At 43.6% G+C, this 143,503-nt stretch overlaps 2 protein-coding genes across 3 annotated transcripts; one reads left to right on the top strand and one right to left on the bottom strand.

The window, feature by feature from the left end:
- Window positions 1–64,770: 64,770 nt before the first annotated feature.
- si:ch211-28p3.4 (zinc-binding protein A33) lies at window positions 64,771–98,153 on the top strand. 2 transcript variants are annotated; one of them, XM_041883920.1, is made up of 6 exons: window positions 64,771–64,889; window positions 65,048–65,143; window positions 65,510–65,737; window positions 83,644–83,663; window positions 85,362–85,504; window positions 96,615–98,153. In XM_041883920.1, the coding sequence occupies exons 1-6, from the start codon at window positions 64,872–64,874 to the stop codon at window positions 97,190–97,192; spliced, it is 1,083 nt and encodes a 360-aa protein (XP_041739854.1). In that variant the 5' UTR covers window positions 64,771–64,871; the 3' UTR covers window positions 97,193–98,153. The 2 variants fall into 2 exon arrangements, with proteins under 2 accessions (XP_041739854.1, XP_041739863.1); XM_041883929.1 differs by lacking the exon at window positions 64,771–64,889 and having other exon boundaries at window positions 65,054–65,236.
- A 2,874-nt stretch (window positions 98,154–101,027) lies between these two features.
- Window positions 101,028–121,458, bottom strand: LOC121572061 (caspase-7-like). Its single transcript, XM_041883939.2, has 5 exons — window positions 121,316–121,458; window positions 120,928–121,056; window positions 120,381–120,550; window positions 102,108–102,239; window positions 101,028–101,168 (listed from the first exon to the last, which is right to left on the bottom strand). The coding sequence occupies exons 1-5, from the start codon at window positions 121,374–121,376 to the stop codon at window positions 101,028–101,030; spliced, it is 633 nt and encodes a 210-aa protein (XP_041739873.2). The 5' UTR covers window positions 121,377–121,458.
- Between the last annotated feature and the right edge of the window lie 22,045 nt (window positions 121,459–143,503).

Below are 143,503 nucleotides of genomic sequence, written 5' to 3' on the forward strand. Positions count from 1 at the left end.
GTTTGGAATCTGATTGATTGATTGCTTCTGTGGACAGGTGTCTTTTATACAGGTAACAAGCTGAGATTAGGAGCACTCCCTTTAAGAGTGTGCTTCTAATCTCAGCTCGTTACCTGTATAAAAGACACCAGGGAGCCAGAAATCTTTCTGATTGAGAGGGGGTCAAATACTTATTTCCCTCATTAAAATGCAAATCAATTTATAACATTTTTGACATGCGTTTTTCTGGATTTTTGTTGTTGTTATTCTGTCTCTCACTGTTCAAATAAACCTACCATTAAAATTATAGACTGATCATTTCTTTGTCAGTGGGCAAACGTACAAAATCAGCAGGGGATCAAATATTTTTTTCCCTCACTGTAGCTCTGTGTTACCACCGCGACAACCAGATGCTCTTGAACCATGAGTGGAAAACGTAGTCAGATGAAGAGATAGCAGTGTTTTCTGGGGTGATCCATGTCTCCAACAGGGCCAAAAAGTCAGGGGACTGAAGGGCATAGGCTGAGATGAACTCTGTGTTCTTGACTGCAGATCGGTAGTTCCAAACGCTGCCAGAGACCCGGAATTCCACATACTGTAGGTTATGCGCAAAGGGTACACTCAATTGGAAGGGTTGCAGCCAAGGGGTGGTGAGCTAAAGCCTACAGGGAGAGGAGCGAACAGGTACAGAAAACACACACATAGTTTCCAAAGCTACAAAAGAACAAATGAGATCATAAAATAACTAGGTAAGATACTCAAGTGAGAGAGTGGTGCGGAGCCTTCCTCAAAGAACTTGGCAGAACAACTCGGCAGAACCGTCTTTGTTTCGGCGACCGTCTTCATTTTGCAAACGAGACTGCCACAACCACCACTTACAGCTGCCGCTGAGAAACCAGGGGAGATTGATTGCCTAGGAGAGGAGAAACCACACCCCTCCAATACAGCCACTGATTACCAAAACAAGTCACAAATTACCTGGCCCCTTGATCCTGGTTGATGTGTCAACAATCATTTGCAAGTTATGAGCAGTCAGCAGTTCACACACCAAGTAGGCTACTGGGAAGACAGGCAGCACTTAAAGTAGATGGCCCTAGCTAGCAAAAAGACAGTACTAGACAACAGATAAAGACAAACATTTTACTCATCAATCCTGGTGATATCAGGAGTCCTCTAACTATAGAATGAAGCACACTTCCCACGGCTATGTGTACACTGTGACAAATTGCTGTAAATTGACAGCAAAAAAAAGATGGTATATTACAGTACAGTACTGAAAGAGCAATGCATTATGGTGGGGTAATTTTACATTTTACATTTACATTTTAGTCATTTAGCAGACGCTCTTATCCAGAGCGACTTACAGTTAGTGAGTGCATACATTTTTCATACTTATGCTTATGAAAATTAAAACACACCATCACTATTATTACCACACACAGTTTTATGTTTATTAGTTGAAGTTTAGTATTTTATTTGCACTGTGATTCAGCTAAGTGGGTAAGGTATGCAGTTATGTTGTACCAAAAGAGGACGCCACAACCCTGGCATGGAGATGGTCAATCATAATATGGCACCATGGACATAATATTGTTTATTGATTGAATACCCCTTTAACAGTAGAGTACCTTGCACAGAACAATTAGAATATAAAATAAATAACATTTATTTCATCAATATAACTCTGTGTTGTTGTTGTTTTTATCACACTGCTTTGCTTTTTCTTGGCCAGGACGCAGTTGTAAATGAGAACTTGTTCTCAACTGGCTTACCTGGTTAAATAAAGGTTAAATAAAAAAATTTAAAAGCTGTGAACTGTGATCAGACTCAGTCAGAGGCTAAATAGAGCCATCAATTGTGCTACTATGTCTAGTTGTAAGCTTGCCAAAAAACAGAATTTGCAAGTAAAATGCATTTGTGATTTGTCATATGTTGTTTTACTATCAAGGACCTGTTGGATACTACATATTTAAATAGATTGTTTTGTCGATTGGTATTCGAATTACAGTATTATGGTATAACTATCATCACAATGAAAATGGCCACTTATTATTTATAATCAACTGAACACTTTCTAAAACATCAATTATTTTGTGTTTTTCTGCTCTAAAATCTAAACTTTTCTAGTTCTACTGGCAATGTGTCAAGATCCAAGCTCAATCTCTTCTTTCAAGTCCTATATCCTGAATAGGCTGTTGAATATAGCTGGTGCTCCATCTCAGTGACATGGGCCTTTCTCCAGATACACCTTATTCATAGACTGTCATCGGCATCATCATCACCACAGCTTGCTATTTTCTGTTTTCTTCATATCTGATGTAACAATACAGCCAATAAGAATCCTTATCAAATTCAGTGATCAGTAATAGGTTGCATTCACTGACAAGCAGCTGTATTTCAGCACATACTATCATTATTATATGCATAAAAAATACAGCTGTACAAAATAAACCCTATTATAAATTACACAGAAAGCTGAAAAATGGAAGAGGTACATACTGTAAGGAACATGATTTGACTCTAACTCCCTTTTTGGATTAGAATGGAAATATTTGCTGCTTTTCAAAAGAGTTGAATTGCGATGACCAAACAGACAGCGGCCTACATTATCATACCTCTGAAAACATGTCTGAAAAATAGAACTCTTCCAATTATATAGATTCCCAGGCAAGACTGTTTTAGTTATGTTAAAGGGCATGTCTCCCCTCCCTAGGCCTCGGTATTACCTTCTCTTTGTGGATGTGTCCTTCCTTAGCGTAGCAAGAATATGGATCAATACAGACATCTGACTGTCATACATATTGGTTAGCCAACTGATTTAACTTTTAAAGAAATGAGACATGTTGTAACTGGGTTATGAACTGTGATAACAGAGGTTTAATCAATGTCTGTGAATAGTCAGTAGAGCTGAAAAACTGACTACGGCATAACTATAAACAGGGTTAACATTGATGAGAGTGGGAACAAAGGGAACAACTAAACTACGTTTGCATCAGACTTTGTAAAGCAAGAGGCAAAACATAAGTACTGTATGTAGACAAACACATATTGTTGTCAAGAAATTGTATGCTGAGGCTTTGTAAGTTGTTTACCAGTATGTAAAGGCTCCCAAAAGATTTGTTAGTTAGACATTCCTTTCAACAAGTCAAGTCGCATGACTACTGGAACACAAAACCAACATAGAACACAATATCCCATAAAGTCACAGTTGCTGAATGCACAATGTCTCTCCTGTCATCTACAGTGTGTGAAGTGTCTGGTGAGGTGTGGTGCTGGTGAGAGGTGGACAAGGTGAGCTGAGGGAAGGAGGGAGGGAGGTAGGAGGGACCAGGCAAAGTGAGCTGTTATCTAGGCCCTGAGCCATGGCTGTACACTCCTATGGTAACACCAGAATCTACAGCCAAGTCTCAGTCTCAGGGCAACTGTTATCTGCACTGGGGTTTGCTGTATAGAGGTAGTTGCCAAGGGAAACTAGAGTTATCTTCCTGTGCCTCTCTGCAGGCAGAAAGGGCTTATAGTCAGAGCAGGGCAAGATTCCGGCTGTTTTGATATAGGAACCATTCTGATGGAGCATGGAAGGCATTAGGGCCGAAATGTCATGTTCTCAACCAGATAATATAATAATGCCAATAAACCCTTCAATTGTTATTATGTCCACAAAAGCCCCACATTTAATCCATGTGAGCAGTCTTAAAGTCTTAAAGTATTAAAGTATTTTAAGGTCTTAAAGTATTTTACAATACAATTTTACGCTAAAGTACTGTATTACCAGTTTTGCTGTATATTTACAGCAGCATACTGTTCCAAAGTTTTTGGGCACTCCAAAAATCCAGTATGGCACTGTATTCAGTGGGGTGGTACTGAAATTTACTGGCCGCACAGTAGCCAGTGAATTACTGTAGATTTACAGGAACAGGTTTTTAGATTCCAGAAACACAGTGTGGTACTGTAGTCTGGTACTGAATTACAGTAAATTACTAGCAGTACAGTAGCCAATAAGTTACTGTAGATTTACAAGACAAGATTGAGTGGTCAGCCATGTCCTTTTGATCAGATTTGCCCTGTAGTCACTGCCAGTTTAGAAGCCTTTGTTCAGGCCTCTACAAGTGCAAGTGATATAAAACACCAAATGTTCATTGGTATGCTGTAATGTATAATTACATATTCACTGTTAGCATTTGCTGTAATTTTATTACAATACAATTTAATAATAAAGTAGTTTTGCTGTATATTTACTGCTGCTTTCTTTAAATTATGGCGCACTGTGGAAAAAATGTGTGGGAGGGGAAAGAATCGCTGGCTCATTAACATATTGTGAGGCATGCTGTCACGTTCGTTTAAGGACAGGTCAGACCAAGGCGCAGCGTGAAATGCGTACATGTTTATTTAAATGATAAACACACGACAAAACAACGAACCGTGAAGTCCTGGGCTGATTCCTCACCGTTCTCATGATCATTGCAACTCCACGAGGTGAGAACTTGCATGGAGCCTCAGGCCGAGGGAGATTGACAGTTCTTTTGTGTTTCTTCCATTTCCGAATAATCGCACCAACTGTTTTCACCTTCTCACCAAGCTGCTTGGCGATGGTCTTGTAGCCCATTCCAGCCTTGTGTAGGTCTACAATCTTGTCCCTGACATCCTTGGAGAGCTCTTTGGTCTTGGCCATGGTGGAGAGTTCGGAATCTGATTGATTGATTGCTTCTGTGGACAGGTGTCTTTTATACAGGTAACAAGCTGAGATTAGGAGCACTCCCTTTAAGAGAGTGCTCCTAATCTCAGCTCGTTACCTGTAGAAAAGACACCTGGGAGCCAGAAATCTTTCTGATTGAGAGGGGGTCAAATACTTATTTCCCTCATTAAAATGCAAATCAATTTATAACATTTTTGACATGCGTTTTTCTGGATTTTTGTTGTTGTTATTCTGTCTCTCACTGTTCAAATAAACCTACCATTAAAATTATAGACTGATCATTTCTTTGTCAGTGGGCAAACGTACAAAATCAGCAGGGGATCAAATACTTTTTTCCCTCAATGTGTGTGTATATATATATATATATATTTATATTTATATTTGCGAGAGAAAAAAACATATGGGGGATTGAAAGTGATGAAGACAATTACATTGATGGAAGTTACAATATATCTGCAATATTAAAGCTAAGAAAAGTTGCCCTCATCAATCGATGCAGTGTTGTCTTTTCCCCTATCTACTGTACTTAAAGTACATACAGTGCCCTCTGTAATGATTGGGACAGTGAAATTATTTTTCATTTTGTCTCTATACTCCAAAAAATTAATATGAGGTTGAAGTGCAGACTGTCAGCTTTAATTTGAGGGTATTTGTCATATTCCATATCAGGTGAACCATTTAGAAATTACAGCACATCTTGTACATAGTCCCCTCATTTTAGAGGACCAAAAGACAAATTCACTTATACTGTATGTCTATTAAAAAGTATTTGGTCCAAAATGAATACATCAAGCTTGTGACTATGAATTTGTTGGATGCATTTGCTGTTTGTTTTGGTTGTGTTTCAGATTATTTTGTACTCAATAGAAATGAATAGTAAATAATGTATTGTGTCATTTTGGAGTCACTTTTATTGTAAATAAGAATATAATGTTTCTAAACACTTCTACATTAATGTGGATGATGATTACGTATAATCCTGAATTAATTGTGAATAATGTGAGTGAGAAAGTTACAGACACACACATATCATACCCCCAACACATACTAACCTCTAACCATTACAATAACAGGGGAGGTTAGCATTTTTGGGGGGGTATGATATTTGTGCGTTTATCACAAAAATATTTGCTTTCGCCCTATTCTGCCATATCAGATCTGTGAGGGGAATGAATGAGGGCAGAACCTTTGGAATGAAGTGTAGCCCAACACACTAACAACCCACTGGGCACAGATGTCAATTCAATGTCTATTCCACGTTGGTTCCACGTCATTTCAATGTGGAAACAACGTTGATTCAACCAATGTGTGCCCAGTGGGAAAATGGTCCAAAGACAGGAAGCGCAAGTAATTAAGTTATCAAGCAATAGAAATCCTGAGGCAAAACCTATTGATAAATTCCTTCACCGCCATTCCATTAGATTAGAACATTAGCACATTCCATAGGGGACTTTGTCTTTTTGTTTTAAGCCTGTTGGGCAGGTTGAGAGAACTGGTGTATGACTGGCATACCTGGTTTTCATAGTGGTTGAATGAAAATAAACATAAAACCTCAAGGCAAAGCTAAAGCGTAGCCACGGCTCACCAGCCTGGTGTATAAAATAAATGTACATCCATACCATACCTGAGGCCTTCTGGCTAATCCTTTGTATTGTGACACTATAGATTTGGATTGTTGCACCACACAAATGAGAGGTGCATCAGCATTTCTACAGCCCGACAGTTAAGAGAGAAATAGTTGACCTTTCCAAACACAATATGGTGGTTGCAGGCTCATCACTCAGTGGAAGTATAGTGTACCAGTTTAGGTGTCATTCACTGTCATAGGAATGACGCCTTCTTTAGTGACTCGGTCAATGACGAAGTGGTCAGATGACACAGATGCTAAGCTACAGGACTGTTTTGCTAGCACAGACTGGAACATGTTCTGGGGTTCTTCCGATGGCATTGAGGAGTACACCACATCAGTCACTGGCTTCATCAATAAGTACATTGATAGACATCCCCACAGTGACCGTACGTACATACCCCAACCAGAAGCCCTGGATTACAGGCAACATCCGCACTGAACTAAAGGGTAGGGCTGCCGCTTTCAAGGAGAGGAACTCTAACCCGGACGCTTATAAGAAATCCCACTATGCCCTCCGACTAACCTTCAAACAGGCAAAGCGTCAATACAGGACTAACTTTGAATCGTACTACACCGGCTCTGACGCTCGTCGGATGTGGCAGGGCCTGCAAACTATTACAGACTACAAAGGGAAGCACAGCCGCCAGTTGCCCAGTGACACGAGCCTACCAGATGGGCTAAATTACTTATATGCTCGCTTTGACGCAAGCAACACTGAAGCATGCATGAGAGCATCAGCTGTTCCGGATGACTGTGTGATCACGCTCTGCATAGCCGATGTGAGTAAGACCTATAAACAGGTCAACATTCACAAGGCCGGAGGGCCAGATGGATTACCAGGACGTGTACTCCGAGCATGCAATGACCAACTGGCAAGTGTCTTCACTGACATTTTCAACCTGTCCCTGACTGAGTCTGTAATACCAACACGTTTCAAGCAGACCACCATAGTCCCTGTGCCCAAGAACACTAAGGTAACCTGCCTAAATGACTACAGACCCATAGCACTCACGTCTGTAGCCATGAAGTGCTTTGAAAGGCTGGTCATGGCTCACATCAACACCATTATCCCAGAAACCATAAACCCACTCCAATTTGCATACCGCCCCAACAGATCCACAGATGATGCAATCTCTATTGCGCTCCACACTGCCCTTTCCCACCTGGACAGAAGGAACACCTATGTGAGAATGCAATTCATTGACTACAGCTCAGCGTTCAACACCATAGTGCCCTCAAAGCTCATCACTAAGCTAAGGACCCTGGGACTAAACACCTCCCTAGCCCAGGTGGTAAGGGTAGGTAACAACACATCTGCCACGCTGATCCTCAACACGGGGGCCCCTCAGGGGTGCATACTCAGTCTCCTCTTGTACTCATGACTGCATGGCCAGGCACGACTCCAACACCATTATTACGTTTGCCGACGACACAACAGTGGTAGGCCTGATCACCGACAACGATGAGACAGCCTATAGGGAGGAGGTCACCATACCTGGCTGTGTGGTGCCAGGATAACAACCTCTCCCTCAACGTGATCAATACAAAATAGATGATTTTGGACTACAGGAAAAGGAGGACCGAGCATGCCCCCATTCTCATCGACGTAGTGGAGCAGGTTGAGAGCTTCAAGTTCCTTGGTGTCCACATCGCCAACAAACTATCATGGTCCAAACACAACAAGACAGTAGTGAAGAGGGCACGACAAAGCCTATTCCCCCTCAGGACACTGAAAAGATTTGGCATGGGTCCTCAGATCCTCAAAAAATTCTACAGCTGCACCATCGAGAGCATCCTACTGGTTACATCACTGCCTGGTGTGGCAACTGCTCGGCCTCCGACCGCACGGCAAGAGGTACCGGAGCGCCAGGTCTAGGTCCAAAAGGCTTCTTAACAGCTTCTACCCCCAATCCACTCCACTTCTCTGGTAAAAATAGTTATAGATTGATGAGGTGTAATCACTTTTGAGGACACAAGCTCAAGTACATAGTACAAATATTATGGAAATTAAATATTAAATAGGGCTTGAAATGACTGAAAAACTTTCTAAATATAGCAACCATCAAATTATAAATGACAGAAGTAGGGCAATAGAGCTTGAAATGGCTGAAATGCTTTCTAAATATAGCAACCATCAAATTATAAATTAGATTTCACATTTCTTATAACTGTAAAATATATATGATCATACTTAGTGACAGTACTAATTGGCACTATTTCATATAATTGTCAACAAATAATTTTCTTCACAGTGCGGCACAGAGACACCATTCAAATGTGTGCAGACTCGTTACAACTTAAGCTTTACGCACAAACTGATTTTGTCCGTCTGTGACCATTAAATTGAGATGTTTTGTCACTGGCCTACAAACAATGCCCCATAATGTCAAAGTGGAATAATTTGTTGATGTTATTAATTAAAAATGAAGAACTGAAATGTCTTGAGTCAATAAGTATTCAACCCCTTTGTTATGGCAAGCCTAAATAAGTTCAGCAGTAAAAATGTGCTTAACAAGCCACATAATAAGTTGCATGGACTCAATAATAGTGTTTAACATGATTTTTGAATGACTACCTCATCTCTGTACCCCACACATACAATTATCTGTAAGGTCCCTCAGTCGAGTAGTGAATTTCAAACACAGATTCAACCACAAAGACCAGGGACCTCCCTTTCCAATGCCTCGCAAAGAAGGGCACCTATTGGTAGATGGATAAACATTTAAAAAAAGCAGACAATGAATATGCCTTTGAGCATGGTGAAGTTATTAATTACATTTTGGATGGTGTATCAATACGCCCAGTCACTACAAAGATACAAGCATCCTTCCTAACTCAGTTGCTGGAGAGGAAGGAAACCACTCAGGGATTTCACCATGAGGCCAATGGGGATTTTAAAACAGTTACAGAGTTTAATGGCTGTGATAGGAGAGAACTGTGGATGGATCAACATCATTGTAGTTAGTTACTACACAATTCAAACCTAATTGACAGAGTGAAAAGAAGGAAGCCTGTACAGAATACAAATATTCCAAAACATGCATCCTGTTTGCAACAACGTGCTAAACTAATACTGCAAAAAAATTGGCAAAGCAATTAGCTTTTTGTCCTGAACAAAAAAGTGTTATGTTTGGGCAAATCCAATACAACAAACTTACTGGGTAACACTTTACCTTAAGTGTACATTAATTAATATGTAACTAAATAGTAATACATGCATTTATAACATAGTAGTTACATGTAATTACTATGTAAATACTATGTAACTACTATGTAATAAGGGTGGAACAAGGACATGATTACAAATCAGCTTGTCAGAGGTTATTCCACATGTGTAATTACTAATGATTTATGTATATGTAATTACAAGATGTCTTGTTCCAAATGTAACTAACATGTTATGTAATTACACTTCTGCAGTCTCCTGTGCAGCACCATGTTAACAATGCATCCTAATATGTAACCTTGTTTCATGTAACTGCATAAGTCACTTCCACCAAAATAAGCTAGGTTAGGACTCTGTCAGCTGTTGTAACAATGCACACCCTATCGTTAACTACAGCTTCAGTTATCTTATTTCCATACTATTTTGTTTAAAGGCTGTATTGAATTAAATGTAAGAGCAATGTATTTACAATGGATATGCATGTACCTATAACGTACCTTCCCAGGAGCAAGCAATTAATGTAAAGTGAATCACCTTTGTAAATACTATGTACCTGCCTTTGAAAAAGGATTTCAGGTTTATTTCCCTGGCTTCTAAGGTGTAATGTAAGTGAAATGTTGTTCAAAATAATATAATGTATAATGTTAATGTAGGTACTCATCAGCAAGCAGCTTCAAGTAAAGTGAAACACTGTAGGGTAAACCTTTTTATTACAATCATTGGGAAAATACACTTCAATGTAGAATACATGTTGTTACAGCACCTGTAAGTGTAATAACAATGTACTTCAATGCAATTACATATTTCACAGGATATATCAAAATGTCAGTTATTACAATGTAGTAATAAAGAAAAGTATCGTAACTACTATGTTTCTACACAGGAACAAGCAACTTAATGTAAAGTGAAACACATTGTAAATTACTCAAGTACCATGTTACAACGATGGCAGACACCCAGTACAGTACTTTTAGTTGTGATCAATGGGAATCCATCTCAATTTAGGAAAAACGTTGTTACAGCACCTTTAAGTGTAATTACTATGTACCTTCAATATTATTAAATATTTTGCAGGGTATATCAACATTTCAGTCATTACAAATTTGTTATAAGGAAAAGTATTGTAATTACAATGTTTCTAAGCAACTTAATGTAAAGTGAAACATACTGTGAATTACTCATACAATTACTATGTAGTTACTATGTTACAATGATGGTAGACACCATGTTTTTTGTAGATGTTTTTTGCAGTGTTTCCACTATATGCATTCAGGAGCGGCGCTCCGCCATTCCAAGAGCATTGCTACCGCTCCTGTCGGATTTTAGAATTGTATTTAATTCTGTAGTAATCTTTCGTGGAACGTGTACAGACTGCTCTCTCCACTGCACATCTGGAGCAAGCGTCAACCACTAATAATATTTGGATTATTTTTGTTTAGAATTTACAGCCAGAACATGCTGTATCCTTAACAGTTAAACATAAATGTGTGCAAAATCACGTTTATAGGGGACACGGAGCAGTTCCTTGCGCCTCATCTCAGGAAAAAGACTAACATTTTTTAAAATCCTTTTTCTTTTAAAGCGGGAACACACTGTATCTTACTCTTACTTTCTCTTACATTATCACTACCCAGTGTGTGCATTATCAGTGTTTATTTGAATTTATAAGTGATATGGAGCAGTTCGTTACACCTCATCTCTTTTATAGCGTAGCTCACCTCTGCTGTTGCATTTTTGGTGATCCTTCTTGCATATTGGTTGAGCGTTTCTTTAGAGCTGTCAAACGCTGGCTGTGAACGAAGGAACTCTGGCGCCACTACCATGACCTCGGGCACTCCTAGCCACAGTGTTGCGATCCACACCCACGTTGAGGAAAGCAGTGGACATGCTTCCCTTCATTTTGTAGGTCGCCAGGACCTTCTTGTATCTTTTTGTTATGTCATTCAGGGTTTTGGCTGTTAATTAACATATAAAACATGAAGCAATTTATTAATATGATTGCTGAAATCTGAACACAATAGCATTTATTCTAAACATACAGTACCAGTCAAAGGTTTAGACACACTTACTCATTCCAGGGGTTTTCTTTATTTTTACAATTTTCTACATTGTAGAATAATAGTGAAGACATCAAAATTATGAAATAACACATATGGAATCATGTAGTAACCAAAGAAAGTGTTAAACAAATCAAAATATATTTTATATTTGAGATTCTTCAAAGTAGCCACCCTTTGCCTTGATGACAACCGTCAGGTTGGTGCATTTTAGTCTTACATTTTACATTTACATTTTAGTCATTTAGCAGACGCTCTTATCCAGAGCGACTTACAGTTAGTGAATTCATATTTTTTTACACTGGCCCCCCGTGGGAATCGAACCCACAACCCTGGCGTTGCAAACGCCATGCTCTATCAACTGAGCTACATCCCTGCCAGCCATTCCCTCCCCTACCCTGGATGACGCTGGGCCAATTGTGCGCCGCCCATGAGTCTCCCGGTCGCGGCCGGCTGCGACAGAGCCTGGATTCAAACCAGGATCTCTAGTGGCACAGTTAGCAGATGCTTGGAATTTAGAGTGGTAGAAAGTGGCCTTAGCAGCAGAAACAGATGAAGAAAATGTAGAGAGGAGGGAGTGAAAAGATGCCAGGTCCGCAGGGAGTCTAGTTTTCTTCCATTTCCGCTCAGCTGCCCGGAGCGTCAATGAGTCATCAAGCCACGGAGCTGGAGGGGAGGACCGAGCCGGCCGGGAGGATAGGGGACATAGAGAGTCAAAGGATGCAGAAAGGGAGGAGAGGAGGGTTGAGGAGGCAGAATCAGGAGATTGGAGGGAGAAGGATTGAGCAGAGGGAAGAGGTGATAGGATGGAAGAGGAGAGAGTAGCGGGAGAGAGAGAGCGAAGGTTGCGACGGCACATTACCATCTGTGTAGGGGCAGAGTGAGTAGTGTTGGAGGAGAGGGAGAGAGAAAAGGATACAAAGTTGTGGTCCGAGACTTGGAGGGGAGTTGCAGTGAGATTAGTAGAACAACAGCATCTAGTAAAGATGAGGTCAAGCGTATTGCCTGCCTTGTGAGTAGGGGAGGACGGTGAGAGGGTGAGGTCAAAAGAGGAGAGGAGTGGAAAGAATGAGGCAGAGAGAAATGAGTCAAATGTAGACGTAGGGAGGTTGAAATCCCCCAGAACTGTGAGGGGTGAGCCATCCTCAGGAAAGGAACTTATCAAGGCGTCAAGCTCATTGATGAACTCTCCAAGGGAACCTGGAGGGCGATAGATGACAAGGATATTAAGCTTAAATGGGCTAGTGACTGTGACAGCATGGAATTCAAATGAGGAGATAGACAGATGGGTCAGGGGAAAAATTGAGAATGTCCACTTGGGAGAGATGAGGATTCCTGTGCCACCACCCCGCTGACCAGATGCTCTCGGGGTATGCGAGAACACATGGTCAGACGAGGAGAGAGCAGCAGGAGTAGCAGTGTTTTCAGTGGTAATCCATGTTTTCGTCAGCGCCAAGAAGTCGAGGGACTGGAGGGTAGCATAGGCTGAGATGAACTCTGCCTTGTTGGCAGCAGAACGGCAGTTCCAGAGGCTGCCTGAGACCTGGAACTCCACGTGGGTTGTGCGTGCAGGGACCACCAGGTTAGAGAGGCAGCAGCCACGCGGTGTGAGGCGTTTGTGTAGCCTGTGCGGAGAGGAGAGAACAGGGATAGGCAGAGGCATAGTTGGTCCTCTGTAGCTCAGCTGGTAGAGCACGGCGCTTGTAACGCCAAGGTAGTGGGTTCGATCCCCGGGACCACCCATACACAAAAAAAATGTATGCACGCATGACTGTAAGTCGCTTTGGATAAAAGCGTCTGCTAAATGGCATATTATATTATATTATTATTGACAGGCTGCAGCAGATGGCTACAATAATGCAGAGGAGATCGGAATGAAATGAACTAAACATCTGGGAAAGGAGAGAGCGGGGCTTCCCTCACCACAACTCCCAAATATAACTCTCCCAACTTCCACCTCAGAAACTATAATTGTTGTAAACTACAGCGGTTCAATGTTTTCTAGGAATAGACTAACTTAGTTTATTCAGCTAGCTAACTAGGTGCAGTATTATTCCGTGAAAAACGTCCGGGCACCTCGTCATAAGACTCCACAGCCAGCTAGCATGCCGGTCTCCAACAACACGGTTTAGCGCCAATACTCCAGTGTATCAACACGCAAGCAGATCGTTCGTGTCCGTGTCTAACGTTGTGGGTTAGTCCCGACAGCTTGAGCGAGTCTGTTGTCAACTTATTCAGCCAGTTAGTTAGCTAGAATAGTTAGCAAACTAGCTAGCCATTGCTTTCAGACAAAGAAGAACCCCTCCTTTCACGGCACGAACACACAGAGAGAGCCAAACTAACGTTAACTAGTCACCCATGTCCCGAATTCCTTGAACGACTCGGGCTATCAACATGTAAAAAAAAAAAAACACAAGTGTAGGTTATGACTTACCCCTAGCAGCTACTGTTAGCTAGCCAAGTGCAAAGCTAGCCACTGAATTGACTCAGCCAGTTCGCGTCTGTTTGCTCGGTCGTTCCAGCTATTGTTTACTAGTAGCTATCCAGGTAGCAACAAGCTAGCTAAATTTCAAGCACAGTAGCCACTTGCTACCTAACGTTAGCGGTTCAGACAATGAGGTTAGAAAACAGCTGAATGGTAGGCAATTATTGTATGTAATTATTGTAGGCAGCCAGCTGGCGTAATTACAGGCACTCTCAGGCGTGAAACAACTATACCGTTGCTAATAGCTACTCGCCAGCTAGTCCAGGTGGTGGGTTAGCTAGCTAGCTAGCTAGCTTCGTGCTACACCCGGCACAGACGAATACAATACTAACCTACAATAATTACATACAACAACCCACGATACCTACCTACAATACCTAACTACAATCTAAATACATAGTTTAAGCCTTACTCGACAAAGCCCAAGCTATGTATAAAGCCAAGCTTACCCGACGCCAAGCTTAGCCGACGACCTCCTCCTTCGACCACCAGCTCACTAGTGTTGACATAAACAGTAGGTACTGTATGTATTGACATGTATGCAGACTATAATATGATTTTGTTGAAATAGCTGACAGAAATTCAAAGACGTATGACCTTAGTTGTAAAAAGTAGCAATTTTACTGGGAGAGGCAGGGAGTGGCCGCTTTTGTTCCCCTTACAATCATTGGTCCTTTCCGATGTGACCTTGGGATTTGTCACGATCGTCTACCAAAGATGAGGACCAAGGCGCAGCGTTGCAGGCAAACATACTCTTTAATAGAGACACGATCAAAAACAACAAACGATACGTGACAGTTCACGGTCTAACATAAACAGACTTGAAACAAGATCCCACAAACACAAATGGGAAACAGACAGTTTAAATATGGCTCCCAATCAGAGACAACCAACGACAGCTGACACTCGTTGCCTCTGATTGGGAGCCACTCAGGCCAACATAGAAATACACATACTAGATACACAAATGAAATGCACACCCTGGCTCAACATACAAGTGTCCCCAGAGCCAGGGCGTGACAGTACCCCCCCCTAAAGGCGCGGACTCCGACCGCGCCCACCAAACACCACAGGGGAGGGACCGGGTGGGCACTCCACTTAGGCGGCGGATCCGGCTCCGGGCCTGATCCCCGCTCCCTCTCCAACCCCCCAAAGTACCCCTGGTCCGGTCTGGCCCCGCTGGCCGGAGCTGGACTGCACACTGGTGGAGCGGATTGCTCTAGCTCTGGCGTGAAGCATCTGACCGGTGCCGGACCAGCCACCGGTGGAACAGGCACGGGCCGTGCCGGACTGACGACGCATACCACTGGCTTGGTGTGGGGAGCAGGAGCGGGCCGCGCCGGCCTGACGAAACGCACCACTGACTTGGTGCGGGGAGCAGGAGCGGGCCGGACCGGGCTGATGAAGCGCACCACTGACTTGATGCGGGGAGCAGGAACGGGCCGTGCCGGGCTGACGAAGCGCACCACTGACTTGGTGCGGGGAGCAGGAACGGGCCGAGCTGGGCTGACGAAAAGCACCACTGACTTGGTGCGGGGAGCAGGAATGGGCCGAACCGGGCTGACGACGCGCACCACTGACTTGGTGCGGGGAGCAGGAACGGGCCGCGCCGGGCTGACGAAACGCACCACTGACTTGGTGCGGGGAGCAGGAGCGGGCCGGACCGGGCTGACGAAGCGCACTACTGACTTGGTGCGGGGAGCAGGAACGGGCCGTGCCGGGCTGACGAAGCGCACCACTGACTTGGTGCGAGTGGCAGGAACAGGCCGGACCGTACTGGGAACACACACCACTGGCCCTACGTGAGGATCAGGAACAGGCCGGACCGGACTGGCAACACACGCCAGTACCTCTCGCCGTGCCTCTACATCCTCCTTCCCCCTGGTGACCAGTGACTCCAGTAACCTGGCGGCCTCCTGCTGCCCCGTCGTCCACGGCGTTAGCCCCCCCCCCTGAAAAATGTATGGGCTTCACTCCTACCCGTGGCCAAGGCCTCCATCCCTCTTGCCAGACTCGCACTCATCTCCTCCCAAGTCCATCCTCTCTCCTCGTCACGCTGCTTGATCCAGTCGAGGTGGGATCTTCTGTCGCGATCGTCTACCAAAGATGAGGACCAAGGCGCAGCGTTGCAGGCAAACATACTCTTTAATAGAGACACGATCAAAAACAACAAACGATACGTGACAGTTCACGGTCTAACATAAACATACTTGAAACAAGATCCCACAAACACAAATGGGAAACAGACAGTTTAAATATGGCTCCCAATCAGAGACAACCAACGACAGCTGACACTCGTTGCCTCTGATTGGGAGCCACTCAGGCCAACATAGAAATACACATACTAGATACACAAATGAAATGCACACCCTGGCTCAACATACAAGTGTCCCCAGAGCCAGGGCGTGACAGGATTTTCTGTGGGTGTGGGCAACTATGGTTGAATTTCTACTCTATGGTAGTATTGAGAGAACTTTAAATTGAAAGTTCTTTTCATTAGTGTTCCATGAATATCCATTCCAAATGACAGCTTGACGGTGCTAGCTTGCCTTTAAACACTTAGTGTCTAATGTTTGTTGATTTCAATGAATGCATTATTTAAATTTGTGCAGTGTAATGACACATAGCTCTGCATTTAGCCATTTCCTTTTTTGTCCCTTGTTTTTTTTCTTATTATTCTTTTCATTTTCACTGTCAGTGTATGACGAGCTGTCTGAGCTTCAAAAATCAGAGCTTTTGTCCGACTGACACATTTTGTCAACGTTGTCCCATGAAACATAAAGTGATTTAGTCATATGTTACAGAACAAACCTTTTCCAGTTACACATGAAGATAATGATTGCTGAGCCTGACTGTGTGGCGCATGCAGCCCGCTGACAACCCGCCACAACCTGTTAAACAAGTCATTTTTTCCCCATATGATTTGTGTTCAGGTAATTAAATAAGATAGCTATCAAAGCATTGAATTTAATCCATCCATTTCCCAGTCACTGGCACTCACACAAATGCTATGGTTTGGTATTGATAAGATTTCATTGATTCCTATAATTAACAATCTGATTCCTCAACAATTCTGTTAATGGTTCCAAATTATATATAATTGTTTTTTTAAAGGCTCTGGAAAGATCAATGGAGTCTCTAGCTTAAATAATGAGCATGTGCCGATTAAACACATATCTCCCATAGAATTACATTCATTAGTAGTTGGGGTATTTAGAGTAGTTGGGGCAGTTAGGGTAGTTGAAGAAAGAAAGAAGTATAAATTAGGGCTGACCCCATTTAGTCGACTGGTCGATTGTTTGGTCGATAGGCTGTTGGTCGACCGAGAATTCTATAGTCGAGCAGTAGCAAAAAATTTTTTTTTTATATACAGTGAGGGAAAAAAGTATTTGATCCCCTGCTGATTTTTTACGTTTGCCAACTGACAAAGACATGATCAGTCTATAGTTTTAATGGTAGGTTTATTTTAACAGTGAGAGACAGAATAACAACAAAAAAATCCAGAAAAACGCATGTCAAAAATATCATGAATTAATGTGCATTTTAATGAGGGAAATAAGTATTTGACCCCTCTGCAAAACATGACTTAGTACTTGGTGGCAAAACCCATGTTGGCAATCACAGAGGTCAGATGTTTCTTGTAGTTGGCCACCAGGTTTGCACACATCTCAGGAGGGTTTTTGTCCCACTCCTCTTTGCAGATCTTCTCCAAGTCATTAAGGTTTCGAGCCTAACGTTTGGCAACTCGAACCTTCAGATCCCTCCACAGATTTTCTATGGGATTAAGGTCTGGAGACTGGCTAGGCCACTCCAGGACCTAAATGTGCTTCTTCTTGAGCCACTCCTTTGTTGCCTTGGCCGTGTGTTTTGGGTCATTGTCATGCTGGAATACCCACCCACGACCCATTTTCAATGCCCTGGCTGATGGAAGGAAGTTTTCACCCAAGATTTGACGGTACATGGCGCCGTCCATCGTCCCTTTGATGCGGTGAAGTTGTCCTGTCCCCTTAGCAGAAAAACACCCCCAAAGCATAATGTTTCCACCTCCACGTTTGACGGTGGGGATGGTGTTCTTGGGGTCATAGGCAGCATTCCTCCTCCTCCAAACACGGCGAGTTGAGATGATGCCAAAGAGCTCGATTTTGGTCTCATCTGACCACAGCACTTTCACCCGGTTCTCCTCTGAATCATTCAGATGTTAATTGGAAAACTTCAGACGGCCCTGTATATGTGCTTTCTTGAGCAGGGGGACCTTGCGGGTGCTGCAGGATTTCAGTCCTTCACGGCGTAGTGTGTTACCAATTGTTTTCTTGGTGACTATGGTCCCAGCTGCCTTGAGATCATTGACAAGATCCTGCCGTGTAGTTCTGGGCTGATTCCTTACCGTTCTCATGATCATTGCAACTCCACGAGGTGAGATCTTGCATGGAGCCCCAGGCCGAGGGAGATTGACAGTTATTTTGTGTTTCTTCCATTTGCGAATAATTGCACCAACTGTTGTCACCTTCTAACCAAGCTGCTTGGCGATGGTCTTGTAGCCCATTCCAGCCTTGTGTAGGTCTACAATCTTGTCCCTGACATCCTTGGAGAGCTCTTTGGTCTTGGCCATGGTTGGGCAAAGCTGAAAATTGGACTCATCAGAGAAGATTATCGTACTCTAGTCCTCTACGGTCCTTATGGTCTTTTGCAAACCTCAGCCTGGCTCTTCTTTGCTTCTCATTGATGAAGGGCTTTTTTCTAGCTTTGCACGACTTCAGCCCTTCCCCTAGGAGCCTGTTTCGAACCGTCCTCGCCGTACACTTCACCCCAGCTGCCATTTGCCATTCTTTTTGTAGGTCACTTGATGTCATCCTACGGTTGTTGAGTGACATTCGAATTAGTTGGCGGTCATCCCGGTCAGTAGAGAGTCGTTTTCGCCCTCTGCCGGTCTGTAGCTTTGTTGTCCATGATGTCTGGTGCTTGACTTTGTTCTTATGAACCGCCATCTTTGAAATTGTAAGGATGGAAGCAACCTGATGCTCACTGTATCCCTCTGCCAGTAAAGCCAGAATTGAACCCTTATTTTCCTCACTCAAAACTTTCCTTTTCAACTCTTTTGGCATGGTCAATAGTTATTCTTTGAGTAATATTACTTTTGAGGTACTATTAGCACGGATTTTACCATCCAGCTGGTCCTATTGCAAGAGGATAGTGATGACCACAGCAGTGGTTTTTATACTTTTCCTCATTAAATAAGATTTGGTTCAGGTGATCACCTAATCAGTACCTAATTCGGTAGAATGAGGTGTGCCTGTGTTGGAATTCAACAGACACTGGAATGAAATGGCTGTCATACATGTACAGATGCGGATTTAAGAAAAATGTGCAGTATATATATGTATATATACAGTTGAAGTCGAAGTTTACATACACCTTAGCCAAATACATTTAAACTCAGTTTTTCACAATTCCTGACATTTAATCCTAGTAAATATTCCCTGTCTTAGGTCAGTTAGGATCACCACTTTATTTTAAGAATGTGAAATGTCAGAATAATAATAGAGAGAATGATTTATTTCAGCTTTTATTTATTTCATCACATTCCCAATGGGTCAGAAGTTTACATACACTCAATTAGTATTTGGTAACATTGCCTTTAAATTGTTTGACTTGGGTCAAACGTTTCAGGTAGCCTTCCACAAGGTCCCACAATAAGTTGGGTGAATGTTGGCCCATTCCTCCTGACAGAACTGGTGTAACGAGAGTCAGGTTTGCATGCCTCCTTGCTCGCACAGGCCTTTTCAGTTCTGCCCACACATTTTCTATAGGCTTGAGGTCGGGGCTTTGTGATGGCCACTTCAATACCTTGACTTTGTTGTCCTTAAGCCATTTTTCCACAACTTTGGAAGTATGCTTGGGGTCATTGTCCATTTAGAAGACCCATTTGCAACCAAGCTTTAACTTCCTGACTGATGACTTGAGATGTTGCTTCAATATATCCACATAATTTTCCTTCCTCATGATGCCATCTATTTTGTGAAGTGCACCAGTCCCTCCTGCAGCAAAGCACCCCCACAGCATGATGCTGCCACCTCCGTGCTTCACGGTTGGGATGGTGTTCTTCGGCTTGCAAGCATCCACCTTTTTCCTCCAAACATAACGATGGTCATTATGGCCAAACAGTTCTATTTTTGTTTCATCAGACCAGAGGACATTTCTCCAAAAAGTATGATCTTTGTCCACATGTGCAGTTGCAAATCGTAGTCTGTCTTTTTTATGGCAGTTTTGGAGCAGTGGCTTCTTCCTTGCTGAGCGGCCATTCAGGTTATGTCGATATAGGACTCGTTTTACTGTGGATATAGATACTTTTGTACCTGTTTCCTCCAGCATCTTTACAAGGTCTTTTGCTGTTGTTCTGGGATTGATTTGCACTTTTCGCACCAAAGTACGTTCATCTCTAGGAGACAGAATGCGTCTCCTTCCTGAGCGGTATGACGGCTGCGTGGTCCCATGGTGTTTATACTTGCGTACTATTGTTTGTACAGATGAACGTGGTACCTTCAGGCGTTTGGGAATTGCTCTCAAGAATGAACCAGACTTGTGCAAGTCTACAATTTTATTTCTGAGGTCTTGGCTGATTTATTTTTATTTTCCCATGATGTCAAGCAAAGAGGCACTGAGTTTGAAGGTAGGCCTCAATGATGTCAAATGATGTCAATTAGCCTATCAGAAGCTTCTAAAGCCATGACATCATTTTCTGGAATTTTCCGAGCTGTTTAAAGGCACAGTCAACTTAGTGTATGTAAACTTCTGACCCACTGGAATTGTGATACAGTGAATTATAAGTGAAATAATAGTCTGTAAACAATTGTTGGAAAAATTACTTGTGTCAAGTAGATGTCCTAACCGACTTGCCAAAACTATAGTTTGTAAACAAGACATTTGTGGAGTGGTTGAAAAACTAGGTTTAATGACTCCAACCTAAATGTATGTAAACATCCAACTTCAACTGTATATATATATAAAAATAATTATATCATGGTGTACAAGACACCTGTCTGATTCGCGCCTGTCTGATTGGACTAATCCATTGTGAAGGCTGTGGGGATGGCACAGTCCATCACTCTAAGACATGTGCTACTGAAATTGTATATGGTTATATTACATAAGAACAATGGTGCAACACTAATAAAAATTATATTATTTTATAATGTAGTGTCGAGAACGATGCTGAGATGCTGTGATGACAAGAAATCCGCTGACACTGTCCTCGATTATAATTGTTTATTACATCTTTACTTTCAGCGTCAATTTACAGATTTCTGCAGAAAATCCGGAAAACAACCAACCAAATCTCTAATATGTTGTTTCTCCCCGTCCTTTGTCCCATCCAAGGTATAGATATCCTATGTAACCTGATATGGGTGGTTTCCCCTACAGACCAATCCCTGTCCTCCACATAACAAACTTTCTCTAACACACCATTTGCAAACATCAGCAAAGTCATAAATTGTCTAGATACTACATATTTCCCCCCTTCGAGACTAACTAAGTCTTGAAAACAAAAAGAATAGGATTATGACAAATAACAATTTTTCTCTTATCTATGGAGTGTAAATACATTTCTATGAAATATGAACAAATCTTTATGGAGTGTGAGAGCGAAAAACCTGTCTGGCAGCTTTCTTTCCAAATATCCATCAATCAATCAAGACAGTAAAATTCTCTCACGGCCCCTCTGCCCCAGGCAACCACTTAAGTACTCCAGATCAATTCATAAATCTTTATCAATGCATTTTAAACTATGATGCAATTGAATACATCTGAAAGCCCCAGAAAACAAAATACAATAAAAAATGTCCACATTCAGGCTGGTCGACCCATCGGACCCTCCTGTGGATTCTCTCTGTCCCTGCCTAGACCGAATATCCCTAAGCATCCACGAAATAAACAAAAACATCTGAGTTCCCCACATGTACCCAACAACAGAAAATATTATTCTTCAAAAATTAATACAGAAAGAATATGTCACGATCGTCAAAAGGAGCGGGCCAAGGCGGAGCGTGATATGAGTACATACTTTATTATAATTCACCACACGAACAAAAAACAACAAAACGATACGTGATGTCCTCGGTAACATACATAAACCTACACGGAACAAGATCCCACGAAAGACAATTGCACAATAGGCTGCCTAAGTATGGTTCCCAATCAGAGACAACAAGCAACAGCTGATTCACGTTGCCTCTGATTGAGAACCACCCCGGCCAACATAGAAACACATAAACTAGATCGTGAACATAGAACACAACACATAGACACTACACACCCTGGCTCAACATAAAAGAGTTCCTAGAGCCAGGGCGTGACAGTACCCCCCCCCCAAAGGCGCGGACTGCGACTGCGCCAACATAAACCCAACAGGGGAGGGGCCGGGTGGGCATTCCTCCTCGGAGGCGGATCCGGCTCCGGGCGTGACCACCACCCTCTAACAACCCCCCCGTAGCGCCCCTGGTCTGGTCCCGCTGGCTGGAGCTGGACTGGACATCGGTAGAGCGGATTGCTTAGAATCCGGTGTGGAGCAGCTGACCGGTACCTGACCAGGCACCGGTGAAACGGGCACGGGCTGTGCCGGACTGACGACGCGCACCACAGGCTTGCTGCGGGGAGCAGAAATGGGCCGGACCGGGCTGACGACGCGCACCCCTGGCTTGGTGCGGGGAGCAGGAACGGGCCGGGCCGGGCTGGCGACACGCACCACAGGCTTGGTGCGGGGAGCAGGAATGGACCGGACCGGGCTGACGAAGCGCACCACTGGCTTGGTGCGGGGAGCAGGAACGGGCCGGGCCGGGCTGGCGACGTGCACCACAGGCTTGGTGCGGGGAGCAGGAACAGGCCGGGCCGGGCTGGCGACGCGCACCATTGGCTTGGTGCGGGGAGCAGGGATGGGCCGGACCGGGCTGACGAAGCGCACCATTGGCTTGGTGCGGGGAGCAGGAACAGGCCGGGCCGGGCTGGCGACGCGCACCATAGTCTTGGTGCGAGGGAGCAGGAAGAGGCCGGGCCGGGCTGGCGACGCGCACCATTTGCTTGGTGCGAGGGGCAGGAACAGGCCGAGCCGGGCTGGCGACACGCACCATTGGCTTGGTGCGAGGGTTAGGAACAGGCCGGGCCGGGCTGGCGACGCGCACCATTGGCTTGGTGCGAGGGGCAGGATCAGGCTGGGCCGGGCTGGCGACGCGCACCATTGGCTTGGTGCGAGGGGCAGGAACAGGCCGGGCCGGGCTGGCGATGCGCACCATTGGCTTGGTGCGAGGGGCAGGAACAGGCCGGGCCGGGCTGGCGACGCGCACCATTGGCTTGGTGCGAGGGGCAGGAACAGGCCGGGCCGGGCTGACGACGCGCACCATTGGCTTGGTGCGAGGGAAAGGAACAGGCCGGGCCGGGCTGGCGACGTACATCACAGGCTTGGTGCGAGGGACAGGAACAGGCCGGACCGCACTGGGAACACACACCACTGGCCTTATACGGGGATCAGGAACGGGCCGGACCGGACTGGTAACACACTTCTGTACCTCTCGCCGTGCCTCTACACTTTCCTTCCCTCTAATGACCAATGGCCCCCGTAACCTGGTGGCCTTCTCTCCATGTCCACAAACTCACCCTTTATCTGCCTCCAGCAGCCCCGTCGTCCATGCCATGTGCCCCCCAAAACATTTTTCTTGGGGGTGCCTCTCGCCTGTCCGACGACGACCCGGTTGGCGCCGCTTCTCCTCTCCTGCCTGGGTCTCCCCTTTCATCGCCCTCCGGTAACGGACGGCCTCCTCCTCCGTAATCTGCCCCCATCCGAGGAGGACATCCACTAACGTTACCTCCTGTGTGTGCTCCTGGACACGCTGCTTGGTCCAGTATTGGTGGGATCTTCTGTCACGATCGTCAAAAGGAGCGGACCAAGGCGCAGCGTGATATGAGTACATACTTTATTATAATTCACCACACGAACAAAAACAACAAAACGATACGTGAAGTCCTCGGTAACATACACAAACCTACACGGAACAAGATCCCACGAAAGACAATTGCACAATAGGCTGCCTAAGTATGGTTCCCAATCAGAGACAACAAGCAACAGCTGATTCACGTTGCCTCTGATTGAGAACCACCCCGGCCAACATAGAAACACATAAACTAGATCGTGAACATAGAACACAACACATAGACACTACACACCCTGGCTCAACATAAAATAGTCCCTAGAGCCAGGGCGTGACAGAATATGACACAAATTATGTATTACACATGCAAATATGTCTATATATCATTGCAGACACTGGAATGTAGTCCACTACACTTCATCTCCTCAGCAGTTTCGACAATGAAACGTTGATGATGGAATCTGAACATTTCCACACTTTCCGTGTTCCACTTCCTCCAGTCCATTCATATTGTCCATGTTTGAGTATTTGAATCCCCTCTACACATTCCCCCATATGCTTCTGGAAGAAAAGAAAACACCAAACAGTATCTTTTGCAAAACAACACATGCAAATTAAAACATCAATATCAACAATAATATAAAAATTGATATATAAAATTAATCACATTCCATTTCCCCCCTTTGATTCATAACAAAATACAAAATATCACAATAATATGTAAAAACATGTGAAAAATGATTGGATATTCAAAATTGATATCTATCCATCAATACTCCATCCAGTCCCACTTGTTCATCTCCATCTAGATCAGTAACAGTTAACAACTGCATCTGAGTGTTTTCTCCAGGCATCACAACTCCAACCCATCTCAATATCATAGCCTTCGCAAAAGTCAATAACTAAGTACAAAAGCAAAACATCACACACAGCGCTATAAGAGCTCCTACTAAAATCTGAACTATCACTGCTCCCACTGAGCCTAACTGATCTTGCAACCAAGCCTTCGCTGACCATCCAGCTCCTTCAGATCTACCAAACGCATCCCTTATATTCTTCAATGCATCTATAACACTAGTGATATTATCGGAACTATCAAAGTATATGATCAAAGTATAACAATCATCCCCCGTCAAGTTCATAGCCAAACATAATCCACCTTGTTTTGCTAAAATATAGTCAAGAGCCATGTCATGTTTCAACAGCTTCAGTCTGTGACTTCTTTGAGTATTTGACAGAAGGTTAAACCCTCTTATCATTTCATTTGCAAAACCCTGCAAAGTATAGGCAATATTATCAATGTGATCTGCCAAAAATGTTACACCATACCATGGAAACAGTCCAAGTCCCCACTTCTCTCCTAGACTTATCCTCCAATGGTAGGCTTCTGTCACGGGTTCTGCCGAGGCTGCTCCTCCTCCTTGCTCGGGCAGGCTTCGGTGTTCGTCGTCCCCGGAGTACTAGCTACCACCGTTGGATGTTTCGATGTTTGTTTGGTTTGGTCTGTCTGTTGCACCTGTGTCCGTTTGTGTCTAATTATGTGTCCTATAAGTTTTCTGCTTTGTGTATGTGAGATTGTGTGTTGTTGTCCGCCTATACGTTGATGTCAGAGTTTTGTGCTCATTTAGTTAGTGTTTTACGCACTGCTTGCGTAATCGCTCGCCTCCAGTGATTGAGGCCCGTTTATTTTTGTATTGTATATTTGACTAGTAAAGTCTGTTTGACTGAGCTTCCGTGTCCTGCGCCTGACTCCAACACCGCATCCACATCAGCCCCATTGACAGAACAACACACCACTCATGGAGTCAGCAGGAGCAGCGGCGGCACCCAAGTCGCTGGAGGATCGGATCAGCGAGCAAGACGCCATGATCCGGCAACTCGGGTCCGCCATGAATGAGGTGACGAACACTCTGCGCCGATTGGTAACTAGAGAGGTGCCCACACCTCCGCCCACCTTACCATCACCATCGGCCAGTCCTCCCATCCCAGCACCGGAACCCAGTGGAATTCGGCTCTCGCTCCCGAAGGCGTATGATGGCACCGCAGCCGGGTGTCAGGGGTTCCTCCTGCAGGTGGAACTCTACCTGGCCACCATACACCCGGCGCCCTCGGGATACGAGAGCGTCTCCGCCCTCATCTCCTGTCTCTCCGGCAAGGCGTTGGAGTGGGCCAACGCCGAATGGAGGGGAATAGACGCCGCCACCATCACCTACGCGGAGTTCTCCCGCCGCTTCAGGGCAGTTTTCGACCATCCACCTGAGGGGAAAGCGGCGGGGGAGCGTCTGTTCCACCTCCGACAGGGGAAGAGGAGCGCACAGGAGTTCGCCCTGGAGTTCCGGACTCTAGCGGCGGATGCAGGGTGGAATGAGAGGGCCCTCATCGACCATTATCGATGCAGTCTTAGTGAGGACGTTCGTCGTGAGCTGGCCTGCAGGGACACCAACTTATCTTTCGACCAGTTGGTGGACATGTCCATCTGTCTCGATACCCTGCTGGCTACCCGCGGACGTCCCGAATGGGGGCCGTCCATTCCATCCTCCAGCACCTCTGAGCCGATCCCTATGGAGCTCGGGGGTGCTGGCGCTAGAGAGAGGAGGAGATAGAACCCGAGGGGGGCCGTCCCCTGCACCAACTGAGGCCGTGGAGGGCACACTGCGGCTAGGTGCTGGGGAGGGTCTCCAGGGAGAGGGAACAACAGGTCACGCACTGGGGAGTCATTTCAGGTGAGTAGGCGCCCCACTTACCCAGAGCTCTCTGTTGTTCACATGTGTATACCTGTAAGATTTCCACAGGTGGCACCTCGTTCCCAGCATAAGGCGCTAGTCGATTCAGGCGCAGCTGGGAATTTTGTTGATCGTAAATTTTGTTTAAGGTTAGGGATTCCCCTCCTGCCTGTTGATGCTCCCTTCCCTGTCCATGCCCTAGATAGCCGGCCGCTGGGATCGGGGTTGATTAGAGAAGTCACAGCACCACTTAAGATGAATACGCAGGGGGGTCATGAGGAGACCATTCAGTTATATCTGATCGACTCTCCTGCGTATCCCGTGGTGCTGGGGCTTCCCTGGTTAATCGCCCATGATCCTACCATTTCGTGGCAACAGAGGGCTCTCATGGAGTGGTCTGCCCAGTGTGTAGGGAGATGTCTAGGTGTTTCCGTGGGGGCGACCTCGGTGAAGAGTCCGAACCAAGTGCCCGCAATGCACATTCCCCCTGAGTATGAGGATTTAGCACTCGTGTTCAGCAAAACAAATCATTACGCGGAGCGCGGTTCTTCACAAAGTTGGATCTCAGGAGCGCGTACAACCTGGTGCGCATTAGGGAGGGGGATGAATGGAAAACAGCATTTAGCACCACCTCGGGTCATTACGAGTATCTCGTCATGCCATACGGGTTAATGAATGCTCCTTCAGTCTTCCAATCCTTTGTGGACGAGATCTTCCGGGACATGCATGGGCAGGGTGTTGTGGTGTACATCGACGACATCCTAGTGTACTCTTCTACACGAGCCGAGCATGTAGCCCTGGTGCGCCGAGTGTTGGGGAGGCTGTTGGAGCATGACTTGTATGTCAAGGCAGAGAAATGTTTGTTTTTCCAGGAGTCCATCTCCTTTTTGGGTTATCTGTTGTCCGCGTCAGGGGTGAAGATTGAGGTTGACCGTGTGTCTGCCATGCGTAATTGGCAAACTCCAACCACTGTTAAAGAGGTGCAGCAGTTTTGGGGTTTTGCTAATTACTACCGGAGGTTTATCCGGGGCTTTGGACAGGTGGCAGCTCCCATTACGTCCCTGCTGAAGGGGGGTCCGGTGCGTTTGCAGTGGTCAGCTGAAGCGGACAGGGCTTTTGTTAAACTGAAGAACTCGTTCACTTCGGCTCTGGTGCTGGCGCATCCGGACCCCGCTTTACCATTCCAAGTAGAGGTGGACGCGTCAGAGGCCGGTATTGGGGCAGTACTGTCGCAACGGTCCGGCACGCCACCTAAACACCGCCCCTGTGCGTTCTATTCTAAGAAGCTCAGCCCGGCGGAGCGAAATTATGACGTAGGGGACAGGGAGCTGTTAGCCGTGGTTCAGGCCCTAAAGGTGTGGAGGCATTGGCTTGAGGGGGCTCAACACCCTTTCCTCATTCTGACTGACCACCGTAACCTGGAGTACATCCGGGCAGCTAGGAGATTAAACCCTCGTCAGGCTAGGTGGAATATGTTTCTAACCCAGTTCATTTTTAAAATAACGTACATCCCAGGGTCCCAGAACGGTAAGGCAGACGCCCTGTCCCGGCGGTATGACACAGAGGAGAGGTCCATTGAGCCCACTCCCATACTGCCGGAGTCTTGTCTGGTGGCTCCGGTGGTGTGGGAGGTCGATGCGGAGATCGAGCGGGCGTTACGTACCGACCCTACTCCCCCAGAGTGTCCTGTGGGGCGGACGTACGTTCTGCTCGAGTTTCGTGATCGGCTTATTTATTGGGCTCATACGTCACCCTCCTCTGGACATCCAGGTATTGGCCGGAGAGTGCACTGCCTTAGCGTGAAATACTGGTGACCAACGTTAGCTAGGGATGTGAGGGTTTATGTCTCCTCCTGCTCGGTGTGCGCCCAGTGTAAGGCGCTTAGACACCTGCCCAGGGGGAAGTTACATCCCCTGCCCGTTCCACAACGACCATGGTCTCACCTCTCGGTGGACTTTGTGACCGACCTTCCCCCCTCCCAGAGGAATACCACCATTTTGGTCGTTGTGGATCGGTTTTCTAAGTCCTGTCGTCTCCTCCCAATGCCGGGTCTCCCTACTGCCCTACAGACCGCTGAGGCACTATTTACCCACGTCTTCCGGCACTACGGGGTTCCCGAGGATATAGTGTCTGACCGAGGTCCCCAGTTCACCTCCAGAGTCTGGAGGGCGTTCATGGAACGCTTGGGGGTCTCGGTGAGCCTTACCTCGGGTTACCACCCAGAGAGCAATGGGCAGGTAGAACGAGTTAACCAGGATGTGGGTAGGTTTCTGAGGTCCTATTGCCAGGGCCGGCCGGAGGAGTGGTCAAGGTATATCCCCTGTGCAGAGATGGCACAGAACTCTCTCCGCCACTCCTCCACCAATCTAACCCCTTTCCAGTGTGTGTTAGGGTATCAGCCGGTTCTGGCACCATGGCACCAGAGCCAGATCGAGGCTCCTGCAGTGGATGAGTGGGTTCGGCGCTCGGAGGAGACGTGGAACGCTGCACACGTCCATCTGCAGCGGGCCATCCGTCGACAGAAGGCGAGCGCCAATCTCCACCGCAGTGAGGGTCCAGTATACGCCCCTGGAGATCGAGTCTGGCTCTCAACTCGAAACCTGCCCCTCCGCCTGCCCTGCCGGAAGCTGGGTCGGCGGTTTGTGGGGCCTTTTAAAGTCCTGAGGAGATTGAACGAGGTGTGTTACAGGTTACAACTGCCTATTGATTATAAGAATATTAACCCCTCGTTCCATGTGTCTCTTCTCAGGCCGGTGGTAGCTGGTCCACTCCAGGAAGGTGAGATAGGAGAGACCCCCCCGCCCCCACTGGACATCGAGGGAGCTCCGGCGTACACGGTCCGGACCATCTTGGATTCGAGACGTCGGATGGGGGGTCTCCAGTATCTCGTGGAGTGGGAGGGGTACGGCCCGGAGGAACGGTGCTGGGTGCCTAGGAGAGATATCCTAGATCCATCCCTCCTGACTGAGTTCCAACGTGGTCATCCCACGCGCCCTGCTCCGCGTCCTCCTGGTCGTCCCCGAGGCCGGGGTCGGCGCACGGCTGGAGCCGCGCGTCAAGGGGGGGGTACTGTCACGGGTTCTGCCGAGGCTGCTCCTCCTCCTTGCTCGGGCAGGCTTCGGCGTTCGTCGTCCCCGGAGTACTAGCTACCACCGTTGGATGTTTCGATGTTTGTTTGGTTTGGTCTGTCTGTTGCACCTGTGTCCGTTTGTGTCTAATTATGTGTCCTATAAGTTTTCTGCTTTGAGTATGTGAGATTGTGTGTTGTTGTCCGCCTATACGTTGATGTCAGAGTTTTGTGCTCATTTAGTTAGTGTTTTACGCACTGCTTGCGTAATCGCTCGCCTCCAGTGTTTGAGGCCCGTTTATTTTTGTATTGTATATTTGACTAGTAAAGTCTGTTTGACTGAGCTTCCGTGTCCTGCGCCTGACTCCAACACCGCATCCACATCAGCCCCATTGACAGCTTCCAGACTATGACATTTCTTCATTACCCTTTTCACCCTATTTCCAAACCTAGAATCAGATTTATCTGTGTCCGGTGCTTCCCCTCTTTGAATGGTAAAAACCTCATATGGAAGCTTCAACATCGACATATAACAACATCCTGTCCATCCATAGGGTAAGAATATATATGCTCTTTATCACCACAAACCCCAGATGTTTCTAAAATTCCCAATAGTCACATTGCCATGCAAAAGCTGATCTTTCACCATCAAAGTCCTGCTCTTCTTACTAACTGGAACATAAAAGTTACATTATATTTCTCATTACTAACCTTACGTTCATGCTTACCCAAAGTCATCATATAATCATCACAATCTGATATTCCCCTAAACATCCCCTTTCCATCATATGTTTTATTTTAACAAAAACAGCTTTTAGCCCTCACGGGTTTCACCTCCAATGCTTCAGTAATCACTGTTAACTGATTTTCCCTCCAATCTAACAAATTCACATAGGGTAATTCATTTAACCAAGAACACTTAAACCTAGGCCTAAACAAATGCTTCCACAACGACATTATTGTATCTGTTAATGATTGTTGCTGATACAACAGCCACGATAAAGCACAAGATTGACACATACTTAATAGAGGTTGAGCTACCTTCTCTAAGATTCAACCCCATGTGCCTCCTGCTGGAATTCTCAACAGACATGGACCCTCAAGATTCCTCACTGATCTTACAGAATGAGTTAACTGCTGGAACCATAGATTCCTACCTGCCCATCCATCTTTAATTTGCAAAACAGAAGAATCAAATCCATATGCCTTCCATTTAATTTCTCTCTTCCCTAACGAGCGGTATTGATCAGATATATCTGCTTGTCTTCAGTCAAAATTAAAGAACTCATCCTTTACCTCCAGGATAGTATTCTTCACTATTTCAGATGAATCTACATCATTCTCTACTACCATCTGCTCTCCTATTTCAACACTATCCTTACTACCATTCACAGCACTCTCCATCCGTATCATAAACTTCTGAGTCACTCTTACTACATCCTTTAGTTTCAGAAAAGTTGTTGTTGGTGTCTGTGTCACATTTCCTAAATTTACTATTGTCATCTAAACATTAATCTCTTTCAAAGTTACTGTTAAAATAGTTGCTTTAGTTGATGTATTAACACTCTTAATTATTTCCAGTTGCAAAGTTACAGATATCCTCTGTGTATTATTTACTGTTGTAATATACTGCTCCTGAACTCCTTTGGTGACTGTGGAAGCTTCAACAGACAAAATCTTCCATCATAAGCGTCACCTTAAGAGTTACATAGCCTTTTAACCAATAATTCTTAACCGGAAACAAATTTTAACGCTTGCTCTAAATAAGTACACATATATTCTCCCTGATCTTTCCATGTAACATTACGCAAAATAAGTGAGCAATCACTCATAACCCTCTTCCACTTCATATCGTTGTACAAAATATACTTCATTTGACTAGATGAAACAGCTTCTACTTCTGGTCCTGATAACAACACTTCTTCTCACCTATATTTCCATCTATCACCACCAGTCTCACTACATTAACTCTCAGTCCCAACTCTAATCCCTCACTTTCAAACTGTTGATTATAAAAAATACATTTATAATCACCTTGATCCTCCTGCTGGGAATTGTACACATAGAGACTACAATCACCCTCAATCTTCATTCTTCTCTTATCATTCAGCAACGCATACTTTCTCAATGCAACTGCTCCTAACAGATCTAAACTCCTCTCATATCTATCTTCCCACTGAACTCTAAATTTCCCTTCACCACTGTTCTCTCTCTCGCACTTACATTGAAGCTGAGCTGACTGTCCTAGAGTTCCTTCAACCCTAGTTTTCATAACTTTTTTTAGTCTGACTTTTTCTCCAATTTTTTCAAAAACCATTTCACTGATTTATCCACAAATTCTCCTTCCCACTAATTTGAGGATATTTCGATCGGGTAGTCCCCACCTGCTTATGACTTCTTTACACAAAAACTTGGCAATCGATTGAGCATATTTTAGCTTAGTTGGACATCCTATGCACCTCTTGGTGTAGGAATGTAACCAAGAATAACAGTCACACCCCTGTAAACATTATTTTTCAGACAGATTGTGCACCTGCCTATGACATAGTCAACCTATTCAAGCAAATATGGTTCCCAAAAACCATACTCCTTTGTGATCTTTCTCCTAACCTCCCCCCATACAACATTAGCTAACCCATAGCTTCCTACATCATCAGACCTAATAGGTCTAGAGGCGCTACTATCAACCCCTCATGGTTTCTCCAAAGACAACAAAGGATTGTTACTCTGAGGATTTTTTCACTGTCCTCAAAACACCTGCTTTCGAAAGTCCTTCAATTTCTGGTTCAATCCCTTCGATTGCTTAATCTTTCAATGGATACTGATTCTTCCAAGGAGGTCTGGCTCCTGGTTGAAGTTCAACTTTCACCTCAATTGGGCTGATTTCACAAGTCCAATATTGGTTCTACTTTGAGACCACAAACATTCTTGAACTTGTTGCAACATCTCCTCTTTCATAGGGTCTTAATCCATCTTCACACTGCAAATAGATTAATGTGTCATCCATACAGCTTATGACTCTCCTTGTTCTTGAGCCGAAATCATTATTTTGAGAAATCGCTGATCTTCACTCCTCCAAATCGCCAAATTCTCTTTCATCAGTACAAAAACAACTTTCTCTGCTTCTGTCATAATTTCTCCTATTTGCTTCTACTTATAGCCTTCAGAAACCAACAAGGTCACATGTGGCACACTCTTCTCAATCTCAAATTCTTTATCCAGATAATCGTCTATGTTTATCTTCATAGCTGCTCCTTGTGGTCCTAAAATTATTCAACATGAGCTGAGTTGAACTTTCTTTGGTTGATGACTCAACCATTCCTCTGAGTTATATTGGGCAGCATTCTTGAAATACTTGAGCATACAATGAAATTGATATTCCAGAAGCCTCGCATCTGGCATATTTTCCCCAATAAATTTCTCCCATATCTTAGCCTGCTTCAAAAAATCTTCACTGAGATTTCCAATCCAGAATACTGTAGAAGAATCCATCTCTGTCATCATCAACAATTGGTAAACCTTTTCCTTTGGCACTTCTACCAGACAGCCGGCTGGTGTACATTTTATTGTACAGTTCAACTTACACAATGCATCTCTTCCCAACAATGCAATAGGTGTATGTTCTGATACCAGTATGGGTATTGTAATTTTCTGATTTTCATAGCAGAGCTCAATTGGTTCCTTAAGAGCAAACAACTGTTTCACTCCCTCAAATCCCTGTCCTAATTAGTTGATTTGACATAGTGAGATGTGTAACATCTTCAGGCCCAACACAGATAAAATCAGCTCCACTATCCACCATCACTTCCAATGGTCGGTTGTTTATTTTCACCTCAATTGTAGGATATTTTTCCCGTCCTGATGCTACCAGCTGACACCCCCCTTTCGGATCTTCTGGGCACCCCTAGAATCCTTGCTCCGGGCCCCTATAAGGGTTCACCTGTCCTCCAGATGATCTTGACTTGCCCCTTTATCTTCCTCTGAAATTCCCTCTGGTGTTTCCTCCTGGCCCATTACACTCACCGCAAAGTCACCAACCTGTCCACAATCATAACACACTTCTGAAGATTGCTGGAAGTATGGCTTAAATCTTCCTCCTCTTCCTCTTCCTAAGTCTTCTCGTCCTCTTCCTCTCCAATTCTGTGTCTGTCCAGAAACTGGCTATGGATATGAAACAACTTGTACCACTAGTTGTGGCTGGTACAATTGCAGTTGGAACTGGTCCAGTTGAAGCTGTGGCAGTGATTGTTGATTTGGTGCACACTGATTCTTCATAACCAAAGCTTATTTCTTCTCCTTCTTATTCTCCACCAGTTGTATTTCATTGAGTTTTCTGAGAGTTTCTTGGTCCTGTTCTTTCTGGTTGTGTACCTTTTTCCTGTACAGATCCACTTGATGGGCTATATGATCTATATCTCTTTCTATTTCTTCTGTGCTAATCATTGTAGAATAAAATCCTCTTGAACATGAAGCACCTTTAATCTCCAAATCTTCATCGCTTTCTCCATCTTCACTTTCATCAGAGATCAAATCTCTTCTATTCTTCTCCTTCCTTCAACTTCCTCAACTCATAAAATCCCACGCATGCGCAGTTCATTCACCAGTGCGATTTCAGAGTGAGGGAGCTCCCAAGCAGCTCTCTCCCAGCTAAACAACAGAAAGTAGACAGACCAGCTGTCCCTCCGTTATTTCCCCCAACACAGACAAACAGTAACACTTAACAGAACTCACAAACCAACACAAAACATAGAACACAAATTCTACTTTGAAGTTTCTTAACTTCACTTATCCTAATCTGCAGATGTATAGTTATTTTCTTATACATTACAAAACATCTCTATACACTCTTAAAATCCTCCCTGTAGGCTCCTAATCGTTTAACAGTTATTAAACGTTCTCTTTTTATAGAGACTCATAAGATTTTTACCTTAACTAACATCTTTCCTTACAAAAAACTAAAACCCCTGTTGTCATAGCCCTAGTCGACACACAATTCAAGAGGAATGTATCCATTCCTACGGTCCTCTAAAGCATGCTACCGTCGTTCCTTATTTTTCATTGTTCCTTCCTAAATTTATGCTACCTCGAGTTTGCAGATATTCAATGAGAGGTTACTTCAAACATATACCTCATCAACTATAAGTCGAGGGGTAACTTGCAACCGAATGTATCTACCACAATCTCCAGTCCCCAGAACTGACCTAAAAAATCAACCTAGTGAGTTTTCAGGATTTTCGGCCCATCCTAATGATCGCCTCGTTTGAGGGCTTTCCTAGATCAACGACGTCCTAATTTGTATACATTTTTCCTTGGCCTTATTCCTTCCTTCTATTCTTTTTAAATTTTCCAAATATCCCGGTGTCCAGTGTTATCAATTCCTATAGACACTCCCCCCTGTTTGCGTTGTTTTCAACGCAAACAAATTTAGAAATTTAGAACGGATTCTCATCACACAGCAAATAACAGCAAAGTGCACACGCAAGTTCTTAACGGTGCATTCATCCAACGCACACACACGGACACACGAACTGACCAGTGCCCAAAGTGGTGAGAAAACTCACCCTTATCTGCCGGACTCTGGAGCGAGAGTCAGCTCGGCGCCCATGAATGGAACGCTGAGAAAAGACGCAACACGGCCCAAATACCTCGTCGCCATTAATGTAGCGTCCCTGGGTGGGCATCCTCGTCGCCATTAATGTAGTATCGAGAACGATGCTGAGATGCTGTGATGACAAGAAATCCGCTGACACTGTCCTCGATTATAATTGTTTATTACATCTTTACTTTCAGCGTCAATTTACAGATTTCTGCAGAAAATCCGGAGAACAACCAGCCCAATCTCTAATATGTTGTTTCTCCCCGTCCTTTGTCCCAACCAAGGTATATATATCCTATGTAACCTGATATGGGTGGTTTCCCCTACAGACCAATCCCTGTCCTCCACATAACAGACTTCCTCTAACACACCATTTGCAAACATCAGCAAAGTCATAAATTGTCTAGATACTACAATAACAAATGCACTTTCTCCCGCGTTGGATAGTGGTCGCTGTCCGCAGTTCTGAAACACGTCATGTCATGGTTCAACCTGTCATCAGAGGGCGACAGAGACTGTCCTAGAGACTATAATGACACTCAGGTTTTTTCTATTTTCTAATTACGAGTTCCCCTTTAAGAGAGGTGTGTTTTCTGTTTCCCTTTGCAGTAACTTGATTCGTTTGTCATGTGTGGTTGCCTCCTGAGTAAGTTTTCTAGTTCTAGTGTTTGCTGTTTTCACAACATTACTGTAATCCTGCTGTAACCTATACTCAGTAAAGTATTTACGTTTACTACAACTGATTCCTCGTTTGGTCTATTCTCCTGTGTCCAACCTCATCATGTCACACATCAGTGCGCTGTTGAATTGGTGCCTTTTCCTAGACCATGTTGCTATGTGCATAATAGCAAAGTTAACCAGCTTTGAGAACAATGCAGAAGATGCAGCAGCAGAATGAGGAGCTGAGAAAACAGCCCTTGCCTTATCGTCTAAGAAAAGTGTACAGAGAGACAAAACCCCAGCTTTATAAATCATCCATATACAGTGCCATTTTATTCTAAAATGGCTTACATAAAACAATCTACACACAATACCCCATAATGACAAAGCAAAAACTGTTTTTGTAGAAAATTTTGCAAATGTATTAAAAATAAAAAACAAATACCTTATTTACATAAGTATTCAGGCTCTTTGCTATGAGACTCGAAATTGAGCTAAGGTGCATCCTGTTTCAATTGATCATCAATGAGATTTTCTACAACTTGATTGGAGTCCACCTGTGGTAAGTTCAACTGATTGGACATGATTTGGAAAGGCACACACGGGTCTATATAAGGTCCCAAAGTTGACAGTGCATGTCAGAGCAAAAACCAAGCCATGAGGTCAAAGGAATTGTCCGTAGAACTCCGAGACAGGATTGTGTCGAGGCACAGACCTGGGGAAGGGTACCAAAAAATGTCTACAGCATTGAAGATCCCCAAGAACACAATGGCCTCCATCATTGTTAAATGGAAGAAGTTTGGAACCATCAAGACTCTTCCTAGAGCTGGCCGCCCAGCCAAACTGAGCAATCGGGGGAGAAGGGCCTTGGTCAGGGAGGTGACACTTGGTCACTCTGACAGAGCTCTAGAGTTCCTCTGTGGAGATGGGAGAACCTTCCAGAAAGACAACCATCTCTGCAGCACTCCACCAATCAGGCCTTTATGGTAGAGTGGCCAGACGGAAGCAACTCCTCAGTAAAAGGCACATGACAGCCCGCTTGGAGTTTGCCAAAAGGCACCTATAGACTCTCAGACCATGAGAAACAAGATTCTCTCGTCTGATGAAACCAAGATTGAACTCTTTGGCCTGAATGCCAGTGTCACGTCTGGAGGAAACCTGGCACCATCTCTGCAGTGAAGCATGGTGGTGGCAGCATCATGCTGTGGGGATGTTTTTCAGCGACAGGGACAGGGAGACTAGTCAGGATTGAGGCAAAGATTAACGGAGTAAAGTACAGAGAGATATTTAATGAAAACCTGCTCCAGAGTGCTCAGGACCTCAGACTGGGGTGAAGTTACACCTTCCAACAGGACAACAACCCACACAGCCAAGACAATGCAGGAGTGGCTTCGGGACAAGTCTCTGAATGTCCTTGAGTGGCCCAGCCAGAGCCCGGACTTGAAATCGAACTAACATCTCTAGAGAGATCTGAAAATAGCTGTACAGCAACGCTCCCCATCCAACCTGACAGAGCTGGAGAGGATCTGCAGAGAAGAATGGGAGAAACTCCCCAAATACAGGTGCGCCAAGCTTGTAGCGTCACACCCAAGAAGACTCAAGGCTGTAATCGCTGCCAAAGGTGCTTCAACAAAGTACTGAGTAAAGGGTCTGAATACTTATGTAAATGTGATATTAGCCAACATTTCTAAAAACCTGTTTTTGCTTTGTCATTATGAGGTATTGTGTGTTGATTGATGAGGGGGAAAAAAAAGATTTAATACATTTTGAATGAGGCTGTAACCTAACAAAATGTGGAAAAAGTCAAGGATTTGTATACTTTCTGAAGGCACTGTACATCTACAGAAATAAGACAGAGCCTGTTCTGTTGCCTGTTGTAGTGCTTGTTTAATAGCTTACTGAAGTAAACAATTTCACAAGTTTTTAATCTTTGCTTTGCTGTAATAAAGGCTTTAAACTTTTTTTTCATTATAACAACCTCTCTGGTATTACAGTGCCTTGCAAAAGTATTCATCCCCCTTGGCGTTTTTCCTATTTTGTTGCATTACAACCTGTAATTTAAATAGATTTTTATTTGGATTTCATGTAATGGACATACACAAAATAGTCCAAATTGGTGAAGTGAAATGAAAAAAATAACTTGTTTCAAAAGATTCTAAAAAATAAATAACGGAAAAGTGGTGCGTGCATATGTATTCACACCCTTTGCTATGAAGCCCCTAAATAAGATCTGGTGCAACCAATTACCTTCAGAAGTCACATAATTAGTTAAATAAAGTCCACCTGTGTGCAATCTAAGTGTCACATGATCTGTCACATGATCTCAGTATATATACACCTGTTCTGAAAGATCCCAGAGTCTGCAACACCACTAAGCAAGGGGCATCACCAAGCAAGCGGCACCATGAAGACCAAGGAGCTCTCCAAACAGGTCAGAGACAAAGTTGTGGAGAAGTACAGATCAGGTTTGGGTTATAAAAAAATATCCGAAACTTTGAACATCCCACGGAGCACCATTAAAGCCATTATTAAAAAATAACAACAAACCTGCCAAGAGAGGGCCGCCCACCAAAACTCACGGACTAGGCAAGGAGGGCATTAATCAGAGGCAACAAAGAGACCAAAGATAACCCTGAAGGAGCTGCAAAGCTCCACAGCGGAGATTGGAGTATCTGTCCATATGACCACTTTAAGCCGTACACTCCACAGAGCTGGGCTTTATGGAAGAGTGGCCAGAAAAAAGCCGTTGCTTTAAGAGAAAAATAAGCAAACACGTTTGGTGTTCGCCAAAAGGCATGTGGGAGACTCCCCAAACATATGGAAGAAGGTACTCTGGTCAGATGAGACTAAAATTGAGCTTTTTGGCCATCAAGGAAAACGCTTTGTCTGGCGCAAACCCATCACCTCTCATCACCCCGAGAACACCATCCCCACAGTGAAGCATGGTGGTGGCAGCATCATGCAGTATGAAAAAATTTATGCACTCTGGATAAGAGCGTCTGCTTAATTACTAAAATGTAAATGTAAAATGTTTTTCATCGGCAGGGACTGGGAAACTGGTCAGAATTGAAGGAATGATGGATGGTGCTAAATACAGGGAAGATAAATTCTTGCGGGATACCTGTTTCAGTCTTCCAGAGATTTGAGACTGGGATGGAGGTTCACCTTCCAGCAGGACAATGACCATAAGCATACTGCTAAAGCAACACTCGAGTGGTTTAAGGATTAAAATGTAAATGTCTAGTCAAAGCCCAGACCTCAATCCAATTGAGAATCTGTGGTATGACTTAAATATTGCTGTACACCAGCGGAACCCATCCAACTTGAAGGAGCTGGAGCAGTTTTGCCTTGAAGAATGGGCAAAAATCCCAGGCTAGATGTGCCAAGCTTATAGAAACATACCCCAAGAGACTTGCAGCTGTAATTGCTGCAAAAGGTGACTCTACAAAGTATTGGACTTTGGGGGGGTGAATAGTTATGCACGCTCAAGTTCTGTTTTTTTGGTCTTATTTCTTGTTTGTTTCACAATAAATGATACAAACCCCCCAAAAATCATGTAAGGCAAGAAAACAGGAAAAATGCCATGGGGGTGAATACTTTTGCAAGCCACTGTATTTATGATTTATTTTGTATTGTTTACACTGTTCCAAACTGTCAGAAAAATAATATTCATAATAATAATGCCCCTTTTTCTTGATCTCCTTCTTATTGTTAATATTACTATTATTATTATGATCATTATTATAACAATAAGTAATGTCATTATCATTAGTAGGCTCAGTATAACATCCTTGTATAACCACCCTTGAGCTTTAGGCCTAAGAGTGCAACCTCTTTAGTCTTAATACAAACTTAATTAGGCCTATATTTAAATACTTACAGTATAAAGGCTACTGTATCAATCAATCATTCATTCGTTCGTTCATGTCATCACACAGCATACGAGTCATTCATGATTTGAAATGCAATCAAGCATTTTAGTTTTAAAATAACATAAAGCGAGCCTTGAATAATTAGCTTAAACAATAAATAAACTGTCCATTTCGTAAATTGCGTTCACAAATGAATACGACAGTTTTTAGTCTTTGCTGTAATAAAGGCTTAAAAAAACTTTACAACAGACTCTCTGGTACGCTTATCATTTATTTACTGTTGTTTGCATTGTTCCAAACGGTTAGAAAAATTATATTGTAATCTAACAGCATCCATTTTGCTCATGCGGTGTTCAGAGTTTGTTATAACCAATTTATTGATGTGATTATGATATGCTATAGGTCAGGCCCTGTTGGTCACGTGCATGCCATGCATATATGTGTAACGTAAAGAGAGCAAGTGTTGAGGGAATAGGGAATGTTTTTTCTAAACAAATGATGGATTTCGGTAACAGAACTTTTCAGTCAGAAATGTCTGTAAATGTGTTGCAGCTTCAGCAACACGGACAGCGCGATAAACACTGAGGTGGTCGCTGCTGCAGGGAGGAGAGAGAGACAACTAGTGCTAGTCACACAGTCACTCACTGTCTTTTTTTAACACAGCGCAGCAAGTCTGAGCCCGGCCCGTCACAATCAAATCAATTGCTGGTCTGACTCCCTCTAGTCATTTCTGTGTCTTAATTATTTCACCAAACAGTGTGCTTAAAGCATCAGACAAGCTCAGTGAATATAGTTGATTTAATTAAAACACATAGGATGTGTCTATATATGGAAAAATAAACATACAATTTTTTCTACCAATCGATTGATTAAAAAAACGGACAACTCTTGGTCGACCAAGATGTATTTTTGTCTGGTAAAGCCCTAGTACAAATGGTATCAAGGTGGGAGTTAAGCAGCCCTTAAAGTACTCAGGAGCTTTTTAATTAGATAGGGTGAATGTTGTAAGTAACAGAAAACTTTCCAGGACAGACATGTCTTATATGGGCAGAAAGCATAAATCCTTGTTAATCCAACTGCACTGTCCAATTTACAGTAGCTATTACTGTGAAAAAATACCATGCTATTGTTTGAGGAGACTGCACAACAACCAAACACTTTGATACATTCACCTCTGAAGGTAAATAATGTACTTACATTCAGTAATATTGCTCTGATTTGTCATCCTGAGGGTCCCAGAGATAAAATGGAGCAGTTTTGTTTGATAAAATCAATTTTTATATTCAAATGTAGGAACTGGGTTCTAAAGTTTGAACCCTTGCTGTCTCTGGCTCTACACCCACCCAGCCATGCCATCTAGATGTGTGAAAGTTAGGGTATAAGCAAATAAACGTACCGACAGAAAAGGGCCGGACTTGGTCCTAGTGAGAGAGTCTGAACCCCTTGTCCTACAGTAAAGGGAGAAATAAAGAGAACATTACATTTACAGTCATTTAACAGACGCTCTTATCCAGAGCAACTTACAGTCAGTGAGTGGATACAGTGAGGGAAAAAAGTATTTGATCCCCTGCTGATTTGTACGTTTGCCTACTGACAAAGACATGATCAGTCTATAATTTTAATGGTAGGTTTTATTTGAACAGTGAGAGACAGAATAACAACAAAAAAATCCAGAAAAACGCATGTCAAAAATGTTATAAATTAATGTGCATTTTAATGAGGGAAATAAGTATTTGACTCCTCTGCAAAACATGACTTAGTACTTGGTGGCAAAACCCATGTTGGCAATCACAGAGGTCAGATGTTTCTTGTAGTTGGCCACCAGGTTTGCACACATCTCAGGAGGGATTTTGTCTCACTCCTCTTTGCAGATCTTCTCCAAGTCATTAAGGTTTCGAGCCTAACGTTTGGCAACTCGAACCTTCAGCTCCCTCCACATATTTTCTATGGGATTAAGGTCTGAGACTGGCTAGGCCACTCCAGGACCTTAATGTGCTTCTTCTTGAGCCACTCCTTTGTTGCCTTGGCCGTGTGTTTTGGGTCATTGTCATGCTGGAAGACCCACCCACGACCCATTTTCAATGCCCTGGCTGATGGAAGGTTTTCACCCAAGATTTGACGGTACATGGCGCCGTCCATCGTCCCTTTGATGGTCTCATCTGATCACAACACTTTCACCCAGTTCTCCTCTGAATCATTCAGATGTTCATTGGCAAACTTTAAACGGCCCTGTATATGTGCTTTCTTGAGCAGGGGGACCTTCCGGGTGCAGCAGGATTTCAGTCCTTCACGGCATAGTGTGTTACCAATTGTTTTCTTGGTGACTATGGTCCCAGCTGCCTTGAGATCATTAACAAGATCCTGCCGTGTACTTCTGGGCTGATTCCTTACCGTTCTCATGATCATTGCAACTCCACGAGGTGAGATCTTGCATGGAGCCCCAGGCCGAGGGAGATTGACAGTTCTTTTGTGTTTCTTCCATTTGCGAATAATTGCACCAACTGTTGTCACCTTTTCACCAAGTTGCTTGGCGATGGTCTTGTAGCCCATTCCAGCCTTGTATAGGTCTACAATCTTGTCCCTGACATCCTTGGAGAGCTCTTTGGTCTTGGCCATGGTGGAGAGTTTGGAATCTGATTGATTGATTGCTTCTGTGGACAGGTGTCTTTTATACAGGTAACAAGCTGAGATTAGGAGCACTCCCTTTAAGAGTGTGCTCCTAATCTCAGCTCGTTACCTGTATAAAAGACACCTGGGAGCCAGAAATCTTTCTGATTGAGAGGGGGTCAAATACTTATTTCCCTCATTAAAATGCAAATCAATTTATAACATTTTTGACATGCGTTTTTCTGGATTTTTGTTTTGTTATTCTGTCTCTCACTGTTCAAATAAACCTACCATTAAAATTATAGACTGATCATTTCTTTGTCAGTGGGCAAACTTACAAAATCAGCAGGGGATCAAATACTTTTTTCCCTCACTGTACATTATAATTTTTTTTTATATTTTTTTATCATACAGGCCCCCCGTGGTAATCGAACCCACAACCCTGGCGTTGCAAACGCCATGCTCTACCAACTGAGCTACGTCCCTGCCAGCCATTCCCTCCCCTACCCTGGACAAATTGTGCGCCGTCCCATGGGTCTCCCGGTCGTCGCGGTTAGCTACGACAGAGCCTGGATTCGAACCAGGATCTTTAGTGGCACAGCTAGCACTGTGATACCGTGCCTTAGACCACTGCATCACTCGGGAGACCCAAGGCTAATGTCAGCCAACAGATGATTGGTTACAGTCATTATCAGTGACAGTCTGTGATATAAGCCACCTTCCCTTCTTTAATGACAAATTGGGTTGGCTTGAAATGATTATGTTGGCAAAAACCCAGACAGATATGGAAATAGACTACTGACGTTATCTTACCATACAACTGGTTAACAGTTTGTTAAGTCCCTATCTTCTTCCAAAGCCTCCATCTTGATCTTCATCTTCAGTATCTACATTTTTATCTTTTCACTTGTATGGTCAGAGGGACTTGATACAGACACAAAAAATCTAACAAAGTGCATTCGTCACAACTTTATATGATATTCTACAGAACAATTGTTTAAAGACGTCATTAAACAATGCAAACACACTGACCAAAAGATGAGGCAGGACTTGGTTGTCCTAGGGAGGGAGTCTGACCTTGTCCTAAAGGGAGAAACAAAGAGAACATTCAGGCTAATGTCAGCCAACAGATGATTGGTTACAGCAGGGATTCGCAACCACTAGGCCGTGTACCGGCCTGCCCTTTTTATAGTTTATAGCCTGGCTGATGCACAGATCTGTGATACACACAAACAGGTTGGATAACCATTCTTTCCTCTACAATATTAAAAACACAAACAATCAAGATGGATTTAAGGCCGACCTAATAACACGTGTAAAACATGGGTGAGCCATTTGTCTGTATGGGTCGACCTGTGTTCACTGACACGTAGTCAGTAATGTCTTTTTTCTTTTTCATGAACGGCCCTGCATGCTTAATACCTGTGTCATAGGTTTAGTATGAATGGGTCTGACATGGGTTAAACCCACTTCAAATATACAGGGTTCTTGGTGTGAAAGGGGTATAAGTATTTGTATGGGGCGAGGCTCCCTCTGATCAATTCATTGTTGCCGCACTTCTCAACTGAAATATGAACTGAAGCTTACTTACATAGGTTCTATCTACTATCTAGCACTTTGCAATGTCAATATTACAGATGCGTCACATAAACAATATCAAAGAGCAAACAGAGTCTGGTGCTTTGGTTAGGTCAGATATTTAACTCCCAAAAATAATTGTATTGTTGTTTCTACTGGAACCAAAAATGATGATGAATCAAGCAATACTTATCATCTATAGGAGATATATCATCATCTACAGCAACCACAGTGGGTTCCTGTACCTCTTGCTTAGGGATCTCGACATCTACCACTTCGGTTATGGCATCATCCTCTGCTGATGAGGCCAACTTCTTGCATTGTAGATGAACAAAAAACAAATTTTCAGTGTACAAGTACTGTTGAAAAATGTGTCATGCCCTCCAAAAAGAATCCAATATAAATGTGTGGGACATACAAACATGGTTTTCAGTAATAATAATAATATGCCATTTAGCAGACAGTTTTATCCAAAGCAACTTACAGTCATGCGTGCATACATTTTTAAGTATGGGTGGTCCCGGGGATCGAACCCACTACCCTGGCGTTACAAGTGCCATGCTCTGCCAATTGAGCTAGAATCACTAAGGGTCTAGTGGGCTCTCATCTAAAAAGGTACTAAAATGTACTTTTATGTAATTGCTGGTATTCATTCTAGCTATGGTTATTACACTGCATAATACTTCTAAGGCCAATTATATTAATACATCAGGTATTACTGTTGGAATGCATATGTAATTACAGATACAGTATATTATCACATAGGAGATAGTACTGTATGAATACATTGTATATATTTTTTTTAGTATTAAGTTATTACTTATGTGGAAATTGGTATATCACTTCTTAAGTAACTACAATGTTGGTAACAACTTCTAATGAGCTTGCTAGAGCTATGACATACAACTAACTAGCAAGCTAAAGCACCCAGCTTGTCTAGCTAACTACTAGCAAATGGTTTGGCTAAGCTAACCTTAGCTAGCACCACACTGATAGTAGACTAGCCTAGCTATTAACATTAACCGGCTTAGTCAGTTTATTAACTGAGGTTGCTAGCTAACTAGGCTACTGTATAGGCTAGTGACTTTAAATTAGCTTATGAAGGACATTAAATTATATCCAGACTATTTGAGTGGACTTCTATTCGGCTACACATGCCCAAGCTATAGCCAGGCTACACATGGCAAATGGCTACATATGGCCAAGCTATAGTCAGGGTCCTAGCTAATGCTATTATAATGTAATTAGCACTAGCTAGCTACCTAGTTAGCTAGCCATCAAAAAGTTAGCTGACAGTTGGATAACCACTGCCAGAAAACTGGCTTATCCTGCTATGACAACAATGAACATGCTTTTTGCGTCTGTTACATAGTTAGCTAAATAACAATCCAAGTGAAGATAATATAATTAGCAAAATACAACTAGCTAGTGTTAAGTTGCGTCAATTCAAATCTGGTATTAGGAACAAAAGAGGTCAATACACGTCTTCTAAAATAGACTAGTATTTAATTAATGCAAAACACTTCAATGGTAAATATGATGTTCGTATATACGGGTCCACTGAAATACCACGCAGGGCACTCAGAGAACTGATCCATTGTTCTAATTTCTTCTTCAAATACTCTGACAGAGATAGTTCCCGCTCCCTGCTGGCCAATCAGAGTAGAGACTGAGCGTGGTTTAGACTTATTCAGCCTATCGTTGGCGCACAGGCTGGTCCCAGCCCCTTGGCGCTTCACTGTTGCACACTGTTGCCAGGCATAAGTTGTTATCATCACAACTTGTAGAGTCAGCACCTTTTTGCAGTACACGTCCTTGAGCGCAGTTTAACAAAGAGGCAGTGTTGGTGTATGTGAGACATGTGAGACACAAGTTCTTATCTCCCCCTACTCCCCAACGTTCCTCACATGAATCACAGCTTGCTATGTGAAACAATTTATATCAGTACAGTACAAACCCATTATGTTTAATCATTAATGCATTCCTTCTAAGCTAGTCATCACATCCAGCAATAAGAAAATAGATCCCAACAATCCCCCTTTTCACACCCACTGGGTGTGAACCCAAAATACAATTTTAGGGTGTCACTCATTAAAATACAATACAAACAAAAATAATCACACTTTTATTAATAGGCAATAATGATAATAAAAAGGCCTTCAGAACTTCAAACCTTCACATAAGGAAAGACAAACATCCACAATGGTTAACTTGATTAATAAAGCATAAAACACAGGATTAATAGAACACAAAACACAAGATTATTAAAACATAAAACACAAACAGGGAAGTACATTTTGGCCCCCTTTAGACACCCTCTAAGGTGTCACTCCACCAAGCCTGGTAGGTCATATCCTTCATTCCTTAGGTCGGAGTCCGGGATTGGGCCGTATCTCACCATCTGTTGGGAAACCGCCTCCTCCATCGCCTTTCTCACCAACCCTCGGACACAGGGAATAAGACAACATACACAAAGAACAAGTATACCCATAGAAGCTATAACTTCACCCAGAATAGTTACAACAATAGTTTTCCATTTACCAAATATGTTATCAAACCAACCGTTTAGGGAGCTATCAATACCAGAGTTCTCAGCCAGTTTGTTCGCCAGCGTGGTGAGTCCCTGAAGCGCTTTGGTCACGGACCCGTCCGGTGCTGTATTGTTGGGGATGAAAGTATAGCACATAGATCCAAACAGAACACAAACTCCGCCCCGCTCAGCCAAAAGCATATCTAAAGCTATTCTATTCTGCCATGCCATTAAGCTAGTTGCCGCTGTCTGCTCAGTCAATCCCTTTATTGCGTCACGAGTGTGGTTTATAAATCTTTGCTGGTTATAGTAAATGTAATTTATCCAATCTACGTTTGTATTAATTGTTGACCACCAGAAAAGACTTGATTCAAACCCAGCTGCGACCTGATTCCTAGCTTTGAATTCTTCTGGAACCCCTCGAGGTACTCCTATCCCATCAATATATATCCTTTCATCAAAGGATCCCGGGAGGAGGTCCCACTTTCTACGTGACAACTCACCAGTCTCTGACACGTTTGATTGTTTGCGTATGTAGGTGAGTTCACAATCTGTTATCACCACACAACCATCAGATGTCAGCACGGGCCTGGTTTTGGTACCTAAAATCCTCTGGCTGCAACAAAGAGGAGAGATTAGTCATGGTCTCTTTAGTTGTGACATTCTCTGTGTGGGAGTAGGAGCTAAGATGCCCTACCCTGTATCCTATCTTATTAGTCCTAGAAAAACAATAATAAGTAGGGGTGTAACGATCCATCTACTACATCGATGTATCGATTTATATTCCTATGATCCAACTACATCGATCTGTGCTCGGCGAGTTGGCCTTTTGGACAACATATATCAATCTAACATTGTTTTAAAATGTAATAAATCGATTGTATCGATACTAGGAAATAACCCATTGGATTTAAGCACGTCAGACTTTATATGGATGTTTTTTCTTAGCACTTTTAATGATAAAGGCAGCAGCGCAAAGGCGCAAAGACAACAAAACATAGCATGGCGGACGACAGAGGAGAAGCCGACGAGCGAGAAATTATCAAGCCACCATTGCGGTCCTTACAAGAAACAGGAATCTAGGAAACTTCACCTGCACTGTCCAGTATCCAGGTATTTATTTCAGTCACACTGGTTGAATTGTTGGCTAAAAGGTTACTGAATCGATTTCAAGTCACTGAATCGTTTCGGATCGTATCGTTCTAAATGAACCAATATCGTCCTTGAATCGTATCGACAACCACGAATCGTGATACAAATCGAATCGTTGTTAAAACGAATCGTTACACCCCTAATAATAAGAATCCCCTGAGACTTCAAACGGAGGCAACCTAGGTCGGGGTGACTTTGTTATCGGGGGATACAGATAGTGCAAGTTACTACAAGACTCCTTCACCACATTCCCAGGTGGCTTGAACAATTTTAAACATGGAGGATAAACCTGACGGAGAGTTAAAGCCTGTCAAGGGGAACGGAGTAGTTGTTAACCTTGGTTTGGCTGTCCCACAGGCATAACAGTCCTCTTTAGACATAGTTCTTGCCGTATACTGAATCCATTCCAACCACAGGTTAGGATCTCTATACCCCGTCTCCACCTGTACTACTTCCTTCAGGTCTATAGTTTGCACTATCTTCACCACAGCCCCGGTCTCACTACCTCCCTCAGAGAGGTTTACTCTATAGGGTGCCCCAGTTGAAGAGGATATCTCACTTGTCAGGTCTGTAACCTGTTTTAGCGTAATTCAGACTTTCAGACAGTACCTACCCTTATATGGGTCGCACTGCCATTTCTGGTAATTCCCTACTTTCACAATACTACACCTGTCCTTAAACTGTGTATGGAGATTGACATATCCCCCCCGCTCGGTATGAGCAACTACATAGTCCCAGGATTTACATGGTGACATACATATATATCTCCCATCCTTTTCGATACTACCAGCCAGTAGTCCCCAACTCCCCAACTGGTCCGCAAAGACCTCAAAAGGTGATGTCCTTCCCTACAGTCCCTAGTACTTCCCCTTTCCCTACGTCTAGCTGTCTCCTATGCCTTCGTAGACTGTGCTCAGGTATTATTTTATCAACTTGTGTTAGGTTAACTACTACTTCTGGCGGATCAGGAGGGTTTGAGTGTGTTAGGAATATGGCCCCCACAATCAGACAGCTACCTACAGTCAGGAGACCTGTGAATCCCCACCCTCGCCCTGAGAACATGTCAGACGCCAGAGGCCAACCCATTGCTTTACCTTCTATCGAACTCACACAGGGATGATCAGACAGGGTAAGGGAATCTTCGTTAAGGAGCCAACCCCCGAGCCCTAGTGGTGATCGGTTCTTTCTCCTGAGTCTGTGTTTGTTCGTCAGGTGTAGCTGGGTTTACCTTTTTGCAGTGTGGGACATGCACCCAGGTGGATCTCTCAGCTATTCTAATGGCAAAGGCAGTGACCAATATAACCTGATAGGGCCCTTCCCAACAGGCCTGCTTCCAGTTTTTCTTCTTTAGGGACTGGATGCTCACCAGTCACCTGGTTAGATAGAGTGGGTCACCTTCTCCTTTAGTTCACCAGTGGGGCACAAAACCTCTGACATACGGGTGTGGTTAATAAACTATCTTCACACATACATGTTCAGCTCTCAATTTCTATTCTTGTTGTTTTTTGTTTTTTTAAAAGTATTTTGTCCTCTCCTTCATATATATTTATTATTTAATTCTACCATCCCCCTTTTGACACATGTTCTGCTCATGTGTCAATATTACCACCTACCTAAACAATCACTTAGGTAATATTGATAATTCATCATCCCTTATTTTTTGTTTATTTTTGTTTATTTTTTTTGACTGTCCCTTGCTTCTCTATTGCTCCTATCTTCCTGATCTCATTATTAAATAAATGATCTAGGTAATAGCTGTTTCGCATTAGATTGTGCCTTCCTCTGATTACTGCAGCTCATTGCATTAATTTAGTTTCAAATACCAACTTGTTGTTTATTAAAGCATACTAAAAATTAAATTTAAATGACAACATTTGATAATACCTCAATTTACTTCTATCCCGTAAAAGTAATCCAAGATTAGTACAATTGACTATCAACAGGTATCCCTCATTCAGGGAAAGCTCTCTCTCTCTTCTGTTATTTTATGGTTCAAATCATATATATTATTACCAAATTATAATCTTCTTCACACTTTTCACAGTATTATAAATTACCCTCAACTTAGTAAAATAAACTATCTTAAAGTCCTCCTCTCATGCCTTTAGAATTTACTAGTGTGGATGATTAATTAACACCAGAAAGTTAAAACAGAGTTCAGAGGCCATTGAAATCATTCAACGAACTGTTCCATCCCATAGTATACTAAACATTACCATTATTCTAAATATTTCATAAATGTTACTTATCCCAAGTGTACATTAAGTCCTCATGACATTCATTCTCATAAGAAATCATATATACCCCAAACTCAGCCAAAACCGAAAAACTCCATAAAATTCACTGTGCGTGCTCCTCCAAGACTTATCACCCTTGACCTGCTGAAACCCCCCCAAAATTTAAACAACAAGGCTTTATAAATATCATACTAGGTGTGTTGTTTTTTGTTTGAAAAACCCAATTTGAAAAACAACAACCACAAATAGCCAGGCCCCACTTAAATACTGCCTAACTTCACTACTGCTCCCCCTAGCCCTGGGCAACATTCCAATGAGATAAGCTAATTCTCTTTCTCCTGGTTATAATTGTTGTTAACCTTCAATTACCATCAGTAATCTAAAGATGGTAGTACACAAAACATGATACAGATATCCCCAGTCCTAACCCATCAATAATTGTTTGTATCAATCTAATTCCTCATAACCAATCCATAAAACCACTCAAAATTCCTCGAGTATACAATGATTGCTGCTGGTGACTCTCAGATCCACCTCTACGCAGACGACACCATTTTGTATACATCTAGCCCTTCATTGGACACTGTGTTAACAAACCTCCAAACGAGCTTCAATGCCATACAACAATCCTTCAGTAGCCTTCAACTGCTCTTAAACACTAGTAAAACTAAATGCATGCTTTTCAATCGAACGCTGCTAGCACCCGCCCACCCGACTAGAATCACCACTCTCGACGGGTCTGACCTAGAAGTATGTGGACAACTACAAATATCTAGGTGTCTGGTTAGACTGTAAACTCAACTTCCAGACTCACATAAAGAATCTCCAATCCAAAGTTAAATCTAGAATCGGCTTCCTATTTCGCAACAAAGCCTCCTTCACTCATGCTGCCAAACATGCCCTCGTAAAACTGACTATCCTACCGATCCTTGACTTCGGCGATGTCATTTACAAAATAGCCTCCAACACTCTACTCAGCAAATTGGATGTAGTCTATCACAGTGCCATCCGTTTTGTCTCCAAAGCCCCATACACTACCCACCACTGTGACCTGTACGCTCTTGTTGGCTGGTCCTCACTACATGTTCGTCGTCAAACCCACTGGCTCCAGGCCATCTATAAATCACTGCTAGGCAAATCCCCGCCTTATCTTAGCTCATTGGTCACCATAGCAGCACCCACCCGTAGTCTGCGCTCCAGCAGGTATATCTCTCTGGTCATTCCCAAAGCCAACACCTCCTTTGGCCGCCATTCCTTCCAGTTCTCTGCTGCCAATGACTGGAACGAATTGCAAAAATCTCTGAAGCTGGAGACTCTTATCTCCCTCAATAACTTTAAGCATCAGTTGTCAGAGCACCTTACCGATCACTGCACCTGTACACAGCCCATCTGAAATTAGCCCACCCAACTACCTCATCCCTATATTGTTATTTATTTTGCTATTTTGCACCCCAGTATCTCTATTTGCACATAATCTCTTGCACATCTAGCATTCCAGTGTTAATACTATTGTAATTATTCTGCACTATAGCCTATTTATTGCCTTACCTCCACAACTTGCTACATTTGCACACACTGTATATATATTTTCTGTTGTATTTCTGACTTTATGTTTTTTTTTTTACCCCATATGTAACTCTGTGTTGTTTTTATTGCACTACTTTTGCTTTATCTTGGCCAGGTCGCAGTTGTAAATGAGAACCTGTTCTCAACTGGCTTACCTGGTTAAATAAAGGTGAAAAAAAAATAAAATAAAAAATAATAATATTTAATTGATTACCCTAAATCTGCTACATGTGATCTCATCTCAAATGATCCATTATCAATTATTTGTTCAACCCCCTAGGAAAATCTGTCTCCCCTTCTATTGTTCCTGTCCCCCCTGTAAATGCCATATTTAACTTTTTAGCCAATACAATCACGGTTACATCAAATGTTCCCTCAGTTAATGGTATTTTCTCCCTAATATATCTTCATACTCCTCTTCTTTCCCTAAATGAAATGTAATCCCTTGCCTTTCCTCTACTATCCTTCTATCATTACTGGATCAATGATAATAACTGTAATAACTATTAATAATAATTGTAATAACTATTTCACATTAAATTGTGCCTTTTTGTGATAATGTTATAATTGTAGCCTATTGCATTACTATAGTTTAAATATAAGTTTGTTTATTTAACAAATCCAGAACCCACCACAGGCTGGCGCTATTCCCCCAGCACAACAGTCAAAGCCACTTGCATCCCCTGGTCCCCGTAACGAAAATAAATTATTGTTCTAGAATTCACCAACTATTTGCATACACTACTGGCGTCAAGCAACCTATCGAATAAAATAATAACAATTAGAATTTATTAAAGCACTGCCTTCCAGTCAAGTATCTAGACCTCTACTTGAAATCCCACAGCTCAATCTAACTCGCTTGACTGTCTCTATTTTATTAATTTTTTTCTCCCGCTAACCAGAGCCATAAATTACTCTCCTTTGTCCTCAACTCAATTTTCACAGCTCTATCGTCATTTCAGTTCGCTATTCAATTTCTTTAACTGTTCTCTCTGATTAAGCCCTAATTAATAAAACAAATTCTTGCTATCGTTGATAAGCATACATTTAAAGATATTCCTATCATTTGAACTATCTCTCACCCCTCCCCTTGCTCCTTTCTATCCAACGGGGAAGGCGCAAGGGGACCTTGTAACATATTTTCATAGACCTTTTTAGAATACTTCTACTTAAGCTATCTAATTCAACCTTTCACATTTCTCAATCCACGTAGTAATCTAGGTCTATAGCCCCAATGCGAAAGCTTTACCCACTGTCCCTACCTGTGTTCGAACCCGGACCCTTAGATACATTGCCAGTCACCCCACACATTCCGCGATGCTTTCAAAGTAAATACTTCCAGTTCATAGAGCAAGTAACATCACCAAATGAAAATCGCACTAGCTCTCACCTCATTTAGTAACACAAAGTAATGCTATCTCTCCCTTCACCCATTCTCTATTGAATAAGTGAGTCTTTCTATTTAACCCCAAAACAAGCTACAAATCGTCCATTCAACATCACCAAACCAAACACTCCGTAGCATCCGGTCACCACCCACACCAGCTGTTGAATTCACTCATACACACAGACTTCACCTCATGCCACCGAAATGCCCAACAAAACATAATAGTTCAATGGAGCCCCCTATTGGCTCTCCACTGTTTATACATTACTTCCATACCCACATTAGTTATGGTCCGATTACCCATTAAACCTTATCACATGATCAAACAACGGTACAACCTTAAATTCATATGGGGCGGCAGGTAGCTTAGTGACCAATAGCGCCGCGCCAACAACCGAGAGGTCGCCGGTTCCAATCCCCGAGCCGACCAGGAGAAAAATCTGCCGATATGCCCCTGAGCAAGGCACTCAACCACAATTACTCCTGCAAGTCGCTCTGGACAAGAGCGTCTGCTAAATGACCGCAAATGTAAATATTCTCTACTTTCTCACCCATGATGTACGTCTACGTTCGGGTGAGCAAGTGCATATGTATATATCGTCAGAAACCCCAGGCACCTCTCAAACAATCGCCCCGTGGTGTTCCCAGCCAACTCCCAGTCTTTCCTGACTCCAAAAGCCACACTCTCGCTGTCTCCAGCCCCTCCCCTCGTGGCTCTCCCTTCTGTGTCCAGTCGGAACAGGCTTTGTCTGCTTTTCGTTTGAGCGTTTCCAATATTCTGCCATTATTTAAAGTACATTAGTCTGTTTATTTAAATCAAATTATTCCCACCTAATTAGTTAACGTTGGTGCATATTTATATTTCAACGATAAACCAAATTATTTCAGTCTAATTATTTAACCAGTATTTTGCAGGGTCAAACATCAACCGTTAAATTAAATAATAAACTAAATAGCTTCAACTTAATTATTTAAAACCAGTATTATGCTATGTCGAACATCAAACATTAAATCAAATAATAAACCAAATTGCTTCAACATAATTATTTAAAACCAGTATTATGCTATGTCAAACATCAAACCTTACAGTTCAATTATATCAGTTCAAACGTTTCAGTTTAGTCATACTAGTTATTCATTATTTTACCTTTATGTTCCCAATTGTTATTAACGGGTTATAGGGTTTAAGCAACCACAAACCCAACAGTTATTCACAAATTATACAGTTTGGACAGCCACAGACGTCTTTAATTCCTAATTAGTTTTCTATCAAGGTATACAGGTTTATTAATTTTAGTAACCCGCAGTCACTCTTTTATTTCGTCTGCAAACACTCTTTTATTACACTGGGATCATTCGCACTCTCATGCATACAACAACACCCCACACTCCAAACGCCTCTAGTTCTCACCACTTGTGATCCTAGCCTGGAGTCTACTAAAATGTAAGTGTCCCTATGATCCTAGCCGTGTCTAGTCTTCTGATACGTGTCAATAGCGCAACACTTTTAACCAATAATTCCCTACGCCTCCAGTTCTCACCACTTGTGATCCTAGCCTGGAGTCGACTAAAATGTAAGTGTCCCTATGATCCCAGCCGTATCTAGCCTTCTGATACGTGTCAATAGCGCAACACTTTTAAGCCAATCATTCCCTGTACCCCCAGTTCCCACACCTGGTGGTCCTAGCCTGGGGAACAATACTCTATGGTACCAAGGTTTAACCTCACATTCACCACAAGTTTGCATGTCACAATATGGTGCTTATCTACTCATAATAATTCGTATAATAATTCATAATTTAGTTCACTTACATCAGACAGGTGTTTCACAAAATTAATTTGGATAAAGCCAATGTGCAGAACTTTAGTTATATAACAATAGGTGTCTGCTTACCTGTTTTTAGTAGTCCGGACTCTTTGTGAAACACACCGTTCAATGACAGAGATGTCCAATGGGCCGGACAATACCCAGCGAAGTCCCTTCTACCAGATCACAGTCGGTGGTCACCAATTGTTAAGTTGCGTCAATTCAAATCTGGTATTAGGAACAAAAGAGGTCAATACACGTCTTCTAAAATAGACTAGTATTTTAATTAATGCAAAACACTTCAATGGTAAATATGATGTTCGTATATACGGGTACACTGAAATACCACGCAGGGCACTCAGAGAACTGATCCATTGTTCTAAGTTCTTCTTAAAATACTCTGACAGAGATAGTTCCCGCTCCCTGCTGGCCAATCAGAGTAGAGACTGAGCGTGGTTTAGACTTATTCAGCCTATCGTTGGCGCACAGGCTGGTCCCAGGCCCTTGGCGCTTCACTATTGCACACTGTTGCCAGGCATAAGTTGTTATCATCACAACTTGTAGAGTCAGCACCTTTTTGCAGTACACGTCCTTGAGCGCAGTTTAACAAAGAGGCAGTGTTCGTGTATGTGAGACATGTGAGACACAAGTTCTTATCTCCCCCTACTCCCCAACGTTCCTCACATGAATCACAGCTTGCTATGTGAAACAATTTATATCAGTACAGTACAAACCCATTATGTTTAATCATTAATGCATTCCTTCTAAGCTAGACATCACATCCAGCCATAAGAAAATAGATCCCAACACTAGCTACTGTTTGTGAAAACCAGCTAAATTCCAGCTGTGTCACTTAGTCCTTAGCTAACGTTAGCTAGCTAGCTATGTGGTCCTCTGTAGCTCAGCTGGTAGAGCACGGCGCTTGTAACGCCAAGGTAGTGGGTTCGATCCCCGGGACCACCCATACACAAAAAAAATGTATGCACGCATGACTGTAAGTTGCTTTGGATAAAAGCGTCTGCTAAAAGGCATATTATTATTATTATTATTATTATTATTATTATTATGTTGCTAACGACAGGCTGGGACCGAGAACAAAATGGTCCGACAAAAGGTGCCTCATTTGCACTGAGATGTCACATGAAATCAACCGATTATCAAGACAATTCTACATTTTAACTACATTAATATCTTCCTGCTTATTTACCTGGGTTCTCCTTGGTCAACGTTGACTTTCACTGCGATTTTGTCCTCGATGTCGCTCAACATCAGCTGAACCAGTAACGTTACTACAAATTTCTGCACGTGGATATTTTACGACAATTTCTACAATTTCCAGCTGCTTACAAATTTTAACTCTTAAATTGCGCGTCCAAATCCAATAGTGTTTTTGCCTGACCCAAGGATTTTGAATGTAACATGGCTCGTGTGCTAAGTGATATATTGTTGGCAAAAAAACAGCAGAAAAACAAAAAAGGTTATCAAATACCTCCAGAAGAAAGGCCTGCTCAAGAAATATGTGAGGTGTCCTATCTGTGGCCACAAGCAGAAAATGATCTGGCATGCGAGCAAAGTTGGATACATATGGTAAGTTAACTTTACAACGGGTATTGATTGGCCTCGAGAACTTTGGGAAAGTTTGAAATGAGGAGTACTGTAAGAAAAGTTTGAATATTTAAATGTTAAGTGAATCTAACTTTCATCCTGGTATGTAGCCTAGTTAGCTAGTCTCATAGGTACTAGACGTGTACACGGCCAAGCTAACCGGGGTGACATTGAGCCATTATCATTTCACAAGTCAGAACACTTTTTTTGTTTTGTTGCTATGCACATGCATTGAAGAGAAGAATCTAAGCTTTCCAGTGGCCAGTGTCCTTCATAATTGTGTTTGTGCTGTTCGAGAAATTTGATTTCCAGTCTTTCTACAAGGGCTTGCTCTCTTCTGTGTCCAGGCTGCATTCCAACTCTGGACACTCAGGACTGCAAGCTCATGTAGAGCAAGTGAAGAGTTTAGGAGACGCACACCCTCTGGGGCGGCAGGTAGCCTAGTGGTTAAGAGTCTTGGGACTCCTGAGTGGCGCAGTGGTCTATGACACTGCATCACAGTGCTTGAGGCGTCACTACAGACCTGGGTTCAATTCTAGCTGGCCGTGACCGGGAGACACATGAGGCGGCGCACAATTGGCCCTGTGTCGTTCGGGTTAGGGGAGGGTTTGGATTTCCTTGTCCCATCGCTCTCTAGCGACTGCTTGTGGCGGGCCGGGTGCCTGCAAGCTGACTTCGGTCGCCAGCTGGATGGTGTTTCCTCCAACATATTGATGCGGCTGGCTTCCGAGCAGTGTGTCAAGAAGTAGTGCGGCTTGGCAGGGTTGTGTTTCGGAGGACACATGGCTCTTGACCTTCGCCTCTCCTGTGTCCGTAGGGGAGTTGCAGCGATGGGACAAGACTGTAACTACCAATTGGATTTCACGAAATTGGGGCCTTGAGACTGTAACCGAAAGGTTGCTGGTTCAAATCCCTGAGCCAACTAGGATAAAGATCTGTCGATGTGCCCTTGAGCAAGGTGCTTAACCCCAATTGCTCCTGTAAGTCACACTGGATAAGAGTCTGCTAAAATGTAAATGGTCTACCTTTGGCCTGCAGCCTACCACTCAAGATGTTTCATCTCTGTCTGGAAAGCTTTTGTTCTTCTATTTCCAACAATGTGGATGTATTCCTACTGCTACTGAAAAAGTAAATTGACAATCATAGTAGAATGGAATTTAATGTAATATAATTACTTAGCCTACATTTCAATTATCACTTAGTGTCAGTCTCTAAAACACGCACCTGTGTCTGAGTTAAATGTGCATGTTTCCTTGCAGGATTTGTCAAAACGAAGAGGCATCATCATACTCCATCCTGCTCCATCTGGAAGGATTCAATGTTTAGCCATTCTCGGTTCCACTTATGGATGGGGAAACATTTCTTCATCGGTAGGTTAATGAATTTGACACACTAAGAACGTTTTGGATAATGACATTTTTAGATGGGGTAACATTCCTGCCAAAGACTACAGTGCAAGGTTGCAAAAGTATTCATCCCCCTTGGTGTTTTTCCTATTTTGTTGCATTGCAACCTTTAATTTAAATGGATTTTTATTTGGATTTCATGTAATGGACATACACAAAATAGTCAAAACTGGTGAAGTGAAATGAAAAAAATTACTTGTTTCAAAAAATTAATAACGGAAAAGTGGTGCGTGCATATGTATTCACCCAATTTGCTATGAAGCCCCTAAATAAGATCTGTTGCAACCAATTACCTTGAGAAGTCACATAATTAGTTAAATAAAGTCCACCTGTGTTCAATCTAAGTGTCACATGATCTGTCACATGATCTCAGTATATATACACCTGTTCTGAAAGGCCCCAGAGTCTGCAACACCACTAAGCATGGGGCACCACCAAGCAAGCGGCACCATGAAGACCAACGAGCTCTCCGAACAGGTCAGGGACAAAGTTGTGGAGAAGTAAAGATCAGGTTTGGGTTATAAAAAAATATCTGTAACTTTGAACATCCCATGGAGCAGCATTAAATCCATTATTAAAACATTGAAAGAATATGGCACCACAACAAACCTGCCACGTTTGGTGTTCGCCAAAAGGCATGTGGGAGAAGCATATGAAGAAGAAGGTACTCTGGTCAGATGAGACTAAAATTAAGCTTTTTGGCCATCAAGGAAAACGCTATATCTGGCGCAAACCCAACACCTCTCATCACCCCGAGAACACCATCCCCACAGTGAAGCATGGTGGTGGCAGCATCATGCTGTGGGGATGTTTTTCATCGGCAGGGACTGGGAAACTGGTCAGAATTGAAGGAATGATGGATACAGGGAAATTCTTGAGGGAAACCTGTTTCAGTCTTCCAGAGATTTGAGACTGGGACGGAGGTTCACCTTCCAGCAGGACAATGACCCTAAGCATACTGCTAAAGCAACACTAGAGTGGTTTAATTGAAACATTTAAATGTCTTGGAATGGCCTAGTCAAAGCCCAGACCTCAATCCAATTGAGAATCTGTGGTATGACTTAAAGATTGCTGTACACCAGCGGAACCCATCCAACTTGAAGGAGCTGGAGCAGTTTTGCCTTGAAGAATGGGCAAAAATGCCAGTGGCTAGATGTGCCAACCTTATAGATACTTACCTCAAGAGACGTGCAGCTGTAATTGCTGCAAAAGGTGGCTCTACAAAGTATTGACTTTGGGGGGGTGAATAGTTATGCACGCTCAAGTTTTCTGTTTTTTTGTCTTATTTCTTGTTTGTTTCACAATAAAAAATATTTTGCATCTTCAAAGTGGTAGGCATGTTGTGTAAATCAAATGATACAAACCCCCAAAAAATCAATTTTAATTCCAGGTTATAAGGCAACAAAATAGGAAAAATGCCAAGGGGGGTGAATACTTTGTATAGGCCTATGCAGACCTTATCTGGGAGGTTGGCAACAGAATGCTAAGCTGTCTGTTTCTTAGCCCTATATAGAACACCGCCCATTGAATGCCCTCTTATAAAACACTGTTAGAAAAAAGTTATGTACAATATGTACGCTGCAACCATTTTGACAGTGTTTGGGTAACACCTAAAGAGGAGTTCACATTTTTTTCTGCATATTATACTTTACATACACAAGGGTTTTTTTGGCTGTCCCCATAGGAGAACCCTTTGAAGAAAACGTTTTGGTTCCAGATAGAACCCTTTTTTGGTTCCATATAGAACCCTTTTCACAGAGGGTTCTACATGTAGCCCAATAGGGTTCTACCTGGAACCAAAAAGGGTTCTCCTATGGGGAGAGCTGAAGAACCTTTTGGAACCTTTTTTTTCTGAGTGTAGGCCAACATTGTTTTATGCTACATTATATAAATCTTATGAATTATAATGTAACAATAGATACTTTACCTGTATACAGCATAAAACTCATTTTCAGGTTTCCCAACACCCGCAGAATTGTGACAGCTTAAGATTTTTATGGGGGGGTTTCAAAACACTTTATTTAACTGTGAAAACGTTTTACCTTCCTTTTATTTTGTGTCTCTCTGTTAACAGTACACCTATTAGGCTCGATTAATTCAACAATTTCATATCAATAGCCTAAGCCAGGTTAATGTCTTCTATTTTTTCACAAATATCAGTTGCAAGGTTTGTAAATAGCCACTAGTGACTAGTCCACATTACAGGGTAGGCAAAATCAATCATAAGCAATTGTCTGCACATTTTCTACTGTGCGCATCCTTCTCTGACATGCCCACGTGAGCAAAACCACGTCCAATTATTTCAAATTGCAAATGGAAGCCTAAACGCATTGTATAGTACTCTACTGATTATTTAATTGCAAGAGGCACGTGAAGAATTTGCAGAGCTCATCAGACAAATAGCACAATCGCCTTATCTGATCATTCTGTAAAAGTAGATCCTTTTCACCATGCCGAGGTATGTGACGTGGGGCATAAGGAAGTTTGGGGATGATACTGTAAATCACTAACTGTGGTGGCACCAGGGAAAGGCAGAGTTACTGGCTATTTATGAATTCAGTTTCTTTAGAAACAAACACACACACACTCCAGCCAGATTCTGAGGGTCAGGGTAATGTCAACGTGTAACATGAGAATGCATACAGGAATCGACAAATTAGATTTCTGCAAAGCACTGATGAGGGTCATAAACCTAAGAGACAGTTGACAGAGGCAAATCCCCAGTTGGTTAGACCCACCTGTGGCCTAGTTCCCAAATATCTTGTGATGTTCCCTGTCTGTCAAAGGGCTCATAAACACAGTGGCATTCAGATGCACATGGCACTGCTGTTCCTGTCACTGCCCATATGCCCTCATTCCAGGTTATTTTACTGTTAATCAACCTGGTTAGACTGATGCCCTTTGGAGTGCCATGTTGGGGTACCATACTCTGTATGGATAAGCTTATTGGGTGGGTGAAGGGTGAGGTTGTCAATGGGATTTGATCATGTCAGTCTGAATCAGGCTTTGTGAAGGGACAAGAGGCAGCTGCAGATGGTACATTTGGCATGTCTTTACTGGTTGCACATGCACACACCATTTGCAGCATGTGTGTACACAATCCACTATGGCTGTTATGGTCAGCATATAGGCCTAAAATTGGAACACCCTGGCATCGACCCTCATACTCAAATGGACAGGCACACACACACCCACATAGTGCTGTATACCAGATGCACACGACGGCACACACACACATTTTCAGACCTGTTACACTGGACGCATTGCTGAGTGTGAGTCGAGAGTGATATGCTCCCCGTGAAACACAGACATAGTGTGAAATGTTATAGTTATTTTGCTCACTGCCATTTGCTCATGCAAAATGTCACCCAAAGTGTAATTTTACTGTAAGTGTCCTATATAATGATTTCATAACACATTCAAGAGTATAACAATTGTGCATTCTTAGAATTCCTGGTCCAGTTTTAAATGGCGTTCAGCTTATAAAGGCTTCATAATGCCTTCATAAAGCACTACATAAATGTGTTACAAAACATCTATAACCGTATGTCATGCTATATAAAGGGTTCATAAATGTGGCATAACTGTGTGACATAATCACCAATGTCAAATGTGACATAACCCACTATGTCAAATATCATATACATGTGCTTTATAAAGGGTGACATGTTGTGCTGAAGGATGGCATATGCTCTAAAGTGATGTCATGTTAGTCACATTACACCCAATCTAATTCCCAGACAATTCTGCCCAAATGTGCGGAAGGTCTGGTGGACCAACGCATAAAACTTGGCCTTCATTAGTTAGGGTTAGGTTTAAAATAACATTTTAACAAGATCAATTGTGGAAATGGGCAGGATTTAGCAATAATTATGACTTTTTGACTGTGTTAAGTAGTGACGATGACAAATACTTTAATCAGTGAGGTCACTCCTATAGAATTCTATGGTCACTCCCACTTAGGCCAATTTTGAATGGTTGACATCCCAGGCTTATATGTGATGTGTGTGCAATAGCCTGGGGACAACAATACACCAAAGACATTGAAAGTGGCTTTCTTCCGGAACCAAGTTACATGTTTTTCAGTACACAAACACGCACACAACAAAAACAAGCCAAATTGCGTGGTGCTGGGCCCAGTCAGGTCTTTGACACGTTCACCCACTCCCCCGCTGAAAGATCAGCCACAAAATGTTGGCACCATTGTAACAGGTTGTAATCAAGCCCTGGTCTCCAGCATGGGAACAGAAGAGGAATACCTGGTGCGGTAGTCTCAGGTTGGACTACTCCAAATCATCTTGGTTCTGACACACACACACACAAACGCAAGATTTGCAGGTCCATCAACCCATTGAAATAGCTCTCACACCCTACAGTAACCTGTGGATCATGAGAGAACCTTCATAAATCAGCAGAATGTTAATAACCTATTTATTGACACTTTAAGTAGTGTCCTGTAATCCTTAGTTTGAAGTGAGACACCTTCAGTCATTATTAACATATCCTTAAAAACTCTATATCGCATGACGCTGTACTTAATTTAAAGTCAGACAGGTCATTTATAACACATACATAAATACCTTGTATCATATGACGCTGTACTTACTATGAAGTCAGACACCTTTGGTCATTCATAACACATACATAAATGCCTTATATCATATGATGCTGTACTTACAATAAAGTCAGACCCATTTGGTCATTCATAACACATACGTAAAGGCTTAATGATTTAAACACAAATATATTAACACTAAGGGCATTATCACTAACAGCTAAAACAAATAAACATTAAAGACATGTTTAAACCATACAAAAAGTCCAGCAATGCAATTACATTGAACATTACACAGGGCTGTGAATAGTGTAGCTTGTACCTGAGCTGGCGGACGAATGGTTGTTGCCTCTCTGCCACCTGGAGGTACTGCATGTTCCAACCTTCAAAGTAACAACAAAGAAAGTTAGCAGGTCTGTTAGGAAATGCCTTTGTCACACCATCTGGATAAGGGCATTTCTGTGCTGCACCAGAAACATTAAATGTGAAGATAGGAAACTCCATTCAATTCGCATTATTATAGTCTTCTTTCGTTTACAAATCTCATGACGTGACTATGCGACGTGGCTGTATCTAGGGGGGTTTGTATTTAGCCGAGCCTGCTAGCTAGCTAAATTTCGGGTAGCTAGCAATTGCTGTGAAGTCACTGAAATTATTTGAAATAATGATTGAGTTAGCTACAGTGTGTAATCTAACTCAACACTTAACTACTACAAACTAATTTAAATTACAATAAATAAAGGTTAACTTGTTTTTCACTGTCCAGTGGCAGCACAAGTGGGCATTTGATTTGCGAATTCATCACATGATCAGCGTCTTGTCAACAACACTAAAGAAGTACTTCCGGATCACGGAATTTGCCCCAAGTGCCCCACATAATAGTAGAGAAGTGTCAATAAACATTCATGATATATGAAAAATAATAGTCTAAACATGAACAATTATTCATATTTGTTCATATTGAAGTGACATTTGCATTACATTTGGGTTTTAAAACATGTTCCAAGGTCAAATAAATGCCCCCAATGCTAATCACAGTATATGGAAGACATATTGGCTTAGAGCAAGAACTACTCTGGGTGCCACAGTAGAAGTATTGAAGGGAATACTCAGTAGGGTCTGTAGAATGTATATATGGTGTCATTTCATGGGGCTTTGAATAATACGCAGTGATGCTGGCCTTTTACTCCACCCATTCCATTGGCGGCCAAATAACATCACGTGCGCTTACTGCAGTACAGAATTCCGCTAACCAAACAACAGTCCAGGGCATGCTCACTGATTTAAAGGGCAACTACTTCACATTTTTCCCAGACCTCAAAAGTCATCCCCTTTTGCGTTTTAAGCATTATTGTGAACACAAAAAATCTAAATGTTGTTGTTGTTCTATTAAAAAAGTGTGAAAAACTGCGGTAAACCAGAAAATTGGGGAAATCCGAAAACTGGAAAAACAAAATAAAGAAAACGAAATTTTGGGGAAAAAAGTTGGCAAAAAATAAAAATGATTTTAAAATACCTTACCAGCGTTTTTTTCTGTGCATGACTGCACTTTAGAGTGTGTGTCATCCTGCAGCACTGCATTTTGTGGGTAGTTGAGGTCAGGTCCAATACTGACTATGCACCCAATAGGAAAAGAGATTGTGTCATCTTGGAAATGTTTTAGTGAAATATAATATAATATATAACATTTTGCAGATGCTTTTATCCAAAGCGACTTACAGTCATGCGTGAATAAATTTTTACGTATGGGTGGTCCCCGGGAATCGAACCCAATATCCTGGCGATGCAGTGCTCTACCAAGATGACAGGGTTATAAATGCTTTGTGAAGCCTCAATTTAATATGATTTATGAGGCCTTTATTAAGCAGTGCTTATGCCACCCTTTTTTAAAGCACAGGTTTATGTCATATTTGACATTGATGGTTATGTCACACAGTTCTGCCACATTTATGAACCCTTTATAAAGCATGACATAGAGTTATAGATTATTTATAACACATGCATGTAGTGTTTATGAAGGCTTTATAAAGGTTTTATGAAGCCTTTACAAGCTGCACGTCATTTAAAGCGGGACCGAATTCCTTAGAAAGCTGTTATAAACTTGGAGCTCTCAATATTAAGCAGTCTGACACTCAATTACTCAATCCACACACACTGGCCTGACAAGTGACACCCACACACAAACAAAAGCCTCATTGGGTTCAGGGGCAGGTAGATATAAATAGTGCTCCTCTTGACTGCTCAGTCACAGGAGCACGCAGCAAGCCACGCTCTCTTGTGACCAAGCCCACTGATCCTTCCAGAGGGCTCGAGAAGTCACCCTTGTGTCTGTCTCCAGAGCTGAGATTTACGCTCCCTAACCCCTACACGGAACAAGGCACATGCTTCGCAGGGCATGAGGACATTGGGGGGGGATAGATACCATGCTCCCTCCAACCAACTCCCCCAACAACAATGCCTTGGCATCAGATACAGGGGTATAAAAGCTTGGGTAATAATACTTGTGCTGGTGAGTTGCAGTTATCCTTTTCTGGGGAAGAGGGCTAGGAGATACAGAAGGAGGGAGGACAGACAGTCATACATACAGGAGTTTGTCATGAAGGGCCATACGCAAGTAAATCCTTTGTAAATCAGTTGTTCCTCAAAAGAAAAGTCCACCATTGGTTTGATTAAAGCAACAATTATTTTACTTCTGTTTTCTGCTTCTCTAACCTTCTCTTGTCTTTTCACTTTATATGTCCTATCTCTTTGCTGCTTTCCACTCTTTCACAGGAAACACTTGTGAAACATCAACAGCACCTACAGAGGCAAAGGGATGTTGTCGCATACAGGATGAAGAAGCTGGCAGCAAAGCAGGTTGACGTTACAGTAAGTCAATGATTGTCTGCTGAAGTCTCTCGTCAGATGCCTGAAGAACACTTGTTGGCATCCTATTCTATTTCATTAAGATTCACAGCTGGGGTGAGTTCAATTGCAATTCATTCCAATAATGTTTATGGAACATTATGTCTGAGGGATAGGGAGATTTGGGAGATGGTGAAACAAACCTGAAATGGGTTGAATTGCAGCAATGGTTTTAAAGGCTTTACAAATAATTCATAGTCACTTGTCACTGTAAATCTGTATCTTTAAAAATGGTATCTCCATTGCATTGCTGCCAAATGTAGTCTAATTAGGATTATTTTTTCAAACTGCTAATTCTGATCATTTCACGTGACCCCTCCCCCACTTCAGAAGAAGACCAACGCACTGAAGGAGAAGATTAAGAAGAAGTATGAGGACATGAAGAAGGTTCTGGATGAGGACCTGCGGATCACGCTGACCCAGCTGGACATGGAGTATCAAGCCACAGAGTGCACCATTGAGGACAGAATGGAGCGCTGCTACCACCTCAGTCAGGAACTTGACCAGGAGATAGCCCAGCTCAGCACCCAAATGGAGAAAGAGCAGACATACGACAAGGTGAAGGCCGTCTGAACATAACATAGGGACATTCTAATTTGACATACGTGCCTGTAACTTTCACATAAAGAGTGCGACAGCAAGTTAAACACACTTACTTCATGTTTGGATTTGGCCCGTAGAAGCAGGGTTTGAGTCATTTCTAAATTCAATTGCTGATCAAATTCAATTATTGATTGCAATTCAAATGAAATAGTCTCCAGGATGCAGAATAGGAATTCCAGTATAGGAAATATAATTTAATTAAATGAAGTGTTCACCCTACATGAATGTCATGTTTGTACCAAGTCCTGATATTCATACTTGAGTTACCTTGCAAATTCCAAAAGTTATGCTAGGATGCTACAATCTACATGGGTGTCAATGGAGAGGCTAATTTAGTCAAATGTATTGAAAATAATATTTGGTAGCACTTTATAATAACTCCACATAATAAAGCATTTATAATGGATAAGTTATTCATAATTTATGAATCATTACTCCCACATTTGTAAATGTTAGTAACCTGGTTATTCACACATTTATAAACATTTACATTTACATTTACATCATTTAGCAGACACTCGTATCCAGAGCGACTTACAAATTGGTGCATTAAACTTATGATAGCCAGTGGGACAATGGGGGGATAGAATGATTACTTTTATACTATTCCAGGTATTCCTTAAAGAGGTAGGGTTTCAAGTGTCTCCGGAAGGTGGTCAGTGACTCCGCTGTCCTGGCGTCGTGGGGGAGCTTGTTCCACCATTGGGGTGCCAGAGCAGTGAATATCTTTGACTGGGCTGAGTGGGAACTGTGCTTCCGTAGAGGTAGGGGGGCTAGCAGGCCAGAGGTGGATGAACGTAGTGCCCTCGTTTGGGTGTAGGGTCTGATCAGAGCCTGAAGGTAAGGAGGTGCCGTTCCCCTCACAGCTCCGTAGGCAAGCACCATGGTTTTGTAGTAGATGCGAGCCTCAACTGGAAGCCAGTGGAGTGTTCGGATGAGCGGGGTGACATGAGAGAACTTGGGAAGGTTGAACACCAGACGGGCTGCAGCATTCTGGATAAGTTGTAGGGGTTTAACGGCACAGGCAGGGAGCCCAGCCAACAGCGAATTGCAGTAATCCAGACGGGAGATGACAAGTGCCTGGATTAGGACCTGTGCCGCTTTCTGTGTGAGGTAGGGTCGTACTCCATGAATGTTGTAGAGCATGAACCTGCAGGATCGGGTCACCGCTTTGATGTTAGCGGAGAACGACAGGGTGTTGTCCAGGGTCACGCCAAGGTTCTTTGCACTCTGGGAGGACGACACAATGGAGTTGTCAACCGTGATGGCGAGATCATGGAGCGGGCAGTCCTTCCCCGGGAAGAAGAGCAGCTCCGTCTTGCCGAGGTTCAGCTTGAGGTGGTGATCTGACATCCACACTGATATGTCTGCCAGACATGTAGAGATGCGATTCGCCACCTGGTTATCAGAAGGGGGAAAGGAGAAAATGTATTGTGTGTCGTCTGCGTAGCAATGATAGGAGAGACCATGTGAGGATATGACAGAGCCAAGTAACTTGGTGTATAGAGAGAATAGGAGAGGGCCTATAACTTTGCCCTGGGGGACACCAGTGGTGAGAGCACGTGGTGCGGAGACAGATTCTCGCCACACCACCTGGTAGGAGCGACCTGTCAGGTAGGACGCAATCCAAGAGTGAGCAGCGCCGGAGATGCCCAACTCGGAGAGGGTGGAGAGGAGGATCTGATGGTTCACAGTATCAAAGGCAGCAGACAGGTCTAGAAGGACAAGAGCAGAGGAGAGAGAGTTAGCTTTAGCAGTGCGGAGAGCCTCCGTGACACAGAGAAGAGCAGTCTCAGTTGAATGACCAGTCTTGAAACCTGACTGGTTTGGATCAAGAAGGTCATTCTGAGAGAGATTGCAGGAGAGTTGGCTAGAGACGGCACGCTCAAGAGTTTTGGAGAGAAAAGAAAGAAGGGATACTGGTCTGTAGTTGTTGACATCGGAGGGATCGAGTGTGGGTTTTTTGAGGAGGGGTGCAACTCTCGCTCTCTTGAAGACGGAAGGGACATGGCCAGCGGTCAACAATGAGTTGATGAGCGAGGTGAGGTAAGGGAGAAGGTCTCCGGAAATGGTCTGGAGAAGAGAGGAGGGGATAGCGTCAAGCGGGCAGGTTGTTGGGCGGCCGGCCGTCACAAGTCGCAAGATTTCATCTGGAGAGAGAGGGGAGAAAGAAGTCAAAGCATAGGATAGGGCAGTGTGAGCAGGACCAGCGGTGTCATTTGACTTAATAAATGAGGATCGGATGTCGTCAACCTTCTTTTCAAAATGGTTGACAAAGTCATCCACTGAGAGGGAGGAGGGAGGGGGAGAAGGAGGGGGATTCAGCAGGGAGGAGAAGGTGGCAAAGAGCTTCCTAGGGTTAGAGGCAGAGGCTTGAAATTTTGTGGTAGAAAGTAGCTTTAGCAGCGGAAACAGAGGAAGAGAATGTAGAGAGGAGGGAGTGAAAAGATGACAGGTCCGCAGGGAGTCTAGTTTTCCTCCATTTCCGTTAGGCTGCCCGGAGCCCTCTTCTGTGAGCTCGCAATGAGTCATCAAGCCACGGAGCAGGAGGGGAGGACCGAGCCAGCCGGGAGGATAGGGGACATAGAGAGTCAAAAGATGCAGAAAGGGAGGAGAGGAGGGTTGAAGAGGCAGAATCAGGAACTAGAACTTAAACATAGATATACATAACATAGAACTACAATAGACATTCACACCCTGACTCAACAAACAAGAGTTCCATAGGTCAGGACGTGATAGTACCCCTCCCCCCAAAGGTGCGGACTCCGGCCGCACAAACCTGACCTAACAGGGAAGGGTCCGGGTGGGCTTCCAGCCTCGGTGGCGGTTCTGGCTCCGGGCGTGACATCTTCTCCCTTGCTGCCTCCGCGTTGCACCCCTGTCTGGCCTGGACCTCAGCGCGATGCTTCCCCTCTCCTTCCTCCCACGATGTACCAAGCCCTGTCTGGACCCTGGTGTGGGAGGCCCCGAACCTGGAGAGGGGCTGACGTCAGGGCCTGGAGTGGAGCCGCTGACCGGAGCTGGACTGGGCACCGGTGGAGCGGACTGCTCTGGCTCCGGAGTGGATCCGCTGACTGGAGCTGGACTGGGCACCGGTGGAGCGGACTGCTCTGACTCCGGAGTGGAGCAGCTGACCGGTGCTGGACCAGGCACCGGTGGAACGGGCACGGGCCGTGCCGGACTGGGAACACGCACCACTGGCTTGTTGCGAGGAGAAGGCACGGGCCGGGCCGGACTGGGGACACGCACCGCTGGTTTGGTGCGGGGAGCAGCACGGGCCGTACTGGACTGGGAGCACGCACCACTAGCTTGGTGCGAGGAGCAGGTACGGGCCGTACCGGACTGGGAACACGCACCACTGGCTTGGTGCGGGGAGCAGGTACGGGGCATACCGGACTGGCGACACGCACCACTGGTTTGGGGCGGGGAGCAGGCACGGGCCGTGCCGGACTTGGTACGCGCACCACTGGTTTGGTGCGGGGAGAAGGTACGGGGCTTACCGGGCTGGCGACAGGCACCACTGGTTTGGTGCGAGGAGCTGGCACAGGCTGAACTGGGCTGTGGAGGCGCACTGGAGAGCTGGCACAACCCGTCATGGCTGGATGCCCACTTTCGCACAGCACGTGCAGGGCGCTGGCACAGGACGCACTGGGCTGTGAGCACGCACTGGTGACACAGTGCGTAGGACTGGCGCAGGATATACTGGACCGTGGAGGCGCACTGGAGACCAGGAGCGTTGAGCCGGCACAACCCGTCATGGCTGGATGCCCACTTTCGCACGACACGTGCGGGGCGCTAGCACAGGACGCACTGGGCTGTGAATGCGCACTGGTGACACAGTGCGTATCTCCGCATACCTAGGTTCCTCAATGAACACATGCTCCTTTTGTTGCCTGACCAGCTCCTCTCTCCGTGCATCCACCACTTCCTTCTCCCTAAGGTCTTCCTGCAGCGCCTCCCTCTGAAAGGATAACTCCTGCTCCCTCTGAGCTAACAGCCCCCGTAACGTGGTGGCCTCCTCTCTCAGACTGCTCCAGTCCTTCTCTCTCTCTCTCGCCAATCCTCCTCCAGTGAGGACTCCTCCGGGAGCCCCCACGAGTTAGGGAACAGAACCTCATCGTCGTCGTCATCCTCCGACTCCTCCGTGCAAAACTGTTACCATTCCTGTTCCCATGGTCGTAGGGACTCCAACTGGAACCCCACCGGGTGCCCCCCAATTTTTTTTATTGGGGTTGCCCCTCGGGTTTCCTCAGCGTTTGGTCCCGTTGGTGTCGTCGTTGATCCTCTCTTGCCAGGGCCTGTACCTTCGTCCAGGGTCCATTCCCAGCGAATATCTTCTCCCATGACCACCATTTGCCCACCTGTGACAAAGCTATTCACTCCTCCTCGGCACGCTGCTTGGTCCTTTTGTGGTGGGATCTTCTGTCACGATCGTTGAGAGACGGGTCAGACCAAGGTGCAGCGTGAAAAGCGTACATGTTTATTAACTCAATAAACATACAACAAAACAAGAAACAACGTAACGTGAAGTCCTCAGGCTATACACATACAAGCCTAAACGGAACAAGATCCCACAATGCAACGTAGGAAATAGGCTACCTAAGTATGATCCCCAATCAGAGACAACGAGCGACAGCTGCCTCTGATTGGGAATCATACCCGGCCAAACATAGACATAGAACAACTAGAACTTAAACATAGATATACATAACCTAGAACTACAATAGACATTCACACCCTGACTCAACAAACAAGAGTTTCATAGGTCACAGCGTGACACCCCCTTCAATCAGAAAGATTTCTGGCTCCCAGGTGTCTTTTATACAGGTAACGAGCTGAGATTAGGAGCACACTTAAAGGGAGTGCTCCTAATCTCAGCTTGTTACCTGTATTAAAGACACCTGTCCACAGAAGCAATCAATCAATCAGATTCCAAACTCTCCACCATGGCCAAGACCAAAGAGCTCTCCAAGGATATCAGGGACAAGATTGTAGACCTACACAAGGCTGGAATGAGCTACAAGACCATCGCCAAGCAGCTTGGTGAGAAGGTGACAACAGTTACTGCGATTATTCGCAAATGGAAGAAACACAGAAGAACTGTCAATCTCCCTCGGCCTGGGGCTCCATGCAAGATCTCACCTTGTGGAGTTGCAATGATCATGAGAACATCTGAATGATTCAGAGGAGAACTGGGTGAAAGTGTTGTGGTCAGATCAGACCAAAATTGAGCTTTTGCCATCAACTCAACTCGCTGTATTTGGAGGAGGAGGAATGCTGCCTAGGACCCCAAGAACACCATCCCCACTGTCAAACATGGAGGTGGAAACATTATGCTTTGGGGGTGTTTTTCTGCTAAGGGGACAGGACAACTTCACCGCATCAAAGGGATGATGGACTGGGCCATGTACCGTCAAATCTTGGGTGAGAACCTCCTTCCCTCAGCCAGGGCATTGAAAATGGGATGTGGATGGGTATTCCAGCATGACAATGACCCAAAACACACGGCCAAGGCAACAAAGGAGTGGCTCAAGAAGAAGCACATTAAGGTCCTGGAGTGGCCTAGCCAGTCTCTAGACCTTAATCCCATAGAAAATTTGTGGAGGGATCTGAAGGTTCGAGTTGCCAAACGTCAGCCTCGAAACCTTAATGACTTGGAGAAGATCTGCAAAGAGGAGTGGGACAAAATCCCTCCTGAGATGTGTGCAAACCTGGTGGCCAACTACAAGAAACGTCTGACCTCTGTGATTGCCAACAAGGGTTTTGCCACCAAGTACTAAGTCATGTTTTGCAGAGGGGTCAAATACTTATTTCCCTCATTAAAATGCTAATAAATGTATAACATTTTTGACATGCATTTTTCTGGATATTTTTGTTGTTATTCTGTCTCTCACTTTTCAAATAAACCTACCATTAAAGTCATAGACTGCTCATGTCTTTGTCAGTGAGCAAACGTACAAAATCAGCAGGGGATCAAATACTTTTTTCCCTCACTGTATACTTTATAAATACTTTGTGAGTGACGAGTGTAATTTCTCACAAAAAGATGGATATGCCATTGGTAGATCCCAGATGTACCTGATGCTCCTTAAGGTCTCAAAATGGCCCTTCGAACATACCAATGGTTAACCTTTTTCAAAAACATGTTTCCAGTGATTGTCACATCAATATCTCTGTGCTACAATCACCAATTTTTTCTTTTGATAGGTTAAAATGTCTGCATTATTGATATAAGATTGGTTTAGTGGTTAAGGGGTGGGAATTAGCATATCTCTCAAAAGGGAAACCTCAATACGCAAATGGCTAATTTGAGGATGCTGCCACAGGGAGGTGCCTCTACCTCACTCGATTTGACTTTGGAAGCTCCATCATTCAAATTTGGACAAAAATCACAATAATAATTTGGTTTTATGTTGGTAATGATCATTTTTACATTTCAGAGTATTTTTTCAGATTGATTAGATGAGTCTATGAAATGGACTTTTGATGCCTGGTGAGCTAACTAGCTACCAAGCCGAGTAGCCAACTTTAAAAGTAGAATCAGCTTGAACATGAGTTGACAATTTCTGAGGTAAAAGTTAATATTATCTGATCAATGACATCGATATTTTTTAAGTACATGAAAAGCTTTATGAAGTGAATCAGACATTTAAAAAAATCTCCTCAGATAATGGTAGCTATCTAGCTAGATTGCTAGCTATCTAGCTAGATTGCTAGCTAGCCACCTATCTAACTATGATGGCTAGCTAGCCTGTGTTGTTCAAGTCAGTCACCCAAAACTGAGCAAGGTAGCCTACTTGATTTAACTCGTATTGTCTTTTGATGTTAATGTTTTCTTTGATAACTGTACAAAATAAAATGTGTCATTAGGTTTTAGAGCTAAAAACAAACTGGCTAGTGATTATATTTTGTCCCTTACTAGCCTGCCAAAAGGGAAAGAGGTGCTGTGAACAAAAATTGGACGAGTATATTTTAATAGCTTGTCATATCCCTCATAGCCATGAAGTAATCACCTGATGACTACATGGCTGTATATCATTAGGTGTCTGTTTATCCGTGATATGAATCCTATAAAATATTAAGCCTTCTGGCTGTTGATTGCAAGAATTAATGTAACGTTAAATCAAATCAAATCAAATTTTATTTGTCACATACACGGGTTTAGTAGATGTTATTGCGGGTGTAGCAAAATGCTTGTGCTTCTAGCTCCGACAGTGCAGTAATATCTAACAAGTAATATCTAACAATTTCACAACATCTACCCAAATACACACAAATCTAAGTAAGGAATGGAATTTAAGAATATATACACATATGGACAAGAGATGACAGAGCGGCATGGACTAAGATACAATAGAATATTATAGAATACAGTATATACAAATGAGACGAGTAGTGCAAGATATGTAAACATTATTAATTTGACTAGTGTTCCATTTCTTAAAGTGGCATACAACTTTTCAGTATCTTTCATACTTTTTAAGTTATACTTTTTTTTGTCCTTCTTTTTGTCCTCCTTCAAATTCCTGACATTTCCTCAACATTCTAAAGGCCACATTATGACATCATAATTTAAACATTCCATTCACTGTAAATGCAACAATGCAACTTTTGACACAAATCAGCTACTTTGTCCACTTGGCCAACAATTTAGACAAAAAGTCTCTGCTTTTCAAATCTGAACGCGAAACAAAAATATATTATTCTGATAAAAAGTTACAGCTGTTTTAGTAACAGCATCAACAACATTATTTTCCAACTTTTTCCAAACTACTGCCATTTTGACCACTCCCCCAACAAGTCAGACAAAAACCTAGAGCGTATGAAATCTTCCTCTAATTCTCTGCTTTTCAAATCTGGAAGTGGATTAGGAATACCTTCTACCAATCAATAGATAGAGCTATTTTAGTAACTCATCAACTGCTCTCTTTATAGATGCAGTAAGTCATGTCAGAAGCTAGCAGATTTATTACTTACCAACAACAGCTGCAAGTTTTGAAGTTCACTTTCCTTGCTTTGTCTAAAAACACTATCATGAAGCAAAGTTTCGTAGGTGAGAGGGCAGTATTTATTTAGTTTCAAAGCACTAACGTTTGTTAGCAAGTTTCTCACACTGCCTTTAGCCATGAAGGAAGCAGTCCTTTCAAGGCAACTGTTACTAAGCAACAACTGCCTCGGACAACAACTGCCACCGATCACTTCTTTCAGTTTTCACACGCAACAACTGCAGTTTAGACACTGACCACAACCACACAATTTATGACCACACAACTACTGAACCACACAACTACTGAACACAACCACAGCACTACTGAGCACAACTACTGAGCACAACTACTAACCACAACAACATAACTACAGACCATAACTAATGACCACAATGACTGATCACAACTACTGAACACAACTCCTGACCACAACCACACAACTACTGACTACAACTACTGACCATGACCACACAACTACTGACCACAACCACACAACTACTGACCGCAACTACTGACCACAACTACTGACCACAACAACAGAACTACATACTATTACTACTGACCACAACTACTGACCACAACAACTGAGCACAACTACTGACCACACAACTACTGAACCACACAACTATTACTTCAACCCCAAACTACTGACCACAACCACAAAACTACTGACAACAGACCACAACTACATGATCACAGCTACTGACCACAACCACACAACTACTTACCAAAACTACTGACCACAACAGACCACAAATACTGACAACAACTACTGACCACAACCACACAACTACTGACCACAACTATTGACCACAACTCCTGACCACAACCACACATCTACTGACCACAACCACACAACTACTGATCACAACAAGGAAACACTACTACTGACCACACAACTACTGAACCACACAACTGACACAATCACAAAACTACTGACCACAACCACAAAACTACTGACCATAATCTCTGATCACTACAGACCACAACTACTGACAACAAGTACTGACCACAACCACACAACTAAGGACCACAACTACTGACCACAACCACACAACTACTGACCACAACTATTGTTCACAACCACACAAGTATTGACCGAAACTACTGACCACAGCTACGGACATTGAAATCAGGTTCATTTTCGGTTCTGAATGAAAGTTGAAAATAGGTATTTTCCAAACGTTGAAAATACATATTCTCCGGCCGTTGAAAATATGTATTTTCCGGACGTTGAAATCAGGTTAATTTTTGGTTCTCAATGAAAGTTGAAAATATGTAATTTATAGACATCTATGTTTGGGCCAAATCAAGTCTGGTCCAAATCTGAACCGAACATATACGTCTATGATTGATTCAGATTTGGTAGGGACCAGACCAACAAACACTGTCCGTGGACATGGAATCAAGGCCGGTCTCTACTGCACAAAAAAAATACGTCCAAAAGTCGTCAGCGTCGGTCCGTGCTTACTGAGGTATAGCCTACAGCAGGGATGGGCAACTCCAGTCCTCGGGGGCGGAGTGGTGTCACACTTTTTCCCCATCCCTAGTCAACACAGCTGATGAAACTAATTGCATTCTAAACTGAAGATCATGATTAGTTGATTATTGGTGTAAGATGTGTTAGCTGGGGCTGGGGTAAAAGTGTGACACCAATCAGGCCCCAGAGTCCTGGAGTTGCCCATCTCTGGCCTACAGTGTCGCCTGAAATGTAATTTTATGAATGCACATCTATGAGGTAGGCCTACCGTTTGTAAAACACCCCAAAAAAGATGGCCGGTCCAAAAGGCGTCGGCGTTGGTCCGTGCTTACTGGGGTGTAGCCAACCAGGTCGGCCCGCAATGGAATTTTATGAATTTCCATCCATGTGGTAGGCCCACCGTTTGTAAAACAGGCCATTGCATTGGCTTTATTAGTCCTGATTCCCCGTGACTAATCAATTTGGCTATTTAAGCTCTGAATATCAGCTACCCAACTTTATCAGGAGGAGTTATCCTGAGCCTATTTGCATTGTGTTTACGCAGCGGGAAATGCAGAAGTATTTTCTTTTTTGCTATGATCAGCTCGTAAGGATACAAACTTTAAACCACTGATAATTTAGTACACGGTATGAAACTCCTGGACAGCAGTTGTGAGTAGCCTGATTGTCCATTCCATATTGTCCATTTTACTTTTACCTGTTTTGTTTTTAGGATATGTGACTCGTTTCAGGAAACTAGGCGTATGCTGCGTGTCACTACTTCGCAGGAGAGACATTTGAACGTAAACTTTTTTCTTTTAAATCAAAATGCGTTTCTTGGCAGAAATTGTTAAATTACGAGCCTAGTTCGTTTAGAGACAGAAAAAGACAGGAACCTTCCTGCCATGATTGGCTGAGATAATGGGTGGGCTAGGCATGTTGAGAGATGTGTTCGGATTGGTCTGCCATGTAGCACGCTTCTGTCTATAACATGAGTGGGTCAGTATGCGTAGGTAATCCTTTCTAACGCTGCTTTTTTGAAATATATAAAATAGTAGAACTACAAAAGTGTTGCTCTCCACTTTCTGGAGGACCGAGTTTTGAAATCAGTGGAATGCCAGGTGGAATTAGCGTATGATAGCTAAGGAGATGGAGAATATTCTGGTGTTTGATTGCAAATATGTAGTGGGAGTCGAAAATAAAACACACAGAAGGCTGGCTCGCTAGCTAACGGTACATGTATGATCTGTGTAGTAATATTATTAGTATCTCAGCAATTTGCATTGCTAGTTATAGCCTAATGTTAGCTAGCTAGCTAACATTGAACCTGGCTGGTTAGTTACCTGCCGATTCATGCAGGGTAGTAACGTTATGAGTTATGAGTATGGTTAATTGTTTAGCTATTTACATGTCTAAACAAAAGACTCCACTATGCAAGTAACCATTTCAATAGAATGTTCATGATGTCACTGTGACAACTGACAATAGACGTAGCTGGTAAATTTGCTCTGGCTATCTACTCCGATTTCACAGCACTATTTTCTGAGTGTGTCAGAGCGCAGAATAACTGACACATTTACAAATGCTCAACATGTGTTGAATATGGCCGGTGACAGTAAACGTTGGCAAAAAAGCGTAATTAAATTGTTGCCAGCAGCACAGTTACAGTCACCAACGCTCTGGATAACATAAAAACAGCCTAACCAGCTCTGCTAGGGCGAGTAAAATGGTCAGTGAGCTGTTCTCTCATTTGTGTCTGGAAGTAGCTAGCAAGCTAGCCAATGTTAGCCAGTTAGCTTGGGTACTTGACTGCTGTTACGTCAGAACACTCGGATCAACCCTACTCCTCGGCCAGAGAGTCCAGTGAGCGAAACGCTCTTAATTTACGAATGGACAATCTGACAAAGCTCTGAGTTTATGAACGCCCAGAGGGCACTCTGAGCACACTCTGACACTCCAGATAAAATTTACGAACACACCTGTAGTATAAACCAGCCTTTAGTCTTGCAATCTTTGGTTGTTTAGTACATTGCCTCACATGTGAATCCTTAAAGAGATGGGTGGGGCTAAGGCTTTCGAATGGTGTGAACGATGCTGAATGGGTGTAGACAACGAAGAGCTCTCAAGTAGGTGTACCAAAACATTCAAGGTCCATTTTCTCAAAAGCTATTTTTTAAAAGAAGAGATCGAATCTCTGTGGCTAAATTATAGGCCTTCTCATGGTGTAGTAGGCTATTCTGAATTATTTCATTTATTTCTGAACAGACAGCAGTAATTCAATAACTTTGGCAGATTTATTTCAATTTATCAGGGGTGCTGCAGCTCCTCCAGAACCGTTCGCAGGGCTATGATTCTATAAGGAAATACAGTGGGGAGAACAAGTATTTGATACACTGCCGATTTTGCAGGTTTTCCTACTTACAAAGCATGTAGAGGTCTGTAATTTTTATCATAGGTACACTTCAACTGTGAGAGACGGAATCTAAAAAAAATCCAGAAAATCACATTGTATGATTTTTAAGTAATTGATTTGCATTTTATTGCATGACATAAGTATTTGATCACCTACCAACCAGTAAGAATTCCGGCTCTCACAGACCTGTTAGTTTTTCTTTAAGAAGCCCTCCTGTTCTCCACTCATTACCTGTATTAACTGCACCTGTTTGAACTCGTTACCTGTATGAAAGACACCTGTCCACACACTCAATCAAATAGACTCCAACCTCTCCACAATGGCCAAGACCAGAGAGCTGTGTAAGGACATCAGGGATACAATTGTAGACCTGCACAAGGCTGGGATGGGCTACAGGACAATAGGCAAGCAGCTTGGTGAGAAGGCAACAACTTTTGGCACAATTATTAGAAAATGGAAGAAGTTCAAGATGACGGTCAATCACCCTCGGTCTGGGGCTCCATGCAAGATCTCACCTCGTGGGGCATCAATGATCATGAGGAAGGTGAGGGATCAGCCCAGAACTACACGGCAAGACCTGGTCAATGACCTGAAGAGAGCTGGGACCACAGTCTCAAAGAAAACCATTAGTAACACACTACGCCGTCATGGATTAAAATCCTGCAGCGCACGCAAGGTCCCCCTGCTCAAGCCAGCGCATGTCCAGGCCCATCTGAAGTTTGCCAATGACCATCTGGATGATCCAGAGGAGGAATGGGAGAAGGTCATGTGGTCTGATGAGACAAAAATTGAGCTTTTTGTCTAAACTCCACTCGCCGTGTTTGGAGGAAGAAGAAGGATGAGTACAACCCCAAGAACACCATCCCAACCGTGAAGCATGGAGGTGGAAACATCATTCTTTGGGGATGCTTTTCTGCAAAGGGGACAGGACGACTGCACCGTATTGAGGGGAGGATGGATGGGGCCATGTATCGCGAGATCTTGGCCAACAACCTCCTTCCCTCAGTAAGAGCATTGAAGATGGGTCGTGGCTGGGTCTTCCAGCATGACAACGACCCGAAACACACAGCCAGGCCAACTAAGGAGTGGCTCCGTAAGAAGCATCTCAAGGTCCTGGAGTGGCCTAGCCAGTCTCCAGACCTGAACCCAATAGAAAATCGTTGGGGGGAGCTGAAAGTCCGTAATGCCCAGCAACAACCCCGAAACCTGAAGGATCTGGAGAAGGTCTGTATGGAGGAGTGGGCCAAAATCCCTGCTGCAGTGTGTGCAAACCTGGTCAAGACCTACAGGAAACGTATGATCTCTGTACCAAATATTGAGTTCCGCTTTTCTGATGTATCAAATACTTATGTCATGCAATAAAATGGAAATTAATTACTTAAAAATCATACAATGTGATTTTCTGGATTTTTGTTTTAGATTCAGTCTCTCACAGTTGAGTAAGTCGCTCTGGATAACAGCGTCTGCTAAATGACTAAAATGTAAATGTAAGTGTACCTATGATAAAAATTACAGACCTCTACATGCTTTGTAAGTAGGAAAACCTGCAAAATCGGCAGTGTATCAAATACTTGTTCTCCCCACTGTAGATGACAAATGCAACGCTGGAGAGATGAGAGTTGCAGGCTCATGTCTATCAGAGCAGAGAGATGGAGAGAGATCATAAAAAGTGAATCTCATTCTAGTTCTTTGAGAGAAACAGGTGCGCTTCTCACACGGCCACCCGTTGGTCTCAAACATACTGTAGGTTACAATGTTGCGCAAACCATAAGCCCAGGCCGGCCCAACCCGAATCAACTTTTGGACTATCAGGCCCGGAATGATTATCTACTTTTTCACATTATGGGCTTTTTGGAGGGCAGGAGAATTAACGAAGAGGAAACTCAAATTAACTTTGATCTCTTTTATTGTAATCTTTACATTGCAAAAAGTGAAAATGTTTATTTATGCTAAGAGAGGTACCGTTAACATGCACTGCCTGCTAATTATCTATAGGCTATGTTTCAACTTGTCAATTTCAAATTTCTAATAATTTTCTAACAAGTTGTATTTTCTAACAACAGTTTGAATTGAGGTGTGTTCCGCCTCCTCATTAATTCACATAGAAGTTGCCCATTTCAGTGTTGCGGACAATTTATGTTTGAAGGTTTACTGAGCCAGACAAAAGGAGTGCCCTTCCCCATTTCTTCCGCACATCAAGTATGCAGACATTTGCGCAGTCTTGCATGAACTGTCAAATTTTCTGGCTGGAGCTCGCATTGTTGCATTGTTGTTTTCCTTACAAATAATAACTTTGGACATGTGTGCGTTCCTACCAAGGTAAGGGCCTTATTTTCTGTATATCGTGTTGTCGTTTCTACTGTAGCATACAGTATATATGTATGTATAGTGGGGGAAAAAAGTATTTAGTCAGCCACCAATTGTGCAAGTTCTCCCACTTAAAAAGATGAGAGAGGCCTGTAATTTTCATCATAGGTACACGTCAACTATGACAGACAAAATGAGAAAAAAAATCCAGAAAATCACATTGTTAGAATTTTTAATGAATTTATTTGCAAATTATGGTGGAAAATACGTATTTGGTCAATAACAAAAGTTTCTCAATACTTTGTTATATACCCTTTGTTGGCAATGACACAGGTCAAACGTTTTCTGTAAGTCTTCACAAGGTTTTCACACACTGTTGCTGGTATTTTGTCCCATTCCTCCATGCAGATCTCCTCTAGAGCAGTGATGTTTTGGGGCTGTCGCTGGGCAACACGGACTTTCAACTCCCTCCAAAGATTATCTATGGGGTTGAGATCTGGAGACTGGCTAGGCCACTCCAGGACCTTGAAATGCTTCTTACGAAGCCACTCCTTCATTGCCCGGGCGGTGTGTTTGGGATCATTGTCATGCTGAAAGACCCAGCCACGTTTCATCTTCAATGCCCTTGCTGATGGAAGGAGGTTTTCACTCAAAATCTCACGATACATGGCCCCATTCATTCTTTCCTTTACACGGATCAGTCGTCCTGGTCCCTTTGCAGAAAAACAGCCCCAAAGCATGATGTTTCCACCCCCATGCTTCACAGTAGGTATGGTATTCTTTGGATGCAACTCAGCATTCTTTGTCCTCCAAACACGACGAGTTGAGTTTTTACCAAAAAGTTCTATTTTGGTTTCATCTGACCATATGACATTCTCCCAATCCTCTTCTGGATCATCCAAATGCACTCTAGCAATTTTCAGATGGGCCTGGACATGTACTGGCTTAAGCAGGGGGACACGTCTGGCACTGCAGGATTTGAGTCCCTGGCGGCGTAGTGTGTTACTGATGGTAGGCTTTGTTACTTTGGTCCCAGCTCTCTGCAGGTCATTCACTAGGTCCCCCCGTGTGGTTCTGGGATTTTTGCTCACCGTTCTTGTGATCATTTTGACCCCACGGGGTGAGATCTTGCGTGGAGTCCCAGATCGAGGGAGATTATCAGTGGTCTTTTATGTCTTCTATTTCCTAATAATTGCTCCCACAGTTGATTTCTTCAAACCAAGCTGCGTACCTATTGCATATTCAGTCTTCCCAGCCTGGTGCAGGTCTACAATTTTGTTTCTGGTGTCCTTTGACAGCTCTTTGGTCTTGGCCATAGTGGAGTTTGGAGCGTGACTGTTTGAGGTTGTGGACAGGTGTCTTTTATACTGATAACAAGTTCAAACAGGTGCCATTAATACAGGTAACGAGTGGAGGACAGAGGAGCCTCTTAAAGGAGAAGTTACAGGTCTGTGAGAGCCAGAAATCTTGCTTGTTTGTAGGTGACCAAATACTTATTTTCCACCATAATTTGCAAATAAATTCATTAAAAATCTTACAATGTGATTTTCTGGAGAAAAAAATTCTCAATTTGTCTGTCATAGTTGACGTGTACCTATGATGAAAATTACAGGCCTCTCTCATCTTTTTAAGTGGGAGAACATGCACAATTGGTGGCTGACTAAATATTTTTTTCCCCACTGTATGAATGGAGCATAATGTATTTACAGTTTTATTTACATGGTACTGGTGACAAATAATGCATTCCGATTATTGCATAGATTGAAATGGACACCTATGATGTTTGTAAAATACTTTTTTGAAGGTTGTACTGATTATAATGAGCTAATGCTAAGCTATTTGCCAGCTATGTGTGGTGCCATGTTTGTTGACATTTTACAATGCATCACGTAAATGTCTGTCAGATCAAATATGTTATAATGAGGTGAAGCTTTCGAATAAACTTCCGGAAGTGAATGAAGGGAAGGGAATGATAGTAGACCACACACCCCCTTCAACATGCATACTGCAAACAGACCAAACTCATCTTGTCTCCTCTTATTATCTTTGGTTGACTCAAAAAACAAACATGGCGGCGCACACAAACTACCCATCGTATGATTACTTTAAATTTCTAGAAAGTGTTTTACTCAATCATTTCAATCAATGTTGAGCTCACCCGTGATGTGATGAATTATAAAAAGTAATTGCTATTAGCTAATACATATCGTGGTTTCTGTCAGCCGAGAGTTCTCTAAATACGGGGCGGCAGGTAGCTTAGTGGTAAACAGCGTTATGCCAGTAACCGAAAGGTCGCCGGTTCTAATCCCGGTGCCGACTAGGTGAAAAATCTGTCGATGTGCCCTTGAGCAAGGCACTTAACCCTAATTGCTCCTGTAAGTCGCTCTGGATAAGAGCGTCTGCTAAATGACTAAAATGTAAATATGACCGATTGTGTTACATCAATCTTTCCTCAGTTAGCGCTAGGACAAATGTAGCCTACGTTTGGATGATTGTGTATGCTGTCGCTACTTCTATGAATGTCTGAACATTGCATCCAAAAATAAACTGGTCACATTCAGGACATAACTTTGTAAGGACTGTGTTTGTGCAAAATGTTTCTGTGAAAAAACAGTGTGGCTGACTGTTGCGTCAATCAAAACTGGACATTCTAAATAAGCATTCTAATCACACCGGTTTGAGCGTACGCTGCAGGGACCACTGTAGAATGATCACACCTGTTTGTTGATAGGTGTGAAAAGGTTAAGAACATACAGTATATTGAACATACGTGACTTTTCTACCAAAACCAAAGTGTGGATTGCAGTCTAATCTCGGTTAACCTAGAAGTAAAATCTTGCGTAATTTGGTCAGCTGTGTGATTAAATTCTGGGTCCATAGGAGTTAGAAATTGGGAGTTCCGGTTTGCGAAGTCTCCACCCTCAGCAAAAGGAAGCTCTTCCTCATGTCCTTGCAACAGTTATTTCACAACCGTTTTTGTGAATAAAATGTTCTATATATTTCCTTTAACATCCAGTTTTTTGTGCTTATTCTTTTACCATTGATACAATTTAGGCTACCAATGGCATATGCATCTTTTTGTGAGAAATTACACTGGTCACTCAAAATATTTATGAGGTATAAATGGCCCACACTTTTAATGAGGCCACGCAAATAGACTTAACTAATTATTAGTAAATGGTTTATAACGACCTACATCTTATGAATGGAGTAATGATTAAGTTATTATAAAGTGCTACCAAATATTGTTTCTAAAAACTACTTACAAAAATCCCTAGTTTATAAATGATTCCAGTGGTAGATGTTCATGCTGAAGTTAAATGTGGGCCCTTTTTCTTCGTCATCATTGTTAGTGAATGAGTGTAAATGTCTGGAAATCACAAGCTTTACAATGGGAAATCCTATAGATATAGCGAATGCTACCAAAATTCTACCAAAAGCTAGCTGACAAGCTAGCTGAAGGGTGGCAGTAGAGGCAGATGTTGCTGTGTGGCTCATTGAATGGCAAGGCAAGAACATTTCATGTTTTAAATGTCCTTCTTACAGGTGGGAGCTAGCATTGCGGTAGAATTGGGAACCAGCGTGGATCCTATTTGGTATATTTGATTGAATGTGGATGCAATAAACCAATATAACTTTCAGATTGATTACGATTTGATCTCTGGCCTCTAACTGCTTCGTTATCTCCACACAGGATGCTGAAACGGAGAGAAGGTATGTATCAGGAAACAAATGTTTTGGTTACAATTTGGAACTTTCATGAATAAGCCAGTGTACAAAACATTATTATTAAATCCACTTCAATAAGTGATGAAGGGGAGGAGACAGGTTAAATAAGGATTTTTAAGCTTTGAGACAATTGAAAAATGGATTGTGTATGTGTGCCATTCAGAGAGTGAAATGGGCAAGACAAAATATTTAAGTGCCTTTCAACAGGGTATGGTAGTAGGTGCAAGGCACACCGGTTTGTGTCAAAAACACAACTATGGGAAGCATTGGAGTCAACGCTTTCGACACATTGTAGAGTCCATGCCCCGACCAATTGAGACTGTTCTGAGGGCAAAAGGGGGGGGGGGTGAAATACGCATGCGCATGTGCTACTTTACAAACAATTGTTTTTAACCTATCTCCAGTAGCTCCGCTTCTGCTCCCCCCTCCCTTCTTGTTCTACTCACCCTGAGGTGATGATCAGATGTCTTTGTCTGTTGTAAGACATGTTGTACAAACATATTTGTCTGTTGTAACTATAAACGACATGATTAACCATACAAATCTAATTTACCGGCCACACACATTGTAACCTGAGTGCAGCAGACTGATCACATGTTGAGAAAAACTGGTTACTGCTAGGCGCCAAATGTTCGGCTGCCCAGAAGTGGAAAAGGCTACTCTAGGCTAGGTTATGTTGTCATGTAGGCTAAATGCATTTGGTAATGTTGACCTAAATTAGCATACAAAATATATATTTCAGTGGAGGCTGCTGAGGGGAGGACGGCTCATAATTTGCCCCCTTTCTAATTTTCTCTACTTTTGCATATTTGTGATACTGAATGTTATCAGATCTTCAACCAAAACCTAATATTAGATAAAGGGAACATAAGTGAACAAATAACACAACAATTACATATTTATTTCATTTATTTCATAAACAAAGTTATGCAACACCCAATTTCCCTGTGTGAAAAAGTAATTGCCCCCTTACACTCAATAACTGGTTGTGCCACCTTTAGCTGCAATGACTCCAACCAAATGCTTCCTGTAGTTGTTGATCAGTCTCTCACATCGCTGTGGAGGAATTTTGGCCCACTCTTCCATGCAGAACTGCTTTAACTCAGTGACGTGTGGGTTTTCAAGCATTTTGGTTGAAGATCTGATAACATTCAGTATCACAAATATGCAAAAGTAGAGAAAATTAGAAAGGGGGCAAATACTTATTCATAGCACTGTATAATGTATTTTATTGCATATTTTATATTGTACATCTTAATGATCCTGACTAAGTATCAGCCATCTTGAGTAGAAATTGATACATAGGGAAAGATAACCTATAATAAGCCTTCTCATAAGACATTATAAAGGCTCAAATCTCGGCAACCCAGAATGAAATATTGCATGAGCACTGGTTCTAGGATGTTGAGATTGGTGCAGGCGGCAGAACCAGGGCGGATCTTCTTTGATAGGCCACACTTGGAGCAAAGTCTTAATGCTTATTTACTTATTATGCTTGCTTACTGTGCTTATTCATGAAAGTTAATATAACGTGTTACCCATTTTTCTGTTAATAGTGTTTGCTGTGTGAGTTTAACATCACATTTTATGTATGTTTCTGCATATGTACCACAATGGTCAAATAAACCTAAATCTAAGAGTATGTGTGTGTATGTACCAATTTTTCTGCTTCCTTGTCTCCAGAATAGCAGAGATGATGAAGGCTACTGATCCAGAACTGCTTCAGGAGGATGAATTTAAGAATGAACAGCTCTTGAGTTTAACCATCAACCTCCTGCTTTTCATCCGGTCCCAGGTCCCTGTCACCAAGAAACTCTTTCAGAGCTGTGAGTTCAAATCAATTTATTTAAAGATCCTGTGCAATCACTTTTTATTACATTAAGTGTTCATTAAGCCATAAGATAAAGATTTATAAACACTTTTCCAAATATTTTTTACTCCAAAATACTTTTACAATATGAAAACATTTTTTAAACTTAAATAGATTGATTGCTTTTACGCTGGGAAAGTAGGAGGAGATTTATTGTCCAGGACCACAGCTGTGGTTCATTCCCTTTTTCAGCCATGCTGTAGGCACTTAAACATCGTAAATGGGTGTACTAACCATCAAACATTATTGTGGAATGTTGTAATTCATGTTGGCGTTGGCAATGTATTTTGGACAATACTTTTCTCCAAAATAATTTAACTAGCTTTATCCTCGTATTTGGTCGTTTGGGAAGCTATGAGTTGTCGCGTGTATTACGGTTGTTGTAGTCGGATAAAACGAGTATCGCAACGGATATGGGCAATTGTCCTGATACAATAAGGATCCTAGTATTTTTTGTTATTATCCGTGATCGGGAGATTTCTGGGTGTCAGCACGAATCTTTCAATTAAGTGCAAGGTGCTACGTGGTCTAAATAACTCAACTGGCTAGTTTGCCTGTCTGTAAAGAGATCCTGCACTGATTGGATAGAGAAGTGATCACCCGATCACTTCTCCTCGCATGTTTCGTTCTGATCATTTAGATTGCTATGATAAATCAAATTGTGAGGACGTTTGCTAGCATAGTATCTAACAAGCGGGGCGAGGGTAAAAAGATCAAACGCTAATGCGCATTCTGACTGAGTGACAGCCAACTTGTCTGCCTGCTGCAAGTTGAGGACACAGACACACACACACACACATCCGCACACTGCTCCTAATCTGCTGCTTTTTAGGTCTATAAACGTGCAGGGAGATTTTGGAATTTTGCCAACATCTACTTAGGCATATTAAAACACTTTCATGTTTTCTGATCACGAGTATCGTCCGACTATCAAATGTCAATTTACGAATACAATTACAAATACGAGTATGGCCAGGTCAGCACACCCCTAGAAAGCAGATCACTTAGTCGGCCTTCCTACCAGTTCTAAACTATGGCGACATCATCTACACAAAGGCAGCTGCCGCTCATTTTATCAAGGGCGACAGGTTTTGCACTCACCATTTCATTCTCTACACTCTAAAAAATGCTGGGTCAATAATGACTCAATTTGGGTCATTTCTCTAACCCAGCGCTGGGTCACTATAGTATATACCCAGCACTGGGTTATTTTGACCCAGCACTGTTGGGTTATGTGAATGACCCAACACGTTGGGTTACTTTATTTAACAAAAAATGTGGTTATTTTGCCCAGCAGTGGTTTGCTTTTTACTCTTTTGCTGGATTATTGTTATTCATGTGTTTTTGACCCAGCAGTGGGTTATTTCTTACTTTATCGCTGTGTAAAAAAAAAATTATACCTTCTCTCTATTACAGAGTCTGTACATTTTCTAAAGGTACAAATACGTCTAACAATAACAATCAATGTTACAACGTTACTACACAGTCTATGAAATTCTTAAAATGACATATGGCCAATCGTGACAAATTGTAGTAAAATACAAAATGTTTATTCTCAGATATTCATTTCAGCTATTTCAGCTAAGTCATGCAAAATATATATTTTTAAACAAATAAAAAAAGACTTTCCATAATTTCAAAATCATAGCATCCCTACCAATTAAAGCTGAGGAAAGGGGCTGAAGAAAAGTAAACACTTTACCCTCTACTCACCCAACCACTACCAGGTATACATTTTCAATAGGAATTGATGTAAAACAACAACAACAACGAAACATTATGTCTTCTGCTCCAGAGCCTGCCCATTCATGATGGTGAATGCCATACACACACACACAAATTGTGGCCTTTCCTATTGCTCAGAACATGCTATACTCCTACACAGTCTATTGCTGTGTGCAGGACGTTAATCTGCATTGAGCTGAGTCCAGCCACTTTGTGCTTGGTTTACAACAGGGGTGGGAAGAGTACTGAAATTGCCTACTCAAGTAGAAGTACTGTTACTTCAATGCCATTTTACTCAAGTAGAGGTAACATTTCTGGGGGAAAAAGTACTTTGAAAAGCTACTCAATTACGGTAACTAGATTATTTGTAATTAGTTACTTCCCACCTCTGGTTTACAGTATTACATATTAAATATTAAATAGTGATAATGCCAGAGAAGCCGGTGTTTGGAGGATATATTGGAACGGGTGTTGTTCGTCGAGTTGAGGACCTGTGAGGCGCCTGTTCTGGTTAGAGCCAGTTTGCGCCTGTTCTGGTTAGAGGCACAGCGTTGTACGAGATCTTCAGTTTCTTGGCAATTTCTCGCATGGAATAGCCTTAATTTCTCAGAACAAGAATAGACTGACGAGTTTCAGAAGAATGTTCTTTGTTTCTGGCCATTTTGAGCCTGTAATCGAACCAACAATTGATGATGCTCCAGATACTCAACTAGTCTCAAGAAGGCCAGTTTTATTGCTTCTTTAATTAATCAGCACAACAGTTTTCAGCTGTGCGAACGTAATGATAAAATGATTACTTGGATCAGCAAACACAACGTGCCATAGGAACACAGGACTGATGGTTGCTGATAATGGGCCTCTGTACGCCTATGTAGATATTCCATAAAAAAATCAGCAGTTTCCAGCTACAATAGCCAGTTACAACATTAACAATGTCTACACTGTATTTCTGATCAATTTGATGTTATTTTAATGGACAATTTACAAGGACGAAAACAAGGACATTTCTAAGTGACCCCAAACTTTTGAACGGTAGTGTAACTCACTCACTGGGTCATATCTCAATAATCCAGCATCAATAACCCAGTATTAACAACCTAACCATGCTCTTTTTAAAGAAAACAACGCAACTAAGTGACCCAATGCCTGCAACCCAGCAGTTGGGTCATCCAAACAATCCAGCATTTTTTTAAGTGTATCAGAAAGTAGGCTGGTCCTCTCTGATGTCGGGTATAGGTCGAAACAATGCATTCTGTTTATTTATAAAGCCCTTCTGCAAAAACTCCTGCATTATCTAACATCGTTACTAACCTATAGAGGTACGAGATACCATACTCGGTCACAGGGAACTCTTGAAATTCCTTCTGTCACTACAGATTTAGGTAAAACGGCTTTTAGTTTCTTCGAACTACCTTATGGAACAATCTTCAGAAGACCCTACAGTTGGACACAGTGCTTTTCGGGCAATTCAGATTGTTGGTAGAGAACCTCTTCACTGAGGAATGTGGTTGTTTTTTATGATTGTGGTTTTTTTAGGGCTATGAAAAATGTAATCGATTTCTTCGCAGGATTTGCTGTGATTAAAAAACATTACAAGAATATTGACGTCTTGATTTTGTCTAAAGTAACGGTTAGCAAGATTAGGCAAATTGTAACCCTATCCCCAGGCTCAATTGCTACCGCATACAGAGCCTGGTAACACTGCAACAAAGTGGGACTTAAAAGGGGGCGCGGCTTAAAATCGAGGCAGGAGAGGGAACAAATCTGCTACAGCTGTATACGCCGTGACAGTGGTACTTCCTGGTTCCTCGTTTTGTAGGCTAAGAAATTGCTTCAAATTTGCATAGTCAAATTCATGAAAACACGGTCATATAACATAAAAAACATTAAGAACACCCGCTCTTTCCATGACATAGACTGACCAAGTGAATCCAGGTAAAAGCTATGATCCCTTATTGACATCACTTGATAAAGAAGGATTTTTAAGCCTTGAGACATTAATGATGTATGTGTGCCATTCAGAGGGTGAATGGGCAAGACAAAACATTTTAATGGGGTATGGTAGTACGTGGCAGGCACACCGGTTTGTGTCAAGAACTGCAACACTGCTGGGTTTTTCACGCTCAACAGTTTCCCATCTGTATCAAGAATGGTCCACCACCCAAAGGACATCCAGCAAACTTGACACAACTGTGGGAAGCATTGGAGTCAACATAGCCCAGCCCCGACAAATTGAGGCTGTTCTGAGGGTAAAAGGGGGGGGGGTGCAACTCAATATTAGGAAAGTGTTCATTAACGTTTGGTATACTCAATGTATATTAAAATGTATACGTGTTTCGGAGTGAATTTACTTTTTATTTTTTGTATTTTTTTTATATATATTTTTTTTTTGGGCAGATAGATTGTATCTTCTATCAATGTAATTGTCTGCATCACTTCCAATCCCCCATGTTTTTAAATGTAAAAAAAAAAAAAATCTATATATACTCCCCTTTATTACTTACCATATGCCGTTTTTCAACATATTTAACGACCAAGAAAAAGCACGAAGCCAAAATGTTACAACCGTTTCATCAGACCTACACACATGAACTACTACTCCCACCAGCTGTATATGTCTCACGTTCGACAGCTTGCCGGTCTACAAAAATATATATTGTTTAATTTTAAAAAAAATACTGGCTGGCAACGTTCAGTCAAAAAGCCCCAGTGCCTTCAGAAAGTATTCAGACCCCTTGACTTTTTCCACATTTTGTTACGTTACAGCCTTATTCTAAAATTGATTTAATTGTTTTTTTCCCTCATCAATGTACACACAATACCCCATAATGACAAAGCAAAAACAGGTTTTTAGAAATTGTTGCTAATTTATAAAATAAAATAAAAATGGAAATATCACATTTACATACATTTTCAGACCCTTTACTCAATACTTTCTAGAAGCACCTTTGGCAGCGATTACAGCATCAAGTCTTCTTGGATATGACGCTACAAACTTGGCACACCAGTATTTGGGGAGTTTCTCCCATTCTTCTCTGCAGATCCTCTCAAGCTCTGTCAGCTTGGATGGGGTGCGTTGCTGCACAGCTATTTTCAAATCTCCAGAGATGTTAGATCGGGTTCAAGTCCGGGCTCTGGCTGGGCCACTCAAGGACATTCAGAGACTTGTCCCAAAGCCACTCCTACGTTGTCTTGGCTGTGTGCTTAGGGTCGTTGTCCTGTTAGAAGGTGAACCTTCGCCCCAGTCTGAGGTCCTGAGCGCTCTGCAGCAGGTTTTCATCAAGGATCTCTCTGTACTTTGCTCCATTAATCTTTGCCTCGATCCTGACTAGTCTCCCAGTCCCTGCCGCTGATAAACATTCCCACAGCATTGTGCTGCCACCATCATGCTTCACCATAGGGATGGTGCCAGGTTTCCTCCAGACGTTTTGTTTGGCATTCAGGCCAAAGAGTTCAATCTTGGTTTCATCAGACCAGAGAAGCTTGTTTCTCATGGTCTGAGAGTCTTTAGGTGCCTTTTGGCAAACTCGGGCTGTCATGTGCCTTTTACTGAGGAATTGCTTCCGTCTGGCCACTCTACCATAAAAGCCTGATTGGTGGAGTGCTGCAGAGATGGTTGTCCTTCTGGAAGGTTCTCCCATCTCCACAGAGGAACTCTAGAGCTCTCTCAGAGTGACCATCGGGTTCTTGGTCACCTCCCTGACCAAGGCTCTTCTCCACCGATTGCTCAGTTTGGCCGGGCGGCCAGCTCTAGGAAGAGTATTGGTGGTTCCAAACTTCTTCCATTGAAGAATGATGGAGGCCACTGTGTTCTTGGGGGATCTTCAATGCTGCAGAAATGTTTTGCTATCCATCCCCAGATCTGTGCCACGCCACAATCCTGTATTGGAGCTCTACGGATAATTCCTTCGACCTCATGGCTTGGTTTTTTCTCTGACATGCACTGTCAACCGTGGGACCTTATATAGACAGGTGTGTGCCTTTCCAAATAATTTCCAATAAATTAAATTTACCACAGGTGGACTCCAATCAAGTTGTAGCAACATCTCAATGATGATCAATTGAAACAGGATGCACCTGAACTCAATTTCGAGTCTCATAGCAAAGGGTCTGAATACTTAAATGAATAAGGTATTTCTGTTTTTGATTTATAATAAATTTGCAAAAAATATTAAAATCCTCTTTTCGCTTTGTCATTATGGGGTATTGTGTGTAGACTGCTGAGGATAATTTTTTATTTAATCAATTTTAGAATAAGGCGGTAACGTAACAAAATGTGGAAAAAGTCAAGGGGTCTGAATACTTTCCGAAGGCGCTGTAAAACACATTAAACGGACTAACGGGTTTTTATCATCCTGTGAGTCCTCAACTCAAGCAGGCACGCTCGAGCATGCTAACAAGGCTGCAAGAATTGTAGTTCAAATGAGACTTTTCTAAATTTTGCTGATGTGTCTTACTTCTTGAGCATCAAATGTTTTGATACACAAATACAAATATAATTGTATATACAGTATATCTTAAATGACCGCATTTTCAAGAATTTTCATGAATATGATGATACAGTGAGGGAAAAAAGTATTTGATCCCCTACTGATTTTGTACGTTTGCCCACTGACAAAGAAATGATCAGTCTATAATTTTAATTAACAGTGAGAGACAGAATAACAACAAAAAAATCCAGAAAATGCATGTCAAAAATGTTATAAATTGATTTGCATTTTAATGAGGGAAATAAGTATTTGACCCCCTCTCAATCAGAAAGATTTCTGGCTCCCAGGTGTCTTTTATACAGGTAATGAGCTGAGATTAGGAGCACACTCTTAAAGGGAGTGCTCCTAATCTCAGTTTGTTACCTGTATAAAAGACACCTGTCCACAGAAGCAATCAATCAATCAGATTCCAAACTCTCCACCATGGCCAAGACCAAAGAGCTCTCCAAGGATGTCAGGGACAAGATTGTAGACCTACACAAGGCTGGAATGGGCTACAAAACTATCGGCAAGCAGCTTGGTGAGAAGGAGACAACAATTGGTGTGATTATTCGCAAATAGAAGAAACACAAAATAACTGTCAATCTCCCTCGGCCTGGGGCTCCATGCAACATCTCAGTGGAGTTGCAATGATCATGAGAACGGTGAGGAATCAGCCCAGAACTACACGGGAGGATCTTGTCAATGATCTCAAGGCAGCTGGGACCATAGTCACCAAGAAAACAATTGGTAACACACTACGCCGTGAGTGACTTAAATCCTGCAGCGCCTGCAAGGTCCCCCTGCTCAAGAAAGCACATATGCAGGCCCGTCTGAAGTTTGCCAATGAACATCTGAATGATTCAGAGGAGAACTGGGTGAAAGTGTTGTGGTCAGATGAGACCAAAATCGAGCTCTTTGACATCAACTCAACTCGCCGTGTTTGGAGGAGGAGGAATGCTGCCTATGACCCCAAGAACACCATCCCCCTGTCAAACATGGAGGTGGAAACATTATGCTTTGGGGGTGTTTTTCTGCTAAGGGGACAGGACAACTTCACTGCATCAAAGGGACGATGGACGGTGCCATGTACCATCAAGTCTTGGGTGAGAACCTCCTTCCCTCCGCCAGGGCATTGAAAATGGGTTGTGGATGGGTATTCCAGCATGACAATGACCCAAAACACACGGCCAAGGCAACAAAGGAGTGGCTCAAGAAGAAGCATATTAAGGTCCTGGAGTGGCCTAGCCAGTCTCCAGACCTTAATCCCATAGAAAATCTGTGGAGGGAGCTGAAGGTTTGAGTTGCCAAACGTCAGCCTCGAAACCTTAATGACTTGGAGAAGATCTGCAAAGAGGAGTGGGACAAAATCCCTCCTGAGATGTGTGCAAACCTGGTGGCCAACTACAAGAAACGTCTGACCTCTGTGATTGCCAACAAGGGTTTTGCCACCAAGTACTAAGTCATGTTTTGCAGAAGGGTCAAATACTTATTTCCCTCATTAAAATGCAAATCAATTTATAACATTTTTGACATGCGTTTTTCTGGATTTATTTGTTTTTATTCTGTTCAAATAAACCTACCATTAAAATTATAGACTGATCATGTCTTTGTCAGTGGGCAAACGTACAAAATCAGCAGGGGATCAAATACTTTTTTCCCTCACTGTATAAGCTTGAAGCCCATTCAAACACCGTATGGGACTGGAACCAGGAAGTAGGCGGGACTTTCATAGGGACTTAGAACATTTATTTTGATTGCCGAAAAATGTCTATCATATTGACCATATAATTTTTGAGAAGCCCAATTGATTCTGAGTTCGGGCATATAAAGTGAAAACTATTCTATACTGTTCTATACTGCTTTCAGATTTTCCAAACTCACTTCCTCATTTAAATCACTTGCGCTGCTCACGCTTTGAAGTCCACAATGTAGGGGGGAGGTTCTAAGGGTTGTGCTTAGAAAGGGTAGCGCTAGATGGTGATGGAATGAGAGATCAGCCAATTAAAATCAGCTATTGTTTCGTCCACTCCTGCCATAGCCTCAATTCAAGTCCCTTTCTGAGGCACTCTGAAACTAGACGGTTCGACAGAGAGCTGGCTGGTGGACGAGATTAGGTAAATTGAGAAAACACACTTTCTTTAACCTCAATGTCAACTTCTATTTACATTGCATTGTTGTTTTTAGCTGTAAAGATTATTTATTTGGGATGTTTTCAGTGTATTTTGAATGCTTTCAGACAATGTGATTTATCACAAGAAAACAAAAGTGTGCACTAAAATTACAAAAAGAACTCGAGTTAACTGATTAACTTGGACAGCACTAGTTCCTTTGTAATTTCCTTTGTGTGTTTCCTATTCTCCTGCCTTGATTGTGTAATTGCTTGGTCTTGTAATGCAGGGCTCCTCAAAAAGGGACCAATATTTTACCAAAAATCTTAACATTTTCCAATCTGAGAATCCTGGGAAAAGTTCATTCCGGAAATGGTATTTAAAAGCATAATGTAGAGATCCTCGCTATATGAGCCCAGTACAATTCCCAGCAAGTAGGTTAATCCTATTGGCGCAATGCTTAGGGTGTTTTTTGCTTTTCATGCCAGCGACCCGGGTTCGCTTTCCTGCCCCGCCGTTCGCCACATTGGTGTCAGAAGTGGGATGATGGCTGTGAGGCAATTGGAACGCACAGCTCGGATGTGTGAAGGGGCTGAGTAGTTGAAGCAAGGGGATGTGTCTTCCCATTTGTAGGGGGCAGTGTAGCGATCCTAACTATGAGTCGTGCTACAATTCCCACCAAGTGGTGCGATATGTAGGGTATTTGCCTTTCATGCCAACGACCTGGGTTCGCTTCCCTGCCCCACCGTTCACTATGTTGGTGTCAGAAGTGGGATGGCGGCTTTGAGGGCATCGGAACGCACAGCCCGGACATGTCAGGGGGCTGAGAAGTCAAATCAAGGGGATGTGCATTCCTGTTTGGAGGGGGCAGTGTAGCTATCCTCGCTATATGACCCATGCTACAAATCCCACCAAGTGGTATTGGCGCCATGCGTAGGGTGTTTGCCTTTCACGCCATTCACCCGGTTTCGCTTCCCTGCCCTGCCGTTTGCTATAATACCCAATTAAATACACTACCAGTCAAAAGTTTGGACACACCTACACATTCAAGGGTTTTTCTTTATTTGTACTATTTGTTACGTTGTAGAATAATAGTAAAAACATCAAAACTATGAAATAACACATATGGAATCATGTAGTAAACAAAAAAGTGTTAAACAAATCAAAGTATATTTTATATTTGAGAATCTTCAAATAGCCACCCATTGCCTTGATGACACCTTTGCACACTTGGCATTTCTCAATCAGCTTCACATGGAATGCTTTTCCAACAGTCTTGAAGGAGTTTGCACATGCTGAACACTTGTTGGCTGCTTTTCCTTCACTCTGCGGTCCGAATCAGCCCAAACCATCTCAATTGGGTTGAGGTTGGGGGATTGTGGAGGCCAGGTCACCTGATGCAGCACTCCATCCCTCTCCTTCTTGGTAAAATAGCCCTTACACAGCCTGGAGGTGTGTTGGGTCATTGTCCTGTTGAAAAACAAATGATAGTGCCATTAAGCCCAAACCAGATGGGATGGCGTATCGCTGTAGAATGCTGTGGTAGCCATGCTGGTTAAGTGTGCCTTGAATTATAAATAAATCACAGACAGTGTCACCAGCAAAGCACCCCCACACCATAACACCTCCTCCTCCATGCTTTACGGTGGGAAATACACATGCGGAGATCATCCGTTCACCCACACCGTGTCTCAAAGACACGGCATTTGGAACCAAAAATCTCCAATTTGGACTCCAGACCAAAGGACACATTTCCACCAGTCTAATGCTTGTGTTTCTTGGCCCAAGCAGGTCTCTTCTTCTTATTGGTGTCCTTTAGTAGTGTTTTTTCTGCAGCAATTCGACCATGAAGGCCTGATTCACACAGTCCCCACTGAACAGTTGATGTTGAGATGTGTCTGTTACTTGAACTCTGTGAAGCATTTATTTGGGCTGCAATTTCTGAGGCTGGTAACTCTAATGAACTTATCCTCTGCAGCAGTTAACTCTGGGTCTTCCATTCCTGTCGCGGTCCTCATGAGAGCCAGTTTCATCATAGCGCTTGATGGTTTTTGCGACTGCACTTTTTTTCGGTATTGACTGACCTTCATGTCTTAAAGTAATGATGGACTGTCATTTCTCTTTGCTTATTTGAGCTGTTCTTGCCATAATATGGACTTGGTATTTTACCAAATAGGGCTATTTTCTGTCACAAAACTACCTTGTCACAACACAACTGATTGGCTCAAACGCATTAAGAAGTAAAGAAATTCCACAAATTAACTTATAAGAAGGCACACCTGTTAATTGAAATGCATTCCAGGTGACTACCTCATGAAGCTGGTTGAGAGAATGCCAAGAGTGTGAGAAGCTGTCATCAAGGCAAAGGGTGGCTATTTGAAGAATCTCAAATATAAACAAAATATTGATGATTTGTTGCAAAAAAAATTGGGTTACTACATGATTCCATATGTGTAATTTCATAGTTTTGATGTCTTCACTATTATTCTACAATGTAGAAAATAGTAAAAGTAAAGAAAAACCCTGGAATGAGTAGGTGTGTCCAAACTTTTGACTGGTGCTGTATATCAAACATTACTGTATGGGCCACTATAAATCACAAAATAATAAAAACATGTATTAATCTATTAACGGTTTGATTGCTCACGCAATAAAAAAATATTTTGATGAATGCTATTGAAGGCGAAAACATTGAGCCTATTCTCTTTATAAACGTATTAGAAATATGTATTTAATTGCTCAATTTATGTGTTTTACTTAGATGCCTCTGATGTTGTCCTTGACCCTACCACTGCCCACCCGAAACTTATAATCTCCCCTAAGGGTGACTTGGTAGAGTACACGGACACCTGGCAAGAAGTCCCAGAGAACCCCTCACGCTTCGACACCACCCTCAACGCCATCAGCCGGCAGGGCTTCCGAGAGGGCCGTCACTACTGGGAGGTGCAGGTAAGTGGGAAGACCTACTGGGAGATAGGCCTCACCTACCCAAGCATCCCACGCAAGGGCCGTGAGGAGGACTGCTGGCTGGGCCGTGGAGACGAGTCTTGGGCAGTGGAGTTCTTTAATGGGGACTACACAGCATGGCATGACAGGGTGGCCCACGCGCTCCCTGTGGTGGCCGGACAGCACTTCACTCGCATCGGTATTTACTCCAGCTTCCCCGGGGGTCTGGTGTGCTTCCTTGTGGCTGACACCATGACCCCTCTCCACTGCTTCTATGTCGCCACCTTCACCAATGTCCTCCACCAGGCGGTGTGCCCCGGGCACGACAATCAGGGGTCCAACTGGAAGCCCCTTAAGATTTGCGATGCCTCACGGTCTGCCCCTACCCTCTGATGGAGGACACATGCCAAGGGTGGAGGGAATGGAGGTGGCATATAACTTTTGTCATGTGTTTTTTGTGTGTTATGAACCATGCACACCAAGTCTGATTTTTTTTCTGCACACCTGGCCCGACTGTCTGGTGCTGCAATGGTATGTCCGCTTCCAATCCAAACAAGTTTGACTTCTGTATGTGTAAAAAAAAAAAAGTGTATAAAAAAATTCACTGACCTATAGCAGATCAGGCTGACTAGCCTATATACATTTCCAGGAGCTTGAAACACCCACCTAATGTTGAAACATTTGTTTCTACACCTTTCGGACTTGGTGTGCAGGCCCTTAGGCAAAGTTTTCATTTAACTGAATTGATTGATTGTAAATCCAGGATTAGCATGAGTATGCAATGTTAGTACGACAAAAATAACCACACTATTCATTTTACAATAAAATTCTTCATGTTTAATACAATAAAGTAGTGTTTACATAGGCATTCCTTTGATGTGAAGTAATTTAAACGTTGTATTGCCCCAGATTCAAAAGGAGCCGTAGATTATGGCAATATTTAGTAGATTCACAATATTTCCTTTTTTAGGGAATTTGTCTTCCTATACTATATAATAATTTTTCTATTTTTATTTTCAAACATATTCCTGAGGTCAATAGCATTTAAACCTGGAAAGCATTTAAAATATGATTTTCCCCTTCAATTCCATTCCAAAACAAGTGGAGCAAACACTCCTTTCAGTACAGGTTGGGCACTTCATCACTGATAAGAGATTCATGTGTCGAGAGGATTCAAGAGTGCCATGTATGTGATTGACAGGTATGTGTAGAATGGGTAACATGTCTACTCGGTCGCCAGCGTACTGTTCACTACTATGGCTTATAGAATTATTGCGTAATCATGTATAAGGCTCTGTCGTAGCCGGCCGTGACCGGGAGACCCATGGGGCGGCGCACAATTGGCCCAGCGTTGTCCAGGGTAGGGGAGGGAATGGCAGGCAGGGATGTTGGTAGAGCATGGCATTTGCAACGCCAGGGTTGTGGGTTAGATTCCCGCAGGGGGCCAGTATGGAAAAAAATATATATGTATGCACTCACTAACTGTAAGTCGCTCTGGATAAGAGCGTCTGCTAAATGACTAAAATGTAATAACATGTAAAAATGTATAAAATAAGTTACTAGCAATCCGTAGTAGCAATCCTGTAAATTGGAAGAATGCAGTGTGCGAATTAGGAACGGTGAGTTGTGAATGGTAAGACTTGTAACCACCAGTAATAGCTTCCTATGTACTGGATATTGAAGGTATTCATGATCAAATGTATGTGATATTGGGCACTCAAAGCATTTATCAAATGCCATGAGAATAACATTTAGCATGACCGTTTTTATGTTTCAATTGTATCAATTTTGATCAATTTCACATTTCTGTAAATTTCAAGATCATAAATATGTAAAATATGAATGCATTTGATTTTGAAATTGAAGGACAATGCCTGGTGCCTCAAAAGTTTGGACACACCTACTCATTCAAGGGTTTTTCTTTATTATTACTATTTTCTAGACATCAAAACTATGAAATAACATATGGAATCATGTAGTAACTAAAAAAGTGTTAAACAAATCAAAATATATTTTATATTTGAGATTCTTCAAATAGCCTCCCTTTGCCTTGATGACAGCTTTGCACACTCTTGGAATTCTCTCAACCAGCTTCACGTGGAATGCTTTTCCAACAGTCTTGAAGGAGTTCCCACATATGCTGAGCACTTGTTGGCTGCTTTTCCTTCACACTGTGGTCCAACTCATCCCAAACCAATTTGGTTGAGGTCGGGTGATTGTTGAGAACAGGTCATCTGATGCAGCACACCATCACTCTCCTTCTTGGTAAAATATCCCTTACAAAGCCGGGAGGTGTGTTGGGTCATTGTCCTGTTGAAAAACAAATGATAGTCCCACTAAACCCAAACCAGATGGGATGGCGTATCGCTGTAGAATGCTGTGGTAGCCATGCTGGTTAAGTGTACCTTGAATTCTAAATAAATCACAGACAGTGTCACCAGCAAAGCACCCCCACACCATAAAACCCCCTCCTCCATGCTTTACGGTGGGAAATACACATGCAGAGATAATCCGTTCACCCACACCGTGTCTCACAAAGCCAAAGCGGTTGTAACCTAAAATCTCAAATTTAGACTCCAGACCAAAGGACACATTTCCACCGGTCTAAAGTCCATTGCTCGTGTTTCTTGGACCAAGCAAGTCTCTTCTTCTTATTGGTGTCCTTTAGTAGTGGTTTCTTTGCAGCAATTTGACCATGAAGGCCTGATTCACACAGTCTCCTCTGAACAGTTTTTTATTTCACCTTTATTTAACCAGGTAAGCCAGTTGAGAACAAGTTTCATTTACAACTGCGACCTGGCCAAGATAAAGCATAAAGTTGATGTTGAGATGTGTCTGTTACTTTAACTCTGTTAAGCATTTATTTGGGCTGCAATCTGAGGTGCAGTTAACTTATCCTCTGCAGCAGAGGTAACTCTGGGTCTTCCATTCCTGTAGCGGTCCTCATGAGAGCCAGTTTCATCATAGCGCTTGATGGGTTTTGCGACTGCACTTGAAGAAACGTTGAAAGTTCTTGAAATATTCTGTATTGATTGACCTTCATGTCTTAAAGTAATGATGGACTGTCATTTCTCTTTGCTTATTTGAGCTGTTCTTGCCATAATATGGACTTGGTATTTTACCAAATAGGGCTATTTTCTGTCACAAAACTACCTTGTCACAACACAACTGATTGGCTCAAACGCATTAAGAAGTAAAGAAATTCCACAAATTAACTTATAAGAAGGCACACCTGTTAATTGAAATGCATTCCAGGTGACTACCTCATGAAGCTGGTTGAGAGAATGCCAAGAGTGTGCAAAGTTGTCATCAAGGCAAAGGGTGGCTTCTTTGAAGAATCTCAAATATAAAATAGATTTTGATTTGTTTAACACTTTTTTGGATACAACTATATGTGTTATTTTATAGTTTTGATGTCTTCACTATTATTCTACAATGTAGAAAATAGTAAAAATAAAGTAAAACCCTGGAATGAGTAGGTGTGTCCAAACTTTTGACTGGTACTGTACAGTGAAACAATGTCGTCATTTGTGCTTTGAGACCAGATTCAGGCATATGTTGTTTTACTTCTAACTCAACATTATTTGAAAAATGTTCACCAATAGTGTTGTGCAAGAAACAAAAACAATGAAATTAGTGAATTCGTCAACAGAAAGAGGTAATTCATAAGACAAGTTCAATGAACCAAGGCCATTGATAAGACATTGAAACACTGAGTATACCAAACAATAGGAACACCTTCCTAATATTGAGTTGCACCCACCCCCCTTTTGCCCTCAGAACAGCCTCAATTCGTCGGAGCATGGACTCTACAAGGTGTCGAAAGCATTCCACATGGATGCTGGCCCATGTTGACTCCAATGTTCAAGTACCATGTCTCAGGAAAACTACCTCTTCATGTCAAGAAATGTTCCCTTCCCCCCAAACCTAAAATAAATGCCCTTTGGCACAAATACTGTTAGCTGGGATATTTGCCAATAAATCAAATGCTTGTATGCATGTCCAAATTTGGACAAGCTGGAAAACAAATTAGACCATTTTCAGATATAGATTTTCAGATATAACTGATTCCGTCCCCTAACCATTTAACGTTCTGTCAGTCTGTGATGGTCATTGGCAGTCAGTTGAAATGCAGCTCTTTTGTCAGCATGGAGACCACACATGGGATCTGCTTTTTCTCGCTGAAGTGTGGGTCCTCGGACCAGGACTCGAAACTGGTGGCCACCATTTAGTTGACACATGTGAGGATCTGCATGATCTCCAGCTGCTTGACAAACTCATTGAGGACGTAGCAGAGTGCCTGGACAAACCAGGAGCCACGCCCAGGGTTCCTCCATGAGTAGTACCCTGGAAGAGCAGCCACATCACTCTCTCCAATTGGCGCTGATGTTAGTTTTGGTATAGTTTTATAAATGCAGACAGATAATTTGTTCATTCGACATGGTGGGATCTTTTTGTGTCTGTAAAATTAATGATGTGAGAAATGGCGATGGATACGCCTTTATGCACAAATATGGATAAAATAGCCATCATATCGAAGTAAATTTGGAGTCACGAGATGATATGGTGTGTGGTTCTACGACTCAGGAAACCATGCAGTTTATTAGGCTACAGAATAAATAAAATATGATGAACTTCACAGGGTGGTGAAAGTGCACGGTGATGAGCTTGATACTCCTTTCCAAAAAATATCGAGGGTCTTATTCTGGTGACATGATGATCGATGCTTGACTGCCGTTTGACAAATAATAACATTCTCGCTCTTATTCATAATATTCTCATCATGTAGACTAGCCTACCCACACTGTATCTACAAGCTGTTGGCTAGAGCGCAAGTGCCAAGACCAGAGTAGACACATTTACTATTTAACGGAACAGTTTTTTTGACAAAACTATTGGTAGAGTTCAAAATGCGATGGAAACACATTGAACTTATTCAGTACATGAAAACTTAAGCGAAAAAGTAAATTTTTGTGTGCAGTGCCTGCAAAAAGTATGTTTGGTGGAAACACACCACTGCTGGGAAAATGTGCATATTTTATTTATGCAGATTTGAGAACATTTGATTGAAAATCTGTCGCCAATTGGATGAAAACCTAGCTATAGACAGTCTCACAAACAGATTCTCTCACACAATATCAAAACTGGATAGTGGATGTGTTTTACCAGCTACCATGGTCCCAGACACAAACTGGGAGGGTCTGAGGCGGAGATAGTAACTGTGGGATTTCTGTCAGACTATCTGTGCAGGGAACATTTAGGAGCGGACGGACTAGGTTAGCTGGAAAATGTATGGGAATGTTGGCACGGTGGAGTAGGCGAAAAGGAAATCTGCCTTGACAGGAATCTTGTGCCTGGGATTTGCATCCGTTTCAAGGGTATCATTGGGGGGCCCGGAATCCGTCTGTATGCCATCATTGAACTCAGAACCCTGACAAGCCTGGTGAATCAAATGAAATGACATTTTATTCAACCTTTATTTAACAGAGTTTCAAGGACAACCTGGTAAAAGAAGGGGCATTACATAAGAGGCTCTATTTTCAGCTGCCGTTAAGCCGGCGCTAGTGTCAAACGCACACTCTTTGGCATTTTCAATTTGTAAAAGCCAGCGCTTTGCTATTTTCCAACTCAGGCGCCAGAGTTGGTAATATACCTGTCTTATATCAGCTCGCTTGCGCTAAGGTGGGAGGAGTGGAAATATTTGAAGGTGTGTCCTTCATTTGTTTTGCCAATGTGCCAATTTCAAGCAGCGCTACTGGCGATATTTAAGACTCAACAAAGGCTGGTCTTAGCGGTAACGCAATTGGTTATGGCATCGATTCTGCCATCGGAGGTGTACAGTAGCCTATAACCAATGTTTTTTTAAATATCGCGAGCAGCATAACAGTCAACAGACATTCCGTTTTTTCTATATACAGTGAGGGGAAAAAAGTATTTGATCCCCTGCTGATTTTGTAAGTTTGCCCACTGACAAAGACATGATCAGTCTATAATTTTGATGTTAGGTTTATTTGTACAGTGAGAGACAAAATAACAACAAAAAAATCCAGAAAAATGCATGTCAAAAATGTTATCAATTGATTTGCATTTTAATGAGGGATATAAGTATTTGACCCCTCTGCAAAACATGACTTAGTACTTGGTGGCAAAATCCTTGTTGGCATCACAGAGGTCAGATGTTTCTTGTAGTTGGCCACCAGGTTTGCACACATCTCAGGAGGGATTTTGTCCCACTCCTCTTTGCAGATCTTCTCCAAGTCATTAAGGTTTTGAGGCTGACGTTTGGCAACTCGAACCTTCAGCTCCCTCCACAGATTTTCTATGGGATTAAGGTCTGGAGACTGGCTAGGCCACTCCAGGACCTTAATGTGCTTCTTCTTGAGCCACTCTTTGTTGCCTTGGCCGTGTGTTTTGGGTCATTGTCATGCTGGAATAGCCATCCACGACCCATTTTCAATGCCCTGGCTGAGGGAAGGAGGTTCTCACCCAAGATTTGACAGTACATGGCCCCGTCCATCGTCCCTTTGATGCGGTGAAGTTGTCCTGTCCCCTTAGCATAATGTTTCCACCTCCATGTTTGACATTGGGTATGGTGTTCTTGGGGTCATAGGCAGCATTCCTCCTCCTCCAAACACGGCGAGTTGAGTTGATGCCAAAGAGCTCCATTTTGGTCTCATCTGACCACAACACTTTCACCCAGTTCTCCTCTGAATCATTCAGATGTTCATTGGCAAACTTCAGACGGGCCTGTATATGTGCTTTCTTGAGCAGGGGGACCTTGCGGGCGCTGCAGGATTTCAGTCCTTCACGGCGTAATGTGTTACCAATTGTTTTCTTGGTGACTATGGTCCCAGCTGCCTTGAGATCATTGACAAGATCCTCCCGTGTAGTTCTGGGCTGATTCCTCACCGTTCTCATGATCATTGCAACTCCACGAGGTGAGATCTTGCATGGAGCCCCAGGCTGAGGGAGATTGACAGTTATTTTGTGTTTCTTCCATTTGCGAATAATCGCACCAACTGTTGTCACCTTCTCACCAAGCTGCTTGGCGATGGTCTTGTAGCCCATTCCAGCCTTGTGTAGGTCTACAATCTTATCCCTGACATCATTAGAGAGCTCTTTGGACTTGGCCATGGTGGAGAGATTGGAATCTGATTGATTGATTGCTTCTGTGGACAGGTGTCTTTTATACAGGTAACAAGCTGAGATTAGGAGCACTCCCTTTAAGAGTGTGCTCCTAATCTCAGCTCGTTACCTGTATAAAAGACACCTGGGAGCCAGAAATCTTTCTGATTGAGAGGGGGTCAAATACTTATTTCCCTCATTAAAATGCAAATCAATTTATAACATTTTTGACATGCGTTTTTCTGGATTTTGTTGTTGTTATTCTGTCTCTCACTGTTCAAATAAACCTACCATTAAAATTATAGACTGATCATTTCTTTGTCAGTGGGCAACCGTACAAAATCAGCAGGGGATCAAATACTTTTTTCCCTCACTGTATTGGACATTATTTTTGTCCATGCAGCTTCTGTGAAAAGTTTGGACACATTAGGCCTATGTGTGATGCCCATTGAATGAAATGTGTCAGTAGGAAGTCTGTTTAGGAACATCAAGTTATATAGACTGCTTTATTGTTTTTCCTTGATCATATTGTTTGAAAAATTGCATCTTCCATTTTCATCTGTTGGACCCAACTGTCAAATCACTGGAATTCTGATTGCTGTCCTTGGTGCTGAATCCACTTGTAGCCTAGACTATTTTCCTGTTCGTTTTTTTACCTTTCACGTGGCTAAGTCACTAACAGGCCATATCAACGGCAATGGTAGGCTAACCTTATTATAACGTTTGGACAATGTCCAATTGTCCATGGCTCGAACATGCAGTGCATTTTCCAAATGTGTGTCGACGAATATTCCCATGTTAAAGCTAATAAAAACACTAGATTGGCTACATGTTTGTTATAACTAGGCCTATTGTAGGATTACTGTATACTATTTAATAAACTATCTTCAACTATCTCCTGCCGAAGAGCCCTTAGGCCTACGTGTGCACCCATTGCTCATGGAACGAGAGATGCGATTTATGATATCATGCTTCTGACCCGATCCTATTTAGAAATATTGTTGTTTTAAAAAACAGATTGATCATTTTTTGTTTAATTTGATTAAAATACAAACTTATTAGAAAGATTCACCGTCCATGGGTTTATGTTGAGAACGTACATTGCTCAAATGCAATGCAATTCCGTCTGCTATTCCTGGAGAAGTGCAAATAATATCTGTAAGATGTTTCCATGATGCTCCTGTGAAAAGTTTGGACGTGCGTAAAACCCTCCATAGTCTAAGTTGCCTTGTCTGTATTATAGGCCCACAGGGAGCAGTTATGGTGCCTGCAACTGTATTTACGCATAGCCTATTTAAAGTATTTTTAGACCTTATCAATAGCCGAGTGAATTGAATCTTGCTTATTGACTACGTTTGGAATGTCGATGTCCAGACTGCAATGCAGGCCTATCTCCTATATCAGTGCGAATGCTATAGGCTATGTTTAACAATGTATTTCCATACTGAATCAATGCAATTACAACAATGTGGACTGCAAACATTTTCAACATACACTGCTCAAAAACTCCAAGTCAATCACACTTCTGTGAAATCAAACTGTCCACTTAGGAAACAACACTGATTGACAATAAATGTAACATGCTGTTGTGCAAATGGAATAGACAACAGGTGGAAATTATAGGCAATTAGCAAGACACCCCCAATAAAGAAGTGGTTCTGCAGGTGGTGACCACAGACCACTTCTCAGTTCCTATGCTTCCTGGCTGATGTTTTGGTCACTTTTGAATGCTGGCGGTGCTTTCACTCTAGTGGTAGCATGAGACGGAGTTTACAACCCACACAAGTGGCTCAGGTAGTGCAGCTCATCCAGGATGGCACATCAATGCGAGCTGTAGCAAGAAGGTTTGCTGTGTCTGTCAGCGTAGTGTCCAGAGCATGGAGGCGCTACCAGGAGACAGGCCTGTACATCAGGAGACGTGGAGGAGGCCGTAGGAGGGCAAAAACCCAGCAGCAGGACCTTTACCTCCGCCTTTTTGCAAGGGGTAGCAGGAGGAGCACTGCCAGAGCCCTGCAAAATGACCTCCAGCAGGCCACAAATGTGCATGTGTCTGCTCAAACGGTCAGAAACAGACTCCATGAGGGTGCTATGAGGGCCCGACGTCCACAGGTGGGGGTTGTGCTTACAGCCCAACACCGTGCAGGACGTTTGGCATTTGCCAGAGAACACCGAGATTGGCAAATTCGCCACTGGCGCCCTGTGCTCTTCACAGATGAAAGCAGGTTCACACTGAGCACATGTGACAGACGTGACAGAGTCTGGAGACGCTGTGGAGAACGTTCTGCTGCCTGCAACATCCTCCAGCATGACCGGTTTGGCGGTGGGTCAGTCATGGTGTGGGGTGGCATTTATTTGGGGGGCCGCACCATGTGCTCGCCAGAGGTAGCCTGACTGCCATTAGGTACCGAGATGAGATCCTCAGACCCCTTGTGAGACCATATGCTGGTGCGGTTGGCCCTGGGTTCCTCCTAATGCAAGACAATGCTAGACCTCATGTGGCTGGAGTGTGTCAGCAGTTCCTGCAAGAGGAAGGCATTGATGCTATGGACTGGCCCGCCCGTTCCCCAGACCTGAATCCAATTGAGCACATCTGGGAAATCATGTCTCGCTCCATCCACCAACGCCACGTTGCACCACAGACTGTCCAGGAGTTGGCGGATGCTTTAGTCCAGGTCTGGGAGGAGATCCCTCAGGAGACCATCCGCCACCTCATCAGGAGCATGCCCAGGCGTTGTAGGGAGGTCATACAGGCACGTGGAGGCCACACACACTACTGAGCCTCATTTTGTTTTAAGGACATTACATCAAAGTTGGATCAGCCTGTAGTGTGATTTTCCACTTTAATTTTGAGGGTGACTCCATATCCAGACCTCCATGGGTTGATACATTTGATTTCCATTGATAATTCCATTGTAGGATTTTTAATGAATTTATTTGCAAATTATGGTGGAAAATAAGTATTTGGTCACCTACAAACAAGCAAGATTTCTGGCTCTCACAGACCAGTAACTTCTTCTTTAAGAGGCTCCTCTGTCCTCCACTCGTTTCCTGTATTAATGGCACCTGTTTGAACTTGTTATCAGTATAAAAGACACCTGTCCACAACCTCAAACAGTCACACTCCAAACTCCACTATGGCCAAGACCAAAGAGATGTCAAAGGACACCAGAAACAAAATTGTAGACCTGCACCAGGCTGGGAAGACTGAATCTGCAATAGGTAAGCAGCTTGGTTTGAAGAAATCAACTGTGGGAGCAATTATTAGGAAATGGAAGACATACAAGCCCACTGATAATCTCCCTCGATCTGGGGCTCCATGCAAGAACTCACCCCGTGGGGTCAAAATTATCACAAGAACGGTGAGCAAAAATCCCAGAACCACACGGGGACCTAGTGAATGACCTGCAGAGAGCTAGGACCAAAGTAACAAAGTCTACCATCAGTAACACACTTCGCCGCCAGGGACTCAAATCCTGCAGTGCCAGACGTGTCCCCCTGCTTAAGCCAGTACATGTCCAGGCCCGTCTGAAGTTTGCTAGAGTGCATTTGGATGATCCAGAAGAGGATTGGGAGAATGTCATATGGTCAGATGAAACCAAAATAGAACTTTTTGGTAAAAACTCAACTCGTCGTGTTTGGAGGACAAAGAATGCTGAGTTGCATCCAAAGAACACTATACCTACTGTGAAGCATGGGGGTGGAAACATCATGCTTTGGGGCTGTTTTTCTGCAAAGGGACCAGGACGACTGATCTGTGTAAAGGAATGAATCAATGGGGCCATGTATCGTGAGATTTTGAGTGAAAACCTCCTTCCATCAGCAAGGGCATTGAAGATGAAACGTGGCTGGGTCTTTCAGCATGACAATGATCCCAAACACACCGCCCGGGCAACGAAGGAGTGGCTTCGTAAGAAGCCTTTCAAGGTCCTGGAGCGGCCTAGCCAGTCTCCAGATCTCAACCCCATAGAAAATCTTTGGAGGGAGTTGAAAGTGCGTGTTGCCCAGCGACAGCCCCAAAACATCACTGCTCTAGAGGAGATCTGCATGGAGGAATGGGCCAAAATACCAGCAACAGTGTGTGAAAACCTTGTGAAGACTTACAGAAAACATTTGACCTGTGTCATTGCCAACAAAGGGTATATAACAAAGTATTGAGAAACTTTTGTTATTGACCAAATACATATTTTCCACCATAATTTGCAAATTAATTCATTAAAAATCCTACAATGTGATTTTCTGGAAAAAAAATTCTCATTTTGTCTGTCATAGTTGACGTGTACCTATGATGAAAATTACAGGCCGCTCTCATCTTTTTAAGTGGGAGAACTTGCACAATTGGTGGCTGACTAAATACTTTTTTCCCCCACTGTATAGTTATCTGTCCATCAAGAAAAAACAACAGTCACCTGCATATAAATGGGGCACACGTCACCATAATCTATATACATTTTTAAAAAGAAGAGGGCCTGGAATTCAGCCTTGTGGAACACCATTAATTATTTACAAGTCACTTTACTTTAAACCACTGGCATAAATGGGTCTTTCTATAAACTAGGGTACCAATGAGGATTTCCTACACTGGACAACTTACATTAAGATATAAGGGGGGATTGCTATATTCAATCAAATTCACAAGTTTATTTAAATGTTTAATCCTTTATCATGGTTGGTGTCTTGACGGATTTGTCCAAAATCGTGTGACATAAAACATTACTTTTCTGTCTATGCATTTATGGCAGTTTAAGTTGTCGTTATATCATATATTAACCTTTTCACATGTGAGTTCCAAATATCTCTAACGGTCGCCCCAGCGTAAGTTTGTTATGCACGTGATGTCAAAATGCACTCACTGTTCCAAAATGTGATTGTTACGCAACAGGACAGTTAATCCGCGCTGCACTCAAACCAAGACACGCTACGCTGCCTGCTTTTATTTATAGGCTGTTTCAACTTGTTAATTTTAAATGATTTTCGAACAAGTTTTATTTTCGAACAACAGTTTGAATTGAGGTGTGTTCCACCTCCACATTTTTAGGCTTTACTGAGCCGGACAAACTTCCCCAAGCACTTCCCCAGTGTTTCCGCAGATCAAGTATGCAGACATTTGAGCATCTCCAGTCAGAACAGGACCTACACAAACGTTTTCACACTTTCCGGCTGGTGTCCGCATTGCCTTCATTGTTGTTTTCCTTACTACATGATAATAGCTTTGGACATGTGTGCGTTTCTATCAAAGTAAGTGCCTTATTACGTTATAATAGTTTCTGTATGTCGTGTTATGCCGTTTCTACTGTAGCTCACTGTATTAATGGAGCATAATATATTTGTGTGTATTCCTTATAACCGCGGACACGCAAGGTACTAATTTCATAACCTTTATGGTGTTATACTAAATTGTGCTTATGTAGCTAGCTACATTATTCTATTAGATCTGTAAAACAATGCTAATTGCATCAGAGAAGTATTAGTTCGTGTTGTCTTTTAAAGCTACCCTGGCCTTATGACCATGGTTTGTTTTCATTTGGCCTGTTTAGCATAGCTCTATTCTGCCCTGCCCTGCTCTGCCCCACTGTGGAGCTCAAAGTTACTGTTTCTCATATTTGTGATTTTGTCAATGCAATTTATTATTTTTATAGCAGTGTTATTATGTTACTTCTTTGTAATATTTTTTCATTTATATATCCTGATGTTGTATTCTAATTACTAATAATTCCTCTTTATTCTGTACTTTCAGAAACCATTATTTGCCATTATTTGCCAATATCTTAACTGGAACTGGACATCTTTCGAGCTGAAGATTGAGGCCAGCTTTTGTATGCTAGCAACATACTGTTTGAACGTACACTCCTTAACAGTTTTACTGGATTAAAACACAGCAAGAAAACATATAGGCCTATATGTAATAGTTATCTATTTTATTGAAGTATTGGTGGTGGTTGAACAACAACAACAAAAACTTGTTTTACTAGAGGGAAAAAAACTGCAAGAAAAGACAGACAACTTATGAAAATGCACAACCCATATTTCATATTCATGCAGTGATTGAACAACAACTGCATTTCCACCCCCCACCTCTAAAGGCATAGTATCATGGCAGGTCACCTGTCAAGTCACCTGTCAAGTCAGTCAGTAATTGCAGCAGATGTGCTCAATAGTGCTTGTGAATATGGTACTCCCCAAAGCATGGTGAAACACATAGAGATGTGTCACAAGCTAAACACATGTACTTTGTCAACCTCCTCTGCTTCCTTCTTCTGGTGCCAGACAGGCAGACTTTGCAGTGCCTCCGTGTGCGACTGCCTTGATCAGCAGTTTGAGGGACTTCGCAGGGAAAATCCTGTACAGTGAGGCGTAGGGGATTGTCTGCAGCAGGACGGCCCCCAGTGGATGAACGCCAAGGGGTGTGGTACTCCTCCAGCAGCTCTCTCATTAGGTTTTCTCTGTACTTTTGGTAGGTAATACCTTGTTCGGTAATCATCTCAACTGTTAGTTGGCGGTGAACTATGTGGCCATTGAGGGCAGCAGTGTCAATCAGATGGAAAGATATCTTCTTATACCACTTGGTAGTTTTCTGAGCGCATTCCACAAAGCTGTTTATCATGTCCACCTTATCCACTGCCCCCATTTTGAGGTTATTGTCAAGCACACAGTCTGGTTTGATCTTTCTCTCTCCCATCAGGTGGTCCACCTTCCCTGTGGCTGACATGGTTACTCTATGGACAGTGGAGAGGACATGGACATCTCGTTTGTCATGCCGTTTGTCACTTTACTGCCAGCTGTTCACTGTTCTCCTTGAACTCCACCTCCCCTCTCTGCATCTTCTTGCATCCGAATGCCGGTATCCCCTTCCTGTTCGACCTGACTGTGCCACAGGCCCCTGTGCTGTTGGAGAGCAGATGCTGGAAGAGTGTGGGACTGCTGTACCAATTGTCCACATACAAAGTGTGTCCCTTGCCGAGATGAGGAGCCAGCATGGTCATCACCATGGACCCGGACACCCCAAGCCCCTCATAATGTTGGATGTCAGTGGTGGACCCTGTGTAGACTATAATGTCCTGGAGAAATCCTGTCTTCACGTCGCACTTAACAAAGAACTTGACCCCAAACCTGTGCCTTCTGGAGGGAATAGATTGATGGAACGCCAGCCTACACTTCCATAACATCAGGGACTCATCAATGCATAGGTCCTTGTATGGAACAAATACCCAACCAAATGCTGATGTCAGGCTGGTAAGAACATTTCTTATTAACGGGTCATTTAGGTTGGCAGTAGCATTGTTGACGAAATGTAGCCATCGTAGCAGAACTAGGAAGTGGTCTTGGGAAAAGAGGGTGGCAAAGAAGGCAGTCGCAAACATAGGATCTGTGCTCCAGTATTCTCTTAGGGAGTTCTTCTTCCAATTCCCATGAGAAGGACTGTCACCAGGAAGGTATACATTTCACTATTTGTGGTTGTCACCCATTTAGCGAGTTTCCCCCTCACTCCTGCCTCTCTCTTCTCCTGTATCTCCAAGGCATAGTGATTGGTCTCCTCCACTATGTCTCCCACCAGCTCCTCTGTCAGAAACAGCTTGAAGCACTCTGCCTCAGAGGGAAATCGCAAGGGACTTTGCACTCCAGACTGGGACTCATCAAAGCAAATAGCAGGGCCAGGAGGGGTGAAATGGCTGCCGGCCTTCCAGCTACCACAGACCTCCTGTACTTCATCCACTGTTGGTCTGCCTCCATCACCACCAACATCTTCAAAGGGACCTGGGACTTCGTCAGTGGGCAAGGGGTCATCAAATTCAGGGTTCTCAATGGCTACAAGATTGGGGGGAAGCACCTCACTGTCTTTGTCACTGTTAGAATCTGATTCCTGACTTTCAAACTCAGACTCATTGTCAGAATTTACAAAAATCTCCAGAATTTCCGCATTTGTGAGTTGTGTCCTTTTGAAATACATTGCTAATGCTATAGCTTAGCCCACTAGCTACATACATAAACAACAACAATGAATGGCTCAGAGTGGGTGTCAGAGGTACATGATTGACTGCCGGCACGCGCCACTTGTATCAATAAATCACTATCAGAATATTTACTGTTTTATTCACATGGTGACAAATCATGCATTCCGATTCTTGCATAGATTGTAATGGACACATATGATGTATGTAAAATACTTTTTTGAAGGTTGTACTGATTATGATGAGCTAAGCTAATTCCAGCTTTGTGTGGAACCATGTGTGTTGACAGACAATGCATTCTGGGTTTCACGTAAACGTCTGTCAGACCAAAGATGTTATAACAAAATGAGGTGAGGGAGGGTTCACTCATCTTTCGAGTAAACTTCCGGAAGTGAATGATGGGATGTGAATGATGGTAGACGACACACCCCCTTCAACATACATACTGCAAACAGACCAAACTCATCTTGTCTCCTCAATAACATGGCAGCACGCACAAACTACCCATCGTTGGATTACTTCTAGAAAGTGTTTTACTCAATTATTTCGATCAATGGTGAGCTCACCCGTGATGTGATGAATTATAAATAGTAATTGCTATTAGCAAATTCATATTGTGGTTTATGTCAGCCGAGATTTATCTAAATATGACCGCTTGTGTTACGTCAATCTTTCCTCAGTTAGCGCTAGGACTAATGTAGCCTACATTTTCCGGTTTGGATGATTGTGTTATGCTGTCACTACTTTTGTGAATGTCTGAACATTGCATCCAAAAATAAACTGCTCACATTCAGGACATAACTTTGTAAGGACTGTGTTTGTGCAAAATGTTTCTGTGAAAAAACAGTGTGGCCAGTTCAAATACTGACTGTTGCATCAATCGAAACTGAAGTTCTAAATAAGCATTCTAATCACACCGATTTGAGCGTACGCTGCAGGGACCACTGTAGAATGATCACACCCATTTGTTGGTATGTGTCAAAAGGTTAAGCATTAATCAGTTGAATTAAACATTGAACTTGAACCCTATAAGAATCCTGGAACTCGCTGTCGGACAGTTTTTTGTATAGAGAGCTCAGAAATGCAGTGTAACTACGTAACATTTCGCGTTTTCTTATATATGCTACAAAGTGAAAACAGTTTTCATGGGCACAAAAATCCAAAATAATAAATGCGATTGCAAAATGTAATGCTTCTAACACTCACCTTACCTTGATACTTAAAACCTAAATCGATACTGTCATTAACGTGGTTCTTCAATAATTATGCATAATACTTGTTGGATGCGCATTTGGTATCCAGCTGATTAGTCACACCGTGAAATTATAATAATAATAATAATAATAATAATAATAATAATAATCTGATCTAGGAAGGAATTTTCCAAATGACAGTCAAGTGACGAACAGCTGTTGTGATAGCGGATGCAATGCATGCAAAACAATATTTTGGTGTCTCATTCGTTACTCCGGTGAAGACAGTTGTGCCTGGATCCACGTTGGATCCAATATCCCTAGTGAATTGATGTTGATCATCAATTTGTTGTCTGCTTGATTTACAGCAGGGTCTTGTTAGATTTAACAGAAAAGCATCAAGGTAATGTGTTCATGTTTTCATATATTTTTCTGCCTCAGATTGGACTGTGTGCAATTGTCATAGACTATTGCACAACACCCAACGCTAATACTATCAATTATTCTGGATACAATGACAACAAATGACATAGCCTAGTGGGCTTATTCACAATACGATCGGGTAATGAAATAACATGACAAATACATTTTGTTTTCCATGTTACACCTGCAATTTTAAACAATACAAGGGGCTTGAAGTAGCCTACTTAAACTTGAATTTGGAGCTCAGAAATTCAAGTGCTGGAATAGGCCTACCTTGAAAATCTGAAATTCCCTCGATTTGGTGCTTGAAAAGTCCTTGTAATTATTGTAGCCAATTTATAAGTTATCTTGCTCCCTTATAATTATCCGTGATTTCATTTTTTTATCTGTTTTTGTGAGAGAGGTGGCCACTTTAGTTTTTTCCCCACCGCTTCAATTGAAGGGTGTTGCGCTACAGTAAAACCACGTGTGGTTATTATGAGGATGACAACATCTTATGTTGGCTTTAACCTGGCTTTCCATACAAATCCTTCCATTAAAAAAGGAACCTGGTTTTTGGTCACTTTCTCATTATACAGTGCCTTGCAAAAGTATTCATCCCCTTGGCGTTTTTCCTATTTCATTGCATTACAACCTGAAATTTTAATGGATTTTTATTTAGATTTCATGTAATGGACATACACAAGATAGTCCAAATTGGGGAAGTGAAATTAAAGAAATTACTTGTTTCAAAAAATAAATAACAGAAAAGTGGCGCGTGCATATGTATTCACACCCTTTGCTATGAAGCCCCTAAATAAGATCTGGTGCAACCAATTACCTTCAGAAGTCACATAATTAGTTAAATAAAGTCCACCTGTGTGCAATCTAAGTGTCACATGCTGTCACATGATCTCAGTATATATACACCTGTTCTGAAAGGCCCCAGCATCTGCAACGCCACTAAGCAAGGGGCACCACCAAGCAAGCAGCACCATGAAGACCAAGGAGCTCTCTAAACAGGTCAGGCACAAAGTTGTGGAGAAGTACAGATCAGGGTTGGGTTATAAAAGAATATCAGAAACTTTGAACATCCCACGGAGCACCATTAAATCCATTATAAAAAAATGGAAAGAATATGGCACCACAACAAACCTGCCAAGAGAACATATGGAAGGAGGTACTCTGGTCAAATGAGTATAAAATTGAGCTTTTTGGCCATCAAGGAAAACGCTATGTCTGGCGCAAACCCAACACCTCTCATCACCCGAGAACACCATCCCCACAGTGAAGCATGGTGGTGGCAGCATCATGCTGTGGGGATGTTTTTCATCAGCAGGGACTGGGAAACTGGTCAGAATTGAAGGAATGATGGATGGCACTAAATACAGGGAAATTGTTGAGGGAAACCTGTGTCAGTCTTCCAGAGATTTGAGACTGGGACGGAGGTTCACCTTCCAGCAGGACAATGACCCTAAGCATACTGCTAAAGCAACACTTGAGTGGTTTAAGGGGAAACATTTAAATCTCTTGGAATGGCCTAGTCAAAGCCCAGACCTCAATCCAATTCAGAATCTGTGGTATGACTTAAAGATTGCTGTACACCAGCGGAACCCATCCAACTTGAAGGAGCTGGAGCAGTTTTGCCTTGAAGAATGGGCAAAAATCCCAGCTGCCAAGCTTATAGAGACATACACCAAGAGACTTGCAGTTGTAATTGCTGCAAAAGGTGGCTCTACAAAGTATTGATTTTGGGGGGGTGAATAGTTATGCACGCTCAAGTTTTCTGTTTTCTTGTCTTATTTCTTGTTTGTTTCACAAGAAAACATATTTTGCATCTTCAAAGTGGTAGGCATGTTGTGTAAATCCAAATGATACAAACCCCCCAAAAATCTATTTTAATTCCAGGTTGTAAGGCAACAAAATAGGAAAAATGCCAAGGGGGGTGAATACTTTCGCAAGCCACTGTAAAAACAGCGATAGTGAGATTCAAATGGTGAGATTAATGCTACCACTCTACATGGTTTTATTATGTGTGGCTGCGTCGACCACATAGGCTACAGACAAATTGCCATGCATGCATCCAATCTACTTAGTCAGGCAATGTCCACATTATTCTCACATATTTTAGAATGTAATAATAATTGGCAGGGCCCAAAATATAATAATAATCTTAAAGTGGTAATGGCCTACTTTTTTTGCACTCTTTGCATGCATATTTGGGGAGAGGGGTTCTATAATAGACCCTATATCTACAATTATATAACTTATACAATTGTATAACATTGAGGTCCTTGAAAATTACAATTAAGTTCTTGAAAAAGTCCCTGAAATCCTTAAATTTGACTTGCCAATGTCTGTATGAACCCTGATTAAGAGTCTAAGCACTGTCTAAGCTATATGGAATTGTTTTAAGAAGGTCATACCAAGGATCATTTTGCTCTTTGATTTTGAAAATGTAAGTCCCCTGAATATACAATTATTTGATGAAAAAGTATTTTTGGCCTTACTGCTATTAGCCCATACAAACGCATTGAAAAACAGATTCACTACATGGAACAACAGAATGTCCCCCCAAAAAATCTAAAGGAAGTTTGTTCTGAAGTGTCTGTCCTATATCTGAGAGATATAAGACAGATCAGGAAACATTTGTTGTTTTTTTGGACATGTATTTAACCCCTTATTTTTGGAAATAAACAGTCTCCATATGTGACCGACCGGCTCGATTCGGTCTTATGTAGCAAAAATTGAAATTGTGTTTTTTACATTGGATAAAAGTAGAGACTTAGAGCTAGAAAATTGTATATCATACACTACAGTTGAGGAACAATGGGAAAGTAATTCTGCTTTGAAAGTTGATCAACTTGTAACCTCACTTTTGTGAAAATGGCCCTTGAATGTTTTGGTTCCTACTGGAGTCCACTTCTTTGTCTACAGCCATTCAGCATCGTTCACACCCTCTTAAGCTTTAGCCCCACCCATCTCTTTAAGGATTCACATGTGAGGCTATGTACTAAACAACCAAAGATTTCAAGACTAAAGGTTGGTTTATACTACGGGTGTGTTCGTAAATTTAATCTGGAATGCCAGAGTGTGCTCTGGGCGTTCGTAAACTCAGAGCGTTGTCAGATTGTCCTTTCGTAAACTCGTTTCGGTCTTGGAGCGTTCAGATCGCACACTGGACGCTCTGGCCGAGGAGTAAGGTTGATAGCCAGAGCGAATTTACCAGCTACATCTACCGACAGTTGTCGCAGTGACACCATGAACATTGTATTGAAATGGTTACTTGCATAGTGGAGTCTTTTGTTTAGACATGTAGCTAGCTAGCTAAACAATGAATCATAATCCCAACTCATAACGTTACTACCCTGCATGAATCTGCAGGTAGCTAACCAACCAACTTCAATATTAGCTAGCTAACACTAGGCTATAACTAGCAATGCAAATGGCTCTGAGATACGAATAATATTACTACTCAGATAATACACGTAACGTTAGCTAGCTAGCCAGCCAGCTAACGTTAGCTAGCTAGCTAATAGTACACTTTAACTTGAAATTAAAACTCCTTTCTGTCAAAATTAGAAATGTGTAATATCTGAAAATGTAGCTAGCTAGACTCTCTTACCCGTATACATGGATGGACGCTTCTCCCTCTCTGTCACGGATGCCATGGTTGCCCTTAGTTTGAAGAAGATGTAATCCGGAGACAGGTGTTTTATACAACAGCCTTCTGTGTGTTCTCTTTTCGACTCAGTCTGCATATTTGCAATCAAACGCCAGACTTTTCTCCATCTTCTTAGCTATCATACTCTAATTCCACTGATTTCAAAACTCGGTCCTCCAGAAAGTGGAGAGCAACACTTATGCAATTCTACTACGTGATATCTTTCAAAAAAGACATGTTAGAAAGGATTACCTACACATGTTATGGAAAGAAGCGTGCTACATGCCAATCCGAACTCAACTCTCGGCATGTCCAGCCCACTCATTATCTCAGCCAATCATGGCTAGCGGGAAGGTTTCTGTCTTTTTCCGTGGCTAAACCAACTCTTAATTTAACAATTTATTCATATTTACAGATGGCATACAAGTTTGTTATTAAGGCACATGAAAGTTCACATGTTCCAGAAGGCATTTCTGCCAAAAAATGCATTTAGATTTGTTAAAAAACTTTATGTTCAAATGGCGCTCCTGTTAAGTAGTGACGCGCTACATACGCATAGTTTCCTGAAAAGAGTCACATATATACTGTACTTCCGTAAAAACATTTTAACTGGTACCGGAGAACCTTCAGATGAGTATTGTGGTCATCCTAGAGCAAAACAACCAACGTGTTCGTGAGAGTCTCACCTTTCCACAGAGAGGTCATATTAGTGTGTAGCCCAAATAGTTCGGACGCTACAGAAAGAAGTTGGCAGATCGGTTGTACCGATTTCAGACGAGTCACATCACTTCCCCTTTAAAATGTGGCTAAATAGTACATCGGGACAAAGTAATTTATAGGAGTTCTCACAGAGTTAAAGGCAGATTCAGACACCTATGTTTTCAGACTCGTTTTGTGACACATACTACGTGGCTGAACGAGGGGTCGTAGAGCAAAACAGAGAACACCAGAGTTTGTAGGCCACACCGTTGGACTCTACAGATGATTTTGTAAGAAGACCGATTTTTCGGCATGTCTCATGATCTGACAAACACTGTTCTAGCTCTGTCACCTTTCACCGCAGATGCGGAAGTGTTACATAGGCGAAAGTGGTGGATTGAGACACATCCAATGCAAAAAAACTGATATCTCTAGCTTAAACTGACAGATTTTTATGGGGATTCGTTTATTATGCTAATTGTTTTCCGCGGGTGCGCGGACATCGACTTTAGGGAGGCCTATGTTGTTGTATAGGTGTAGTTATGGGTCAATTTGCATTCACTTTTATTCCATATGGAACTGCATAATTGTATTATTATTTTTGTTTCAAACCATTTAGACATTTTTATCCCAATGTCACACATTGGCCCCATTAATTATAGAAAGACCCAAATGCACAGCTTACTTACAGATATTGTGTAAGCCAGTAGTCACCAACCAGTCGATCTTCAAGGCATTTCTAGCACAGGAGGTTGGTGGCACCTTAATTGGGGAGGACGGGCTCGTGGTAATGGCTGGAGCGGAATAAGTGGAATGGTATCAAATACATCAAACACATGATTTGATGCCATTCCATCAACTCCGTTCCAGCCATTATTATGAGCCATCCTCCCCTCAGCAGCCACCAAACATTTCTGTAGAAAAGCCAACGATAAAGGCATAAAGGCTTGCGCTGTTTTTTTTTCATATTGCGCTGTTGGCGGTAGGTGCACTTGATTCAGAACCCTGCGCACCCGGGTAGGCGCAGGGTGTCATTTGTCTGAAAAGACAAACTCAGCCTACCTGGCGGACTGGGAGATCTGTGGCTAAATTCATGACCCCGGCCACAGCAAAGTTTGATACTAGCCTACGTGAGATTTCATAACTTTTAAAACCATGACCAGAGAGAGACTGTCAAAGAATACAGCAAAGAGCTGCTGTTTTTATAAGTGAGTTCATGTCTAACTTTTTATTCAGGGTTAGACAACCTTTCACGTTCTGTTACCAATTAGGTGCCAACTAACAATATCTCACCATAATTTATCATCTACCTCTTCGATAAACACTGTTTTTATTCAACACTTATAAAACATAAAACGCACTTCTCCCTACTTCCACTAGTGCTGCAGCTTCAATGAATGAGTAGCCAAGTGTATCGATAGCCCTGCGTTTGTATTATTAGCAGCAGCTCTTCGTGTCTATTTTAATATCATGGAATATTTTGCTTTCTCTGGTCACATGAAGAACATGAATTTGTGCATGAGGCAGATGTGGTGCGACTCGAGTTTTGCCATCAGGTCAGTCTCACAGGAGGAAAGGAAGGAGAGCACAGGGACCGTGAGAGGCTGACCCTCTGCTGCTCTTTCCCTCCCTCCGCTGAGAGTAATGCCATGTTCAAAACAACTGGGAACTCAGAAATCTCTGACTTCCCACTTCAGTCCATTCAAGACAACTGGGAACTCGGAAAAAAACGTGATCCAACTGTAAAAAATATTTTTGAACAGTCATCCAACTCGGAATTCCAAGTCCGAAACTCTGGCATCTTTCTAGAGCGCAGACTTTCCGACCTGAAGATCCCTGACGTCATGATTTTACCTAGTCTTTTTCCCGAGTTCCCAGTTGTCTTGAAAGCACCATGACCATCAGATGCAGGTACCATTAGTCCAGTAAAATTAAAAAAGCTATTTGCAAATTATTTTAATTTATGCTCAGCTGTGCCTCGCAAGTGTTACACCAACTGATCTATTTTGTTATCAAAGCTCGAGTTTTGAAATAAGATATGGTCTGAGAAGAACAATATTGGAAGGCCAGGCATATAGCCAATATACTGTGATAATGTATTAGGCCTACTCCACAAACTTAATTCCTACAGAACAGTATTTATTAGGTTAATGTAAAACAATGTAAGTCATGTTTAAAAACAGTTCTGAGCGGTAGATCTCGGCTTGCTTTTTGACTACGAAAGTGATCTTGACTCAGAAAAGGTTGGTGAACACTGTTGTAAGCTATCTAGTTTGCCTAGGACCTAATAGTCCCCACCTAAAATCTAAAATTCAAAAATATCAAAACATATAAAAAAGAAAATCAGCATCTTGTCTTCCAGGGTTAGACAACCTTTCACGTTCTGTTACCAGTTAGGTGCCAACTAACAATATCTCACCATGATTTATCATCTACCTCTTCTTAAAGGTTATGAATCTAAGCTCAACAATAAGTGCTTCAATCAAGCCTAGCTAGAACAAAAGCTTGGGTTTAGTCAATCTGTCCAGCCCAGGGTAGGCTCTAGTCCTCACCTGGATGAAGAAGAGTTTGGGCTTGCCCACTAGACTCTTGCACATTTCACCCCTGAAGAGTGAGGTAATGCTCTTGATGGGCATGGCTCCATCAGTGCCATAGATTATACCCTCCTCACCGTGACTCAGCAGGATGCAGACAAAGCAGGAGCTGTGGTTCTTTTCCGAGGCTAGGACACGTGCACATTTTTTAAATTGCAATTGACATAGGCTTAAATAAACTTTTTAATGCATTGGCATTACCAGTTTCCTATTTATTGTAACCCTTATGTTTGTAGGATTTCAATAAAAAAGTATGTTAAAAAAAGGCAAAATAGCTACTCAGGTATACAGGCAAATGGAAATCAGGGGATCTAAGTAACAGCACTAAAACAGGCAGGTTTATGAGTATTAAACCTGCCACAGTGAATGTGATGGACTGTTGGTGCCCCCTGTTTGAAAATGTCCCGCACTGGAACAACAGGGGGCGACAGTGAGACAGGTTACTCTCACTGAATAGATACTTATGTAAGGCCGAAGGACAATGTCTACCCAGTGTGTTGCTCACCTTCTCTGAGAAGACACTCCATCTTCTGACAGGTCTGGTCTTTGTAGATGCAGACGTCGAAGCCCAGGCTCTTAAAGCACTTGAACAACTCGCCTGCGTCTCGATCTGTGCCATTCCGTACAACCATCCCTGACAAACAATATAAACAGCATTCACATTCACTATACTCAACATGTACAGTGTATAGCTTACACAGTGTTATACAATAGGCCACTTGTTAAATCAAGCAATATCTAATGGGATGTATGGAAATTAACAATCTTATTAAGAGTAACCGTGTTACATACATTTGTTGTATAAATGTAATAAAACGGTGTGAATAGCTGTGGATGATATAGATGTGTTAGACAACCATGTATCCAAGTCAATGTAAAAGGTGATGCCATACCCGTCTTTTCGTCAAAGTTTTTGTTGATGATGATGCACTTGCCCACTCGCTGGTGGCTCATCTTATACTGGAATGTTGGTGAAACAATTCTGTAATGGCTTTCAGAAAAGTAGTCCTGCTCCCGCGTCTGGCCATCCTTATTCTTCTTACTGAGCAAGACATAATAGACAAAATAGAAAGGTTAATTTAAAGACAACACATCTACCTCTTCTATAAGGTTAGGAATCTAAGCTCAACAATAAGTGCTTCAATCAAGCCTAGCTAGAACAAAAGCTTGGGTTTAGTGGATCTGTCCAGCCCAGGTTAGGCTCTAGTCCTCATCTGGATGAAGAAGAGTTTGGGCTTGCCCACTAGACACTTGCAGATATACCTGGATAAATGTTTCAGGTAAAGTTACATAAAATGTATTTGAACCCAGTTGATTGTAACATACTGTTATGTCTAGCATTTTACTGTTAACCTTTTCACGTGTGAGTTCCAAATATCGCTAACGGTTGCTCCAGCGTGAGTTGTTTTATGCACGTGATGTCAGAATGCACTCACTGTTCCAAAATGTGATTGTTACTCAACAGGACAGTTAACCCACGCTGCCTGCTAATTATCTATAGGCTATGTTTCAACTTTTGAGGTTTGTTCCGCCTCCTCATTAATTCACATAGAAGGCTTTACTGAGCCGGACAAACTTCTCTCTTCGAGGAGAGCCCAAGCACTTCCCCAGTGTTTCCGCAGATCAAGTATGCAGACATTTGTGCAGTCATACACTAACTTTTTCCCCGTGGCACATTTTCTGGATGCCGCTCTCATTGCGTTCATTGTTGTTTTCCTTACCAATAATAACTTTGGACATGTGTGCGTTCCTATCAAAGTAAGTGCCTTATATCGTGTTGTCGTTTCTACTGTAGCATACATTAAGTATTTGTATTTGTATTTATTATGGATCCCCATTAGCTGCTGCCAAGACAGCAGATACTCTTCCTGGGGTCCAGCAAAATTAAGGCAGTTATACATTTTAAAAACATTACAATACATTCATAACAGATTTCACAACATATTAAGTGTGTGCCCTCAGGCCTCTACTCTACTACCACATATCTAACACAAAATCCATGTGTACATGTGTTTATAGTGCGTATGTTATCTTGTGTTTGTATGCATGTGTCTATGTTTGTGTTGCTTCACAGTCCCCGCTGTTCCATAAGGTGTATTTTTATGTTTTTTAAATCTAATTTGACTGATGGCATGAATTAATTGATGTGGAATAGAGTTCCATGTAGTCATGGCTCTATGTAGTACTGTGCGTCTCCCATAGTCTGTTCTTGACTTGGGGACTGTGAATACACCTCTGGTGGCATGTCTTGTGGGGTATGCATGGGTGTCCGAGCTGTGTGCCAGTAGTTCAAACAGACAGCTAGGTGCATTCAACATGTCAATACCTCTCTCAAATACAAGTAGTGATGAAGTCAATCTCTCCTCCACTTTGAGCCAGGAGAAATTGACATGAATTATTAATGTCAGCTCTCTGTGTACATCCAAGGGCCAGCCATGCTGCTCTGTTCTGAGCCAATTGCAATTTTCCTAAGTGGCTCTTTGTGGCACCTGACCACATGACTGAACAGTAGTCCAGGTGTGACAAAACTAGGGCCTGTAGGACCTGCCTTGTTGATAGTGCTGTTAAGAATGCAGAGCAGCGCATTATTATAGACAAACTTCTCCCCATCCTAGCTACTGTTGACATTGTACAATGCATTCTGGGTGTTATGTAAACTCCTGTCAAAACAAAGATATTAAAATGAGGTGAAGGAATGGTTCACTCGTCTTTCGAGTAAACTTCCGGAAGTGAGTGAAGGGAAGTGAATGATCGTAGATGACACCCCCCCTTCAACATACATACTGCAAACAGACCAAACTCTTCTTGTCTCCTCTTATTATCTTTGGTTGACGTGAAATAACAAATATGGTGGCGCGCACAAACTACCCATCGTCAAATTACTTTCGATTTTTATAAAGTGTTTTAGTAAATTATTTTGATCAATGGTGAGTTCACCTGTGATGTGATGAATTGTAAATAGTCATTGCTATTAGCTAATTTATATTGTGGTTTCTGTCAGCCGAGAGTTAGCTAAATATGACCGCTTGTGTTACGTCAATCTTTCCTCAGTTAGCGCTAGGACTAATGTAGCCTACATTTTCCGGATTGGATGATTGTGTTATGCTGTCACTACTTCTGTCAATGTCTGAACATTGCATCCAAAAATAAACTGGTCACATTCAGGACAAATCTTTTTAAGGACTGTGTTTGTGGAAAATTTTTCTGTGAGAAAACAGTGGCCAGCTCAAACTCTGACTGTTGCGTTAATCAAAACTGGACATTCTAAATAAGCGTTCTAATCACACCGGTTTAGCGTACGCTGCAGGGACCACTGTAGAATGATCACACCCGTTTGTTGGTACGTTTCAAAGGGTTAAATATGGAGTTGGTTTTACTCGCACCAACAGCCCAACTTGTTTGGATAGGCCTACATCTATAACCTCTGGTAAACAACTCAAAAACAAAATTCCTCTGCCAAGAAATGTTACCAAGTTTTACTTTCAAGGGGTGAATCTTAATGGTAGTTATTTTTAAGCACTAGATAGAACAATATGCCTTCAAACAGTTCCCACATAATTATTAATGCCACTTTTAAAGTAATTAGGGAGTGAACATTATTTATAATAAGGCTTACATGGAGAAAATCGGATCTCTCTGAAATGAAAATGTCAGTACTGCTGTAGGTGGGTGTAGTGGTGGAATCAAGCACAGGACACCGAAGTATAGTCCAAAAGACTTTAGTGAAATTTCCAACAAGGAAAAATAGAACAAACTTGCCCGAAGGTGAAACTACGCACGTAGGCGACAAAACAAAAGGCGCACTACACAGGTGCGTAAAACGCTCCAACACAGTGGAGTAAAGCTCAACCGAGCGAATAAGTAATTCCTACAAGCAAACACACGACAGAAATAAATCAATCACACACAACACTAGACAAACACAACGAGAAACTATTAGGACACTAATTACACTAAACGATAACAGGTGTCACAACAAACAGACAAAAGCAAACGAACATAGAAACATGCAACGGTGGCAGCTAGTATTCCGGAGACAACGAACGCCGAAGCCTGCCCGAGCAAGGAAGAGAGGCAGCCTCGGCTGAAACCGTGACAGTACCCCCCCCTTGACGCGCGGCTCCAGACGTGCGCCGACTCCGGCCTCGGGGACGACCAGGAGGACGCGGAGCAGGGTGCGTCGGGTGCCCACGATGGAATTCCGTCAGGAGAGACGGGTCCAAAATGTCTCTCCTCGGCACCCAGCACCGTTCCTCCGGACCGCACCCTCCCACTCCACTAGATATTGGAGACCCCCATCCGACGTCTCGAATCCAAGATGGACCTCACGGAGTACGCCGGTGCCCCTCGATGTCCAATGGGGGAGGAGGAGTCTCCCTGATCTCACTTTCTTGGAGTGGGCCAGCTACCACCGGCCTGAGAAGAGACACATGGAACGAGGGGTTAATACTTTTATATTCAACAGGTAGTTGTAATTTGTAACACACCTCGTTCAACCTTCTCAGGACTTTAAATGGCCCTACAAACCGCCGACCCAGTTTCCGACAGGGCAGGCGGAGGGGCAGGTTTCTGGTAGAGAGCCAAACTCGATCACCAGGTGCGTACACCGGTCCCTCACTGCGGTGGAGATCGGCGCTCGCCTTATGACGACGGAGGGCCCGCTGCAGGTGGATGTGTGCAGCGTTCCATGTCTCCTCCGAGTGCCGCGCCCACTCATCCACCGCAGGAGCCTCGATCTGGCTCTGCTGCCAAGGTGCCAGAACCGGCTGGTAACCCAACACACATTGAAAAGGGGTTAGGTTAATGGAGGAATGGCGTAGGGAATTCTGGGCCATCTCGGCCCAGGGAACGTACCTTGCCCACTCCTCCGGCCGGTCCTGGCAGTATGTTCTAAGAAACCTACCCACATCCTGGTTCACGCGTTCCACCTGCCCATTACTCTCCGTGTGGTAACCCGAGGTGAGGCTCACCGAGACCCCCAACCGCTCCATAAAGGCTCTCCAGACCCTAGAGGTAAATTGGGGACCTCGATCAGACACAATATCCTCGGGTACCCCGTAGTGCCGGAACACATGGGTGAATAGTGCTTCGGCAGTTTGCAGGGCAGTAGGAAGGCCCGGCATGGGGAGCAAACGACAGGCCTTAGAAAACCGGTCCACAACGACCAGTATAGTGGTATTCCCCTGTGAAGGAGGAAGGTCAGTAAGGAAATCCACCGAGAGGTGAGACCATGGTCGTTGTGGAACGGGCAGGGGTAGTAACTTACCCCTAGGCAGATGTCTAGGCGCCTTACACTGGGCGCACACCGAGCAGGAGGAAACATAAACCCTCACATCCCTCGCCAACGTGGGCCACCAGCACTTGGCACTAAGACAGTGCACTGTCCGGCCGATACCAGGGTGTCCAGAGGAGGGTGACGTGTGAGCCCAATAGATCAATCGATCCTGAACCTCGAGCGGAACGTACTTCCGACCCTCCGGGCATTGCGGTGGACTAGGGTCGGTGCGTAACGCCCGCTCGAGTTCAGCATCGACCTCCCACACTACCGGTGCCACCAGACACGACTCCGGCAGTATGGGAGTGGGCTCCACGGACCTCTCCTCCGTGTCATACCGCCGAGACAGTGCATCTGCCTTACCGTTCTGTGACCCAGGGATGTACGTGATCTTAAATGTAAACCGGGTCAAAAATATATTCCATCTTGCCTGGCGAGGGTTCAGCCTCCTCGCTGCCCGGATGTACTCCAGGTTACGGTGGTCCGTCAAAATGAGGAAAGGGTGTTGAGCCCCCTCAAGCCAGTGCCTCCACACATTTAGGGCCTGTACCACGGCTAACAGCTCCCTGTCCCCTACGTCATAGTTTCGCTCCGCCAGACTGAGCTTCTTGGAATAAAAAGCACAGGGGCGGAGTTTAGGTGGCGCGCCTGACCATTGTGAAAGCACGGCTCCTATACCGGCCTCTGACGCGTCCACCTCTACCTGAAATGGCAAAGAGGGATCCGGATGCGCCAGCACCGGGGCCGAGGTAAACAGGTCCTTCAGCCTCCCAAACGCCCTGTCCGCCTCGGCAGACCACTGCAGACGCACCGGACCCCCCTTCAAAAGAGACGTGATGGGAGCTGCCACCTGTCCAAAACCCCAGATAAACCTCCGGTAGTAATTCGCAAACCCCAAAAACTGCTGCACCTCCTTCACAGTGGTTGGTGTTTGCCAATTACGCACGGCTGACACCCAGTCTACCTCCATCTTCACCCCTGACGCAGACAACTGATACCCCAAAAAGGAGACCGACTCCTGGAAAAACAGACACTTCTCTGCCTTAACATACAGGTCGTGCTCCACCAGCCTCCGCAACACTCTGCGCACCAGGGCCACATGCTCGACTCGGGTAGGCGAGTACACGAGAATGTCATCTATGTACACAACCACCCCCTGCCCTTGCATGTCCCTGAAGATCTCATCCACGAATGATTGGAAAACTGACGGAGCGTTCATCAACCCGTATGGTATGACAAGATACTCGTAATGGCCCGAGGTGGTACTAAAGGCTGTCTTCCATTCATCGCCCTCCCTGATGCGCACCAAGTTGTACGCGCTCCTGAGATCTAATTTAGTGAAGAAACGCGCCCCATGCAATGACTCAGTCATGGTCGCAATCAGCGGGAGTGGATAACTGTACTTCACCGTGATCTGATTGAGACCACGGTAATCGATGCACGGGCGTAACCCACCATCCTTTTTCTTCACAAAAAGAAACTCGAGGACGCAGGGGAAGTGGAAGGCCGTATGTATCCTTGTCTCAGAGATTCGTCTATGTAAGTCTCCATAGCTTTCTTCTCCTCCTGAGACAGAGGATACACATGGCTCCGTGGGAGCGCAGCTCCTGCCTGGAGGTCTATCACACAATCTCCCTGCCTATGGGGCGGCAACCGCGTCGCCCTCGACTTACTAAACGCAATAGCCAAATCCCCATACTCAGGGGGAACGTGCAATGCGGGCACCTGGTTTGGACTCTCCACCGAGGTAGCCCCTACGGAAACGCCTAAACATCGACCCACACACTGGGCAGACCACTCCATCAGAGCCCTCTCCTGCCACGAAATAGATGGGTTATGGGTACTCAACCAGGGCATGCCCAGCACCACCGGATACGCAGGCGAGTCGATCAGAAATAGCTGAATCATCTCCTGATGACCCCCCTGCGCACACATCCTAAGTGGCGCAGTGACCTCCCTGATCAAGCCCGCACCCAACGGACGGCTATCTAGGGCATGAACGGGGAAAGGGACATCAACGGGGAGAAAGGGAATCCCTAAGGCTAAACAAAACTTCTTATCAACAAAATTCCCAGCCGCGCCTGAATCTACCAGCGCCTTATGCTGGGAATGAGGTGCTACCTGTGGAAAACGCACAGGTATACAGAAATGTGCAACAGAGAGCTCTGGGTGAGTGGGGCGCCTACTCACCTGGAAGGACTCCCCAGTGCGGGACCTGTCGTCCTCTCCCCTAGGAGGCCATCCCCAGCACCTAGCCGCGGTGTGTCCTCCCCGACCACAGTTGGTGCAGGAGATGGACCCCTCGTAAGCCGACCCCTCCTCTCTCTAGCGCCAGCGCCCCGAGCTCCATGGGGCACGGCTCGGAGGCGCTGGAGGGTGAAATGGACGCACCCCCTCGGAACGTCCCGCGGGTAGCTAGCAGGTTATCCAGCCTGATGGACATGTCGACCAACTGGTCGAACGAGAGGCTGGTGTCCCTACAGGCCAGCTCCCTACGGACGTCCTCGCGTAGACTACATCTGTAGTGATCGATGAGAGCCCGCTCATTCCACCCTGCATCCGCCGCTAGAGTACGGAATTCTAAGGCGAACTCCTGGGCACTCCTCTTCCCCTGCCGGAGGAAGACCAGACGCTCCCCCGCTCGCCCCTCCGGGGATGGTCAAACACCGCCCTGAAGCGGCGGGAGAACTCGTCGTAGGTGATGGTGTTCGCGTCGATCCTCCTCCACTCTGCATTGGCCCATTCCAACGCCTTCCCGGAAAGGCAGGAGATCAGGGCGGACACGCTCTCATGTCCCGAGGGCGCCGGGTGCACGGTGGCCAGGTAAAGCTCCACCTGGAGAAGGAATCCCTGACACCCGGCCGCGGTCCCATCGTAGGCCTTCGGGAGCGAGAGTCGAACTCCTCTGGGTTCCGGAGCGGGAATGGGCTGACTTGCCGATGGTGCTGGCAGAGAGGATGGCGGTGGAGGAGTCCCCCAGCCTCGGATGGTGGTGATCACCTCCTGCAGTGCGGACCCCATCTGCAGGATCTGGTCACTCTGTTCACGGACCCTGTCCTCCAGCGTCGCCTGGGCTGCTGCGGCTCCTGCTGATTCCATTCTTGATGGTGTGTGATTTTGTCAGTACTGCTGTAGGTGGGTGTAGTGGTGGAATCAAGCGCAGGACACCGAAGTATAGTCCAAAAGACTTTAGTGAAATTTCCAACAAGGAAAAATAGAACAAACTTGCCCGAAGGCGAAACTACGCACGTAGGCGACAAAACAAAAGGCGCACTACACAGGTGCGTAAAACGCTCCAACACAGTGGAGTAAAGCTCAACCGAGCGAATAAGTAATTCCTACAAGCAAACACACGACAGAAATAAATCAATCACACACAACACTAGACAAACACAACGAGAAACTATTAGGACACTAATTACACTAAACGATAACAGGTGTCACAACAAACAGACAAAAGCAAACGAACATAGAAACATGCAACGGTGGCAGCTAGTATTCCGGAGACAACGAACGCCGAAGCCTGCCCGAGCAAGGAAGAGAGGCAGCCTCGGCCGAAACCGTGACAGAAAATGGATGGCTCTCCCTTCAGCAAGACATATTTTACCTAAACCCTCCCTGAAGGCTTAAAAAAAAAAATTGACCCTCCCCTATTTCCAAAATACTAATTTTAAAAAGTGGATAGCAGAGAACATGCCTACCATTTACCCTCACTTATTGGATAGACCAGAGCCTTAGATATGCAGTTTTAGAAATTGTTTCTTTGTCCTGTAAGCATTACATGTCATTTGATAGCGCACAGAAGGGCCAGAAGGTTGTGGGTTCGCTGACCACCGTGGACAAGAATAGGGGTGGAAAGATCTCCTTTATAGTAAAAGCATTGCATGAAAACAGTAGGCATGTTGTGTCCCACATAATCCAGGTAGAATCAGGAATTCTCCAGTGCAGCTGTCTAGGCCCCTTACTTTTTTCAATCTTTACTAATTGTAAAGCCAGTGTGTCTATGTATGCGGATGAATCAACACTATATATGTAAGCTACTACAGCGAGTGAAATCACTGCAACACTTAACAAAGAGCTGCAGTAAGTTTCATAATGGGACTCCCAAGTGGTGCAGCGGTCTAAGGCACTGCATTGTAGTGCTTGAGGCGTCACTACAGACCCTGGTTCGATCCCAGGCTGTGTCGCAACCGGGAGACCCATGAGGCGGTGCACAATTGGCCCAGCCTCATCCGGGATAGGGGAGGGTTTGGCCGGCCAGGATGCGACTAGCGACTCCACGCTGACACTGTCGCCAGTTGTACGGTGTTTCCTCCGACATTGGTGCGGCTGGCTTCCGGGCAGTGTGTCAAGAAGCAGTGCGGCTTGGCAGGGTCGTGTTTTGGAGGACAAGCGATGGGACAAGACTGTAGCTACCAATTGGGGAGAAAAAAAGGGTAAAAATATATATATATGTGACCGGTTTCAGGAAACTAGGCGTATGTTAAGGGTCACTACTTCACAGGAGAGCCGTTTTAACAATGATATCCCCATACGCATCGGAGTCACATCTTTCCCAGGTAAAGTTTGTTTCTAGCATAAAGTATCGCGGACCAAAGCGCTGTTATAGATCACTTTATATAATTGGATCCGTTATATTTTCATCCAAATTTTGAACTGTGCTTTTTGCAATTTTCTTTAATAAAAGGTAGGCCTATGGCATACCCTCTCATTCCTCCCAATTCAAGTCTTGGTTTTAACTTAACAGCCCTTCACTGACACGGAGGTAGGCTATTTAAAGAGTGCATGGTGGGTGGAGGAATTGACCGACAAATGTATGGATATAGCAGCATATAGTCTAATTTTGTCTGTCTTACAGGTAGGCCTACCTCTTATTTATTTCCGATTGATTGTGCCATGGCTGCTTTTTCAAGTTTCAGCACCACAATGTAAATTAATTGAATCTGGCTTATTGTGAGGTCAACAACTCTAATAAATACATCAAGGGCAAGAAACATATTGTTTTTAAGAAAATCAATTATAGTAGTAGCAAGCTATCAAAGTGATATAGAAATTAAAATATATATACAGGTTAAAAGTAATGACTAAATGTTCCACCCTTAAATAGAGTTGTGAAATGTAATTGTTTTAAGTATGATTAGTACTTTCTTGGTAGTGACTAATTATTATACTCTGAAACTGTGTGAGATGTGTTAGAATCATAAGACTACTACCTGGTAATGTGTGAGCGTAGGGCAAGTTGAGATTACATTGTGTTGCTGTTTGGCAATGTGAGTGGGTGTCACGATCGTCGGATATAGAGGACCAAGGCGCAGCGTGGAAGGTGAACATACTTATTTATTAAATGATACACGAACAAAACAACAAATCGATACGTGACGTCCACAGGTGCAAAACACAAACCAACACGGAACAAGATCCCACAAACACTGTGGGAAAACCACCTGACTAAATATGGTTCCCAATCAGAGACAACCAGCAACAGCTGATACTCGTTGCCTCTGATTGAGAACCACTCTGGCCAACATAGATATACAAAAAATAGACTAGACTCAACGAGCACAAAACATAAACTCTACACACCCTGGCTCAACTTAAAAGAGTCCCTAGAGCCAGGGCGTGACAGTACCCCCCCCCCCCTAAAGGCGCGGACTGCGACCGCGCCTAAACATCACCGAACAGGGGAGGGCTGGGTGGGCATTCCTCCTCGGAGGCGGTTCCGGCTCTGGGCTTGACCACCACCCTCTACTAACCCCCCTGTAGTGCCCCTGGTCTGGTCTAGCCCCACTGGCTGGAGCTGGACTGGACTTCGGTGGAGCGGATTGCTCAGGCTCCGGTGTGGAGCAGCTGACCGGTACCTGACCAGGCACCGGTGAAACGGGCACGGGCTGGCGATGCGCACCACAGGTTTGGTGCGGGGAGCAAGAACAGGCCGGACCAGGCTGGCGACGCACACCATTGGCTTGGTGCGGGGAGCAGGAACAGGCCGGGCCGGGCTGGCGACGCGCACCACTAGCTTGGTGCGGGGAGCAGGAACAGGCCGGGCCGGGCTGGCGACGCGCACCATAGGCTTGGTACGAGGGGCAGGAACAGGCCGGGCCGGGCTAGCGACGCGCACCATAGGCTTGGCGCGATGGACAGAAACAGACCGGACCGTACTGGGAACACACACCACTGTCCTTACACGGGGATCAGGAACGGGCCGGACCGGACTGGCAACACACTTCAGTACCTCTCGCCGTGCCTCTACATTTTCCCTCCCTCTATACACCAATGGCTCCCATAACCCGGTGGCCTTCTCTCCTCGTCCACCCTGTGCCCCCCCCCTAAAAATGTATTGGGGGTGCCCCTCGCCTGTCCGACGACTGCCCGGTTGGCGCCGCTTCTCCTCTCCTGCCTGGGCACGCTGCTTGGTCCTGTATTGGTGGGATCTTCTGTCACGATCGTCGGATATAGAGGACCAAGGCGCAGCGTGGAAGGTGAACATACTTATTTATTCAATGATACACGAAAAAATAAATAAATCGATACGTGACGTCCACAGGTGCAAAACACAAACCAACACGGAACAAGATCCCACAAACACTGTGGGAAAACCACCTGACTAAATATGGTTCCCAATCAGAGACAACCAGCAACAGCTGATACTCGTTGCCTCTGATTGAGAACCACTCTGGCCAACATAGATATACAAAAACTAGACTAGACACAACGAGCACAAAACATAAACTCTGCACACCCTGGCTCAACTTAAAAGAGTCCCTAGAGCCAGGGCGTGACAGTGGGAGTTGGGCTGGACGGCGAAGAAGAAGGAGAACTGTTAGGCTTGGAAGAGAGTATGAAACATGTTGGAGGATATTGTGAGAACGGCGATAACTGAAGAATGCAGCCTGACCGAGCAAGGAGTATTTGTTGTGCTGTTTATGCTGTTAGAAATGTTGCTTAATTAAATTGATTAATATTATGGTGTTTATATTATTACAAAAAAAACTCAAATGCATTTTACAGTAGCCTATGTAGGCCTCAGGGTTTCCGTTAGGAAAATATATTGCGCTGTACAATGTGACCGGTCGGGAGTAGGCCTGGGCTAATAAACAACTGTGAGTGAAGAGCAAAATAATCCTAACATTTCTACACCCTAATTGTAGGCTAACCAATACCCAAACGGAGTTTCAGTGAAAATAAAAATCGGATTGATTTATCAAGACCAGTCCCCATGCTTGTCTTAAAGCAGCGGAAATGGTGTTGAAATAGTTGACCACACGTGGGTAGGCTATTGCTTCATTACATTTACATTTACATTTACGTCATTTAGCAGACGCTCTTATCCAGAGAAATTTTTATTTATTTATTTTTTTTTGGGGGGGGGGGGGTAGAAGGATTACTTTATCCTATCCCAGGTATTCCTTAAAGAGGTGGGGTTTCAAATGTCTCCGGAAGGTGGTGAGTGACTCCGCTGTCCTGGCGTCGTGAGGGAGCTTGTTCCACCATTGGGGTGCCAGAGCAGCGAACAGTTTTGACTGGGCTGAGCGGGAACTATGCTTCCGCAGAGGAAGGGGAGCCAGCAGGCCAGAGGTGGATGAACGCAATGCCCTCGTTTGGGTGTAGGGACTGATCAGAGCCTGAAGGTACGGAGGTGCCGTTCCCCTCACTGCTCCATAGGCAAGCACCATGGTCTTGTAACGGATGCGAGCTTCAACTGGAAGCCAGTGGAGTGTGCGGAGGAGGGGAGTGACGTGAGAGAACTTGGGAAGGTTGAACACCAGACGGGCTGCGGCATTCTGGATGAGTTGTAGGGGTTTAATGGCACAGGCAGGGAGCCCAGCCAACAGCGAGTTGCAGTAATCCAGACGGGAGATGACAAGTGCCTGGATTAGGACCTGTGCCGCTTCCTGTGTAAGGCAGGGTCGTACTCTCCGAATGTTGTAGAGCATGAACCTGCAGGATCGGGTCACCGCCTTGATGTTAGCTTCAAATCCTATTATAACACTTGGATGACTTTGGGTGTGTCAGTAAGCAACAATTTGTTGCCTTGAATTGCATTAGCCTACTTTATTCCAACATTTCTGTCATTCAGTGATATTTTTTCCCATAATAATTTCTTATGGATCCATCCAGATGTGGTTAGAAAACAGTGCATGTGGTTGGCTAAGCAAAGAGATGGGTGAAGTGACATGGCTCGCAAACATCCATTAATGCATTTAAAGTCCCTAAACTCAGTAGGAGTCTAATGTCCTGCTGATAGCCCATCAAGGGTGGATGGCTTCTTTTGTATTCCAATTTATTGGAAAGGCTGCTAAACAATTTACACCTGGCCCACAGCGTTGTTGCGTACTTACAGTACAGTGCACTTTCATCCCATTCTCCGCCTGACTCTCTACCAATGCCACCAGATTATTATTTCTATTGTTGTTATCTATTCGGTAACATTAAAATCAAATCAAATTTTATTTGTCACATGCGCCGAATGCTTACTTACAAGCCCTTAACCAACAATGCAGTTTTAAGAAAGAATAACAAATAATTAAAGAGCAGCAGTAAAAATAACAATAGCAAGGCTATATAAAGGGGGTACCGGTACCGAGTCAATGTGCGGGGGCACCGGTTAGTCGAGGTAATTGAGATAATATGTACATGTAGGTAGAGTTATTAAAGTGACTATGCATAGATAATAAACAGAGAGTAGCAGCAGCATAAAAGAGAGGGGGGGCAATGCAAATAGTCTGGGTAGCCATTTGATCAGATGTTCAGGAGTCTTATGGCTTGGGTGTAGAAGCTGTTTAGAAGCCTAGACTTGGCGCTCCGGTACCGCTTGCCGTGCGGTAGCAGAGAAAACAGTCTATGACTAGGGTGGCTGGAGTCTTTGACAATTGTTAGGGCCTTCCTCTGACACTGCATGGTATAGAGGACCTGGATGGCAGGAAGCTTGGCCCCAGTGATGTACTGGGCCGTACGCACAACTGCTCGGTTAGCTTTTAACAGCTAAGACCGCTATTTCTTGTCCTGGAATCCCGCTTAAGAGACAGGCTGACGCCTGCTTGACAGAGACGCTAAGCTGCTAGCCATCAAGCTAACGAACTAAATGAACGGTTCCAGCGCTGTAGGAGCTGTATCTATTACGCTTTGTTTCGGGACAAACCTGATCATTCGGAGTTCCAATGCGGCTATTGTTTACTTGCCGAGGATTATAGGCTTGAGGTGGCTTCCTTGATCACGCAGGTCGCCAGCCTACTTAAGAAACTGGGGAAAATGCAGAGAGGAATGTTTACATTTTCTACGCCGGTGGCTGGATGGCATTCGCGCTTGTTGGATGCATCTCCACCTTGTTGTTTGTCGTTATCCGACTGGCAGGTGTTGCCCAGAGCTCCCCCATCTGATAGCGCCGTCGAAGGAGCACAGCATGAGGAGAAAGGCAATCAACGATGGTCGCATGTCACGAGCCGTGGAAGCCGAAGACAGCGACCTCCCGCAAAGCAGTCTACATTTACATTTACGTCATTTAGCAGACGCTCTTATCCAGAGCGACATACAGTTAGTGCATACATTATTCTTTTTAATTTTCATACCCCATGGGAATCGAACCCACAACCCTGGCGTTGCAAACGCCATGCTCTACCAACTGAGCTACCTCCCTGCCGGCCATTCCCTCCCCTACCCTGGACGACGCTGGGCCAATTGTGCGCCGCCCCATTGGTCTCCCGGTTGCGGCCGGCTACAGCAGAGCCTGGATTCGAACCAGGATTTCTAGTGGCACAGCTAGCACTGCGATGCAGTGCCTTAGACCACTGCGCCACTCGGAAGTGTAGACGGGAGTCTACACTTCCAACGAGAGGCCCGGCGCGGATACAAACCATGAATAGTTTCGCTGTCCTGGAGCCTGATCTTCCTGCACCTTCGTCGCTGGGGGTGCCTGTGTCTGCGGCCGCAGAGCCTACTACGATTTCGAAGTCGACGTCGGCAACCTTCCGTCCCTGCTCTGGATCGGGCGGGGCTTCTCCATCTGTTGGAGGCCTGCATCCTGTGAAGCGTGGGAGTGGACGGATTTCCTCGTCCTTCTCACCAGCCGTGATTTGGGGCAGATACATGGTAAGACATGTGACCATTCCTGGTGCAAAAACAATGTCCTATCCCGGAGCTTGAGTAAATGACATTACTAAGCTGCTCCCGAATGTACTACGTCAGGCCATGCAAATCGAATCTATCTTAGTCCATGTGGGTTTCAATGACATTATGAAGGGCAGCTCTGAACAGTTAAAACTGGATTTTAAAGAGCTGATTAACTCTCTGCTAGACACTAACAAAAAACCCATAATATGATTAGTGCCGCTTCCTGTGTAAGGTAGGGTGGTACTCTGCGAATGTTGTCGAGCATGAACCTACAGGATCGGGTCACCGCTTTGATGTTAGCGGAGAACGACATGGTATTGTCCAGGGTCACGCCAAGGTTCTTTGCACTCTGGTAAGAGGACACAACAGAGTTGTCAACCGTGATGGCAAGATCATGGAGCGGGCAGTCCTTCCCCGGGAGGAAGAGCGGCTCCGTCTTGCCGAGGTTCAGCTTGAGGTGGTGATCCAACATCCACACTAATATGTCTGCCAGACATGCAGAGATGCGATTCGCCACTTGGTTATCAGAAGGGGGAAAGGAGAAGATTAATTGTGTGTCGTCTGCGTAGCAATGATAGGAGAGACCATGTGAGGATATGACAGAGCCAAGTGACTTGGTGTATAGAGAGAATAGGAGAGGGCCTAGAACTGAGCCCTGGGGGACACCAGTGGTGAGAGCACGTGGTGTGGAGACAGATTCTCGCCACGCCACCTGGTAGGAGCGACCTGTCAGGTAAGACGCAATCCAAGAGTGAGCCACGCCGGAGATGCCCAACTCGGAGAGGGTGGAGAGGAGGATCTGATGGTTCACAGTATCAAAGGCAGCAGATAGGTCTAGAAGGATAAGAGCAGAGGAGAGAGAGTTAGCTTTAGCAGTGCGGAGAGCCTCCGTGACACAGAGAAGAGCAGTCTCAGTTGAATGACCAGTCTTGAAACCTGACTGGTTTGGATCAAGAAGGTCATTCTGAGAGAGATAGCAAGAGAGTTGGCTAAAGACGGCACGCTCAATAGTTTTGGAGAGAAAAGAAAGAAGGGATACTGGTCTGTAGTTGTTGACATCAGAGGGGTCAAGTGTTGGTTTTTTGAGAAGGGGTACAACTCTCGCTCTCTTGAAGACGGAAGGGACATAGCCAGCGGTCAAGGATGAGTTGATCAGCGAGGTGAGGTAAGGGAGAAGGTCACCGGAGATGGTCTGGAGAAGAGAGGAGGGGATAGGGTCAAGCGGGCAGGTTGTTGGGCGGCCTGCCGTCACAAGTCGCAAGATTTTATCTGGAGAGAGAGGGGAGAAAGAAGTCAAAGCATAGGGTAGGGCAGTGTGAGCAGGACCAGCAGTGTCATTTGACTTAACAAACGAGGATCGGATGTCGTCAACCTTCTTTTCAAAATGGTTGAAGAAGTCATCCACAGAGAGGGAGGAGGGGGGGGCATTCAGCAGGGAGGAGAATGTGGCAAAGAGCTTCCTAGGGTTAGAGGCAGATGCTTGGAATTTAGAGTGGTAGAAAGTGGCCTTAGCAGCAGAAACAGATGAAGAAAATGTAGAGAGGAGGGAGTGAAAAGATGCCAGGTCCGCAGGGGGTCTAGTGTTCTTCCATTTCCGCTCAGCTGCCCGGAGCTCTGTTCTGTGAGCTCGCAATGAGTCATCAAGCCACGGAGCTGGAGGGGAGGACCGAGCCGGCCGGGAGGATAGGGGACATAGAGAGTCAAAGGATGCAGAAAGGGAGGAGAGGAGGGTTGAGGAGGCAGAATCAGGAGATTGGAGGGAGAAGGATTGAGCAGAGGGAAGAGATGATAGGATGGAAGAGGAGAGAGTAGCGGGAGAGAGAGAGCGAAGGTTGCGATGACGCATTACCATCTGTGTAGGGGCAGAGTGAGTAGTGTTGGAGGAGAGCGAGAGAGAAAGGATACAAAGTAGTGGTCGGAGACATGGAGGGGAGTTGCAGTGAGATTAGTAGAACAACAGCATCTAGTAAAGATGAGGTCAAGCGTATTTCCTGCCTTGTGAGTAGGGGGGGACAGTGAGAGGGTGAGGTCAAAAGAGGAGAGGAGTGGAAAGAAGGAGGCAGAGAGAAATGAGTCAAATGTAGACGTAGGGAGGTTGAAATCCCCCAGAACTGTGAGGGGTGAGCCATCCTCAGGAAAGGAACTTATCAAGGCGTAAAGCTCATTGATGAACTCTCCAAGGGAACCTGGAGGGCGATAGATGACAAGGATATTAAGCTTAAATGGGCTAGTGACTGTGACAGCATGGAATTCAAATGAGGAGATAGACAGATGGGTCAGGGGAAAAATTGAGAATGTCCACTTGGGAGAGATGAGGATTCCTGTGCCACCACCCCGCTGACCAGATGCTCTCGGGGTATGCGAGAACACATGGTCAGACGAGGAGAGAGCAGTAGGAGTAGCAGTTTTTTCAGTGGTAATCCATGTTTCCTCAGCGCCAAGAATTCGAGGGACTGGAGGGTAGCATAGGCTGAGATGAACTCTGCCTTGTTGGCAGTAGAACGGCAGTTCCAGAGGCTGCCTGAGACCTGGAACTCCACGTGGGTGGTGCGTGCAGGGACCACCAGGTTAGAGAGGCAGCAGCCACGCGGTGTGAGGCGTTTGTATAGCCTGTGCGGAGAGGAGAGAACAGGGATAGGCAGAGGCATAGTTGACAGGCTGCAGCAAATGGCTACAATAATGCAGAGGAGATCGGAATGAAATGAACTAAACATCTGGGAAAGGATAGAGCGGGGCCTCCCTCACCACAACTCCCAAATATAACTCTCCCAACTTCCACCTCAGAAACTATAATTGTTGTAAACTACAGCGGTTCAATGTTTTCTAGGAATAGACTAACTTAGTTTATTCAGCTAGCTAACTAGGTACAGTATTATTCCATGAAAATCGTCCGGGCACCTAGTCATAAGACGCCAAAGCCAGCTAGCATGCCGGACTCCAACAACACGGTTTAGCGCCAATACTTGGCCACAACAAACCACCAGTGTATCAACACGCAAGCAGATCATTCGTGTCCGTGTCTAACGTTGTGGGTTAGTCCCGACAGCTTGAGCGAGTCCGTCGTCAACTTATTCAGCCAGTTAGTTAGCTAGAATAGTTAGCAAGCTAGCTAGCCATTGCTTTCAGACAAAGAAGAACCCCTCCTTTCACGGCACGAACACACAGAGAGAGCCATGCTAACGTTAACTAGTCACCCATGTCCCAAATTCCTTGAACGACTCGGGCTACCAATATGTAAAAAAACAAAACACAAATGTAAGTTATGACTTACCCCTAGCAGCTACTGTTAGCTAGCCAAGTGCAAAGCTAGCCACTGAATTGACTCAGCCAGTTCGCGTCTGTTCGCTAGGTCGTTCCAGCTATTGTTTACTAGTAGCTATCCAGGTAGCAACAAGCTAGCTAAATTTCAAGCACAGTAGCCACTTGCTACCTAACGTTAACGGTTCAGACAATGAGGTTAGAAAACAACTGAATGGTAGGCAATTATTGTATGTAATTATTGTAGGCAGCCAGCTGGCGTAATTACAGGCACTCTCAGGCGTGAAACAACTATACCGTTGCTAATAGCTACTCGCCAGCTAGTCCAGGTGGTGGGTTAGCTAGCTAGCTTCGTGCTACACCGGGCACATAGAATACAATACTAACCTACAATAATTACATACAACAACCCACGATAACTACCTACAATACCTAACTACAATCTAAATACATAGTTTAAGCCTTACTCGACAAAGCCCAAGTTATGTATAAAGCCAAGCTTACCCGACGCCAAGCTTACCCGACAACCTCCTCCTTCGACGAACTCCGAAGTGCAACAATATAGTAGCCATATCTAGGAAAACCAAAGTTCCAAAGGCTGGGCCTAATATTGTGATTAAGAGGTCATACAATACGTTTTGTAGTGATTCCTATGTTGTTGATATAAAGAATATATGTTGGTCCATGGTGTGTAATGAGGAGCAAACAGACACTGTACTTGACACATTTATGAAATTGCTTATTCCAGTTACTAATAAGCACGCACTTATTAAGAAAATGACTGTAAAAACTGTTAAATCCCCGTGGATTGATGAGGAATATAAAAATTGTATGGTTGAGAGGGATGAGGCAAAAGGAATGGCAAATAAGTCTGGCTGGACAAACGATTGGCAAACATATTGCAAATTGAGAAATCATGTGACTAAACTGAATAAAAAGAACACTATGAAACAAGGATAAATGACATAAAGAAATATAGTAAAAAGCTTTGGAGAACCCATCATTCATTGAATCAGATTGCTCATTCATCTTGTGGCACGAAAGGACATTCTACTGTACGCTGTCGTCAGCGTTCTTTCGGATCTGGAGGCGGCAGGCAGGGCACTCTCGCGTCACCCCAGGTATCGAACACCCACACTCGTTCAGAGCCCTCTGCTGCGCACTGTATCCTACACATCCGCTTTCCTGATTACCTGGTAGTTCCCCAGTGTAAGGCACTGGATGATTCAGGAGCATCTGGGAACTTTATGGACAGGTCGTTAGCACATAGTCTAGGTATTACCTTGGTTCCCCTATCCATTCCACTCCCCATCAGAGCACTTGACAGTCGACCATTAGGCTCCGGGTTCATTAGGGAAGTTACAGCACCAGTCACTATGGTTATGCACGAGAGCATAGAGAGCAAGTCACTTTTTTGTATTACTGAGTCTCCTGATTTCCCTGTTGTGTTAGGTCTTCCCTGGTTAGCACTACACAATCCCCCCTTTTCATGGCCGCAGAGGGTTCTTAAGGGGTGGTCTCGAGAGTGTAAGTGTAGGTGTCTAGATGTTTCCGTTGGTGCAACCACGGTGGAAAGTCCAGACACTACCTCCACCGTGTGCATTCCCCCCGAATACCTCGATTTGGCGCATGCGTTTTCCAAAACGCAGGCGACCAAATGACCACCTCATCGGGCGGGGGATTGTGCGATAAACCTCCGGGTAGAGGCTGTGCCTCCCATGAGTCATTTGTATCCCCTGTCGCAGGCTGAAACGGAGGCGATGGAGACATACGTCTCCGAGTCCCTGCGCCAGGGGTTCATACGTCCCTCCACTTCGCCCGCCTCCTCAAGTTTCTTTTTTGTAAAGACGAAAGACGGAGGTCTGCACCCTTGCATTGATTACCGAGCACTGAACAAGGGGACAATACGTTATAGTTATCCTCTACCCCCTCATTCCATACAACCTGGTGCGTGTCCGAGAGGGGGACGAGTGGAAGACAGCATTCAGCACAACCACGGGGCATTACGAATACCTGGTGATGCCGTACGGTTTGATGAATGCTCCATCCGTCTTCCAGTTCTTTGTGAACGAGGTGTTTCGGGACATGCTTGGTAGCGGTGTAGTTGTCTACATCGATGACATTCTGGTGTATTCCGCTACGCGCGCCGAGCATGTATCCCTGATTCGTAAAGTGCTGGCCCAACTGTTGGAACATGACCTTTATGCCAAGGCAGAAAAGTGTCTGTTTTTCCAACAGTCTGTCTCCTTCCTCGGATACCGCATTACCACCTCAAGTGTGGAGATGGAGGGAGATCGCATTTCAGCCGTGCGTAATTGGCTGACGTCTTGGTATCGGGTGATCGGGTCTGGCTCTCGACCCGGAATCTGTCCCTCCGCCTGCCCTGCCGGAAGCTGAGCCCGCGGTTTGTGGGGCCGTTCAAAGTCCTGAGGAGGACAAACAAGGTTACATATAGGTTATTACTCCCTACAGATTACCGTATTAACCCCTCATTCCATGGGTCTCTCCTCAGGCTGGTGGTTGCAGGTCCGCTCCAGTAGTCTGAGGTGCGGGAGGTTACTCCGCGCCTTCTGGAGATCGAGGGGGGCCCAGCGTACTCCGTCCGTTCCATCCTGGATTTGAGCCGTTGGTTGGGGGGCCTTCAGTACCTCGTGGAGTGGGATGGGTACGGTCCGGAGGAGCGGTGCTGGGTTCTGGTGATGGATATCCTCGATCCCTCCCTATTGCGGGATTTTCACCGTCGCCATCTGGCTCGCCCTGCTCCGCGTCCTCTTGGCCGTCCCCGAGGCCGGTGTCGGCATGCTGCTGGAGCTCTAACCCCTTGTCTTTGTGTATGATTGTTTATTGTGAGGGTAGAGAAGCTCGGTGGAGCTCCTGATATTTGTATTGGCGGGATATTTCCCTGTGTGCCTTGTAGTTTCCAGTGCCCCTGTTTTGTGCAATGGAGTGTTTTAACGCTTTACTGCATAACTTTGTGTTGCGGAATAAATCCTGTTATTCTGTGATTTACCTTCCTACGCTTGACTCATTCGAACTCACTCATCACACAAACGTAGGCATGACATGCCAGCAACAATTGCGGACACTACACATCCAAGTATATCTGACCAAATTAGGAAAGACAAGCATTGTAATTTTGAATTCCGTAAAGTGAGTGTGGAAGAGGTGAAAACATTATTGTTGTCTATTAACAATGACAAGCCACCGGGGTCTGACAATTTGGATGGAAAATTGCTGAGGATAATAGCGGATGATATTGCTACTCCTATTTGCCTTATTTTCAATTTAAGCCTACTAGAATGTGTGTGCCCCCAGGCTTGGAAGGAAGCAAAAGTCATTCCGCTACCTAAGAATAGTTGTACGAGATCTTCAGTTTCTTGGCAATTTCTCGCATAGAATATCCTTCATTTCTCAGAACAAGGATAGACTGACGAGTTTCAGAAGAAAGTTATTTGTTTCTGGCCATTTTGAGCCTATAATCGAACCGACAATTGCTGATGCTCCAGATACTCAACTAGTCTCAAGAAGGCCAGTTTTATTGCTTCTTTAATCAGCACAACAGTTTTCAGCTGTGCTAACATAATTGCAAAAGGGTTTTCTAATGATTAATTAGCCTTTTAAAATGATCAACTTGGATTAGCAAACACAACGTGCCATTGGAACACAGGACTGATGGTTGCTGATAATGGACCTCTGTACGCCTATGTAGATATTCCAAAATATTCTAAAAATCTAAAAATTCCAGCTACAATCGCCATTTCTGATCAATTTTATGTTATTTTAATGGACATAAAAATTGCTTTTCTTTCAAAAACAAGAACATTTCTAAGTGACCCCAAACCTTTGAACGGTAGTGTATATATATATATATACAGTGGGGAGAACAAGTATTTGATACACTGCCGATTTTGCAGGTTTTCCTACTTACAAAGCATGTAGAGGTCTGTAATATGTATCATAGGTACACTTCAACTGTGAGAGACGGAATCTAAAACAAAAATGCAGAAAATCACATTGTATGATTTTTAAGTAATTAATTTGCATTTTATTGCATGACATAAGTATTTGATCACCTACCAACCAGTAAGAATTCCGGCTCTCACAGACCTGTTAGTTTTTCTTTAAGAAGCCCTCCTGTTCTCCACTCATTACCTACATTAACTGCACCTGTTTGAACTCATTACCTGTATAAAAGAGACCTGTCCACACACTCAATCAAACAGACTCCAACCTCTCCACAATGGCCAAGACCAGAGAGCTGTGTAAGGACATCAGGGATAAAATTGTAGACCTGCACAAGGCTGGGATGGGCTACAGGACAATAGGCAAGCAGCTTGGTGAGAAGGCAACAACTGTTGGCGCATTTATTAGAAAATGGAAGAAGTTCAAGATGACGGTCAATCACCCTCGGTCTGGCGCTCCATGCAAGATCTCACCTCGT

The sequence above is a fragment of the Coregonus clupeaformis genome, chromosome 1 (genome assembly GCF_020615455.1).
Source record: "Coregonus clupeaformis isolate EN_2021a chromosome 1, ASM2061545v1, whole genome shotgun sequence".
In the NCBI taxonomy this organism is placed as follows: domain Eukaryota; kingdom Metazoa; phylum Chordata; class Actinopteri; order Salmoniformes; family Salmonidae; genus Coregonus; species Coregonus clupeaformis.

Coding starts and splice junctions, on each gene's coding strand:
- si:ch211-28p3.4 (XM_041883920.1), top strand. Junction 83,664..85,361: donor GATGCTGAAACGGAGAGAAG/GTATGTATCAGG, acceptor CCTTGTCTCCAG/AATAGCAGAGATGATGAAGG. Junction 85,505..96,614: donor CAAGAAACTCTTTCAGAGCT/GTGAGTTCAAAT, acceptor TGTTTTACTTAG/ATGCCTCTGATGTTGTCCTT.
- LOC121572061 (XM_041883939.2), bottom strand. CDS start 121,376: ATGAGCCACCAGCGAGTGGGCAAGTGCATCATCATCAACAAAAACTTT. Junction 121,057..121,315: donor AAACTTTGACGAAAAGACGG/GTATGGCATCAC, acceptor ATTGTTTGTCAG/GGATGGTTGTACGGAATGGC. Junction 120,551..120,927: donor GGAGTGTCTTCTCAGAGAAG/GTGAGCAACACA, acceptor CACGTGTCCTAG/CCTCGGAAAAGAACCACAGC.